Genomic DNA, 119,577 nt, shown 5'->3' on the forward strand with positions numbered 1-119,577 from the left:
CAACAGTTGTCTCGATTCATTCTCATTACTATCTAACTATGTAAGTTAAGCATTAGCAATGGTGTCACCTCTCGTTTTTCTTTCGCTCCATCGATTATTTCAATTTAACTGTATCCCATTTTAACACATTTCCATATCTGCATGCCCCTCTAGCCTACCCTAATAGATTTTTTGTTGAGGTAAGAACCTAAAATAGCCGAACAGCTGCCATCGCCAGGTCAGTGCACTGTTTTTGATAAATTCAATAAAACCACGTCATAAGGAAATAAAGCTGTTATCATTATTATCATTATCATTGATGGTAAAAATAAGGATTTCTTTATACAATACCCTATAAAGGAAATGTGTGGTGTACTTTGAGCCCAATAAAGTTATGGGTCATCCTGATAGGCCAACTCTATTTCATCCATAAAAATATTACATACATGTATTTAATAGCAAAGCATAATGTTTTCGTACCGTACCTGAAATCTTCCGCTACCCTATGACATCCAAAAGACAATAACGACAAAAGCTAAGCTATTTTAACATGTTAACCACCAGCAGCCGAGGCCCGGGGCATTGTTTACCAACACTTACCTTTAACTAATTATTGGTAAAATAATGGGCATCACCTCGCATAATTACTGAGAGGTACGGCCCTGATCCTCACTGTGTCGACGTGACTCCCTACTACGGAGTAGAATACCTGCATTCAAAACTAAACATGTCTTCTTCAGATACATATTTTTTTACATACATAAAGACCATTGTTTTTCAACTCATATTGTGTTGTGTTGTATATCAATATCAAGTTAAGAAATATAATATTATAATTAAACGTTTTTACAACTTTAGTATGACGAATTAATAGGTACCTACTACCTACTGAGAAGGTATTGAGTAATGCACGCGAAGTGCAAGTGTTTGCAACGTGTATCCAGTAATGTCTATGTCATATTATTAGAAGCTAGCTTTAGCATACTTTTGGCATGACAGCTCTCCTTTGTTCGGTTTTCGTAGACTTCCGACACCAATAATACAGGAAATATTTAATTGCATAACTAAATAAAATATGCAATTTAAATTCTGTCACAAACTCACAAACAAATCATGCACATTACTTTTAAATTATTGCACTTCAGAAAACTAGTTGCAACCTTACAACGCATCGTAAGTATATAACAAAAACTACTTACTTACCATATTCTATGCTATTGTGCTTAATATTCCTTATCAAAAGTTGATGATCACTTAAATGGATCAATGTTTGAATATTTGGTGCAAGTCATAAACCAATGATGTTTTTTTTACCCACACAAAATATAAACCTAAATAAAAATATTATAAAACCAGAGTCGTTTAGTCCAGTAGTATTGGTACATAAACTAACAATCTGTCGATTTCACAGTTGCGAACGTCAAGTTTAGCAGAACTTGAGTATGGAATGCAGCACTCCGCTTGCCTGAATTATCATTGAGTACGACTTAAGTTCATTGTTCGATAGATTTACTCGAGTGAGAAACTGGGCCTGTGCTGGGACAAAATACGGAAAGAATGTCCTAGAAAAACCTTGAACTTTTTATCAAACATATCTGCGTTCTTTATCTTAGGTAAATAATTGAGATTGCATTTGAAGCATTATAAAAAAGGCGGTAGGTTTTTCTTGTTGAAAAATTAACTCTTAGTTAAAAAAGAACCTACTTATACTATACTTAAGAAACTAAACCACTGTAAAGGTGTAAATACTGCAAATTGCACTTAATTGCAGTCCTAGCGATAAAATTAACATTAAAAACATATGGACAAAATTATCAGTGAACGAATCAAAAACGGGGCAATCTAAATTTGCTTTGCTTCGGTTTTGATTGTTTACTGATAAAATACCTTAACCTATGCAGTAGGTATCTGGTACAACATGTATTTATGATTCTACAATTTTCCTATGCTGTGGAAGAAACTTTTTTTGCTTCAGATAACTATCAAAGGAGCACGATCTGTAGATTATCTCTAGACTCGTCTTGAGGATAACAGAGTAATAATAATCATCTTCTATTCGATTAGTGTGGTTAATGCGTAGTTATTGTTGGTATAGAAAAAAAACAATACATAACAATATTTTTTATTTTATTTATAAGTTCAGCTCAAAATACCAACCTTCAATTATTTACCTACTTACTGATTAAAAACAGTGTTTTTTAACTACTAGTTAATTGTTGTTACTGTATTTTTTTTGCATCCTGGTTATAATGTGACACGATGTCGCATTCTTGACAAGTTATGGCCAAATCACGCATCCCATTCAGTATTATTTTATATTTATAAATTAACACAAGTGCGTCCACTTCATCGGATTTGCCGTCGCTGTTTATCCATCCATACATTTATTAAAGTCCGTTTAGTCCGATAATAATAATAATGTCCTCCTAGCCGAATTTCGACCACGGCGGCCAATCTCAATTGAGATCAGCCATCTACGCAGGAGTAGATTATAGTGCCCAAGTGTGTGCGCAGTACACAGGAGCACTCTTTGTTCCATCACTCTCATAGCCCAATGGGACGGATTGACCGACACGACTGGAGAGAGCTAGGCGCAGGACCGACTGCTTTACATGCCCATCCGACAGCATGGATCGTTTCACTGTTTCGGACATCAGGTGATCAGCCTTCTATGTCCTAACCAAACTTGGAACCACAATTTAGAAACACAAATTGATGGACCCACCCGGGAATCGAACCCGGGACCTCTGGGTCATGAAGCGAAGCTTCTACCACTAGACCACAGAGTCCGATACGTACGATACCGATAGGTGGACGCTTAAATTAAGGCTCATTTGCGGATTTGACATAAGTTCCACAACCCGCCACCTTTCTTTATAAGTAATCCTATTGGTTTATGTAGGTAGGTACTTTATACAATTGATTGATTTTGCTGACTATGTGCATCTATAAAGTAGCAGAATGCAATTTATTTGTGCCCTGGCCGACGTCCAAGTTCAACTGCTATCTACTGGTTTTATACATATTTATACTATTTTATTCATTAAGTACCTAACTAAACTATTTATAGAAACACACTATAAAAAGAGCTTCATAATTTTATTATGCAATATACAATAAAACAAACACTACGAAACTACAACAATAAAGGCCAAAAACATCAGCATTTTTTTGTGTAAAACCACTAAAGTACCTAAATAAATTTAAATCTGTAACGCTGGAGTTGCAGAAAAAAACCCTAGCCTGTGTATCTTTGAAAGATTTACCTAAGAATTAATGTATAAAATACATTTGATATAATAATGTGCCTATGGGTGTTCATATAACATTATATATTTAAGGCACGTATGGCTCGTCTGTCTGTGTATAGCGCCGGTCTGAGAGCGGCGCGCGCGCATTCTCTCACTATCAACATCAAGAGACGCTAGTTCAATCCCGTGTAAAATGTATGCTGTGATTTTTCAACTAAGTCATCAATGAAATTAGTCGCAGATCACTGAAACTTTTTTATATTTTTGATTGTGTGTGAGACTTTGGGAATGCAAGACTGAAAGACTTGGAAAAAAACTGTGATAATGGTGAAATAAATATTTGTTTTGTACAAATTTAGGTACCTACTAAATAAGCAAATCAAGTAAAGCCTTGATTATCAAGAGTGGTTATAGTGCAAATAGTGTTTTTCAAGAATGAAGAAGTCGTATAATGTGACCACAGTGAAGACGATATCGGGTAAAGTGGACGAGAGTGAGAGTGCCGGCCACGACCTGAACAACGTGAGCTATGACGATGCAGTCGAGTATACAGGTAAATATTATGAATCCCGCGGGAATTCCGGGACAAAAACGTACCTACCTTTGCAATGCCAGTTAGACTTTGTTTTTCCGATCACTGGTGCTGGATATAGGCGTAGGATTTATACATATACTTATAGAGCTTTTCAATAATCCTGAAAGAGACAAGCAAATCATAGTTAGTCGGGTAACTGAATGATTAAAGGCAGGTTTTAAAAACTATCAGACCAGTCCTCCAGCATCCACCCGGACCGATGATAGTGTTCCTAACAAAACTGCCTATACACGTTTACAAACAATAGAGGTAATTATTATGTTTCACACCTATTAAGGGCCTTCGTTCGCACTAGTTATACTTCTTTTTTTGCTATTTTTGCTGGAAGAAGTACCTACCAAATACCAAACATTGCGCTCTCAAACTTCGTATTTCGAGAAGATAGAATGACCCTTCTGATGGTGGTGTCAGGACTTTCAGGCGTAAGTTCCTACAGGTTTTTCATTTCCATCTGAATCTTCTCTACCTATAGATAAACAACTATCGCGGTAGTAGACAGATAGATATACGAAGTTTTTAAATGTTATTAGGAACGGCTTTCAGGCGAAAAGTTTATTTTATGGGGTAATTTACATCTATCCCAACGTTATAAAAGAGCTTCCAATTAAAAGTAGGTACCGAACAAATGGTTGGGGTTTTTATAACAAGCCATGTTATGTTTCGAATCTGATTACGGTCTTTTGTGTTCAATTTCTTGATAATTAATCGAAAAGTAAGTACATTGGTATCGATTCTGAAGGGCACATTCTAATTTTAACGCTGTCAAAAAACGCTTACATTCTCTCTAAATTTATTTGGCATTCTGAAGGCACCGTTTATCTCCAAAATTAGAGACGTCACTTTAAATTTTGAATCTGACAGCGTTAAAACTATTCAACTTAGGTTAGATGGTCGAATTGGTATTCTGAAGGTGCCATTTTTAGCGCTGTCAACTTAAAATTAGCAACTTTCTTCCTAAATTTAAAAGGGGTCTAAACAGGTGCCTGTTAAAATTACACAAAAATTTCTAAAAGTAAAACCGTGAAATATATGGGAAATTGTTGTTGTAGGTGCATAAATATGGATTTAACTTAGAGCTGATGTGTTGTTTAAGCATGTAAAGCTAATTGCAACGACGCTAAATTAATATTTTTTACGAAACTACGATGTGAAAGTGACTCTGTTTTGTCATATTATTATTTCTGATCTTTGGACTGAATGACTGAAAAACGTGTTACTGACAAGGTAGGCATGAACCGGGATGCTTAAAAACAACTTAAGTTATTGTTCTAGATCTAATAATTAATCAACACACCTACTGATCTACTTCAGGAATTACACTAGCCGTAACACCTCGGCTTTCCTCTTCCAAACGGACCGGCTCTACATACATGAGGAACACCTTAACCTTAACTCACCTACCTGTGTACCTATCTAACTCTCTACTCTCTCCCTTTCAACTTGTAAGAATATTTTACTTAAAGTGGTATCTACATAGCTCAAATATTTAACTACCTATTTTGTTACAGGAAAAAACAAGTTACACCTAGGTTACCTTTTATCTGAAAAATATGCCTGACTTTAAGAAACTTATACTTATATATACTTACTACTATACTATTACTTTTTATGAAAGAAGAAAGAAATTTTATGGACGTAAAACTTTATTTGGGTGAATAACACACACAACACACACTGGTTGAGTAATTTTTCTGACACCAATATACACAATTGCTTGATTTCATTTCTGTATCTTATTTCCATTATCCTTCTAGTTAGTAGGTAGGTAAGGTAGGTGGTCTGATGGTAGTTTTAGTATTGTTGTCCCAGAGAGGATTTAATATCTTGTATCCAGCGTTTCATGTTTAGTTTATGGGTGTGGTTGATTTTTCATTTTCTTTGTTGTTGTCACTGAAAAATAAAGTAAGTATAGCTAAATTGTATGGATAGTTGACAGAATAAGCTTATCCTTTTAGGTAGGTACACAAAACTTTAAATATTAGAAACGAAAACGCTAGAACACAAACATAAGTAACCAGATGCCCAACTGATAAAAATATTTATTTAGATTTTACGTAGGTAACTTCCTAAAATAATTCGTAAACTTGCACACAAGCACCTTATCGATTTAACAATTGCATATTGCAAACACAAACATAATAATTAATACTAAATGTTTGTTTTGTATTGTAAAGATTTAACAAAATTACTTTAAAAAAATAGCGGCAAACTTTTCGGCGGAAAATTCAATATGGCGGTGTGGCGCCGCGCCGGCGGCGGCGCACCTCTCTTGCAGCCCAGCGCGCATGCGCCAATGCGCCATAGAGATGTACCTAGTGCAATGTTACTGGCTTCCGAACTATGCTTGAATGAAAAAATAATCGATGCTGGATCGATTCCTGGGTAGGTACTTTTATTATAATCATATGCGTTTTTGGTAAATATAAATACGTACTCATAGGAAATAAGTAAGTACTGATAAGTTATTTGTGCTATTGTAAGTATTCGATACTTTTCAAATTCTATATACTTTCAAACTCGATACTTTTAAAAACTTATGAATATCATCCCTTACACAGTTATCTACTTAAGTATATAACGTAACATCATCATCAACTATTAAAATATTAAACATTTAAGTAAGTAAGTACTTTTACATTAAATATCGTGGATAACACATAGATGTAGAACTTAGTACCTACATACTTTACTGAAAAACAATTGTTTAAAATATTCTAGTGCAATAATCGATTATATTCGATTATTCTTACTATTTTATCAACTTACCCCATCCCTACTCTATTATATTTTTTTAAATCACACCATAGAACACTATAGAAGCATTTTCTAGCCAGAGTTACCAGTTGCAATAATGAATTATGAATATGTTACATAAATATTTGAAATTATCACGAAAACCAATATAAATGCAGGGTATTTAATCCTTTTAATTATTTTCAACTACTATTTAGGATAATTAAATTTATTTGGAGTGCTTTAAGGTTAAAAAAGTTAATCGATATTTTAGATTGTAATATCCTTAAGTACATGGCCACACTCATTTTAAAGACGTCAAATGAGCCTTCTAAATTTAGTTCGCCGTTAAAATCGTTGCCTTCAGAATAGCAAAAATTAGCGCTGTCAGTTAAATTTAGAGATTTTAGCTCATTTTAAAATTAGGAAGTGCGCCCTTCAGAATCGGTACCAATATCATGTTAAAATGTTATAAGAAATAAAGATTTGTACTTAATTATTGTGCAGCATTGACCATAGTTTATGTTGGGAAATTTTATAGTTTTATACAATAAGTTTCAATATAGTGAGCTAGTTTTATGCATTAACTACCCCAAATTTTTACAAAAGCTACAAAGCTGCCTCATGGCAGATGCTTTTGCAAAAATTTGCAAACGTTTCTTTTGTATAATTTTCCATGATCGTATTTCGTAACAGTCCTAGGTATATTTATAGTTTATAATTTCTTGGTGATACATCATCAGCGTAATCCGGCCATGTCTAATTCATAACTCTTAAGGTGACTTGGATAATTATCATAAGGAACAAGATAAAAATCAATGGAAAACCCTTACACATTATTAGTTATAGAGGATAATGAAGTTCTTAGGTTCATTGTTAATCAATTAACTTACATAACATAAAAACTGGTCTCTGCAAAAGGGTTTAAACCTGCCACGTATGTAGGTATGTTATGTAAATAATAATATCTAAAAATAAGTGAACGACCAAATAAGCAAAAGTTGCCGGGTCTCTTAAATCTCAGGGCTGTGACTTTGAGCATTATATAATTGTGTTTTTATTTAATTTGGTTCTGGTTTTTAGACTTCTCTACAAATAAATCTCAGATGTAAAAATATATACTCTAAGCTCAGATGCAATACCGACGACATATGGCATATGACATGTAGTAAGAAACCTCCGCTGCATTCAGAGGACACTCAAAAGCGGATACCCTTCCGAAAGAAATTCATCGTAGACTAATCTTTGAATGTCAATGTGAATTATTTGAAATTACGATGAATTTCTTCCAAGAATTTCTTGTTTTTCCACATGTGGGAAAAATCAATAGAAATATCCGCTTCAGGGACCCAATCAACAGCAGCAGAACAAGCTCTTACGGAGACTGTATATATTTGCTTTTCTAAGTCGTCTAGTCGACTCTCATCAAATCACGACTCATCACGGGGACGGGTCTCCTTCCAATGAAAAAGGGTTTAGGCCTAGTCCACACGCTGTCACGCAGTCCACTCTATATCCAGAATGTTCACTTTATTCCTAAAATCCCCTTCTATTTCAGGCAACGGCCCCTACAGCTATCTCCTCCTGGCAGCCTGCAGCATGATCAGCCACGCCGTGTCGCTGGACCTGTTCGGCTTCGGCGTCATCGTGGCCGCGTCCGCCTGCGACCTGCGCCTCACCATGGCGCAGAAGGGACTGCTGTCGTCGATACCTTTTGCTGGTAAGCATAGCGAGGTATAAGAGAAAGGGAAGTCGTGGCCAGAACTTATGTAACTTGCTGGCCAGTGACAGATACGGATGGAAGCGCCTGGTGTCAGCCCCAGACTTCTCAGAGGTGTAGGGGGAGTGAAAAAGAACATAGCGGTACACGAAGTCGCCTTCTCGAATGTATCACCTGGGTTATTAGCGAAAGACGCTAATCTGACTGACCAATCCTTTGACCGCGGTGATAAACCCCAGTTTGCCCTAGTGTTTGTCACTAACACGCCAACAAGAAGCTGGCAAGTCAGGGTTCATTAATATTATGCTCATTACGTCGAAGGTCCAATGAGTTGAAACGAAAATGATCAACGATGTGGTGGTCAGGGAAGACTCGTAACTTCGTGTTCATTGAATTTTTGATTTTATTACATATTGTAACTCTTGAAATCTAAAGAAGCTATGCCACATTGCTCCTCGATATATTCTTGTAAGTATTGGGTTTTAAAAAGCAGAGACGCATAACGAACGAGTTTGTAGCCCTGTCGGAGGAATTTACCATTTCCTCGGTCCAGTTCCAGTTGCCAACTTGAAATAAAACCGGTATTTAGGCGGGCCTTGAACTTCAATCAGAATGTTTACCTTTTGTTAGCAATATCTACTATATAGACTCAATCAGTAACTAACTAAATAGAACGAAAATAATTAATGAAATTAGCAACCTTTACATGAATTTTTCTTATCGGGTAGAATATATGATGAATATTGCAGGTATCATTATCATAAGTAATCAGCAACTAAACATACCTAATTTTACAGTAAATATTGACCTGATTTATTTTTTCCAAGATTCCATGACGTTTTCCCAAATAATACTTGCACTTGATTTAAAAATACATGAATGAATGCTTGCAAATTGGAAAAGGAACCCCCATGGACTGATACTAAAAAACAGGTAGGTAGTATGTCTATTGGTTAACCAGCGACGGTTGTGATCTATCTAAGCATTTTACAACCGATCAGTGTAGGTAATCCGAAGAAGCGAATGTAACCGTTGGGCGTAAACATATTTATTGGGGCGTATGGGTTGTACCACCAAGCAAACCGTATGAAAACCAAATTGCGAAAAGTGTCGTCCCAAAGTGAGAAAAGCTATTGACTCGAGCACGCGATGGCGTTGGCGTTATTTCCTTATAGCCTGGAGGGTCACCGACAATCCACAAACAAACGGACGAGAATTGTCACGCAAGCGTCTGCTGCAGTTTTTTGTCTTTCACGGCTCGGCTCATGTAAAGCGTGCCTTCGTTCGTTCGTCGATTTCGAGAGTGACCCCCTGAAACCTTCTCCTAACACTCCTAACAGCCAGCCTCCTCCCTCCGCAGGTATAATATTCGCCTTCCCATGGGGCTACTACGCGGACACGGCGGGGCGGCGGCGCGCGCTGGTGCTGTCCACGGCAGTGGGCTTCCTGTTCGCGGCGCTCAGCAGCCTGGCCAACCAGTGGTACACCATGGTGGCCTGCAAGTTCATCGGCTGCAGTTTGTAGGTATTCTTTTGTGGAAACTGTTTGAGAGTATAGTAGTTATTGAGGTCAGCGGCCGCTACACGGGTTCGCTGTCGATGTCGATGTCGATAAACTCGTTTAATGCGTGTTCTACCATGCACTGCTTCGTATTATGGCGAAACGCGATATAGTGACGTTTATGTACTTTGATAACGGACCCGTGTAGCGGCATCATAATCATGATGATGTTTTCTCTCTAGTGTACTGTGAAAGATGGATGAATTGGTTGTTGGGTGATGCTTTAGAAAATGATTCTTCGTTCTGCTTTTCTGATCTTACACACCGGTTTTACACGTAGTAACTTCTGGGCCATTTTTTTCATGAAATATCGCATTGTTTTGTGTACCTACATTATTAGGTTCATTACCTACTGCTTGCTGTATCATTCGCATAACCTTTGATGATGTGCTTATTTATATCCAAAAATATACATTGTATGTCTAGCTATAAAATATTATTTTATTAGGGATAAAATATATAACCAGTTTATGATTATAAAGGATGCGTGCCAATCCGGTTCCCAAACCAATGATACAAAAATAAAACCTGCACAACTTTTAAGTTCATTAATCAAAATCTGGGTACATTTGTTAGTTCTTCCAGTCTTTATACAATGTTGCCCTAACCGGTTACGATCTTACGATTAATAAAAAAACACAGTTTTATATTTATGTATCGATCACATTTTTACTTCTTCCCAGGAAACTATAAACCTGACTGGAGACTTTGAAAGCAAGATTTTTTTTGCTCAACCATAGCTTTACTAGCTGATTAATTTAATATTACTAGCTACTATGTAAGAACGTTTCTTTTCTACCTTTACCACCACTTTCACGTCAGTCCAGCAACATCCGTAATCAAATTCCTGATATCCGAATGCAGTAGGCATTGAAGGGTTACACTCGCTTGAAAATAAACGAACAACCCTTATTTATTTCCTTCGACCTAGTTTCGTTTTTAGCGTTGCAACGGCAACGTTCCGAAACTTCGTTAGCTAGAGCGAGCTCCCTGCGGTAACTATATTTGCGGACGACCCCCCCGGGATGAGCAAATATTAATCATACCTGATCCAATCACACCCTGTGGCAATGTACAGGGTGTTGCAAAATTGGTATAGTAAGCCGAAAACCGGTGACTCAGATCATTTTGAACAACAGCGATAAAAAGTGAATTTTCAAAAGTTCAAAAGGAGTTTCTATGATATAAAAATAAGAGAAACGTCAAGACACCCTTCTTCCGGCTTGCTATATACGTATTTTTAACACCCTGTATACATAGTATCAAATGAACCGTGAGAACATGGAAAGTGGATTAATTAATCCTTCAACGAGTAGTATTGTATCACTCGGACACAGATCAAGCAATTAACACGTCGCGTCTGTTGATAGGTTCACACAATCGCACGTTATAATTGTTATAGAATCTATAATAAATTTCCTAAGTACAGAATTATACAAGCTTAAATTCTAGGTATATGTTGACAAACTAGCCAAAGTCAAAGATTTATCAAACAAATATAATCAGTCATCACTTTTAAACGGTTCATACGATTTTCATGAAGGAAAGAATAGAATTTAAATACTTAGTACAGAAAAAAAAACTATCAATTTACAGTTACAAACAATGCACAATGGGCAATTAGACTCATATCTAAGATAACTCTCGATTAACTCAACATTGAAACGATCGATCAATACATACTTACATCGATTACAGAGAATAAAGCTAAGACTATTTAGGTACAACCTAATGTCCCCACTGCGGAGGCTCGGGTTTTAGCCTAGTCCACGCCTAGTCCATCACGCGGCCCAGTGCTGTAGTGTTATGACTATTATGCCACCGATTTTTCATAATTATAATACGTACTATTAACCAAGCAATCGATAACAAAATCTACTGAGGTAGAATGAGGCATTAGGTACTTATTTATTTAATATCGAATAGCAAATCGATTAGATACTCACAAAGGTATATTGGACAATCTTACCAAGCCTGTTACATAGATAGATAATTTAGGTTCAGTCGGCTCACATAGGCTTCTATAAAATTGCAAACTCGGCAAATGCCATCGAATGCGGTCAAGACCCTCTACATTTCCAGGTACTAAGTTTAGTTATTTTGTAAAATTACCTTGAGTTGCATAAAATATAATTTTAACACAATATCCATGGACCTTCGATAATAAGCCGTGGACATAGCTATGAATGGATATGACCCTTCATCTATATTCTCTCGTAGCCTCCATTTTCACCATCTTTCGCTATCCTGATCCATCATGGTCCTCACATTGTATCTCCGTACCAACCTCACCCTTACGCTCATCACTCTATTATCTTATCTTTTCCCTCACCTATTTCACGGTGTCAGTCTCCCTTATGGCCAAGACTATCTGTATCACTTCCACCCACATAGTGCTTACTACCTGTTTCGCTTCCACCCCCATAGTCCTGACTACCTGTCTCTCTCCCACAGCTCGACAGCTTCGTTCAGCATCACGATGACGATGCTGGGCGAGTGCACGGGGCGGCGCCAGCGCGGCCGCTACCTGCAGATCATGAACAGCATCAACCTGGCTTCGGAGGCTGTGTCCTTCTGTAAGTTTTCTGTAAGATGATATACTTACACATTGGGCATGGGCAGTTTCGATCGTAAGGCCGGACACCTATCTACTGAGTTACGATAATAATCAACGGGTAGCTGCTCGCCAGGCCACACCACCCGGCCTAGTTGAAGGATCCTCCCTTTGAAGTGGGAATGCGCTACGACCTTCACATCTCCATAGGGGTTTGCTGAGTTGCAATATCCATCAGTAATCAATTTTTCATTTTTTCTTTACAGTACTGGCCCTCTACATCCTACCCCTACACATAACCTTCACTATCCCTGGTCTGGGCATCACGTACCACTCCTGGCGTCTCCTGACGCTGGTGATGGCGCTGCCCATGGGTGCCGGAGCCCTGCTGATGCTGTACCTGCACGAGAGCCCCAAGTTCCTGGCCAGTGTGGGCGACGAGGTGGAGGCCATGAGGGTGCTGCGGAGCATGTATGAGCGGAATGGAGGGGTTAAGGGAGAATATCCGGTGAGAATTTTTTCTGCATATTAGAAATGATTACGGTTTATCAATGCTTTCTGACCTTGCCTTCACTCTGATTCTGTTACTAAGTATCAACGGATTCCCTATTTGAAGAATAGTCCATGGTCTATAAGTTCAATGTATACGTATAAGTGTGGACAAGTCCGTGTCTTATATGCTTGGAAAAGGACCAAATCAACAAATACTTTTGAGAGGGCTTGAGGAAAGTGATTCAGTCCATGTTTTGTATTCTCGACCTTCATCATCTGTTCCTATGCTAATATCGGTCGGGTTGGAAGTGGGGTCCCAAAAAATACTCTACCCATTTCCCACTTTAATAATGAATCAATCCAATTTCCAGGTGAAGAGTATACTAATAACCTCACCCAGCTCGAAGGACTCCAAGGAGTCGTTCTGCAGCTCGATGGCAGACCAGACGCTGCCTCTCTTCAAACCACCGCTGCTGATACGAACGGCACAGCTGTTCTACCTACTCCTTATCATCTGTAGTACGTAAGTATACCCACCGATGATTAACTAGACTTAACATTGCCATTGTAGCATACCCTAGTCTAGCACTAGTGCTAGTAGTTCTTAAACTTCAACTGCTGGATATAGTTAGAAACAACTATCCGGAGAGTCACCATTTTTGTCTCTATGTAGCCTTTCTCATTAAACCCTACCTATTAAGTTCGTCAGTCCAGTCGGCAAAAGGTCATCCACTACGATTGCCTGTCCATGATCTGCAATCTAGAAATGTTTCCTCAGTACCCAGGTCTTCCACAGCAATTCTAGAATTCGGTTATATGTTAATACCCGTGATTTTGTATTTCAGAAACAACGTGTTCGTGATGTGGTTCCCGTCCATCGTGAACTCTTTCTTCCTGTCCCTGAACAACAGCACGCAGTCCGGGCTGGACATGAGCTTCTGCCACCGCGTCATGGAAAACCCGGCGCATGCACACTTTGAGGAGGTAACCTACAGTTACATAATATTATATGTTTCTTTTCAGAGACCGCTAGAAATCCTACTCAATATGGAAATCTGCAGCCCCTACACGGGTTCATTATCGACGTTGATAAGCGCCTAGGCGTTCCACCAATGACAGCGCCGGCAGTATTTACGGCAAATCATAATATAGTGATGTTCATCTAAGTTAATCACATTCGAGGCTTTTTGATGAATTAAATAATCGCAACTAATACTTACATATAATATTGGAGTATGGAGCGCCATAGACCGGCTTAACGGTGTAATTAAAAGCGCGCTTTCGAGAATTAAAGCTCAGAAACAGTCTATAAGTACTTAATTTACCCTTGGGAGTTTCTAATTTCTTTGAGAAGCCCACTTGTCTGTAGGCCACCATTTTGCGCATTCTCCAAAGCCGTACTATGATATGAACGCTGTCTAACCAAAACCTCCATCACCTTCCAGACAACAATATGCACGGACACGATCTCCCACCACACCATCTACTGCGGCATCGCGTACGGCGTGTTCTTCCTGCTGCTGAACCTCGCCATCAGCACCGTCTCCAAGCACCGCCGGGTCGTCATGGTCAGCACGCTTGTGGTCTCTGCTGTCAGGTAATTTATATTTGTTAACCTTTAATGGCGCTGTTGAGGATACCAGAATACCATCTGTCTAAACAAGGGTTGAAATGGCGAAGGGGAAGAGAAGGCCAGGCTGTCCCTGTACCGCCTGGAGGCGGTCAGTTTTTTTTTTACATAAGAGGTTAGGAAAAAACTGCATAATTAGCGCACTAAGGTGGACTTATTGAAATTAAGAAATTTCTTCCAGGCAATCTTTGATTGGTGTAGATCGGTCGTATGTATAAGTAATGAAATTCTGGACCTTGTCAGGTTAAGCTTCTAAGTATACATAACTATATACAGTATACATATAATCGTATCTAAAGTCTGTTTTTTAATCTCAGGCCAATAGAACGAAAAGTCACTTAATAGCGGAACAATGTGACTGTTGATTATCTGTCAATATATTATCTGATATTAAAAAAACAGACCTGAGGTAACGTTACCGTTAGCTACCAATATACATAGGTATACTATATGTACCCATACTGAAAAACTACACCTAATTACAGGACCAACTAAACGGGAACGCTTGTTATATTCCATTTCAGCTGCGTGCTGGTGGACCTGGTCCGGGAGCCGGTCTCCAACATGATCTTCTTCGTGCTGCTGCAGAGCACCTCCATCCTGCTCGGCATCGCTGGCTCCTACTTCGTTGATATGTTTCCTACTAAGCACAGGTATCATTCGTATCAGTATCATTACACCAATCTATCTCGAAAGGCGTCGATCAGTCGGTAAACCACTGACCCGTTGGTCCGATGACATTAATCCATTATGCTTTTCCTAATAAAAAAATTAAAAAATAAATTAAAATTAAAGAGGAAGAAAGTGGCTGGACCTAACTGCATGAGTGTGGTATAGGACCTTGAGATGAAGTAGGACTTGGCATAACATGAAGGAGGTCTTATACCTTGCAGTGGGTATACATAGGCAAATATTTTTATCAAAAAGCTCCTAAACACTCTAATCCGCCTTCTTTCTTCATGTAACCACTGCTTGTGACCCTGGTTGGCTGAAAATTACATTCTGCATTTGCCAATATGCAATATCTACTTATTTCAAAACGCTACGGTATCACAACTAATCAGGTAGATCTGTGTGACCGGCCTATTATCCAGCTAGGTTCTAAGTCCCTACATTAAACCACATTCTCTCACGGCAGGGCGCTAGCAACAAGCCTGGGCATGATGATCGGGCGCGTGGGTTCGTTCGCCGGGGTGAACCTGGTGGGCGCCACCATCGCGCGCTACTGCAACACCATCTTCTACAGCTGGTCCGTCTTCGTCGCCAGTAAGTATACCTTCATTTATTTATTTATAGACACGTTATTGCATACAAAAATATACGCAGACAAAAATACAAAGTAAAAAAGTTAGTACTTACACAAAAGCGGGCTTATTTCCAAATATAAATTTCTTCCAGCCAACCTATTTATTCCAAAAGTTCAAGAGCTAAGAATAACTATGATAGAAGATTTATTTATGCCGATGACGTAGCTTCAGAAGTTTTACAGCCTGTATTATTGATCACACGTTTTTTCATTATTTCAGGTGGAATTTTAGTGACGCTGTACCTGCCATCGGATAACAAAGTTAACTCATTAGGTTTAAATAAAAGTTAGTTAAGTATTTTTGTCTTTAAGTTAACCCTATTAAGATCTGCAGAAGAATCGATAACTATAGGCTTAGTAATGATATGAACCTAGATATAGCTGGATGAGCGCAGAAGTATAAATATGTGGTGTAATGTTCACACATAGTAGTCTATGGTCCACACAAGACGTTAGAACGAGTTAATATTCCCGTGGGTTTAACAAATGCAAATAACGATGACTATGAATTCTCATGTAGTACGTTATACCATAATAAGTACCTGAGTATTAGGTAAGGTTAGGTAAACTGAACTGTTACAATATTTACTTAACAGCAAACAGAAGTCAGAGACAGATCTGATTATTATCTAAATAAAACACAGGCAAATAAACTGTTTTATAATACAGGTTTATTTGTATTTATACAAAAATCGTAAAGATAATAAAAGTCTTAATTTGCCTTATCAACTAGGTGACTTATTTACTAGGTTCATGTTGAGATTTCTTCGGATTTTTTCTTTGTTGGTCGTTTGTCTAATGGGAGCAGGAACGATATGCACGCCGTCACTAAAACAAAAAGGCTTCATTAAAACTTGATGATACAGAAGAAGCCTAAACGGAATGGAAGTTTTTCTTATCATATTAATTATATTATGGTTCAGAAATTATATCATCCTCATAAGAGACAAAAAGTTACCGATAAACTGTTAAAATCTGTTTAGTTTTAAGTTCGTCATAATTATATAATGTTAATGTTTTAGTTCATGTGTCAACAGATGTCACTATCCCTTACCGTACATCGCGGTGTTAAGATTTCTTTGGTTTTAATGACTTTGTGCTTGATACGATTAAACGTTACTTCTGTCAGCAAATAGTGGTTTGACTTGGACTTGTTCATGGTCCTTCGTTAGCCGTATTGCGGAATCAGATAGTCAAATTTTTGATCCGACGCAAGTATCGGGGAACAAGGATTCCCTGAAGGTGCTTCGGGTGGTTGGCCAGAGCGTCAGCCAGCGAGAGCAGCCAGTGCAGCGCGGACAGCTCCAGCATCGGCAGAGCTCCTGGGTGCACCGTGGCGGATGACAGCAGTGGCGCCGCGAGCTGCGTCACCCCATCTGCCACGCAGCGGCAACAGGACGAGCAAGGGAGTGGATCACAGAGGCCGGTAATCTAAGTGAACCAACTGTGAGTACATTTTGACAGTATCAGTTTGAGTAAACCCCCTCCAAGTGTCAGTGTCATTCTCCGAATAATTATTGAAGTGCCAGTGTGTCAGTGTCAGTCAAGTGTCAGTATGGACATTAAGAAAAAAGAATAATTTGTCTTTGGTTCTGTAACGTTCTCTCTCTCATAGACAGTAGTTAGAATAATTATTAAAATTTAGTTAGAACTTAGAATAATTTAACAAATATTGGTCAGACGGGGAACCTATGCCCGATTTTGGTTCTGTGAGAAACCAATCAAAAACTTGTAAAATTTTCAAAATTTTCTTTGGACTTAGCAAATTTCAAACATTATTCTACTTTTGTCAAAATGTCGTCTTCTATTAAAAGTCAACTTGGCTCAATTTCCAACATTGTTAAAGCGTATGAAAACTACAAAAAGGCACCAAAAGACCGTTTAGCCAAGGAATCATACTTACAAACCAGACTAGAAGCGTTAGAATTTCATTTCAAAATTGTTACTGACAACCACACAAAATTACTCTCTGAAGCATCCGATGAAATACTCGATAGCCATGAATACTTTACAACCGACATGTACTCAGAGGTAGAGGAAACGTACATCATGTACAAGGCGGACTTAAAGGAAGCTCTATCCCGCTTCATGCCGAGTGCATCGGCTGCTTCGGAACAAACAAACAAACACGTAACTACCAAGGGGGAAACTCAGGTTCACTTGCCAAAAATTTCCATACCGGTGTTTTCTGGATCATATTCGGAATGGATACCGTTTAGAGATTTATTCACATCGTTGATTCATAACAACGAGTCATTGGACAGCGTGCAAAAAATGCACTATTTAAAAGGGTATCTCTCTGGAGAGGCCGAGCAGCTACTAAGGTACGTTGCGATCACAGCCTCAGCCTACCAGGAGTCCTGGGCCTTGCTAAATAGTAGGTATAACAACAAAAAATACTTAGTGAACTGTCTAATGAAGCGTTTTATGAATCAACCCAGTGTTGCAAATGAAACCTCTAGTGCAATTAAAGACATGCTTGATCTTGTAAATGAAACAGTAAACGGTTTGAAGAACCTTGGTGTGCCGACAGACTCCTGGGATGTTTTCATAATATATGTAGTTTGTTCAAGATTGGATCCGGAATCACGTAAGGGTTGGGAGGTAAAAATAAGTACTTCTGATGAGCTACCAACCTTGAACGAACTACGGGAGTACTTAACATCACGTTTTAGGTCTCTTGAGTTTTTAGACACCAAATTCAAACCGAAACAATCGAAAGTCATGCACACCATGTCAGACGGAAATAATGAAGCAAATGTCATTTGTGCTTACTGCGACCAAGGTGGGCACAAAATTAGTAATTGCCAGAAGTTTTGCAACACTGATTATCGCACTCGAAACGAGTTTGTTCAAACCAACGGTCTCTGTTTCAACTGTTTGGGTCGTAACCACTCTGTCAACATCTGTCGATCATATAACAAATGTCGCATCTGTAAACATAAGCACCACTCCTTGCTTCACCCGACGACAGCTTCGGGGCCGCAAGCGAGTGGGTCCAAGTCACACATTGCCGTGGAAGTCAATTCAACAGGGGTCGATGAAGTCGTCGACAAGAATTCATTTGATAACCCTGCTACACCATCAAAGGTATCAACACATTTTTCAAAGAAAATTGCATCTAATCAGGTTCTGTTAGCAACCGCTCTTGTCAATGTAAAAACAAGATCTGGTCAGGTACACTTACTTAGAGCCTTGTTAGATCAGGGTTCGCAGGCATCATTCATAACAGAATCAGCGGTCCAGTTACTTGGACTCAGGAAGATGCCTACACGAAGTAGCATATCAGGAGTAGGCAGTGAGAAAAGCACTCTATCCTCCAAGTACATGGTGGAAACACAAATTCAGTCTCGCCACGATCCAGGTTTTCAAGTCCAGGTACGTGCGCATGTTCTAAGTGCAATTACCAGTTTACTTCCTTCTGACAAGGTAGGTAGGCTTGATTGGCTTGAGTCAATGGAAATTCCATTGGCCGATCCTCAATACCACACTCCAAACAAAATTGATATTCTGCTTGGAGCCGACGTTTATGGTCAAGTTCTAACGGCTGGACTAATGAAGAGTCCTCGCGGTTCGCCAATAGCACAAAACACTGCTTTAGGGTGGATCTTATCTGGGCCAACTCATCAGGAGAGTGACGATGACAAACAAGCTTCAAAACATTGTTATCACAATGTTATTATCAGCATGCATTCTCAAGTTGACGACAATGACATGCTAAAGAAATTCTGGGAGATTGAGTCTGACACTTGTGATACCAAAATTCTTTCGCTGGAAGAACAGCTTTGTGAAGAGTTTTATGAGAAAACTACTCAACGAGATTCAACGGGTAGATACATTGTCAGACTGCCATTTCGCAACGATGATCCCCAGTGCAAACATGGAAGATCCAGGGACATCGCTCTTAGAAGATTTCACTTGCTCGAACAACGATTTAAGAAAAACCAAGAATTTAAGGCCAGGTACTCCGCTGTCATACAAGAATATTTAGACCTTGGACATATGGAACGTGTAGCTGATGATGATCTCAACAACGATTCAGCTTATTTACCACATCATGCAGTCATACGAGAAGATAAAACGACAAGCAAGGTCAGAGTCGTATTTGATGGATCATGCAAAGGTGTAAACGGTGTATCTCTTAACTCTGAATTAATGATCGGTCCCAGATTGCAACAAGATCTACGCCACATCGTCATTAGATGGCGAATGCATCCAATCTGTCTGTGCGCAGATATCGTTAAAATGTATCGGCAAGTAATCGTTGCAGACAAGGATGCCGATTACCAACGAATTGTGTGGAGAGACGATCCCGATTCAGAAATAAGAGACTACAAATTAGTCAGAGTTACTTTCGGAACTGCGTCTGCCCCGTACTTAGCAGTGAAAACAGTACAACAACTTGCAACCGATGATGGCAGTCAATTCCCGATAGAAGTTGTGAAAGGAGCGAAATCTGACTTCTATGTGGATGATCTGTTAACTGGTTGTCAAACAGTAGAAGAAGGAACAAGGATGTTCAAGGAATACAGCAAGTTATTGAGACAGGGGGGTTTTGATCTTCAGAAGTGGGTAACAAACAATAAAGAGTTAGCTGAAATCATGACGGGTAAACCGGAAATTCAAGACAGAAAGGTTGAGATAAGGACCGACGAAGTGGTTAAAATCTTGGGGTTAGCGTGGAACAAGGACATTGACGCATTTGAATACACCGTCCAGCTTCCCGACAATACTGGTCCTGTGACTAAACGAAAGGTGATTTCCAGCATATCTCGTCTCTTTGACCCTCTAGGATGGGCAGCGCCTTGCATTATTGTTGCTAAGGTCACCATCCAAAAATTGTGGCTAGCAGGCATAGATTGGGATGAGGAACTACCTGAAGAATTGTTGAACGAATGGTTATCATACCAAAGAAACTTGATCGACATTACGAAGTTAATTATCCCAAGGTGGGTTGGGGCTAGGAATAACGACGTACATATGGAGTTGCAAGGCTTTTGTGATGCGTCTAACATAGCATATGCCGCTGTGGTATACCTTAGGATTATAGACTCCGATGGCAACATCCATATCAATCTTGTTACAGCCAAAACTAAGGTTGCTCCAACAATGCAAGTTTCGATTCCTCGACTTGAGTTGATGGGAGCAGTTCTCTTGTCAAGATTAATTACTGAAGTGGGTCGCGTGTTGGGAATCAACCATGCCAACATACACGGATGGACAGATTCTACTGTTGTATTAGCTTGGCTAAGTAGTCACCCAAGTCGCTGGTCTACGTTCATCGGGAACCGAACGTCTGATATCCTGTCCAGGTTAGAGAGTACACAATGGTCTCATGTACAATCAGCTCAAAACCCAGCAGACATAGCGTCCAGAGGATGTTCACCTGGAGAACTTGCAGAGAATCCCATGTGGATTCAAGGGCCATCATGGTTGAAAGATCAGTCCATCAATTACCAGAGACCAAAATCCATTTCAACAAACTTAGAAGAAAGACATATCAAGGCTCATGTAACTGTAGATGAAACCAAAACATTTTCTGATACATCCTTCTGGGAAAAATATTCATCACTGCACAAACTAGTTCGCATTGTTGCAGTATGTAGGAGATTTCTTGTGTACAAAAGAAGCCATAAATTTGGGTCTCACCTCACAAAGTCTGAAATAAATGATGCATTAGATGTATGCATTAGGCAGTCTCAACTAATATGTGATATGGAAAAACTTAAATCGTTATGTCCATTCCTTGATGATAAGGGTATTATGAGGGTTGGCGGCAGACTTCAAAATGCAAGCCTTGACCATGATGCAAAGCATCCAATTATTCTCCCTCATAAGAGTCATTTCACAAATTTAGTGGTAGACGACGCACACAAGAGGACATTGCACGGAGGACCCACTCTTATGTTGAATCATTTACGCACAAAATACTGGATAGTAGCAGCCAAGAAACTTGTAAAAGCTCACGTTCATAATTGTGTCAAATGTGTTCGACATGCAGCAGCAACAAAGACTCAATACATGGGTCAGCTACCAGAAAGCAGAGTCACACCGTCTAGACCATTTTTACACAGTGGAGTAGACTTTGCCGGACCCATCAACGTTCGAATGTCCAAGGGTCGGGGAAATAAATCCTACAAGGGCTATATATGTGTCTTCATATGTATGGCAACTAAGGCTATACACTTAGAAGCAATCAGCGATTTAACAGCTGAAGGGTTTATTGCTGGATTTAAGAGACTAGTGGCTCGTCGCGGCCACGTCAGTGATGTTTGGAGCGACAACGGTACTAACTTTGTTGGGGCATCTAGGGAACTCCACAAGCTAGTCTCAGCTGAAAATTCCTCAGTGGCAGTTGAGATTCAAGAGTGGTTGAGTGATAATAGCGTCACATGGCATTTTATTCCTCCCCATGCACCAAATTTTGGCGGGCTGTGGGAAGCAGGAGTGAAATCGACTAAGTTTCATTTAAGGCGAGTGATAGGTGACTCAACTTTGACTTATGAAGAATTAGCTACTACTTTAGCTCAGATAGAGGCGTGCCTAAATTCTAGACCCCTTTCAATATTGTCTGATGATCACCAGGACCCCACACCGCTCACACCAGGCCACTTTTTAGTCGGTGAACCATTGGTGATTGTTCCTGAACGCAATTATGAGTTATGTAACATAGCATCATTGAAACGGTGGCAACTGACTCAAAGGATGGTGCAAAATTTTTGGCGCAGGTGGTCCAATGAGTATTTAGTGTATTGCATGCAAAGGTACAAATGGTCCAAGGTCATTCCCGAACCTAAACTTGGAGATATTGTTTTGATTAAGGAAGATAATCTTCCTCCTGCTCGGTGGTTATTAGGCAGAGTGGTTGCAAAACATCCAGGATCAGACCAGTTAACTCGTGTAGTAACCTTAAAATGTAATGGATCTCTTATTAAACGACCAACATCAAAATTATGCATACTACCGATAGCAAGTTAAGTTAGGTATCATGCATAGGTTTACTAGTTATGTACAATCAATGAAGGTTAAGTTTATGTTTTTAATTTTGTTAATTTTAATGTTATCACGTGGTTTATTGATGTAAACCGCCCTTGACCTCATGGTGGGCGGTAAATGGAAGAACGGCACCGCGTTCTTGGTGGGCGGAATGTTTAGTTTTAAGTTCGTCATAATTATATAATGTTAATGTTTTAGTTCATGTGTCAACAGATGTCACTATCCCTTACCGTACATCGCGGTGTTAAGATTTCTTTGGTTTTAATGACTTTGTGCTTGATACGATTAAACGTTACTTCTGTCAGCAAATAGTGGTTTGACTTGGACTTGTTCAAAATCTAAGAGCTATTCTGGCGTTGGGATGCACAAGGGATGGGAAACACCAAACTACGAAGCTGTAGAGCGTCCACATCTTAAGAGCTTCTAGACACTAGATAATATATGTACTTACATGGTTAGTGGCTATTGCCAGATTCCACAAAAAGATTCACGCTAAGACTCTTACCTAGAATAATACACGAGAACACGTTGAAGGAGAGTTCACAGTTCCTCATGAGCAGGTCCTTGAGGATGTTGATCCCCACGATGGTGCTGGCGCGGCCTACCATCACCGTCAGACACACCGCCATGGCACTGGAAGCAAGATACAACAGTTGGTTAGTATAATCCATGATATTCAATGGACTAAAGTTGCCGATATAATAATAATAATAATATATGGGGACATCTCACACACGGCCATCCGACCCCAATTACATATGAATAATAGACCCTCTCGGAAGAAGAAGAACACCATATAATATATATGTAGTTAGCTACACATATGAATGGAAAACTACTTGTACCGTAAGTGCGTGGGGTAGATATCGACACTGAAGCTGGTGATGATGCCCATGCCGAGTACGGGGCTGAGGTACACGGCGAACAGCAGCGCGCTCAGTGGGAGCTGGCTGCTGTAGTTCAAGCACAGGCCCGCCGCTGCTGAGGTTAGCTGGAAGATAAAGTACTATATGGTCAGCTGCTTAAGTAACTATACACTTTTGTTCCTTGTCAAACTAGCTACATAACAAACTGTCAACGTTTTGATAGGCAGTTTGTGAGTTTGACAAGGTACAAAAGTGTACAACTACTGACTGTAACATCACACAGCCGAACCGAACGTCATCCAAGTAGCTAATACTTTCCCGACTGTTATACACCCAAATCAAGTTCTAGTGTTTGTCACTGACGAAAAATTCGTCAAGTTACATGATGTAACTTACATCTTCTGAACAAGTGTTATCTTCTACTTTTAATTCTATATCACCCAACTTCCATAATCTTTTAGCGTGACGGTGCCAAATGCTAGAGTCCACCTGTAGTAAGTGTAGCAATATATGTAGGTTACAGTTCCACAATATCTATTGAACATACCTGTATGCCAATAAGAAGTCGGCGTCTTCCAACCGTATTGATGACACCGCTCATGGCGCTATTCAGTATCGTGAACAGAAGGGACTCAGACAGAATTACCAACATCGCAGTCTGATTCAAAACACACGTCCCCGAATTGCCAGCCTGAAAGAGGAAGGAGACATTAACGCCCTGGAAATAGGTAAAATTAATGCAACTGACAAAGGAGGAAGCAAGGGCAAGCCCACAAAACTGCGAACGGTTTTGTCAGTTTTTCAGGGCAAATGCTTGGATTACTATCGCAGTTTTTTGCGATTCCACGAGTAATCGCAGTTTTGTGTACAAGCTCTAAGTATACAGTAATTAGATTTGAGGATGGTATATAAATAGTTACCATTTGTTCCATTGCATAAGTTTGTCCCGCCCGGATCATTTGACAGATGGTGAGGTTGGTCTCGCCAGCCTCGATGGTCCTCATAGCGGAGTCAGTTATGAATGGCAACCACATGAGGTAGGGATTCACACTGAAATTAAACAATAATAATAATGTCGACGAAATCAAGAATTCACGATAGCCAGCCAAAGTCAAAACAATCAAAAGTGCATATCTTATCTTATACATACTAGAAATAAAAGAGACTAAGGCAGTACTTAACTATACCAATCTAACAATATCCAATTCTCTCATAAGGGTGAAGCCCCTTTGGTGTCACCGCAAAGGAACAGTTCGGTCATAAATAATATAATATCGGAGCAAAGACCGAGGCTACACCCCAATGGAACCGCGCCCTTACTTAGTATTAAACTCACCACATATAAATCCCCATAAATAACAAAGAGATGACGATGGTGTTCTTCAGTAGCGGCGGACTTATGATTGGAATGGACTGCGCCTTCAATGTGGCCCACAGGCCTATAGCCTTACTCGCCTTCATCTCTTCTTCCAGGACCAAAGACTTAACCTAAAACCAACCATAAACCCTTTAAATATACTGTTTTATATACCTAAAGGCATTGTATATATAGGTTGAATTCTATGCATCTTACATGGTAATTATCTGCAGAATCGCTTTTGTTGATGGAGTAAATCTTCTTCAGCACTTCTAAAGCCTTATCTTCATGACCAGCGCTAAGAAGGTATTTAGGGCTTTCAAAACAGAAGTAGACGCCCAAGAAGCCTAACGCACAGGGCAGGCTGTAGATCATGCAGAGCAGCCGCCAGGAGTTGAAGTGGATGTCGAGGAGGCTGATGTAGAAGGAGAATGTGAGGGGCAGAATTGGGATGGCGAGGACTGTGGGAAAAAGAAAACTATGTTTTTATAAGATCGAAGATATTTTGAGGAATGTGGATCTTGGTAATTCGTAAGTATCTTAGTTTTTGTCGACGTAGACAAACTCGTTTAATGCACGTCCCACCAATCAAATCGTTGCGGTATAGCCATAGAGAGCAAAGAGTTGGGTGAATTTTATCAATGTGAGTGTCTTTTTCCCTACAGTATAATCAGTTAATCAAGTATACTATGAATTACTTAGCAGTTACGCACAATCATTCGGAAGTTCACTAGATTCTTGTTTGCAAACAACGTCATGTCGTTATCTTCGTCAATCTAATAATAGCAAGTTGCTATCGCGATCATGAATGATGATGTTTGCTATGCCGTGAACCAACCTGCCATACATCCGTTGGCAGCTATACACATGCTGGTAGACAGAATGATCATGGCATTCCTCTTGGCCACCGGCGTGCATTCACTGAGCATCGTGTTGGCTAGCGAAAATGTTCCCGACATGCTGAAAATTTTTAGATTCAATGTAAGGTCATCGGTTCAGCTCACTTGTCTTAGAAGACTTTCTTTGGAAGAGGCCTACATAGGTAGCTGTAAACAATCGTTGGATAATAATGATAAGAAACGGAAATGTTTATGCAACTTGAAATTCAGTAATGACGATTTAGGTCCGACTATTAAACAACTAAAGTGCAAGTAAAGCATATGGAACAAAGTTGATGCAAATTATTATTTAACGTACAGTCAGCTGCATAAGTAGCTATACACATTTGTACTTTGTCAAACAGGCAGTTAGTGAATTTGACAAGGTACACAAATGTATAGCGACTTATGCACCTAACTGTACATGAAATAAATAATTAAATAACACACTTACGCACTAGCAGACACGAGTTTGAAGGCACTCAGCACGACCCAGTTTGGCGCCAGGGCGCTGAGCAGGCCCGTGGTGAAGCCGAGTACGAGGGAGACGAGCAGGACCAGGCGCCTGCCCTTAGTGTCCGCGAAGTAGCCCCAGATGTGGGAGGTGGCTATGATTCCTGGGGAATAATTCGTAACACATAAAGTTTTGAGTCTACTGCAACTGGGTACATTTTGTTATTTTGTTTTTGGGTCATGTGTATATGCCATTATCTATTTCTAGCAAGAAGATTATTGACTACGATTATTGGATAGTAATGTTTATGCTTACGGTGCGGTGTTCACCCCATCATAAGCACAAAATGCGACCGCTAACTCCCTGATTTTTATTAATAAAGAATAAAGAATAAAGAATAAAGAAATTTATTGTGTAACTTACTTAACTTAACATTTTTATCTTAGTAAGCTAAGGTAGGCTATTATAACTTATATTAATAAAACTTATATTAATAAAATTGGCGATGAAGACGAAACTCCGCTTTCGAAGACCAACACACATAATCTTCAAACAGTTGAATCGATTTTCATGTAACATGCCTGAAAACACTCGAAGTAACATCGAAAATCCGTTGAGCCGTTTGGGAGCTACAGAGACGTTAAACTTATAACACCCCTCTTATTACACCAGAAAGGCTAGCACGGGGCGCATTTAAGACAAGTCAAAAGTTTTGCATTGCCCTCACTCACATCGCGCAGCCTCAAGAGCGAACGCGACGGATAACTTTTGTCATGTCTTAATTGCGTCCCATGCTAGCCCTTCAGGAATAAAATAACAATTCATACCGAACATGGGCGTAGCAGCCCGATCACAGTCAGACACACATACAAGTTAAACTTATAACACCTCTTTTAGACCAGGGGTAAAAACGTCATACCGAACATGGGCGTGGCGGCCATGAGCCCCTGCTCCACGCTGGAGGTCCCCAGCTCGCAGGCGCTGGCCGTGGCGAGGAAGCTGACGGCGGCCGTCTCGAAGAACATGGCCATCACCAGCGAGCCGCACAGCAGCAGCATCGCCAGGTTGAAGCGCCCGAAGCCTGTGGAGGATTATGGTTTGTTGATCCGTGTTCAACGAAACCACGTGTCAAGCTGTCAAATCACGGACTCGGGGTCAAGCATGAGCATGACACAACACAAGCTGAATACTGTGCTGTATAGGAATTCAAAATTTTTGACCAATAGAATAGAATAGAATAGAATAGAATAGAATAGGTTGTGTTAACTCTAAGGATAAAAGAAAAGAGTCCAACAACGCTCGATTTTCAACGGGTAAAATATGGTAGGTTATACCAGTTATACATAACTATAACAAATAATAATATTTATGTTGTTGCATGTTGATTTTGGCACTTTTTTATGTTGCAAAGTTAGCGTTGACCTTTTTGATGTTATGGATATGTTATAATATATTTTATGGAATGTGCTCAAAGAAAGTAGGGAAGAAACTATTAAACAATTTCTAGAGTATTTGAAATTCGTTTGTTTACCTGTGGCGTTAAGGGCTTCTTCAAAGCCCACGGTTCCAGCCTTAACACCCATTTTACAACTTTAATTTCAATTCACTCACAATTTAAGAGTTTAAAACATTAATTTACGTTATGCCATTATAATGAACGTCTCTTGGATCCACCAGCACTATTTTCAGTATTTACGCATACTGAACAATGTGAAACACCTAATACTCTCGTTCTCAGAAGGAAAGTAAACATTATATAGGTAGAATACGCAAGCTAAGTCTTAATCAAACGCAACTACAATAAGAATTATTCTTTGTCTGTTTAGGAATTAACTCGTCAGGTTATTTCAAATATTGACTGAACGTTTCGCAACTAATTCCAGGACATTTGTCTCCGAATCAAAGTCGATGTTACGTTGTTTGATTATTTTGCTCATTTTATTTTTATAGAGATTAAGTACTTATTGATACGACATTACATGTGCTTGTGCAATGCCACAACTTCGGTCTGTGATCTGTCTGGTAGGTACGAGAGCATTTCAGTGTTTCCAAAGCCTAACTAAGTACTCAATGTAGCTGAAAATTATTGACTTTTATTCGTTAACATGTTTACAAGAAGAAGACAGCGGATATGAGTTTCGTAGGGAATTCACTATTGCTTTCCAATCGCTGATTTAGCCTGAATAGGTCTTAGGTATATTTTGCTAAATACACTTACGGGCAATGAAAAGGTTCCACTGAGAAAATCACTCTTTTACTCCTAAACGAAAAAAGCTAGCTTTATGACGCCTTCTGCAACATTGAAGCACATTTGACGGAGCATCAGGATATTACCAACCAAACACAATCATATTTTGTTCAAATTTAAAATTGAATGTTAGAAAAAATTGGGGTTGTTTGGTGTCGACTTTTTGTGAGTGGAACTATTTCATTACCCGTGAGTGTAGCTGGGTACCTTTTCTACTAACATTCATGGGGCAAAAATTAAAAAAAACATGAGTACCTAACGCAAAATACGTCATCTCAGTGAGTTACTGATGTTTACATAATTATATACATATTTTACGTATTAAGTAGCTACAGCAAGTACATTTTCCTACAGTTCCTACATTTTTGCTAAACGACTAGTTACTACCGTATGTATGTAAAAACCTGCTATACATATTTATCAGGCGCTTCACACTGAGAAGGCCTATTGGGCAGCGTTGGGTAGTAACAAAATGTCATGAATATTGGAGCTACCCACTTCAAGTGAAGTAACTCGTTCATTTTATCAACCGAGAGGTTACAAGCGGGGCGTGTGTGGGCACCATGCACTTTTAACTCAAAACTAATTACATTTTAAGAACAAGAAACGTAAATACAAGTAGCTATGAATCTTCTTAGAGTATTTCTGCATATTTTCATGTACGTAGTGGTGGTTTGTCCCATCAGTGAGGTGGTTTGTGTGTCGCATCGAGGATTGCAGGAGCATGCGGTGAATAGTGGTAAGGTTATTTCATTATTAAATAGCGAGCATTTACTGAAATTATCTTACATTGAGAATGTAAAATGGTCTGCCTTTTAATATTTAAGTACATATTACTTGTAGTGAGTAGTAATAAATACAGTTTATTTAGAAAGTATATAGGCCACTAAAAACTAAATTGATAAGTTTATAAATAACCTCTACGAATTTTAAAAACTCCTACAGTGATCAGAATACAATACAAGAGTATCACTGAAGACTGAAGAAGACTGTCGATCACGATCTACTTTCAGTAATGCTACCACCACTGAAACAAAATAAAACTCCATCATTACAACAAGTGTTATGATACTATATTTACGTACAATATCATTGCATATAGCAACAGACAGATACGGATGTCACTCCTATAACACCTTAATTCGTAATGCACTTTCCATTAGTTCCTATGTTCGTCCACTCGCTCTGACTATGTACCAGGCAAGCATAAATAACCAAGAACTGTCAGTTCCAGACCACCACCACCACAGGACAGAGGAGCCGTGCGATGCGTGCCCGCGCCACGGCAAGTGTGTGCCGAGGGTGCAGTGTCCAGCTCACCTGAGACACAACTCCTATAACCCGCTCTGCCACATCGGGGGTCAGCGGGGCCTGGTTGGAGTCTGCTGCTTCACAGGCAGCAGGCATGCAGGTGTGTTGGGTGTTCTGTCTCTTTCTTCCACCAGCCTACAGTGTTCTACATTTATTAGACCCTGGTAGTTAACCTGAACTGTTAATCCTCCATCTTCCAGAAAAGTATCTAGGCGTATGTCCAGTAGTGGCTGGATTATTATATGATGTAATCCATTCTTGCACCGAGGTACGCAAGGAACCTTTTGTAATAATTCTTCTGGTATTTTGCTTTTCAGTAAAATACCAGTATTTAAGATACTTCCTCTTCATCCTTCATGTGACTTCGCTGTAGGACACCCTGTATAGGTAAACAATTCCACTTATCACATGAATCCCTTGCAGCGGAGGCAGACCTGGCCGCTCGATCAGCCAACACCATCAGAGCTGAAGACATCAAGATAGCGCACAACCTGTCGCGCAAGAAGCTGGCGGAGTGGCTGCGTCACGCCGACAAGGTTCTAGAAGGGTCTTCGGAAACCGTCCTCAATGCGTCGTCTCCAAGCTTTGCGCATCATTTGGTATGGATGACCCTTTGGTTCTTTTCTCATTTTACCTAGCCACAACCATAGATCTTAGGAAAGCCGATTCGAATTATCTATTGGGTTTGTGGCGGACTCCTAGCCACTAGTTCAGACGAAGATCAACAGATGGCGCTCGGAACGCAATACAGAGAAGATGTATGGGAACTACGCAAATTACTATGAAAATCCTACATCGCGCATTCGAAGTTTCTCACCTACTCTGCAATATATAGAAATCCCCAACGCTAACCGTTGGGCAGCTGCCCGCCAGGCCACACCACCCGGCCTGGTCGGAGGATCCTCCCTTTGCATGGGGATGCTCCAACACCTCCAGCAACTCCATACTGGTGACCCCGTGAAGAACATCAGCGCAGCCTTCTGAAGACCCGCAGAGCAGCTTCCACGCCATCTTCCATCGACTTTCTCTCCTCACCTCAACAGCCGTGAAGCAGAACCCTCAACAAGCAGCCCCTGGAGCCAACCAGCCAGCATCCGGTCTCAAAGGGCATCATGACCACCAGCATGCAGCGAACGCGCAGGCCTGGTCACACCCTCGACCCACACCAGCAACTTGGCACAGCACCACTGCACTTCGGCCGGTCAGCAAGCAGAGCCATCCTCTCCTGGTCGACGCAGCACTCTGCCACCATGCTCCACTGCAGGCTCATCCCGACTCACCGTGGACATCGCCACTGCAGCATCACCCCGACTCACTGGGGACTCCTCACCGCACTCACAGTCCCGACTCACTGCGGACTACGCGGCACTGGCTGGCAATCAAGACTCTCGGCTGCACTGAAGACTATCGCCCTCCGGTCTCGGTGGGGGAGTGATGTGGCGGACTCCTAGCCACTAGTTCAGACGAAGATCAACAGATGGCGCTCGGAACGCAATACAGAGAAGATGTATGGGAACTACGCAAATTACTATGAAAATCCTACATCGCGCATTCGAAGTTTCTCACCTACTCTGCAATATATAGAAATCCCCAACGTTAACCGTTGGGCAGCTGCCCGCCAGGCCACACCACCCGGCCTGGTCGGAGGATCCTCCCTTTGCATGGGGATGCTCCAACACCTCCAGCATCTCCATAGGTTATGGCAGGCTCTATAAAACCAATAAGCAGAGACTGAAAAATACATTATTATTATACCTATTTCCGGCTAGCTCATTCAGTAAGATATACATAAGATTTAGCTGGCTGAAGGGGTCCAAAGTCGTCCAGTAAGACATACATAAGATATAGCTTTCTGAGGGCTTCCACTGCAGAGAATTATAGAAGATTATATGTTGTGGATTATAATAACAATCAACCAAATACTTACATACAACTGTTTTATCTGTCTTCCAGTCGGTGATGACATACGAGCAAGCAGCGGAGAAGCTTGGGCGAGGCGGTCTGCTGAACCTGTTCGCTGCTAAAGAGCTGAAGGCCCGAGACGCCATCTCTGATGATGAGCTGATGCTGGGACTCACTGACCATGCCGATGGTAAGTGTGGAAGTGGAAGTTTAAATACTATAACTTAATGTTACTTAATTAAACTTTCTAGGACCAGGCAAGAAGGGGCTTACTAAGGATCTAATGTTTTTATGTACAAGTAACAACAATATAGGGAAATACATAAGTTTAACGAAATAACCAGATAGTTGAAAATGTATTTAATAGTACAAAAAAATCTAGCTTAGTTTTTTATAAAAGCTGAGATCCAACTAGCAGTCCAAACCTAAACAGGAGGGCCATCTAAATGTATCACAATCTAAACAACCTCCTGGGTAACATTCCAGGTCCATTCTGCCCTCCGCCCCCCGCATGCCCCGCCGCGCCCCCCCGCTACCGCAGCGTCGGGGGCGAGTGCAACAACCCCGCCGCCCCCGCCTGGGGCGCTGTGCACACTGCCTTTGAGAGGCTACTGCCACCGCATTATGGAGATGGTAAGCATAATACGCTACTTGCTTCGTCACCATCATGGCCACACCGGTGTTGTTTGTCGCTTTACCGTTCTGTCGATACCAGTTATTCGCATTTCCATTTTTCGAACTTCAGTAGCGGACCCCATATCTAAAAGGTGTTATGATCTTCCCGCTTGGAAAGTGGGTTTGGGATCGAAGTATACCACAGAACCTTTAAGATTCCTAGGCTAGTTTGATTGTCTTTGTTGAAGGTAGTTGATGTAGGAAGAATTAGACTGGTGAAGAAAGACGAAAATACCTAGTACTTATAGCAGCCGTTAAATTTAATGATTCTTGTATCATTACAAACTGTACCCCCCCAGGTATCTGGTCCATCCGGCCCAGCTCGCAGGGCCAGCCGCTCCCGTCAGCCCGCGTGGTCAGCAGCAGCCTCGTCCTCGACGCCGCCGCGCCCAGCGCCACACACAACCTCATGTTCATGCAGCTGGGCCAGTTCATAGCACATGATACTAGTGCTGGCGTCGTTTTTACTATTGGTAAGGTTTGATTATGTGCTATGCTTAAACAAAACACTAGGTCCTATGCTTGGGTCTTGGAACTTTATGGCTATAGTCTTCCATGTTTGCTGGATGTCAGCTTTCACTCAAATAAAATAATCCTATAATTGAGAAAGTATGGCTGGATTATAAATTCCTGGAAACCAGATTACTAAAAGTTCTAAATCCATCAACCCTGAAGCTTCAGGAGATCACTACAATTGCCCCTTAAGTTTCTTTCATTTCCCATCTCCAGGCAACGGCAGCGCAATATCCTGCTGCGTAGGCGACGGCGTGGACTTCCAACCGCCGGAGCTGATGCACTGGGCCTGCGCGCCCGTGGCCACCGCACCTGATGACCCCTTCTACGCGCAGTTCGGACAGCGGTGCCTCAACCTGGTGCGCACGCAGCTGGCTCCAGCTAGTGATTGTGCTGTTGGGTATGCTAAGCAGGTGGGGGACATTATGCAAACATTGTTTGAATCTTATAGAAACCAATTTTAGATCTTCTTCGTGACTGCGGGTAATCGTATCTGACATATTAATTTTTATAAAAGGCGGGACTTTAATCAGTGCTAGAACTGGAGTCAGTTGAATTGACCTGATATCGATACGCATCCTACCTGCAGTTTCACTTTCTTAGCTTATTGGTAAAAGAGGTCTTTAAACAGTGAGGCTAGGGCTCAAAAACTGAAAAAAATAATAAGTCTAGAAACTAGAAATGTAATTAGTTACCCTCATTCTCCAGATGAATGGCGCGACCCACTACCTCGACCTGTCTCACCTGTACGGCAACTCCCCGGAGAAGCTCTCAGCCCTGCGGAGCGGGATCCTGCTGAACACCTTCAACGACTACGGCCGCGAGCTGCCCCCGCTGACACAGAGGAAGGAGTGCATGAGTGCCAAGGATGGAGCTGCCTGCTTCGAATCTGGTAAGTTATGGACATGACACACTGTAGTAGAAATCTGGAGAAAACGAGTAGTTGGAATCTGGAGAAAACCACTGAAATGGAAAGTCCGACAAATATGTAAAAATAGACATGCACCTAGGACTTGCAGGGTCATCATCATCAGCTATTAAGTAATTGTACGACTGTACGTGTCTATAGTAGGCCTGTCCAAAGCAGCATAAAAAATCACTCTGACTTCATTTACCTCATCCAACAACCAGGTCCTCCATAAACGATATCTATCAAGGATTTATATATATTAATGTAAGTTTCTTGACATGATTTCAGGCGACAACCACGGCAACCAGATCATCTCTCTCACCGTCCTACACACGATCTGGACGCGCGAGCACAACCGCATAGCTCGCGTGCTGGCGCGGCTCAACCCCGCGTGGACCGAGGATACCGTGTTCTATGAGTCCCGCCGGCTGCTGCAGGCAGAGTTCCAACATGTGGTGTATAATGAGTGGCTGCCGTTGCTGCTGGGTAAGTGGGGGTTTCTGGGAGAAATGGCTGAAAGCTGCCAAAATTGTTGGAATTTCGAAAATCTTTAGAGCATCTTCAGAATGACAGCCACATCTCACTTCCAATACAATCTTACACACGATCTATAGTCCACTGAGGAAAAAAAAACACTACTATGGTCTGCAATGAGTGGCTGCCTTTTTCTGCTGGATAATTAGGGGTTTCTTAGAACTAAGAGCGACGCCATAGATTTGATGTACAACCACCTAAGGGCTCCCACACATAAACACGACACGATGTTGCATCGTGCCACGACGCGGCGTCGTTTCACGATACGACGTCGCATCGCGGAAATTTACGACTACCATCGTAAAAAAAACACGACATCGTAACGTAAAGTTCCGCGGCACGATGCCGTCGATACAACATTCATTCCCTAAAAATGGACCGCAGTAGACGCGTACTGCTTCTGTTGTTAATAAGAAGACGAAGAAAGAAAAGACAGATACTCAGAAGATACTGGATCCACCCATTTCTTTCAACAATGAATAATAGGAGTCACTTTTTAAAGAAGTACAATGCCTTGAAAATAGACCACAACAAGTTCGTGTATCGACACGTAACGACGTCGCGTCGTGAATTTACGCGACGCGACGTCGTATCGTGAAACGACGCCGCGTCGTGGCACGATGCGACATCGTGTCGTGTTTATGTGTGGGAGCCCTAATCTTTGCCCCCAGGTCCCCGCATAATGCAGAAGTTTGGCCTGTCCCCGTCACCGGGATACTCCACGGCGTATGATCCTCACGTGAACCCGTCCCTCACTGCAGAGTTCTCGGCTGCAGCCATGAGGTTTGGCCACTCTGTCGTCGACTCCAAGTTTGTGTGAGTTTTCGGTCTTATTTCTTTATCCAAGTTATTATGTAAACTAACGACATTATAGTGAGGCATACTAATTAGGTCACGTATCGATCGGCGTACTTAAAATATGGAATCACTGATGAACAAAAAACAGGTTAGTGACTGACTATAATCCATGTATAATTATGATCATCATCAGCTAACATAACATTAACGTCTGGTAATCAACCAACCACATTCGGAATTTCCCTAAAAAAGTCACAACAATGACTTTTATTTTATTTTATTTTAGAGTCCCAAATGCCAAGTCAGGGGATCTTTACGAAGCCATCTCCATCCCTGAAGTGATGTTCCAGCCGTCGCGCATGCGCCTGCGACCGTTCCTCGACCGACTGATCGCTGGACTGATCCGGCAACCCATGCAGACTGTCGACCCTTTTGTCACTGAATCTGTGAGTCTCTTAGGGTGCTTTTCCACCAGAGATGTGCTATGCAGCTATGCTGCGAAGATGTGATATCTACGCTACGAAAATATGCGACCGTTTCCACCAATACTACGCTAGGTAGCTGTTCGAGGAAGATGCGCTACGAAGATGCGCCGCCGCAAAGTAGCTGTGCGAGAAAGATGTCATGAGGCATGTCTACTTTCAGTGAAAAACGCGGGCATACTGTAGGTCTGCTCTGCACATACATAGCTACACCACTCGCGATGGTCCATAGCACATATCCATAGCACGCATCCATAGCACACATCCATAGCACGCATCATTCCATACAAAAAACATATCTTAGTTGAATCCGTTTCCACCAGTGCTAAGCTATGTGCCTCCAATAATATGATTGGTGGATATCAAACGCATCCATAGCATCGTAGCATAGCACATCTCTGGTGGAAAAGCACCCTTATGCTGCTTTACTAATTAGGTCCTATACCTAAGTATGAGACTGTAATGAGGGCTGAAGTACCTACGTGCTTTTGTAATGTTATAGTAAAACAAAGAATATGACGTCATTAAATGTTAAACTGACGAACGTAATAAATAATCCTAACCCGTGTTATTGTATAATATTTATATTATAGTAAATATACATTGACCTCATGAATTTACACCTGTGCTTAGGCATGCACTGCGATTAGATAGATGTTACGCTCCGTACGTTTTTGAATGTAGGGTAACGTAACGTACCTAGGGACATTTTCGACTACCCCAACTTTGAATGAAGCTATCGCAGCGTACAACTAAGATATTAATGTGAAATTTTCTTTATTCGGTAGGATATATAATCTATTATCACTAGTATTTGTGCTTAAGCTTTAGTGTGGCCAGATTTTATTAAATTAAGATAAAAGTAAAAATGCTTGTTTTGACCCAAGGTACGTTACACGTTTGTACCTTGGGACACTGTTTCCTATAGCTTTGTAGTATGGAAAATGCAAACTTCTAAATAACGCCTTATATCTCTGTTCTTATTTATTTACTGCATCTCTCTTCTGTCTAGTTTCACTCTGGCACTAATAAGAACAGAGATATAAGGCGTTATTTAGATGTTTGCATTTTCCATTGTACAAAGCCATAGGAAACAGTGTCCCAAGGTACAAATTTAATCGTGTCCCAAGGTACAAAAAAGCAATATTTAACAAAATTTAAATATCTTTATTTTTAATTAATAGGAATCTTTCAGATAATTGCCATGTCATAAAATTAAATAACTGAAAAGTTATACGTGACATCCATGTCTTTATTTTGAGCATGCCTCAATGAGATAAAGCAACACAAAAAACTATACAAAAGCTACTTTTGACTCCAAAAAACTTCATACTGTCTTCACCACACACTAGATGCTGGTATGATCACGAGACTCACTAGTTTTGCCAAGCGAGTAAAATACTATGCCTAGGGTAGAATTTTAATGTGTTTATTTAGCCGGTTTTTAAAATACAATCAATGTCCCGAGGTACAAGCGTCCCAAGGTACGTTACGTTACCCTAGATATTATTATAAAGGCTTCGTCAAACAGAAAACGTTCCTAACCCGCGTCAGAGCGCTAACTTGACGCCGCGCTATGACGCTGATGTGTTGTATACAGGTTGATTGGTAAGTCGATGTATTCCTTTAAATGGGTTGTAGTCGAAGACATTTCCAGTCGATTGAACCCCATAATGCATTATCCGAAAGTCAACCATTTCTGAGTTATTTAAGTTTTTTTAAGAATTTTGCCAAAATTTATGTTTAAAAGCAAAATATTTCAAAAACGAACGATTTTTTAAATACTTTTTTTATTGTTTTGCATTAGTGACACCTTAGTCAACTAATCATAATCATTAATAGCGCAATATTTAACTTAATTTAGACACAGTGCTGCAAAATAGATGAAACATTAAGAAAATGTTACGAAAGATGCAAACAAAAAAGCTAATTTAAAAAAGAGTAACAGTAAAAGAGTTACAGTTACAATACTTTTTACCTTAAAATTTAAACAAAATCTTGTTCGTTTCGCTACTGAGATTTGTCCGCCTATGCGGTTGTTTTGACTATATCTTGGTGATACCTTAATCGATTTTAGATTGGAATGTGTCATTTTAAAGCTTATAAATTGATTATGTTTTTAAGCTGAAGTGCCTGAAAAATTGTCAGATAAAATTCTTTTTTAAATCAGCTTTTTTGTTTTAATCTTTCGTAACATTTTCTTAATGTTTCATATATTTTGAAGCACTGTGTCTAAATTAAGGTAAATATTGCGCAATTAATGATTATGATTAGTTGACTAAAGTGTCACCAAAACAAAACAATCAAAAAAATATTTAAAAAATCGTTAGTTTTTGATATATTTTGCTTTTAAACATAAATTTCGGCAAAATTCTTTAAAAAACTTAAAACTTAAATAACTCAAAAATGGTTGACTTTCGGATAATGCATTATGGGGTTCAATCGACTGGAAACGCCTTCGTCTACAACCCATTTAAAGGAATACATCGACTTTCCAATCACCCTGTATATGTCATAGTACGAATACAGCAATAAACACATTTCAAACCTTAAATTTGTAAAAGCATTCATCATCATAAAATTGACCGCAAACATTGCAGCCAGGCATATCAGTAAAGCTCTATTCCTGAACCAATCTCATTCCCCAGCTGACCCGCTACCTGTTCCACGGGGGCAGTCCGTTCGGTCTGGACCTGGCGGCCATCAACGTGCAGCGAGGCAGGGACTACGGCCTTCGCTCCTACAACGAGTACCGGCGCCTGGTGGGCCTGCCGCCCTACGCTGACTTCCGCCAGTTCCCGCCCAGCGTGAGTGTGTTGTCCATATTGGTTTAGTGAGTTGTGGTCATGGGAATACCTTATGGAAGCCGAGTTTTTAGAGTTAGACATGCAATTACCCGAAGGACCGACCTTAAGGATACCTATGCCAAGGAAAATGAGGCTGGTGTTTATACGTGCACCAGAAAAGTAAAGGGGTCTTCCGTCGTCTTTCGGACCATTAAGTGCCTGTACTCTCGAGATCACCATGTTGAGCACGAGTCACATGGATGGCCAAACCACTTGGCCACTCCTTACTACAGCATCAGTAAAGCTTCCATCTACCTCATGTAGGTATGATAATGTCAGTATAACATGTAGCTTCTTAAAATCTATGCTCGTTATATGTATTTCCATCCCTATTCTTCATTCACAGACGGCTCACCGCCTATCAGCCGTGTACCAGAGTCCCGAGGACATCGACCTGTGGATCGGGGGCCTGCTAGAGGAGCCGGCGGAGGGGGGAGTGGTGGGCGCGACCTTCGCCAACATCCTCGCAGACCAGTTCTCCAGGTTCAAGAGAGGCGATCGCTACTTCTACGAGAACGGGCCTGATGTCAATCCGGGGGCTTTTACGCCGAGTGAGTTTTTTTTGTGACTATAATTATTACTGTAAAGCTCTGCTCTGCAATCCTTCTTCTCCTTTCAACAACTCTAACTAATAAATAACTATGACGCTTTGTGAATGGATTATGATCCAATTTTCACAGCATTTCATTTGGTTAGCCATTACTTTTCATCATTATGCGATGACATTAATTTAAATACCCTATTAGTCTACTGTTGGATATGACCTACCTTCATATCCTGATTATCCAGGTGACTTTGCTATCTATCTCCAATTCTCCACTCTTTTATCAATAAACGCTGCTGGTAATGTTGAAGCCGAAGAATGAAGGTAGGTCATTCTGTTAGATTATACACACTCAGTTATAATATAACATCACGATCCTCAGGTCAACTGGCGGAGATCAAGAAGGTGTCTCTGTCCCGGCTGCTCTGCGACAACCGGGACGGCATAGAGCTGCTCCACGTCGCGCCCAACGCCTTCCTGCGCGCCGATCTACCAGGGTTGGTACCCTTCATTGTTACTGATTTGGTTTTGTATTGTTTTATTTAGTTACGCGACTACGTTAGCAAAAGCCGAAGGAAGTCATTCGTGCACAGTTTTGTGTTTTTTGTAGTATTCAGGCGTGAGTGTTCTTTGTACTTATATGAAATTTTTCAAAGGTGCTACTTAATTATAAATATTCTGAGCATTTTCATGGCTTTTGCCATTTTCTGTGCAACATTGTTTTACGTTTTACTACCCTTGACATAATACTGACATTTTTACATCCTCTTTGAATTGAAGGGGAATTGTTTACGCGTTATTATATTTAAATAAAATTTACATAACGCCATGGCCAATTCCTCTAGTGGAAAGAAAGTCACACTGGATATTTCCCAAACAAATGCTTCTGAGGCACATCACATACTCTCAAGAACAGAGGATCCTCCTTGTAAGAGGAGGCAATGGATATGCGCAGCAATCTTATTAGTTACGTTCGTAACCATCATTGTTACATTTACGATGATCTAAGCTCTGGCTTCGGTCAGTGTTTTACTGTAGCTGTAAGCAAATTGTAAGTCTGCATTCGCTTTTACAAGACGCAACGTTTCATTATCATGCCGCGCAAACGGCAACTCAGGTTTTGAAACACTATTCATTTTGATCCAAGAAAGGTGTACAGTGTTAACAAGAATGCAATTTTGTAAACTTTTAATACCAAAAAGGTTTTGATTGTTTCAGAAACGAGCCCGTGCCCTGTGATAGTCCTTTAATACCATCAATGGATCTAAATAGGTTTAGAGAAGTGTAAAATGTAGCACCTAAGATGAAACCCATTCTGCAGTACCTGAAGTCATAATATTTTGTATATCTCAATATTTAGGCCCCTTGCTCAAAGCTAAAGAAAGGGACAATGCATAATGATAAGTTTATATTACGTGTCTGTGATACATCAGTTTCATAAATAAAATTTTAGCTAGAGGCTGATTTAAAATGTTTTATTTATACTTTTTTCATGTTAGTCAGAAAGTTTACCATTTGTTTAATGATCTGTACCGTTTACTAAATTAATAAATATGGAAAGATTATCGTTTCAGTTTTAGCACCGTGTGTGATTTTGAAACTCATTTCATAGTTTTTTCGGTTCAAATTACAGTGGTTTTTTCTCCTTTCGGGACGGTTATGTTTTGGTTTGTGCCTATGTTTGTGAATTAACTTATTGAGGGAACTCAATCTCTATACTTGTCATTTATTTTTATTTGCTTACACTATATTTATTTACTACCTGCTGTTTTCTGTCTATTAAATTAATAACATTTCCATTAAATGTCTAAGAACACCTGATTAATGTTTTGCTGATAAAAGTATCTACTACAAACATTTGATTGTGTCGCAAAAGTGATTCTCTGTTGTTTTATTGATTTTGCATGATTACCTTACCTTTTTGCGACATAATGAATTGCTGATTGTATAAAAAACTAGCTAACTTAAGTAGGATAGTTGTTAATATAGAACGTAGATCATCAAAAAACTTACTGATTATTTAAATTAAAAATAAACTTTTCATTGCTTGGTTTTGATTTATAAATAATTTTTCAATTTTGAATTATCACTGGTGCCCGAACAGTGATTTTTGAAAATTGATAAAAAAATTGCATCTTTTATCTTTAATCAATGAAAATATTGTTTTTAATTTAACATCTCCATACATGATTTTGTTATCTCAGTAACTGGGTTAATTTTGATCTTAAATCCTATATTTTTGGATGAAAATTATGAAATAGGTGATTCTTGATATTTAGTTTCAATTGAGTTTCGATATAAAGTTAATGGCGTGTCAATGAACCTGATTTAATGTTTTTTTCTTCTATAAAAATTCTACGAATCGGGAGCTTATGTTGGTGTTGCTGAAGGGAGAAATTATGTTCACTTTTTATAATTTTGCAGCAGTACAAAGTTTATGTAAATATTATGTTAAAATGGCCACAATCTCTAGAGATTCTTTAAACCTAATCTACACTTGCTTTAGAACTCTTTGTTTGTATTTCCTTTCAAACCCTCTTCAATTTAAACAGTACTTGCAAGTGCAACTACCCAAGACGTTTTCAGTTTTGTCGCATTATTTATTTATCTAGCTACAATTTTTCTGTTTTTCGTTTGTTATATTTTATGGTGGAATACAAAGACACATTTTTTTTGTTTAAAGGTTGTTTAGTGTGTACTTAATTTAGTTTATTAAATATAATATGTAATTCTAATTGGGGGGAGACGTTTTTTAACTCGTCGTGCAGCAACTTTCACAGTTCTTTAAATACTTTGTGAATCATTTAAACATGTATCCTATAATATTGCAAGATACATTACTTTTACTTCGTTTAGAGATAAGGCATATTTTAGCTTATTTTCATTAAGAATAAGAAATAGCTGCTAATAAACCATGTAGACTATATGTGATGTTTCAATGGAGCATGGATTTAAACAATGATGATTCCTTTTTTGATTAATGTATAAGGTAATAGGTACAGAAAGTTAAATATTAAATAAGCAATAGGTAGGTATGTTTTAGCATAAATTTATTAAAATAAGGTTAAGTATTTTCGTAGTCTCTTATTGTAAAAAAATACTTTCCCATTGTAAAAATATGTTAATAAGTACATTGATAATACTAAGAACTGTAAATTAAGGAGTCATAAAGGGAAATTTACAGGAATTTTCAGTTTGAATTAGGTTAGAGAAACGAGCGTATATTACTAGATAAGTAATAATATCTTTAAAAGATAAGTTTAGATTAGAAGATACAATTAAGAATACCTATGTAATTAATAAATCCTAATATAATTAATTATAAGTATTTTTAGAAACAGGAGCTCCTGAGTCTTCAGTGATTTTGCATGATGTTGTGTAATTGCCAATTTCGAATTTTCATTATAATAAAGTAGAAATTAAAGTTCTGTAATAAAATTCTTTATGATTTAAAACCGTGTCCTGACTCTTTCATATGTTACCTTACGGTTATTTAGTCAAAGCAGGTAAGGTAAGTAATTTTAAAATGCAGTTTTTTTGGTGTCTCTCTGTCTATCCCATTTGCAGATAAATCAAGGGAAGCCTCCCTTAAATATACGTTTTCAATCGTTCGAGGTTTTCTATACCGTCATAGCAATTAGAAAATTAAAAACCGTTCACTCGTCAACTAACTGACAGGCTAGGGTTAAGGAGTGGTGCTGTGGTACACACGTGGTTGCTATACAAATACAATAGGGTCCACGTGGGTCCATCTTATCTATACTTACATAGTTTTTGATTTGCTATAGCTCGATGCACGTTGCATTATGTATTAGTACTACTTACATTCTACATATTATTATATGCTGACGACTGTAATCCTCGAAGGAATTGGCTCGCTTTTTCTGTACATTAATTCCACGTGATTACTACGACAACACAGGACAAAGTAAAAAGTATTGTAATTCCATTTTATTTCCGGAATGCAAGTACAGTTATGCAAATAAATTGAAATGACGGGCTCATCTCGAAACGTGTAAAATATTAAATAATTCACAAGAAGTAAGGTGAAGGGCGTGCTGTGTGTGAATGATTTCCTGTAATTCTTCACGTTGGGTCCCGTTGCTTGATGCCCCCCGCCCGCACCTGGGGGTTACTCTATACTGACGAAAAACTAACGAATGAGAGCTGTCGTGCAATCGGCACGTTTGATACAACGAGATACAGGCCATCTATAAAGTCCTGAAAACGGAAGTGGACTCTAACTAATTGTTAAAGACCGTATTTCATCGATCTATTATATTTATTAAAGGAAAAATCCGTTAAAAAGTCATTATCAATCGGTATTTTATTTATAAAATATATGTAAAAGTAAGTAAATAGCTGACAGTTTATAGGATTTTATAGTTCGACTGTAGAGTCGTGGCTCAGCCGTGGCACAGCAGCCCTCCGAAACTTTTTCAAGTTTTTCGTCATATAGAGTGACCCCTCAGGGCCTGGGGGGATAAGGTGGGGTCGACGACCGACCTGCACTTGTGTTACTGACTGTACCAGACCCGTACTCCTGTTGAATCAGCGTTTCTAAAGCGATAGTGGTGTCTTCTGGACAGTGGGTGCCTTAGCCACGGACGCTTTACGGAACGACAAACGAAACGTTTAGTTGCTAGAAATACGGCTCCTGTGCCTACTACTTTTCGACCGTCCAAAACTAAGTGAAGCCTTTACTAGGGTGAAATGTTAGTATTTATAAGCTGCATAAAGTAATATCAAAATAGCTTAGGAAACATAATCAGATAAACGTTATCGTTTAAAAAGTTAATTCTGAACGGAATAACGTGGATTTTTTATTTCGGTCATTCCGTCTCGCCGGCAGCCGCCATCAATCAAACTTGGACACCCTTTTTATATCATGAGGGTAATTTTGTTGACAATCCTAATACTAATGTTTTTCTACTGTGTCCGAAAAAGAAGCCGTTTTACCTAGTAAACATTTTACTGAATATATAGGAGCATAGGTACAAAGTTATAAAATTTTATAGTTTTTTTTCTTCTTTTTAGGTATATAGTAGATACCTTTTTTGGTATAATTTTATTTATCACGGGCAACCATCTCATACTTATACGATCGTTAATCTAAGACTGCGGGCCTTATAATTTGGTTGAACTACAATAACGAACGAATAAATTCTTAATCTAATATCTACGTGATAAAGTTTTTGCGAATTCTGCAAATTCCTCGCCGCACGTGCGTCACATAGACGAAAACGTGTAGCCGAATCATTGATCATCCGAATAATGAGTGTGAGGTGTGGCCTACCTACGTTCTCAACTAAGTACCTACTGTAGAAAGATACCTGCTGGTGTAAGGCTAGCTTCTTACCAAAAGCTCTGTTTCTGAAGCTTTCGTCAAAGTCGAACTTCGTATAAGTTCCAGGATAGGTGATTATATCCTCAATGTTTTTTATTTATTTATTTATTTAAGCCTACCTGTAACTTAAATAACATTAAATTCCTACTAAAAACATGCAGTTTATAAATTTACTTATACCTAAAACTAAGCCTACAAGTATCAAATTACAACATAGCCAAATTCAATTAATACAATCCATAGTAAAATCTTAATAATTCATTCAATAATAAAATACAGACAATAGAATCAGAATAGGTAATATCTTATTAATTTCATTTTTAAATGCAATTTCATTAATTTATAATTACAGGTGATCCCATTGTTGGGCAAAGGCCTCCCCCATTTGTCTCCATTTATGCCGATAGTGTGTGTGTCGCGTCCAGAGGACACCGTGACCGTTGAACTGCTCCAGCTCGTCGCGCCAGCGCACGCGGGGCCGCCCGCGCCGGCGCGTGTTCTGCCGCGGACACCACTCCGTCACCTCCCGTGTCCATCGTCCATCGTCCAGTCTCATCACGTGACCAGCCCATTCCCATTTTAATTTTTTGGCGTGTCTTATGACATCCCGTATTTTGGTCATGTTTCTCAGGTCTTTATTCGTGGTCTTTTCTATTAGTCTCAGATGCAACATACTTCTCTCCATTTTTCTTTGTGTGTCCTCAATGTACTAACATTCATATTATTATCATTAGCTAAAATATCCCAGCCAATACTTTTTAGGTCCTGAAATATCCCGACTGGTGATTAATTAGAAGATATTCACTGAGAGATGAGATACTGATAAAATATATCAAAAATCTCAACCTTTGACCTCCGTAGAAAGGAGTGCTTTGCAAATGTAGCATAGCAAGCCGAAAGCGGGTGACTCGGGCGGTCATTCTGAAAGAATTTCCTCATACAGAAGTTGTTCAGAATAAACCCCCGAGTCACCCCCTTCAGGGTTAATCATAATACAACATTTGCAACACCTTGTATAAGGCGGTAGAAAATTAAAGTTGCATAGCCCAGTTGATGAACATCGCTGCCGCTGGATAGCCACCTTCAGGGTTGCCACCTTGAGTACACCATACAGTGAGTACTAATACTATTTGCCAGCCCAAAACTGGGTACACATGAGGGAACAGTCAAAGTGCCGTAAACTAGATGTGATGGGGATATTCTGGGTTTGAGGGTCATTACTCAAGAGAAGTCATGACTAATGAGGTCCACGACTTTTCACCTTACCGTAGTACAGTGTTCATTGTCTCCATGGGAAATTTTAGGTAAATTATTTGCTTATGTTCTTAAATGGTGATACTTACCCTCACGAGCAATGAAAAGGTTCCACCTGCCATTGCCGTTCCATACGTCACTGGAACTTTTTCATTGCCCGTGGGTGTAATAATGAAATCAGTTACACTTAGTTATTATACAGGTTGTAAATTTTATCAGTGACACTGGGGTTGGCTGGTTAATACATAGATTGACCCCAGGTCGACCTATATTATATGTAACGTAAAAATAACATCATGGAATTACCCATACCTAAATATAATCATAACAGTTTTTGCAACTCTGAAATTGTACACCCAATTACATGAGACATGCTGAGCCAAAAATAAATACATTATACTATAATTAGGTAAATTTTATTGTCAACTCGAACTAAAATAAACTGCTCGCTTGTTTAGTGATATACAGGAAATACAGGGTGTTGCTAATAGAGTAAGTATACTAAGTTGAAACCTACATGTGCTGTTATGTCTAAGCCCAAAAATGAAAACAAAATTTCAAAATTCGTGAAAAAATTAAGATCCAATGACGAGTGACCGGAAACAATATAAAGCTGCTTGTTTGTATTTATCGATGAAATATATTTAATTCAGCTATCTTCTACAGAAGTAATTTACCTATCTGAAAATGAAAAATGCCATAGATATCTATGTTATGGTTTATAACTTTAGATCGTAGCTTATCGCATGGTGGCCGGTGGCGCCATAGAGTTACGCATTCACTAGAAATGCGACTAATTTTATATTAGTACAACTGTGCAATTATATCTTGTTCAATGTAAGGAAAATCCAGTAAGGCGATTAGGCGGGAAATGCACAAGTTTAGAAAAGTGAAAGGTGGTGATGGAATTTCTAGAAAATTGCCTTTTAATTTGCATGTCTTGGTGGTCATTTTGTAATCTTGTTATAAACGCCTTATATCTAACACAGAGTTATTCATGATAAAATAAAACCCTGTATAAAAATTAGCAAAACTGTACCATCAATTTCATATATTTTAGTCCTCGTAGTTCTGCAGAGTTTTCCCAATTTCAGGCACCCTAAAATTATACCAACATCCGTTCTTCGAATTTCCAAGTCAACTCCTTTATCAAAACGCACCATCGAAATGCAATTCATTACCCCCCTGGCTGGGCTAATCTCGAGTTAAAGCTTTCAAGTTTCAAGTCACTGTTACAAAAGAGCAACTGAAAAGTAAACTGCTTAGCGGCCAGTTCTATAACTTCAGTGGTCATTTCTTCCCCACACTCGGCGCGAACAGCCGGCGACACACGCGCCGCAGAACGCGAAAACCTTTTATAAATTTGAAAATAGAACTTATATTTTTTTCTAAAATGGATCACTAGTGGCCAGTCCTAGGTGTATAAGTTTGTTTGTGGTGCTGTTGGCTGTTGCTGTAGGTTGTAGTGTAAATACTCTTTTTGATATTTTGTGAGTGTTTGTTACGATGGTGTGCAAGGTGGTTCCTACCTCGGAAAGTAAGTTGTGTTTAACAATTAGAATTAATTATAAGATGTGTCTAGTGGATGTTTAATAATATTGGGTCATCTCAACATTGTTTGCACAGAGTTTCAATTGTGTTAACATGCAGTAGAAGAAACTAGGTACATGTGTCTAAACATTATAAATCTAAATATAACAAATCTGAACGTAGATTGAACAAAAGTACCTTATAAAACTGTACTTATAGTGTAATTTTAATTAAAAAATATTGATTATATTTAACTTTTTCTTCACATTCTTCAGGCAAAACATTATGAATTAGGTATACCTACTTACCATAGAATAACGAGATGATTATACTAAGATTATACTGCTACGGGCATAGCATGTTCTAAATTCGAAAGACTTTCCCTTACACAAATCACCACAAATTTTCAATTTTGTATACTGAAACACAGGATTTCCGGCCGTCTGGCGCTGGTTTCAATGGCGTAGCGCTGTTCAACAGTCTTCTAGAAACTTATCGGGTTCGAATCCCCGAGCCGAACTTGTCTTACCCTCATCGTTAAGCTATAAGCGTTTTTTTGTAAAAGTGTCATCATCACAAACCATCATACATGCCCCCACTGCGGGAGCACGGGTCTCCTTTCGATTAAATAATAAATAATAATAAAAATAAATAAAAATGGGAGCAGTAAAATCACAAAGCAAATACAAATTTGCTTTGTGAGTAAAATAGTAACATTAAAATTAAATAGTGTCACGTGTCACTGCTACCCGTACTAGGTCATCCCTGTATTACAGGCAACAGTGCAGTGAAGGAAGGGTTTTGGCCTAGTCCACCAAGCTAGCCGAGTGCGGCTTGGTGGACAGTGTACTTTAAATAAAATAATTAAACTCTGAATTTGAAAGAGAGATATCTGCACAACGATGTGTAAGAAAAAAAACTACAAGTACTTATACCCTCCCCCATTGGGAGATACAACAAGAGACGTACGTAAGAGACAACATAAAAGTAACTTTTTATTTCTTGTATATGAGGAATTATAAAAATTTATAACAACGGCCATTTTGGCATGTCCCTCAACTTCTTTATTTAGTTGCAGGTATATATTTCCTTATATTGATAAAAAATTGCTTTTAACTGTAAATATAACTAACTAGCTGTTCCCGCGCGCTTCGCTTCGCCTTAAAAAGTTTTTCCCGTGGGAATTCCGGGATAAAAAGTAGCCTATGTTCTTTCCCAGGGTCTAGACCGTATGTATACCAAATTTCATTCAAATCCGTTCAGTAGTTTTGGCGTGAAAGAGTAACAGACAGACAGACAGACAGACACAGTTACTTTCACATTTATAATATTAGTAAGGATTGACTATATTTTAAACTAAAATATAATAAAATCCTGCTTAAACTAAATTTTTCAAAAATATTTTAGTAAGTCACCACCCACCATTTTGCCCTGTCCCCAGCATAAAATGAAACTTTAAGCTCAATTTATTCAAAATTTTCTTAAGTAGCCGAACTTTTGGAGTAGTTTTTACGAAAGATCTACTACACAATTATCGTTCCACATCATTAAAAGTGCGAATAATAGCAGTTTTATATTTTAAATCAAAAACAATTGGTGTCCCTGATTTTGGTACTTCCGGAAATGTCGGTTTTGTTACCGCATTTTTTCCTATAGAATATTTACCAAATGCTTATTATTCGTTTTTAAAATATGGCAATATTAAGATCTTAGAGATTGCCGCCTTAAAAAAATGAAAAAGGCCACCGTGGGTAGCTCAGTGAGACTGTCTTTATTACCGGTCGAACTGAACCAAATTTGTCGTCAGCTTTGTTACTACCGTAATCAATTATTTATTGGTACTTTTCTTACGATAAATTAATATAAAAAGGCATGGTTAATGCTAAACAAATTGTGGTATTTGGTTTATCACTGCTAGTAACTGAATGGCTCATATATTTTTTCAAAGGTTAGATGGGCGTGTTTTGTTACTTCGGTTTTGTTACTTAGGGTACGGTAACATATAGTTGGAACGAAAAAGTTACAAAATCGACAGGTTTACATGGCGATTTTATTAACGGAAGTCGGATTGCTATGACTATTTATTTATTGATATTTTTTGTTATAAATGTGGTTTTTCGAGCGATATAACCCAATTTAGAGTTTAACTCTTTTATGAAGATGTTTGAAGTGAATCTCATGTAAAATTGGGCCCATATTCTAGATTTATCATGTTCAAATTTTGTGCTGGTGCCATGTAAACCAAGCCCAACATTTTTGTTACCGTCCGTTTTGTAGCTGTCCCTGCATTCTGTTCGAAGATTTTGTGTTATTTTGTTTAAAACTCTTTACTTTTATATTATTTTTGGTTCTAATTATTTAATCTTAGTTATTCCCCAAACTATGTAAAAGTTATTAATGTGATGTTGTTTAAATTCCGTCTCAGACATTAAAAATAATTCTTGATTTGTTGACTGTGGTAACAAAACTGACACATTATTGGATTTTTTACTGATTTCTAAAGAATATATGACTTTTTCCCTTGATAATGTCATTTATGAAGACTGTGGCTTTCCTTTTAATACCTTAAATGGAAATAATACCTAAAGTTTAATTAATTATTTAGGCCCTAAGAATGGTAACAAAACAGAAATTAATTCATACTGACCGTCACATTTTTACATTTTATTAAATAAGCACTAATAATACCGTAATTACACAATAGATTTTAATAACTATAGATTATAGCGGTGTTATTTCATTTACTAAAAATATATTACAACACCAAAAAAAATAAACATAACATTTTCATCCGTTGTTATAAATTTTTATAATTCCTCATATTCATTTAAACTGTTTACAGGATCCCACAGAGGAGCCGATCCGCGTAGTGAAGAATACTCACACACACAAGAAGTGGTCGACTATGAAACTGCCCTCGACGCCGCCGGTAAGATTACAATAAATACATTACATAAGTACCTACCTATACCTACACTCACGAGCAATGAAAAAGTTTTGTTCTAGTAACCTAAATCAAGTCAATCAGTCAATAAATATATAGAGCGGATGATTTTTATTTATTTCAATAAGGAAAATACCTAAGGGTGGGTTGCACCATTTAACTTTAACTATTACAAACGTCAAATCCCTTGACGAGAGAGATCAATCTTCAAGAGATTTGACGTTTGTAATAGTTAAAGTTAAATGGTGCAACCCACCCTAAGTATCTCGTGTAAATTGACCTGGCAACGGACGACATCACTGATAAAAGTTTCCTCTGTATGTATACTTAAATTTAGTGGTCACCTATCCCCTTAACGACCTACTCTCATAGTAAGCAGGTATGATAAAATTTCACTCGCATGAATGTTGTGAAAAAAGAAGTATTCTAGAGCGACTAAGTATGGAAATCGGATATCCGACCGGTTTATGAAAAGAGCTCAACAGGTTGCATGAGAAAGCTGCTGTTGCTTCGGGAAAATCTTGATGATGTATAGTGCTATTCCTTATAAATGACGTTTATCAAATGCATGTCTGGCAGTTTAAGGGTTTTTTTCAAAACCCCTGAAAGCCAAATTTTGACCCTTTCAGACAAATAGTGGGTAAATAATTTCTACTTATTTCTATATTATAAAACAAATAGTTCTAAAATAAATTATACTTATTGTTTTATAGAACTTTACTTCTAGATGACACTTGTAAATAGGTACTTACATGATGTTTCAGCTTACTTACGATTAGGTGATAGTAACTGGAGCTGATTCAGGGCTCTTTAAAAATGTTGAGATAAAGAACTAGCTGTAGGTGCATTCGATCCCGCCGTCTTAAAAGTTGGGACATATTTTAAGTTTGAATTGTATGAAGAGTTTCTGTTGCGTTGGGTATCGGATAGTTTTGGAAAAAGACGATTGAGAGAGTCAGTTCGTGTAATTAATATTCTGAGTGACGCTCATGGGCAATGAAACAGTTCCAGTGAGAAAATTACCAAATTACTCCTAAACGGAAAAGTCTAGCTTAATGAAGCTGCCTGCAATACTCAGAATATTACCTACCAACTAAAACGTATTTAAATATTGTGTAAATTTTAATGAAATGTAAAAAAAATGGTCTTTTAGAGCTAGTATTTTGTAAGTGGAAATTTTTCATTGGGCGTGAGTGTATTAAACTTTGGCTAACATTGCCATTGTTCATAGATTTTAATTGTTTTTGATATAGTGTAGGTCCGTTTATTTAAATAAAATATCTCAGGAAAAATGCAGTATATTATATTTGATATTATTGAAATAGAGCACAGTGTAGAAAGTACGAAGTATAAAAATGACGCTTGCACCATTTATCGGTAACCAATAAAAGTCTACAAAAAGGAATAAAAGCATAAAAATTGATTGATAGATTGTAAAAGTGTTTGCAGTTGAGAAGAAAGGCCACCGGATATAAACTTGTTGACTAACTTGCTGTAAGGGTTGGTTGTTGGTTCCACTATTATAGGTTCAAGGGTACAAACCCACTTTCAGTAACCTATTTACCTGTACCTCCTAACAGGTAGGTATTGCTGCACACCTTATGTATTTTTTTCTCTCCATCATGCTCGGGTCGGGTTGGAGTTAGCAAAGAATTTGTAACAAAAGCTGACATGAAAAGGTTAACATTAATGTCTTTATTACGTTTTATGTTTACATGAATTATACCTATTTCTGTTTTAATAACTTCCTAACTCGATCGATCTGCAGCAACTTTGTTTTGTTTTTCTATTGTATTTCAGCTAATTACTTCTTTATCGTAGCGCAGTAATACTCGTAGTTCATAGGAGAGGCGATCAATGTCAATGCCATAATATACACAGGTACACTTACCTTGTAGTACACACAGGAGGTATAATAGCATACGTTGTTATTTTCGTTAGTTGTGTCGTTGACCTGTTGATATTGTTATATCGTCCCGATTACGCAATGTTTTGTGTTTCAGCACAAAGGTAATAAATTGCTGATTGAAAGTGAACTGGACATATTATTATATACATGAAGTTCTCGGTTCTTTGTAATATTTGTATTTCTTGTAAACTTTACTTTAGAACACTGATAGCAGTGTGGTTCCACTGACACTTCGAGTTCAACTCACGCTATTACCCTACAACAGCTAGTTTAAAACCCGTGCCTTTAGTGTCTACAGCACATGCTGAGCTGGTGCATTTTTGACGCCATGGACAGCAACCTTTTAACCAAACTTCATGTTTCGTATGATATTGTTTGAATTAAATGTTTCTTTCTTTCTTTCCAACCCATGCGCTGAGTACCTACTTTTGGTCTACTTCAACACACACATTGCACCTCTTTGTTTAACTGTTCTGTATTTATCATCTTTAGTTATACTGTATTATGTTTAAGTGGAACCAATAAATGATCTATCTATCTTTCGTGTTTCTATCTCTGATTCCTGTCCCTCCCCAGGGTACGGCCACTTCAGCCGGCTGGCTCTCGGCGCGGCTGCCCTCGCCTTCTTCACGACGGGCGTGCAGAACTGCGTCATGTCGTACGCGCTGCCGGCGGCGCGCTGCGACCTGCAGCTCGTCACCTACCAGAGCGGGCTCATCATCATGGCCTTCATGTGCGGTGAGTGTGACGTCATCAGCTACTGCTGGACAGTGTGACAACCCTCGGTTCTAGGCTTCCTCAATCAAGCCATTACCGGCTAGGTGCCTATATGCATGGTCATCGGTCGAGAATTCAATGTTATGGCATAGCGTTGTCATCGTCATAAGTCGTAAGCTGCTCGCGATAGCCATGTGTAATTTAAAAGTACCTTTAGCTATAGAATAATTTGAACTCGAGTTAGTAATACTACCACGAGTCTTTCAGTATTGCTGAATGTTGTTAGCTAGTTGCTTACTGCCTGCAACTATCATTTATTTATTTATTTAATTATAGGTAAAATACATAAGAAAAAACAAGCTTAAAGATACTACAATAATCCTCGCATGGTGATGCTGTTGATGATTATGTGAACATCATCATCTACAAATCAAAGTAACTACGTCGGAAGCAATTCTACGCATATTTTTTGTGAACTGATAATCTATAATTAAAAAAATTAAAAAACCGACTTCAAAAAACCACTAAAATGTAAGAAATAATTTAAGGTTTACACAAATTCTACTCGTATGAGACAGTACAAATATACCTAAGCAGGAACTGTTCTTTTTTGATGTTGGTGCGGTGACAAAGTAATCTGAAGAAATATGGCACCAACTTCAAAAAAGAACAGTTCCTGCTTAGGTGTATATTTGTACTGTCTCATACGAGTAGAATTTGTGTAAACCTTAAATTATTTCTTACATTTTAGTGGTTTTTTGAAGTCGGTTTTTTAATTTTTTTAATTATTATTTTATTTAATAGTTTTTAGTTTATTTGTAATAATTTTCAATCAAAAGTAAGGTGCAAATGATACCAAAAAGTCCTACTAATCAATACGAATCATTCAAGCCTAAACACGAAGTAGTTGCTATATACCGTTGAGGAGTTCCCCTGACTGCCTTCCGTTTCCATCATCAGATCAGCTCAAGGTCACCATCATATTTTTTTGTTATAAGAACTATATTTACGTTCTTAATTTCATTAGAATCGGTTAATATGTGCCCAAAATGGAAATTCATACCCTGTTTTTACCCCTTTACCCACCCTTGGGGGTGACATAAAATTCTGAAAAAAAAATGGGACCACCTGGGAGCTCAACCCAATACAACAAAAAAAGAATTTTCAAAATCGGTTCATAAACGGCGGAGTAATCTGTGAACATACATAAAAAAATATATAAAAAAAAAAAAAGATCCCGACGAATTGAGAACCTCCTCCTTTTTTTGAAGTCGGTTAAAAATAGTATGTGACATAGATTTCAGCAAATAAGTAACTATTTATTAGTTAGTGTCAAGTTACTAATAAAGCCTTTTCGGTCAGGTTTGTAGAATAACACTGATGCCGAAAAACACCGATTATGTCAGAATTCTCGCTAAAACGCAATACCAACAATTAAAACTAAATCATACATATTAGTTTATTGGGTACTGACCAATTTTAAGAGATGTAATGTATGTAACATGTAATGTAACTGTTACACAGCGAGCATTCGTACAGTCAGTACGCTGGTTTCCCCGTAACACTGCGTACTGACTGCACGAATACTCGCTGTGTAAAATGTTACATTACACCTCGTAACGTTGGTTAGTACCCACCTGTATATTCTCTATGGTTTATTCTCCGAAACTTAATTCCCCTCTCTTCCCACCAGGTGGCGTGGCCAGCGCTTTCTTCTGGGGCGTGGCGGGCGACGTGGTGGGGCGGCGCAACGTGCTGGCCGCGTCCCTGCTGCTGGACTCCACCGTGCTGATGATGCAGAGCTTCGTCACCGACTACCGCCTGCTATTGGCTGCGCGGTCTATTAACGGCTTCCTGATTGGTGAGAACTAAGGGGCGCATGATTCCGTATTGGTGAGAACATGTGGTGCACGAAGAGCGACATGGCACCTCTGTAACATGGGCAGTCAGGAACTGTCGCTTATCTGAACGGCCAATCCTTTTACTACGGTGACAAACCCTAAGGTTGATGTTTGCTTGTCACCAATATGATATCAAAAAGAAGAGGAAGGAATCGGATCTACTAGTTGCGTAGAACTAAACGAATGCGTCGAAAGAAAATAATTCTTAAGTTTGTGTTTGAGACCGAAACCGGTAGGTCCGACTCCGGGTACGAAGGTAGCCGGTAGTAGCTGAATGAGGAAGGAGAGAGTGCTATGGCCTTCTGTGAGGCATATGCCCAGCAGTGGATGGAGACTGGCAGATGATCACAGTCCACGGCGGATTCTAACACTATACCATAAAATTATATTTGGGGATTGGCAAATTATTTTAGCTATGAATATGATGTATGCGTGTTTGAATAACAATCCTAAATGCCTACTTGCTAATTTGTTATTGTTGTTTTGATAAGTAAGCGTATTTTACGTGACATCATTTCGGGGCACAAATATTTAGTTAAGTGCCAAAGTTGTAATATAACTGTATAATTGTATAACTGTAAAGATGCAGGTAAGTGTTGCTATGTGCTTATGTGAATGCATGTACAGCTACATGTTAATGTACCTATATGTAGTTGATTACGATATTGTTATTATAAACATCAGGGTATTGCAGTGTTTGTTTTGGTTTTAAGAGCGAGTCGAAAATGTTATGTATTTCTTGACATAATACCTACCTATAGAGTATAGTGCTTACCAGCATTTTGGTCGTCGTAGGTCATAGACTTCTGTGGAAGTTAATCAACGATCTGAATCTCTTCTTAGGTTCGCCATTTTGAATTATTCAATAATTTGAAGTAGGACCCAATAGAGTACAGCGGCTGGATATACTTACCTAGTAACTACTTTCATTGAGATCTTCAATCTTTTAGCAATGAAAATGGGTAAGACTATGTTTGGCCGAGGTGTCTGAAATAGTGAAAAAGACTTGTCATATACCTACGCCTTGTGAGTTCAGAGTTGGTCCCATAATGCAGCTCCTTATGCTATTAGATAGTTACATATAGACCTGGAAACGTGAAGGTCACTGCTATACCTCAACCCTGTACTAAACCCAGTATCCCCCCACAGGAGCGCCGTCGACGCTGGTGTTCAGCTACCTGTCCGACGTGGTGGGGCGGCGCCGCCGGCAGCTCTACCTCAGCGTCACCGGCATGAGCTTCGTGGCCGCCTGGCTGCTGCTGCCAGGTACCGTACCACCACCGACACAGTTGTACTAGTACTAGTATCATACGGCAGGAGCTTCGTGGCCGCCTGGCTGCTGCTGCCAGGTATGTGACAATAGACACCGGTATATTTTCTATCTTGACCTTGACCTAGGAGACGGTTTTTGATTCCCTTGCTAGCCTAGAATGGGGCACAAGAACCGCACGTCAAGGCATGTCAAAAGTTTTCCGTCGCGTTCGTTCTCGAGGCCGCGCGATTTTAATGAGCACGATGCAAAACTTTTGTCACGATGTGCGAGTCTTGCGCCCCATGCTAGCCCTTGGAGTTGCGGCGACACCATTGATAGTCACTATTGGTCTATTGCGACAAGGGCGCGCCCCGAATCTTTTGTTGGGTATCATTAGTACATAAATGACCATGTAGATTATTGTAGATGGTACTTAACTACCTACTTTGATTGGGCTTTGTCATATCTGTGAATTGGTCACCGACGACAAGGAATGCCAAGGTAGCAGGTAGTAAGGCAAATAAAAGTAGAGTATGGACCGATACAAAAAGTTTGAAATGTATACTCTAAGTACTTTCACCATAACACTAACTATGGAAGAATAATTAGGACAAAGATGAAAGTCTATTAAACAAATAAGTAGGTATACTAACAGTGTTTAAGATGTCAATAGCATAATAGCTATCTAGATACTAACACTCATGAGTTTAACTGTAGTTAATTAGTTAATGGCTAATACTTGTCAGATGTTGGCCTTGCACTTGCCACTAACTGTAGGAACCAGCGCTTCTCAAACTGCTTTCAGGTTAAACTTTATTAAATGCCGTAATTAATTAAATGAAATTTACTGATTGATAATTTTTATGACTATAAATTTAATGCCTCTACAGGGTGTTGCAAAAAGGGTATACTAAGCCGAAACCTACATGTGCAGCATGTTATATCTAAGCCCGATACTGAAATCAGAATTTGAAAATTCGCGAAAAAAAAATTTCGTTATCCATAGAAACTTTGTTGGTCACGTGACTTTTTACTATGGGAAAAAAAATTTTTTTTTTCGCGAATTTCCAAATTCTGATTTCAGTTTCGGGCTTAGATATAACATGCTGCACATGTAGGTTTCGGCTTACTATACCAATTTTGCAGCACCCTGTATAGGTACGTGAAAGTAAAAAAAAAACAAATTGATAGGCAGTACGTATTAAAAAAGAAACTTTGAGAGCTGCAGACTTTTAACTTTTGCTAGGTCATTGTCACAGAGTTTATTTCCAGATCCCAATTTAAACAATAGGTACAACTGGTCTACCGATCACACTATACCAATAGTTTCATCGGCATTGGACCAAGTTTTATAGGATAAGCGTAGGCGTGGTCACATAATAAAAATTAGAGAGTCATGATCACATTTCCGTGTTAGAAAAAAATACTCTGTTGAAAGTATTTTCACTTTTATTCTATCGACATGGATTAAGCTTGACTTAGCAACACGGTTAACTGCGAGTTATTTTTAGCTCGGTAAGATGAGCTGCACAGCCGGGATAGCTGGCCGGGTGTTGAACCCGGGACCTCCGACTGAGAAGCGTGACTCGCAGAATTATTACGTAACCACTAGTAGGGGGTGACGATGTAAAACTTTAAATTATTGTATAGTTTTTTTTCATTGCTGTGTTAGTTCCTGAAATGTATCGATGTAGGTACTTTGGAATTCTCTGAAGCAAACCAAAGCTACATTTTTGTTACTGCGAACTACATAGCAAATTCGGTGTTTATCATAGAGAAAAAAGTAAATTAATTATATTATTTGAAGGCGTTAATGTTAAAAACATATATTTTTTTCCACTTACAGCCCTAGCTTGGCTAGTCATCCCCATCAAGTCCTCCCACCCGACCGCCCTACCAGTCTACTCCTGGCGCCTGCTCCTAGTCATCAGCAGTGTCCCCGGGCTGGTCAGCGGCGCGTGGATGCTGTTCCTGCCAGAGAGCCCGCGCCTGCTGACGGACACGGGGCGCGGGGACCAGGCCGTGACGGTGTTCAGGATGATGCACCGGGTTAATGGGGGGAGGGAGGAGTATAAGGTTGGTGCATCGAAGTAGAAAAAAGGCGGAAGGAAGCTCGCTAACTAAAAACTGAAGCACTCAAAGTAAGCCGATTTCATTGTTACGATGAGTCCGACACACACTCAAAGTAAGTCAGTTCACCGCCATTAACCAATTGCATCGCTCCTACACATCCACACACTCTCATGTCGCCGCCATTGTCGTGCATCATTGTTTTAGTTAGCAAGATTCCTTCCGCATTTTTTTCCACTTCGATGGGTTTTTGTTTTGTTTTCGTGGGGGTGAAGTTTTGGTGTACTATTTTAAGGCGTAGGTAACTCCCAACCCTCCTACCGGTCTACTCCTGGCGCCTGCTCCTAGTCATCAGCAGTGTCCCCGGGCTGGTCAGCGGCGTGTGGATGCTGTTCCTGCCAGAGAGCCCGCGCCTGCTGGTGGACACGGGGCGCGGGGACCAGGCGGTGATGGTGTTCCGGATGATGCATCGGGTTAATGGGGGGAGGGGGGAGTATAAGGTTTGTGTTTTGTTTTGGTGAGGGTGAAGTTTTGGTGCCAATGCTAAAGCTTGTGATGTTTGTCACTCTTTCACGTAAAGAATGAACGTATTTTCATGAAATTTGAAATGCAATAAGGTAATTTCATCAATCGATATCGATATATTTAAAAATACGAGGGCAAAGGGCGACATTTGAAAAATTAGCTTTCAAGAAAGGTAAGATTGACTTTCACTTCCCTCCCGTCCCGTAATTTATTTCTGGTTTTGCATATTTGCATGAACCTGCGTGTTACAAAAATCTGTCATTATATTTTATTTCGAACGGTTTTCTTAGAACATGTCAGACAAGTCCTTGGAGGGGCAACGCACCTTCGTCTCCAATCTTTCCAGATGGATGCCGCGGGTTCGATTCCCAGAAATAATTTCTGAACCCATGTTTCTGATGTTTGATTTCGGGTTCCCAGTAAGGTTTTGAGTGAAGGCCGTTTAAAACGGTTTTATTTTTAATTTCATTTATTTTAAAGATATGTAATTTACATCATGCATACTCGTACGTCTGCCACGCCCCCTTGTCATTGTTTTTTTTATTTATTTTTATGCAAGTTTATCGAACTTGATTTGTTTTTGGGTCTTTTAGTTGTGTATAACAGAACTACAAGACCCCAGCTCATGTCATGAGTTCTCCCAAAGCTACATGCACAGTATTGCACATTAGATCATTTTTTCTACTTAAGTAAATTAAAACCCGTAGCTGTCTCATTTTCGGTGATATCTTCGCCATAGCTCAACAATTCCAGCAGCATCTAACCATTTCTGCTAGAAAGATAAAACTTTGACTTTGATAAACTAAAAAATTATGTACATATATGACTTTACTAAGTACGTTCAACAACAACATTCACATATAACTTCCAGATAAAGAAGGTGCTACCAGACTGCGCGTTGCCCAAGTCGCTCGGGGCCGCACAGGGCCGCACTCGGGGCCTGCTGGTGGGGGTGCTGCGCGACCTGCGCGCCCTGGTGTCCCGGGCGTATGTGGGCAAGTCCAGCCTTGTCATGTTCGTGTTCTTCGCTAATATGGCGGCGTGAGTTGTCTTCATTTTATGTAGATCTAATAGGTTCTTTAATTTTAAAGGGTAGCATGGTCTTAAAATAAAAAAGTTTGAAAAGATACACCTACCTACCCCTAAAAATTTTGCGACAAATTTAAATTCGGTGAATAAAAATCGTAGTGCCCGAAGTTGGTTCATCATCATCAGCCAATAATCATCCACTGCTGGACATAGGTCTCTCCCAAGGAGCGCCACAACACTCGGTCCTCGGCCTTCCTCATCCAAACACTACCCGCCAGGCCGCCACCCGCCTAAGGTCGTCAGTCCAGCGGGCAGGAGGGCGTCCCACGCTGCGTTTGCCTGTTCGTGGTCTCCACTCGAGAACTCGTCTACCCCAACGGTTATCGGTTCTTCGGCAGATATGACCAGCCCACTGCCACTTCAGCTTGCATATTTTGACAGCTATGTCGGTAACCTTAGTCCTCTGACGGATAACCTCATTTCTGATACGATCCATCAGAGTTGAGAATGAGAGAGTTGAGAAGTTGGTTCGAGTGATATAACAACAAAGGTTTATATTCAATGGTCTCTTCATCACCATTCTCGTGTAAGAGGAAACCCTGTAGGGTGTAGGATGATTAGTTTTAAATTCTGTTTGACACATTATTTAAGTATGTTGCATCATATTTCCGCAGTGGTTTCGGCCTTAACCTGTGGATCCCGGAGCTCCTCCTCCGCATGCAGGGCAAAGCGTGCTCCTCGGCGACCAGCCAGCTGCTGAACCCCCCTGGGAGTCACCTGATGACCCACCTCAGCGGTCACCTCGGGAACAGCTCCGGCTACAGCCAGGCGCGCGTAGCGAGCCCGCCGTGCAACGAGGATATGGATGAAGATGTGAGTAATGAGCAAGCAAGCGCCTCTATTTTTCATTCGACTTATGCGTCCCAACGTCGAAATATCGCGCGAAATCTGGTAACACGAAATTCAACTGGTTATAGCTCACGGATACCTTCATATTTAAACATGACTCAACATAACCAAATCTGCAACCTCACAGGTATTCACATCCGGCCTAATAGTCGGCGCGTGTTGCGTACTCGGGAACGCACTATGCTCCCTACTCTGCTCGCGAGGGGGCGGGCTCGGGGTGCGGCGCGCGGCGGCGGCGTGTGCGGCGGCGTGCGCGGCGGCGTGCCTCTGTCTCGCGGCCTGCGTGTGCGCCTGCGCAGCCTCCAGCCAGGTCGCCGTCGCGGCCGCCGCAGCCCTCAATGCGGCGTCCTTGAACGGGAATGTGCTGCTGATAAGGCTGCTGCTGCATGCTTTGCCGGCTAAATTGAGGTTAGTTGTTGCTTCTGATTTTAGAAAAAGTTATTTGTAATTAGGTGCTCGATGAGGAAGGCTGAGAAGACAGTGTTGTGGCTCTTCTTGTGTGAACCTTATGTCCACCATCCAAGCACATGCCACCAAACGCCACCCATCATTATTACCTATCACACCCCGAGAAATCAGAGACAATTAAAAATCTATTGTGCCTGCCTGTAACTATGGGTCGCCGGAACTCGATGCTTAATGAGTGGCTGCTATTCCTATTTATCTCTGACATAAAATAAATAATTAATACATTTGACTAATCCCTCCTTCCCTGTGCAGTGGTCTCGGCGTGTGTTGGGGCGCGTGGTGGGGGCGCGCGGGGGGCGTCGCCTCCAACCTCGCCGTGGGGGCGCTGCTCGACTACTCCTGCCCTGCGCCCTTCGTGGCTGTGGCCGCCTGCCTCACTAGTGAGTCTGAAGCCTAAGACTATATATCGGTGACGGTGCATCTTAATAATTAAATCTCCTGAAATTATCCAAGAAGAAGAAAGGACTCAAGGAGTAAGAGGAAATAGCATAGGTACCTCAAACTGACGTGCCGACACCAGTGATATCGTTAAAATAATGTATTTTTTGCATTCATTACCACCGTGGATATCCCTACATACCGCTAGTATTAAGTAAACGGTAGTTTCTGAATGAATAAAAAGTGTTATGGCAGTCCTCAGGAAAGGCCTATGTCCAGCGGTGGATGATATTCGCTGATGATAATAGAAATAAAGTAAATTTTTTCTGCAGGTATTACACGCTAACAATGTTTTAAGATCGCTTATTGCTAGTCATCTCTGATTACCCTTTACTAAAATTTTGGGGATTACAGTCGAGAGCATAATAACGTACATAATACTTTGTATGTACTTAGTATGTTAATTTCCCCAATTTTATACTTCCAGTATCAATAGTAGCCATCGTGATGATCAAACTGGACAAGTCGTCAGAGCCAGCCACGGACCACGCGGAAGATGAACTGGACCTGGACAGCAGCAAAGACAAGACTGTCACCCTCGACCGATACATATCAACCCACATGTGAACTTTATGCCTCATACAGAATATACTGTAGACTCTGAAGCAACAGAAATAAGTGTAAACGGTAAAAGTTTACTAGGTAAACTATTTTTATTTGTATAATGTCTGACACTAACTTGAGTCTTATTCTTTTTCATTCATTTAGGGCTCCTACTTAGTTTGAGAAAAAAAAACTCCCATCTTTTACCCGTTGCAAAGCTAGCGGAATCTAGAAGGTATTCTATTCTATTCTAGAAGGTATCTTAAGTATTAAATGTTAGAGACAACATAATGTTGATTTTGAGGTAAGAGGAAAGTAAGTTGGTGTATGTGGTGATAAAAAGGTACTTACCATGAAAAGCGTTCGCCAGACGTGTAAGATAAGATAAAATGTTTTCTATCCTATTTTTATAATGATAAGATAAATTATTCACACTGTGCCTTTTGCCTTTCTGTATCGTGTCGTGTCTGTATTTATAAACAAAAAAAAATGTCGTAAGTATAACAAAGTGAAATATTATATTCCATAGGTACATTATAGCTAATTTATGATCTCGTTGTAAGATAATCTCAAACCTTTTGTATGAATGAAAAGTATGTAACCCAATATAACTTTACTATGCTTTTATCGAATATAGTTGATAAGTATAATAGTGGTGCAAATGAAGAAATGTGGTCCAATCACGGAGAAAAATTTAGGAGTGGGACACTTAACTGCAGGTAGGTACTGATTAAGATTTAGTAGTGATTTTATGAAATAAATGGACTACAATTAAAATTAAGTACTGTAAGATGTGATAATTATTTTATGAGACGCATATTTACACGCTTATTACAATTTTATATTTATCTACCGCTGCTGCTTACTGTACAAGGAGTGTATATCTAATATGAATAAATTTGACTATTTTTAATAACGGTATGATTTTATTTAAAATAAAGTTCTTATGTATTACATGTAAGTAGGTAAATATAAATGTATACTTATTATTTTCCATTTGGATGGTCTTACATAGCCGTGCTATCAATCTCGTAGCATTTAATAAATTCTTCATACAAAAGACATCAACGCGTTGCCTCATATTTTGAAAGTTCTAAAGTCTCTTCGATCAAGTTGCTTATCTACAAAGCGTATGGCAATATATGTATTTGCGGATATGAGATCAAGATAATATACTACTTAAATAAAATAAAAATATATTTACTGTAATGGCACTATACAATCCGTATTCGTTCTCAACTGCAAGCATCTTCAGTCCAACTAGCCTATCACAACGGTTTTCAGACATTCCTATCCTGCACTAAGAGGATAATTGTCTAGAAGCTATTTTACACCTTTTTTTTATAAACTTGTGTATTTAAAGTCTAGTTTCTTCTCTCTCTGGAGGCTTGTCTGGAGGTAGGAACCACGCTGCTACTACTCCACCTGAAAAAGGGGAAATTATTTCAATTAATTGTCAACTTATCAGGTTTGGTTTTTGTAATTGGACATTTTTGGACCATTGCCAATCGTAACACCGAAAAGATCTGACAGACGAACGAAACGCGCAAAATAATCCATGTTCTCAGAATTTTCCACCGATGCCATAGGACATGTATCCTCCACACTGTTTAATGTTTGTGATAATGACATCTCCAACCCGTTTGCCAAGCGTGCAGATGATGGCGATAATCATCCTATCTTGAAGAAGGCCCATGTCCAGCAATGGACTATTACGCGCTGTTTCTCGTTTTTGCTTTAATGAAGTAAGTATAGTATAGATACGTACTTGCGACGAGCAGCGACCACAGGTAGAAGGTGAGGCTGCAGCGGGTGAACAGCAGGTTTCCCACCACGTTGATGCCCACGAACGTGCTGCTGCGGCCCACCATGATGCTCAGGCACGCCACCATGCCCCTGGAACAACACAACGTACCGTTTTAGATCCTAATTACGTCCTTGGCTGACTTTTGATGAAGGCTCCCAATTTCATTGGTATCAGACATCTACGGAGAAGATGGTATAGTTCCCAAGTGGATGCATATGAAGTGTCATGTCAGTACCAAAGTACATAAAATAACTCTATGCATCAGTCTCATCATCCAACCTTGGATACTAACGGAATTGGCGCATGGGTCAGTCAACTTATTGTACAGTATCAATTTATTAAACCAAAGTGGGAACCATAAATTAGAATCACAAACTGATATACCATACAAAAATAGGCTAGATGACTGGACTAGTCTACAGAGGCAGTTAATATTAAAACAACCAACCAGTAGGTACAACGCGTAGTTCATTCTAATCTATTGTAGTACCCCTTTGCTTTTACTCACCTATACGAAGTAGGAAAGAGATCAACAAAGTAAGACGCCAAGATCCCCATTCCCAAACACGTGCAGGTCAGCACCATGAAGAAAATCACGCTGGATATCGGCTCCGGCATCAGGTTAAGCAATATTCCACTCAGTGCCGACGAGGATAGGATCGTTATTAGCACGGCCTTCCGATGGTTGGGGAGCTGGGAGAGGAGGAAGTTGAGGATGGCGAATATTGTTTGAGACGCCATGAGGGTGAAGAGGGAGTCGTCCTTCACTGCGCCTTCGCAGAGGGTTGGTATCTGAAAAGAGATAAAGGATTAATATATTTTAGATATATTACTAGCATATTCTTGCGTCCTATGTACGTTGATTCATCACTGGCACTTAACGTTAAATGCCCGATGGAAAAGTCACTAGCCCATGTGGAGTTTTTGAATAACTACCGTACCGTAGCGTGTAACACCTTCCCTGCCTCCAGCCCGCTGGACCGAAGACAGTGGCCCGCCACTGTCTGTAGTCTACGCCACTGTCTCTATAGGTATTATGTGAATCAGGTAAGCCTAAAGCAGAATTTTATTTTCCTCCTTCCTTTTATTTTCTGTACAGCACCGTTATCAACGAACCTATAGATATATAAAACGATATCGCGATTCGCTATAAGCAAAACACTGCATGTCATTGGTAGAATGTGCATTAAACGAGTTTATCTACGTCAATTTAAGATGCCGTGCCAGTTTGACGATTGTTACCTAATGTAGATAACGACAAATACATAGTATACATACAGCAGTAGTGGTATTATCAAAGCCGGTCGACTCCACGGTGACATTGCTGACCGGGCGGTGGCTAGTGATGAGCGCGCACAGGTTGCCGGGGTTCCCCTGGTGGTGCTCCAGCGCTGTCCTCAACTCGTCCATGATGAGGGGCAGCCAGGTCAGGAAGCTGTTGTTACTGGGGAAGAAAATTGGGTTTAATTTTTATTGCTGCATAGTAACAAAGCTGTAAGGCCGTTTCTGAATGGGAAGAAGTTGGCGATGTATGCAGCAGGTCTCTTATTTGAGCCATAGGTATGCTTTCTTTGCCTCCATCAATTAGTTTTAATTTCTCCATCAATTTATACGAGTACGTTTAATGTTCTGTTAATGCAGAATGTAATAAACAGGGTAAGAAGTTAAAAAAAAACTTGTTCTAAATGTCAATCTTTCGAGTTGCAAAGCTAAGTTGCAATTTACCACTTTGGGTAAGATCAAATCAATTATCTACGAACAAAACGCATCTTATTTTATATACAGGCTGGCCCTGTACCATAATTCAGTAATCTAAGACCCAAACTCAAAGGCAACTCACGTGATATAGACCACAAAGACGATATAGAACAGCTGTGCAGTCCGCTTCACTAAGGGTGGCCGGAACAGCGGCGCGCTCTGCTCGTACAGGTTGTGCAGCAGCGAGCGCTCCTTGCCCGCGTTGAAGTACTCCGGGAGCTGGAGGGATGACACCTGAAGAGGAGCATTGTGATTGATGGACATTAAAATTGCGCTAAGGAATTTCTGGAAATAAGGCCCAGAGGTGTGTATCAGTCTGACGGTTTCATAACCCTCAAGCTAATTAAAATAAAGTGGAAGACCACTGTTGGACGTAGGCCTCTGTCGAGTCTCTCTTACGAGGAAAGCCGCAACTATCCATCCTCGGTTAAGCTTCCACAATGTTAGTTTATATCCAGCAGTCACATGAACAGGTTTTATAGATCACTAGCTGTTCCCGCGCGCTTCGCTTCGCCTATGTTCTTTCCCAGGGTCTAGACCGTATGTATACCAAATTTCATTCAAATCCGTTTAGTAGTTTTGGCGTGAAAGAGTAACAGACAGACAGACAGACAGACAGACACAGTTACTTTGGCATTTATAATATTAGTTAGGATGATGACATTATATGTTTAAAATATTCCCTTTCTACAAAAGTATAATCAAGTTAAAGTAACCTTAAACTCTTCTGGATCCTCTCGATTATTAATCGCGTACATCTTCTTCAGCACCTCCAGGGCTGCCTCATTCTGGCCAGTGTTGGCGAGGAACTTGGGCGACTCGTAGAAGAAGTAGATGGCGAGGGCCCCCAACCCTGACGGTAGTGCCAGGATAATGCAAAGCAGCCGCCAGGGTCTGAACACGATGCCGAGCCACGGGATCGGAGACGCGAAGTCCAGTTTTAACACCGGGAATGCCAGGACTGGAAGGGATAAGAGTTGAATTAAGAAGCTGGCGTTCAACCCAATACTTGATAAATGACCTCAGTAATGACAAAGTGGTGAGATTATGACAACACACACTCACGTAGATTCTTCGTTAACGACGTAGAATCTACGTGAGTGAGTTTATCGTCGATAAACGTCACTAGGTATATACCTAGTGACGTCGATAGTGACGATATCGGGATTCGCAATAAATACGGCGCTGTGATTGGTGGAACACGCATTAAACGAGTTTATCGACTTCGATTACGAACTCGTGTAACGGCAGGAGGACGGAAGTTAGCTCTTTTTATTATACATATTATTACATTTATTGTATTTCAGTAACGGATCCTTCGCGATCGCGATTCCCGATAAATTCGGCGCTGTGATTGTTTGAAGGCGCATTAAACGAGATCGTCATCCTTAACCGACCCTTTCCGAAGGATCAGATGTCATATAAACAGAGGGTCTCACTGGTTACCTCCAGCACTTACTAGCGGCGGCGGCGGGCGAGAACAGCAGGAAGCACGTCATCAGCAGCATGTACTTGTTGCGCACGCGCAGCGCGCACGACTCGCCCACCAGCGTGTAGGCCGCCGAGTTGGCTGCGCAGGCGCTGGAAAAGATGAAGCCAAAAATGACATAATTTTTTTCCGTGAACACGATAGTTAAAACAAGAGCTGGACCAGAGTTTTGTCACCGTGTTGAAACGATTAGCCAGTCAGATCAGAGGTTATTGTTCCCTGGACCTTGGATACCTTATGTGGATACGTGATGCCTCGGGCACGTGAAAATTTCAAAATAACCTGAAAGCATCGGCCAACAATGCCACTGCTACACGTAGTCTTCTTTCAAGGGGCGCTACAATACTTTCTCCTCGGTCTTCCACATATTATATTAACACTATTCCAGCTACATATTCAACGCCGTGGCGTCAGTGCAATGGACCCAAGCTTTGATCTGAACAGCATACGATTTGTTGTAGACCGTTCTTGTAAATAAAACCCACAGCGATTATTACAGAACAAGAGATACTTGTATTGGAAACTCACAAAGCAGTGGCAATTAGAATACATGAAACAGAGACACATCTATTGGAGACTCACAAAGCAGTAGCAAAGAACTTGATCATGGCCAGCAGCAGCCAATTAGTCGAGAAGCAGCTGGCACAGGAGAGCAGGAAGCCGGCGGGCATGGACAGCATGAGGGTGAGCCGGCGCCCGCGCGTGTCCGAGATGTAGCCCCAGAAGTACGATGCTAGCAGGATACCTGGGGAGAGGGTGGTGATGAGGAACCGTAGCTGGGTGGTATAAGATGTAAGGGTTACGTCGCGTCGTGCCACTCTCTTGCATTGCATTTAACATCAGCGAGTAACGTAACGTTATTACAACGAGACCTCATATATCGTGTTTATTGTATGGAGCCCCATGAGCCCTAACATTACGTAGGTTTATGTCGCACAGGGTGCTATGAGAGATTTTTTCGGGTTTATCTTTATTTTTTGTAAGCAGAGTTAAATATACGACATTCAATAAGCATGAAAAAACGATTAGCACCATAAAAGTTTATCTGAAAATGTTTCACCGAGACTTTTTTGATAAGAATTTGCAATTATGGGTACGGCTTCTAGACATATTTCTAGCAAACGTACCTTTTCCATCCTGAATGGTAATAAAACGATCCATTTCAATTTTAAAGCTTTGGCTGTTTCACGATCTTACTCTTGTGAGAAGCTTTTATTATAGGAGAGAAACAAATGTAACTGCAGCTATTCCAAGTAGGTCGATAGTTATGTCGTCTTTGATGCCAAATCCCGAACAAAGCACGTTTATTAGTACGGAAGACATTGTATATTGTATACTAGGAAAAAATACATAAGTATTATTTATTATTATGATAATATAAAGTTACAATAAGGCTGATATTAGGCACGTTAAGTAATGATTCACTTTGGTCTAATGGTCATGTTTCTTGATTGTGGTTGCATTTGCTAAAATAGGAATACTTGCACCCGACGTAAAAAGAAAGGTAAGTGTCGATCTATCGGTATCGTATCGTATCGTATTGAACCAAACGGATTTCCATAAATGTATCGAGAAACGACGTCGACAGTACTGATGAAGTTGACGCACTTGTGTGAATTTCTATACAAAGAATACTGAATGTGATGCGTCCGTTGTGTACGATACCAATAGGTAGACGCTTTCTTCGGATAGTATAATATAACTCCATGTAATCTCACCTACATAAGGCAGTGAGGTGAGGATGCCCTTCTGCGCCAGCGTGATGTCCAGGTCACAAGCCGCCTGCACCACCAGAGTGAACCCGAACAGGTCGCACCCCACCCCCAGCAGGATCAGGGAACAGGTGCAGACGAGGCCGATGTTGTAGATGCCGTTGCCTGGAATAGGGAGGAATAATAATAATAAAAAATATGTGCGGACATCTCAGACACGGCCATCCGACCCCAAACCCGTGATAAAGGTGTCGGACAGCTGATATATCTACACAAATATATCGATAGATACATATTAAATAGATAAACGACGACCAGACACAAGGCAAGGAATAAGGGTGATTTTCGAAAGGTAGTAGGCCGCGGTTCAGGCAAAGCTGAAGTTTTAAGGAAGTTGTGTATATTATGTTGGTATATTAAAATTTGGTAGCACGTGTTATAAAGAACAGTTGATAAGTCACTCGAAAATTCTTCTTTCAAGCACACCTGCACCCTATATAAGTTGGTTGGTCGTATTAGAAAATAACTACTACTACTGAAAGTAACTCTTTAGAACTTGAAATCACGTTCAACCCTTCACCGGTTAAAGAGAATCTGTTCCACTACTTTGTGACCTGTATCTAAAGGTACCATTACAAGAAAAACCACCTGTGTAAACGATACATACTTGCCAGTTACTTAAAACAAAAGATTAAGCTACAATGTTTTTGTTGATGGCTTATTATTCGCACTGGCTCCTTTGTTCTCTAACTAACTACGTAATGTGTCATAATTTATGACCCTTCATTGTTTATCTGTATCAGCTCTATTAAAGTAGGTAAAGCAACTAACTCTTACCTATAAGCAGGTAGGAAGGTATACTTACAGCCATTCCCAAAAATAACAATTAGCCTACATCATACAGCCTATATTTATATGGAAACCAATCTACACGTGTTTTCACGGTGTTTTCCTAATGTGGAAATATTTTAGAGAGTTATACGAGTATAATATGATTGGATCATGGCAGGATTTGAACCTACAAATTTTCAAATGAGACCTGCCCAACGAACATAATATAAAATACTTCTCTAACGAGAAGGACGAGCTTATCTGTTACGTTCAAATTTTAAAATGTCTACATAACAAAATACTTAAGAATGTACTATGTAGACAATACATACGAGCTTGTAAGCTCTGGAAAGTTCCAGCAGTGGAAAATTTTCAGCTTTCATTAGCCCAAACAGACATTGATCATTTGCAAGATTAGTTTTCATGAAGAGACAATTTAAAGTAATCAAAGACTATTAAGTGTTTCAATTAATATGTACAGCAAACAAGCATAAGTACACTGTTGCTACCATATCAAGTACTTTTATAACCCTACTGAAAGTAAAAGGGCCTGTAAAGTCACACTTTTGATCTCATCTGTAAGGTTATTAGTTTAACCTTACAGGTTACAGGTAAATCATAGGTTCATTTTCACATCACACATTTAAATATTTTATAATTTTGTGCACTTTGAAAGTACTTAGTGTTCTCGGGTCTTGGATGTGCCCGTAAAATGGCAATAGACCCGCCCCCTATTACATTGTTACTAACATAACACTCTGGCGAAAAGTGGGTGCATCAATGCACCTCTGCCTACCCCGCAAGGGAGTACATTAGTACGAGGCGTGAGTGAGTGTTTTTTTTTTTAAAGTAGATTAAAACTATAAAAGAGGTGGATTCGTTCAAAAGCGTTTTTTTTCTGTTTCAGACGTATGAATGTGAGTTCACCACGAGTACCTGCCTAGGTAAAAAAAAACTACGAACCACGCGTAAGTACATCTGTTCAAACTTGCAATTATCAAACTAAACCAACATTGTCTTAGTGTAATGAAATGAAATGAATGGGAATGAATTGGATTATTTATTGTTGTCGACCGCTTATAGCATATAACATAATGCCTATATGTATAAATAATTTATATAACTACACACTTGTACTAATGAATTCGGCTTTCGGCCCAGTTTACAAGATAGATGCGATGCATTGCGTTTCAGGAATTGGGGGTTTCGAGTGCATTGCTGCATAGTAAGTACCTAAGTATTTGGCTGATGATATATTTTAGTCCAAATTTAATGGGGGCCGTCATTATTTACGACAGTATTTCAAAATTAAAATGAAAATGTTTTTTTTTTTGGCCAGCGGACATGATGAGTTGAATTCAAAGACTAACATAACAACATCCCTCCATCAAAGACCACTAACATGAGTTATTTCGTGGTTCTCACATTGAACTGCGTAACGGTTTTTGAAATAAGTCTGTATCGATTATAGGATATTTTAATGATCGTCATGATATCAGAAAAGAGAAAACTCCAGTATCGTTAATTCAATGATACGTATTTATACACATTCTGTAAACTTAAGCATAAAAGCTTAGTTTGTCGTAGGAGTTACAGCCACTAAAACTTAAGAGTGTCGTAGCTAAAAAGCACATTTAATGTTTCTTAACTATTTTCTATGAATTTGACTGTAAGAAAACTGAAAATCTATAAACTAATTTTATTTTAATATGTGTTACTTATGGTTTTTAAAACATGTTGTTTTATCATTATCAATATACATTGGAAGTACTTATTAAAGAATTCAAATTTCAATCAATTTTATATTTGCAAACATGTAAGCCGCTGAAAAGACCTTACAGAAAGTGCTTGGCTCACTTTTCACAACAACGGCAACGTAACAATGACAACACAACTTCTTTTGTTTATCAATTCGGGAGCAAACACCAAATCCGCGTGAGATCAACCAAACTAAGTACATATTTATAGGACATTCAAAATAAAGGCTGATAGAAGAAACGTACCACTTTTCGTGAGGGCTTCCTCGAAGGGTGTCGCTGTTTTTCCATTTTCTCGTCCGTTTTCGCACATTTGGTGTGGAGGAGTGCGCGACGTCGTGGCGGCTGGCGGGAGACTGAATGAAAGTTGTTGCGAATCCAAACAAATGCTGGGATGAGACGCTCAGCGAGCGACATAAACGCTTGGCTATCCATCAGGTACCTACATATAATGTAAAGCAGTGCCTAATACCTACTAGGCCTACTGTCAATTTTGAGTCTTTAAGGACATTCAAGACTCAAGATCAATATGTATCCCAAGGGAAACAAGCCTACATCATACGCGGCTAGTGTTATTGTAAATGAGATGACATGTGTTTTTGGGTACTTTCATTTTATTATTATTTTAAATTTTACAAAACAAGTGTGTTATTGCTATCTAAACCTATTGGCAAGATTATTAGCTAGCAATACATATCCACCCCTCATCTTATCTTCATACTTCGCTTTTGAACTACATCGCTATTCATTTATTTATCTAAATTAGTACCTCAGTGAAAACATTACCAAACACGCAATTTAATGCGTTTTATAAGATCAGTGAGCGTCTACCCGATATTATTTCAGCGAACCTCGTGTAAGATATTAATTTTCATTTTATGCGACACTATTCAGTGGCTCCCCACTTATCGCTGCTCCTGGTCACAACTTTCACATTTTCTACTAAGAAAACAAGCAATGTATATTGTATTTATTAATAAATGGGGATGCTAATAAACTGGTATTCTAGAAGAGTTCTGTGACGTAATTTGGCGACCAGCCATCTCCGAATCGAGTTGGAAATCTTTCAAAGGCGATGAGTAAACAGTCGAAATTACGTCCGCACTTGCTTTGTATTTCCGAGAGACAAAGTAAACAACTATTCACGCATCATGGACCATGGTCCACCTCGCTGTTTGGTCCACCTCGCTGTTTGGTCCACGTCGCTGGATGGTCCACCAGTCCACCCGATTCATCACCAAAACTTTTTGCCGCTTTAATACTGTCATAGACTAAATACTGAACTCTGAATCCTTATTCTATGATTTTTACCTATATGAGTGACATATTGTTTACAATCATTGACAATCATTTGTAGGTAAACTTTACATGACATGAGTGAAATTATAACCAAATATAATTTATTGAAACTGAATTTATATTAATATTCACACCTATCATAATAGCCTCGAGTTAGCTATGGGAGATAATTCAGATTATGTACCACTTATACCTGGTAAAAAGTAAGCAATATATAATCATACCTATTCTTAATTAGTTACTAATGATTTTATGTGTTAGATACGAGAATCTTACCCTAAAGGTGCCTAAAGCTGTCCTAGCACTAGAGCGCTTCTAGGGTTTTCTCAACACGGTGGGGCAGGTCATTCGCTTTCTGCTCAAATTATAATATATTCTATAGGTATTTATAAAATAATTACAGTAAAGTTGATATGTCATTCGGGTATGGCTCCTTTCGTACATCCCAAAAATATAACCATATCCGAGATAATGGTCCATATAAATTATAAAACTAAATATAAAGGTGCAGACCTCCAAAAAGATACATAACAACTATAATAATAAGATTGTAGAATGCATGCTTAATTACTTACTACCTATATAAAGTTTTCAATGCAACCAATGAAACGTGCCATAACATAAGGCTACAATAATAAATGTATGTAGGCTGTATGAGGTCCCTTCCCAATTATAAAGTAAGTAATAATTATATTTTATTGCTTTCATATGTGATATGTAGGTCAAGGTCATTTTAAATAGTGGTGTAAAAAAAAACTACGATTAATTACCTAACATAACTGATAATTTCACACTTGACCAATAAGTATCATCACTTCAACATCATCCCTTCCTAACCAGTAATGTATGCGGAGATGTGCGTGCATTGCTGCGTCGCGCGCTGCCGCTGCCCCCCGCAGCCCCCGCAGCCCCCGCGGCCCTCGCAGCGCCCGGCCCTCACCCCTCACATGGCAAGGAACCATCAGCATCGGTGAGTACCTCATGGCACGATCGTAATCCAAAGCGGGCACCAGCTTCCTAGCGCAAACCGTGGGATACTAATAAATATAAATTATTGTTAGCTATAGGTACTGCCGTTGTTGCTAGACCTGCTAGCTGCCTTTAGTATAAATGTTTTCCTAGTAACTACTGAAGAAGTCACTCATAAATAACAACGATAAAGCCTCATTGCTCATTTCTCTCAGATGTACCTAGCAGCAGGCGAGTGCCTGCGCCACGCCCGCGCGCGTGACGTCGCCGGCTCCCCACTGCCGGCCCGTTGCCGCTGCGGGCTCGGCCGCTGCGCCTGCCACCTCATACACGCAGGGGATGTGCTGCCTGGTGGTGACACTGCTAAAGGTCAACTGTTTAGGAATCCAGGGGAATCCTTTTGGGCAAGTGCTTCTATAATACTTTCCAGGATTTCATCTAAGGTTTGATATTGTAAATTTTACTGCCAGGCGCCCTTTGGCTGAAAGCGGCACAAACCCACGACAATGAGGGAGAAATAAAGACAGAAGAATCAACCCAAGAGTTTGCTCCCTCTGTTCAGCCTAGCCATGTGATGAACGAAGACAGCGTACAGTCTCTGAGGTAGATTATTCTCCTCCGCACCTATTATTGTTCCTATATTTAATGATTACTCGTACACGGGACCTAAACTGATTTAAAATTATGAATGTTGTGTGTGCCTATAATTGATAAATTTACACAGAACTATAAGTAGGTACATTTAATTAATAATTTTATAATGAAATTATAAATTTATTGTTGGTGTACCATTTCTTAATAAATAAATAAACATATCCAACACATAGATAAACCTATATCTTTACAGCATCGGCCCTAGACGCCAGATCTGTGGGTGGGGAGTGCACCCGAGCTTAGTTTCTTCTCACAAAGAAGCCACAGGCACTATCCCCGGTCCGATCATTTGCTTGCCCCCTCACATTGAATTCATCAATTGCCAGCCTGGTAATCGGTATAGCGTAAGTTCTGTGATTGTTATCTGTTGACGTCATCTAAGTAAACTTATGTCATAAGCCCTATTTAACTTTGTATGATGTTTCTGCAGCGTTCTGTGCGACTGGTGAACCGTGGTAGGGGGGAGGTGAGGCTGGCAGTGCGGCCCCCAGCACGTTCTGAGCTAAATGTCGAGCTCAGCGCTCGGGGGCTGCGCTTGACCGCAGGAGCAGCCCTGGAGCTGACTATCCACTTCACGCCAGTCGACGTACGACCCTTTAACGACGTGCTAACTCTCCTGGTGAAGGACGCTTTGCCACTGCTCGTTCCGATATCATGCGTCACTGAATCTCCACAGCTACATGTGCTATCGGGGTGTCAGTGTAAGGTGCAGCTTGAAGCGACTTGCAGTGATGTTCTGGATCTTGGCGCTCGTCTGCTGGGTGACGTGCATTCGATGCCGCTTGAGTTCCACTGCAGCGCTCGCCACGCAAGATTCTACATCATGTCAGAGGAGGCTTGGATTAGTTGGTGCGTGTATGAGGGAGATGTGGTGGCAGCGGGTGCGATGCGGCTGTGGCCAGCGCGGTATGCGGGCGGGGGCAGGACTCAGGGCCGCGTGTGGTGCCGCGCCTCTAGCTCCGGCCTGCAAGTGGCTTCGCTAATTGTGCTCAGCTCTAACGCCGTCATGCGCCCTCTTTACGTCATAGCTGACTCGCTGATGTATAGCCCTAACCACGTTTTCATCAAGGTTAGATATTGACTTATTGTTGGTTAATCATGATGATTGGCAAATATTTAAAATACCTATTCAAATGTTTATCCTTTTAAGTGCAGGGAGAAAGACTATGACATTCTTAGTGAAGACGACCCATCCTGTCAGGGCTATGTACACCTGGGTACTCTGGCACCGGGACGTAACTTCAAGGGAAACTTAGCAGTGAAGAATTGCAGGCATGTAATTATTAGTAGTAAGTTATTTCATTATATTTCATACTTCGCTTATCACTTTCATTCATGTATTTTGCAGTGTGCTTAAATACTCATATTTTCTACGTGTTCGCCAATGGGACGGTCCAGAGAACCGAGAGACGGATGAGTGTGACACCCTGGCACTTAGTGTTCGACCTTTAGAAGGTACACTGGAGCCTCGAAGTTATGTCATATTGCAGTTGATGACTAATGGCGGGACTGCCCCAGGAGAACACAGAGCTGTGGTCCAGTTACTCCTACAGAATATACCGAGGGAAAGCATTCCACTGGATCTCGAGCATACCATTGTTGGTGAAGATACTGTTGAGGCTGAAGAGATTCCTGGAATGAAGGTTAGTGTGTAGTGTGTACGCGCTCTACTGAATATTTCTACAGCATACATTGTTCCTGAAATTAACCTTTTCTCACTAGATATGGACCAGAAAACTATGCTGCGTATTAGTGGAGGAGGTGGAGGTGTGGTGGGAGGTGCAACCACCGCGCATCTTTGTTGAGCCCATCTACCTACCGCTGATACATTCTCGACGGTAATGATCTTTAAGTAATTATTTCTTACTGTTAAAATCACATTTTAAATTATACTGACTTGGACAAAATGCAGGGTTAAATCAGTGGAAATAAATGTGCGAGCAACACTTTTCGGAACCAAAGCTGAGAAGGCGGAATGGAAAAGACCAGATGGCACTGTAGTGCCTGTACTTCTATCACCGCTGGAACCCTCTTCACAAACTATAACAGTTCCACTACCACCTCATGAAGGTACAAACTCTGACGTGGTTACGTGTGCAACAACTGACGGAGAATACTTTGCCAGTATGCATATAGAGCGGCGCAGTGAACAGCGCCACCCTCGCCTAAACCCTACTACCACCTGGATCGGGGTTTTACCACCAGGAAGTGATGTCACCGCATCACTTAAAGCCTACAATGACACTTTTGAGCAGGTAAGAACATCTTAGATAGTTAGGTAAGTACTCAAAAATTAAGTTCCTCATTACGTCGCAGCGTCAGCCAAATGTCTGAATCGATTCCAGATCTATTTCCGGGCACAATATATTCACTGGACTGAGTCCAAAGAGGATGACAGTATAGAGTGTCCAGAGGTTCGATGCTCAGTCTGCCACCAGCGCAGCTGCCGCTGTACAATGCTGCTGCCCACTGCTGGAAGGATGCCGATAGGTTCTTCTAAACAACTCAAGTTCCACACTCCCGCTGGAACAACTGCTGGAGCTGATCTGTGGCTTGTAAGTAGATATTTTAAGCGATATACGAAAAAGTAATCTTTAACAATGACTTAATAGTTTTGTTGTTCAGGTGTCACTACAACGATGCATCGCCGACTCAGCATATCCACTCCAAGAGGCTCCTATAAACGGACTTGCAGCTTTGATAGGCGCTAGGATCGTAGCGCCACAGCTGTCTTTGCACGTAGAAGCAGCACCACTTCAAAAGGCTCTCATAACGAAGTGCTCAGCCGGTGATGTGTGTCACTGCTGCCTTCCTGAACCATTGATATTAGACGGGGATGTCAGTGCAGGCCTTGTAAGACCCACTGAGCCACTGGTTCAAGGCCGCATTGTTTACTGTCGGCTGAAAGTCATCAACTTAACACCAATACCGACCAGACTCCATTGGGAATCTGATCCTGGTATGTAAGTTTTTCTATCTGTATTTTAGCAAAGCTACGAGGGTATTTATCATCCTAATAATCATGTTGTTGCAGACAAAGACAATCCAGTTAAAGTTACTTTTAAGCCTAATGAAGTAGATATTACAGGCTACGGACAGGCAGAAATTGAGGTACTTATTAAAAAAAAGACCTGTCTTAGCAGATGATCTTGATAATGGAATATCATTTTAAAAGACATGTTTTATGGACAGGTGGAGTTGCTCGGCTCTCGTGTATCTCTTCGACGATTGTTTTCACTGTGTGGCTTAGTTGAACACGGGGAACCTGTGTACCTACTGGTGGACGCCGCCGTTGATGTAAATTTATTTTTAAGTAAAATAGGTATAATTATTTAGGATCATTTTTTTTATTCTATTATTTATTGTTACATAGATATACGCGATAACAAACTTATAAAATTACAGCTAAATATATGCCATCCATCCAATTCAAACGTAAAATATAATAATATAAGTACCTACTAACCGAATATTTTTTTATACAACATAGGGTCAGTCAATAAGCCTAGAACTGCCAAATGCAAGAGTGATCTATCGATCAGAGGTATTACTTTATATAAACATTATCTTTATCTTAATTCTTACTTTAACAACATTGATACCTAGTACCAACCAAGTTGTACTTTTTATAGGTTTCAGTGCCCAACCCAAAAAAGTCAAAACCACCGCAAATGGTGCAAAGTGAAGATAACATATTAACTCTCGAAGCAATTTTCGCTAAACGATATCCAGATTTGATGGGACTCTCAGGTATTTGGGTTTCTTTTTAAATACGAGTATAATAGCTGGGGCGAAGATATTAAATTAAGTACTTATTCCTATGCCTGCAGAGCCAGATAAATGCAGCTGCGAACCTTATTGCGAATGTCCACCCGTAATCGAATTTCGAATGGTGCCTCTGCACAAAGGTAAAACCCATTTATTTACTTCTATGGTAAAAACATAACCGAATACATACATACAAAAATCTTTTATACTATACAGTATGCATACCGTTCCTTCATCTGGTAGTCCACTTGTGATGTATTTTGATTCCAGCATGTGTATCATTGAAATAAAGGTACTTACTTCTGTAAACTACTCATTCTTATGCCATAGTAAATTATTCCAGAGATGCAACAAATTATACGCCTCCACAATACGAGTGTGCTATGCGTCTCGTGGAGTATCAAACCATACTTGCTGGAAATGGATGGAGTAGCAGCTCTACGTGTTTGGGCAACGCCTTCCCAAGGGGTTTTGGCCGGTAGATCTAGCGTTGGCATACGAGTACATGTGTGTTGCAAGAGAGCTGGGGCTAGAAAGGCTCTACTGACTCTGAAGACTTCCAAGATCGTTCTACCGTTCCATGTTTGGGTTCAAGCTAATGGGCCACCGCTGAAACTCTTGGCTGCCTTCGAGGAAGAACATACGCTTTGGTGAATAATCATTTATCTTGATGATGATGTAGTTTAACTCTAATTAAATTACAGTTAAAACTTCATTCAGTTACTAAATTCCATAGTAACTAGGTAGCTGCCCTCCATTAATTCAATTATGTTCCCACAGGATGTCAGAAACTCAACTAGTCCGCACATTACGAGCCCGCAATATCTACGGCGCCCAACTGAAAGTAGAAACTTATATCATACGAGACTACGGTACGTACGTATAAATTACGCGTATATTATTTATGGATGGATTTTGTTAAAATTAAGTATCATGCTTTTTTATAAACAAATTTTCAGAGTATGTTCAGAGTCAGCTACCATTCCGCCTTTTCTATCAATTATTTGACATTCCTGTTACGGTTGAGAGATGTCCCTGCATGAAAGTTCAATATCAAGGATACGAAGGCAAGTTTTGTAGGACATTATAGTCAAATTATATTTTTTATCTCAATTTTGATAACACTTTCCTCTGTCTCTGTCCTGTCTCTGTTGCAGCAAGCGGTGAAGTGACGCCTATACCAAGTCAGTGCTCCTCACATAGCTCATTGTATTCTACCGGAGTTAGGCTTTATCTAGGACCTGATGTTGGAGTACAGGACGACACTTACTTTGAGGTAGGACTATGGGTCTGCAAAATAACATACGATTAAAAGACCTGCTACTTGAGACTGCCAACTTTTCCAGGTAACACCAGACAAGACGAACGTTCCCATAGATTCTACAGAATCTTGGGCTGTTACACTGAAAGAGAATGACATGGTGACTCCACCCCACACCCTGCTTCTGCGAGCAATAGCTGTGGGCTACGACGTGGAGGGTTGGGAAGGCCTGCTGATGGTGTATTTGAAAGTCACACCGAGGCAGCCGAAGCTACAGATAGATCCAGATAGTGTGGAACTACGATTTTCGGCCTTGAATTTGCCTTCGAACGATGTCATGAGGTAACAATACATTTCGGGCTTCTATTTCCTACATTCACAACGATAGATCTACCCTAGTTTTTTTAAAGAACGTATTGTGTTTCTAATAGAAGTTTCTTCTGTAGTAGTATACCTACCTTGTTTTCAGGTTACGTAAAAGCATTCGGATTCAGAATACTGGCACTGGTGAGCTGCGACTTTCACTGCACACGTCTGGCTCTTGGCTTCTGACGCTTGGTCGCAGCATCACCAGTGACCGTGAATGCTCCTGTAATACGGAGGCTGTGGATGAGTTGATGGTGACAATAGCACCGAGAACTGCTATCGAGGTACAGTACATTACTATTATTAGTACCTACTTTCATTGTGTGCTTAACCAAACCACCGTTCAGTGCATTATAACAATATTTAGCTCCTCAAAAACATATACGTCCTCCTTTGCGTGGTTCTGTTACCTACTTACGCTACTCCCATACCCAAGAGCTCAACTCCCCACTCCGTATCTCCAGGTCAAAGTTCAAATAGAGGTGGACACATCAGAATCCTGGCCATCGCCTTGCCCCGGGCTGTGCGACTGCGCTGCTCAGACCCCGCCCGTAGCCTGCTACCCGGACAAGAAGTGGGTTAGTGGTGAGCTGGTGCTGCACGGCAATCATGGTGTGTTTCAGGTGAGAGTCTAGGAGTAATGATTATAGACACTATAAACACTACTTACATAATTAATCATAATAGGTAATATGAGAAGAGTCCTATCGTGGGAGTGGTATGGTAGATAGGAAACACAAACTCAGGGTTACAAGTTCACTGTATTTAAGGTTCTACAGACACGAATTATGCAAGTGAGGTAGTCTTTTGCTTATATACTAATATCCGTTTAAGGCGCAAACGAGCGTGGTGTAGCCGGGAACGAGTTAGCCGCGACTGACTGCGCGGGCTTCGCTGGCCGGTGGCGCGAGCGCGGGGTGCGCGCGGGTGAAGGGGAGGACGCGGGACGCGGTCTGCGCAGTAGAGCTGCGCAGGAAAACGGCGCGGCGGCGTGGGATGCTAACCGTTTTCGGCGCGCGATTTGTTTTCGCGGGAAAACGGTTAGCAGTCTTGTTACATCCTCCCCCTCTAGTCCGAACTAAGCGCCCTCGCGTTCGGAGTAGCATGGTGACAGCCCTGGTCCTCCCCCTAAACTGTTCGTCGTCCTCGAGAACACTGATGGTCGGACGGTGGGGTGGTCTGCGCAGGGGTTCTGCCCCACGTTGGGCGCCACTATGAGAAGAGTCCTATCGTGGGTGTAGGGGAGACAGAGGTTCCCCCTACAGTATTTAGGTCGGGTCGTGATGGAGATTGAGTGAAAGACGCCTGTTACAAGTCTATACAATCACTGCTTTATTTCTATCTTATTACGGTATTTAAATATGTGCATTACGTGCATCAGCATCATTATTACTATCTAATGTTATTACTAACTAATCTAGTGTACGATTGTACGTGATAAACCGTACATGCTGCGAAGAACTAAGAAAGTATCACAAAGATAAATTAACTAGTGTGTCTAAATATAAGTACATCAACATTAAATTACAATTATACATTGAATAGGATTTTCTTAGTTTTCTCTATTTGGGACCAGTGGCGGCTGCACCTTAAGTGCGCCCGTGCAACGCACTACCATTTAAAAACCTTCTAAATACCTATGTACCTTCCTTCTTCCTATACCATACTAGACTAGGTAGGTACTAGGTACGTCTAAAGAAAACTTCACAAAAATACCAATATAACAACCGTAATACCTACCCTAAACAGAAATTACATAAATCATCCGAACGTTACGATTTAAATTAAAACGAGCTGGCCTATTTTGATTTCTACTTCGAAAGACTTAGATCTTATTTTTGCTTGAACAAAAACTGCCTCGTGCGCTCGGATTGTCGCACGGAGCGAGCTCCTACACATAGTATGAAACAGGATGGAAATCGCCCGGCGCGTGAGACGGAAGATGCTCAGTACAAACTGTATGCAGTTCTAGGATAAATTCGTGCGCCGCACGCGACCGGAAATTGCCGAAATCATACGAATGACGCCACGGGAGGCGCGGGCGGCGGCCTTGACCGGTGGCATGACCTACGAACGATGCACTTGTCATGTCATGTCATTGTCGCAGTTTCACCTTTCGCGCGCACATACGTAATTAATTTGTTACTCTAATTACTTATTAACTAAGAAAGTAGTAAATATTTCGTGAGTGTGTATATGTGTGTGTGAGTGAAAATGAGTGCAAAATACAATATGGACTTCATAAAAAGCAATAGGACATTTCAAAATAGACTGGACATTAAATCTGCTGGGCCGCCTCGGCCTTTTCTCATCTTAAAATAGGAGTGCAAAACAAAAAATAAAACTTATATCTGAATTTTCAAAAGTGAAATGTACCTACAATAAAAAGAAATGGTTATGTGAATGTGAGAGACTAAATGCTTTATTTTGCTTTCCGTGTGTTGTTTTCGTTTCGGCGGAGAAGCAATTTCGCGACAAAAAAGGAACGCAGAATGCATTTAAAATATAAATAAGGTAAAATATACTTATATATTTTTTACTTCTAATTGTAATAGGTAATCTATTTTTCTTCCAAAATTTACTAAACCCATAAAGTGCACCACCGGGTATCTGAGGCACCAGCCGCCACTGTTTGGGACCCTGACTGGAGGGTCCTGTCAGTCGTTGCTTGAGGCAGCGGCTGCGGTGGCGGCGGCGGCGGCGGTGCGTGTGCCGGCTGCGCCACAAGAGGCGGTCGCTGCGTGGGCGTCATAGTCTCCATGCCCACAGGATATTGTTGTTGTCCTTGTCTACTGCCGCAACGCTCCTTAATGCACTTCAGTGTTCCTGTAATTATAAACAACATTAAAACAAGGCCTAGCGTTGAGTACGTTGCGGCATACTGATGTATGTCATGGTCTGTTATCTGAGCTGGGAATTCGCTTTTATTCTTCAACTCCCATATCTGCTGTTTCAGCTGCATCAATGCATTGTAGTGACTTTCAGTCGTATTGTCTGTATCTTGTACGGGTAAGACGATAGTCATGTTGTTGATATCGCTCAGTGTTGGAAGCGCTATTTTATTATTTATATTTATACTGCTCCGGTATGAGTTTTCTGTATAAATTGTGGCTTCGTCTCTTTTTATCGTGCATCCTTGTTGTAGGCCGATAATTCCTGTCGTGTTAATAACCCGTGACGTCATATGTTTCTGACATATTATTGTTATTCGACAAGTTCCGCAGCACACGTAAATCCAGCTGTTTTTACTTTTTAACTCGATCCACTCATTACTACAGGTCGATGTCCGGAATGTGCACTTAGGCAAATTGTTTTTTGCTAGGACTGCAATTTCGCATGGGTCATTGTGCTGGTGCATGTTATGAATGGGTTTGTTAATTTTGCATAAATAGCGATTCTGTCCCATAGTGATGCATTGGCGCATTTCTTCATTCGTCAGCTGAATGTAGGTGTCCTTGATTATGTTGATGGTAAGATATTCTGTTGTTGTAATTGCAGTTCTCGCCAATTAGGTTCGGCTATTACTGGAATGTATCTAAGTGTCCTTATTGATGTATATATCTTCCTTAGGTACTCGTTTATTTTAAAGCTGTGCTCTTTTAGTAAATGTTTGTTTCATTAACGGGAACGATTCTTGTTGCTTGTTTGTTACTGGACTCCAATGACATGAACTCATGTTCCAGGTAATCCAGGCGACCTCGGACCACTGCGAGTAATTTCCGTCGAACACAGGAATATCTATCTGCGGCGTTGTTTGTTCTTGATGGACACAATTCCAAAGCTTCTTGTTAATAGCATTATTTGAATCTTCAAATGTCTTCTCTATCTCCGCGAACATCTCTGTTCTTCACCACCCGACGCACCCTTGTTATATTCTGTTCTTCACCACCCAACGACCCTTGTTATGTTATGTTCTTCACCACCCGACGACCCTTGTTATTATGTTCTGTTCTCCACCACCCGACGACCCTTGTTATTATGTTATGTTCTCCACCACCCGACGACCCTTGTTATGTTCTGTTCTCCACCACCCGACGACCCTTGTTATTATGTTCTGTTCTCCACCACCCGACGACCCTTGTTATGTTCTGTTCTCCACCACCCGACGACCCTTGTTATTATGTTCTGTTCTCCACCACCCGACGACCCTTGTTATGTTCTGTTCTCCACCACCCGACGACACTTGTTATTATGTTATGTTCTCCACCACCCGACGACCCTTGTTATGTTCTGTTCTCCACCACCCGACGACCCTTGTTATTATGTTCTGTTCTCCACCACCCGACGACCCTTGTTATGTTCTGTTCTCCACCACCCGATGACCCTTGTTATTATGTTCTGTTCTCCACCACCCGACGACCCTTGTTATGTTCTGTTCTCCACCACCCGACGACCCTTGTTATTATGTTCTGTTCTCCACCACCCGACGCACCCTTGTTATGTTCTGTTCTCCACCACCCGACGACCCTTGTTATTATGTTCTGTTCTCCACCACTCGACGACCCTTCACAACCCGGGGCACTGTTGTTCGCGACCCGATGTTGCTTGTTATGTTATGTTTTTCACAACCCGGGACACTGTTGTTCGCGACCCGATGTTGCTTGTTATGTTATGTTTTTCACAACCCGGGACACTGTTGTTCGCGACCCGATGTTGCTTGTTATGTTCTGTTAGATAGGAAACACAAACTCAGGGTTACAAGTTCACTGTATTTAAGGTTCTACAGACACGAATTATGCAAGTGAGGTAGTCTTTTGCTTATATACTAATATCCGTTTAAGGCGCAAACGAGCGTGGTGTAGCCGGGAACGAGTTAGCCGCGACTGACTGCGCGGGCTTCGCTGGCCGGTGGCGCGAGCGCGGGGTGCGCGCGGGTGAAGGGGAGGACGCGGGACGCGGTCTGCGCAGTAGAGCTGCGCAGGAAAACGGCGCGGCGGCGTGGGACGCTAACCGTTTTCGGCGCGCGATTTGTTTTCGCGGGAAAACGGTTAGCAGTCTTGTTACAGTAATAATTAACTATGAAATAGGGAATTACCCCAATGCAGGTAATCGGGAGCGAGCATACCTTCGATGAACGATCATACAATTTTTCGGGCACATCCAAGATCAAGGACCGTCGTTTTTAAACGTCTGCCTATTTAGGCCTCGGTCTCCTATTTACGCCGTGGGTCGCGACCAGCGTCACGCCGTAGGCCGCGTCACGATGCTCACTATAGAAATGTACTGATGCGGTCTCCCTCACACGCCGACGTTGGCGCGTAGACATAATGAGCATTGTGACGCGGCCTACGGAGTGACACTTGACGCGACCTACGACGAGAAATAGGAGACCCCGGCCTTAGAATCAAACGCGGGATCCTCGGCACAACAGTAAAGTTAGCGTTACTAACAACTGCGCTATCTCTATCTAGTCGTCAGAACAGTAACTTTTCAATTTTGTAACATTTCAGGTAGTCCCTCTATCTCTAGAGCTTCACTACCCGGTGCTGAGTCTGCGGCCTCAGTCCCTTGACCTGGGCACGGTTCTGGCCGGGGAGTCTCGCAAGACGTACCTGACGCTGCGTCACACCGCCCGGGACGCCGTCGCGGTTGTGATGCGCTGGGAGGGCGATCCGGGGTTCAGGTTGGTTCGGCTACTGAGGGAAGTTTTTTTCAGACTGTCGATGTCGTGTAAACTTAATTTTTTTTCACTAGGTATTTGAGTAAAAAAAAATTACGTGTAAAAATTTTGTGTCTTTGTAAAATCGCACTCTTTATTCTCATGACTTTTATATAAGTAACTATAGGACTGTACTTATTATATTTTCATTTCCGTTTTCTACATTTATTTGCCAGTATATAGTTAAGTACTTACTTAATTTATGTTTCATTAACACATTTACCTATTGTTATCTTAGCGTGAAAACCATATGCCATATATCGAGCCGATTCGAAGCATTTTTTATTTTTAAAAGACGTGAAAACCCCTCATTTCTAATTCTATTGTCTTTTTCATTAGTGAAATAATCAATCATCAGTGGGTTATTTCAAGTTTACTGTCGCAATTTGCATAGAAAGTTATTTTGTCACTGAGATGAGATGGTATGTCCTAAAATTTATTCGCTGTCTCGCAGACTATCTACCTAAATAAAACTTAGTTGCCGAACACTACGGTGTAAGTAGATTTAGATTGGCCGCTCTTTGCTTATGTTACATAACTTTCTAATCATAGTCTTACTACCTAAATAGTGTTTTGACTTCTTAACCTTGTTCACAGCGTGCATCCTCAAAGGCTGGACGTGGAAGCCGGTACAACCACCAACATTTACGTCCTATTCACTGCCCCGGACACCGCCAGCGGTCCAGCTGCCGGAGTGCTCCGGGCCAGGGTTGCCAGCGACGCCGGCGCCTGGTGCCAGGATACTGCGGAGCTGAAGGCTGAAGTGACCAGGGACGCCGCCGCTCATAGGCCGCCCCATGACTACACTGATGACCCTAGCTTATTGCCGCATCGGGCTAAGCAGGGGTTGTAAAGGGGATGTGATAGTGAAGTATTTGCTGAAGTGTGAAGGTATGTGTATGTTATGGAAGGGCAATAAATACCTATTTATAATTAACTTGACAATTTTACATGTACCTAGATAAAAAAATATGGAAAACTACCTACACATTTGATTGGTGTCGAAACGCAAGATCTCAACCTCGAAATTCACATTAGCCGATGCATTTGTAGATAACGATGCAAATTTTATGGCTTTAATTATCATTTTACACCGTAACTATTAGATGCTCCGCATGGGTTTATAAACTATGCGTGGATTCAAAAATGCACCTAGATAGCTATCTATGTATAATGTAGGTAATTTAATATGTACGAAAAGTAACTAGTTACTGTAATTTTTCCTTTGCCCTACCTATATTGGAGCAGTGGCTAAGCTATCGAATATACCTTACTTACCCAATTAGATAATTTATAAGGGTCACACACATCACAAACAAAAGCTAATTATTATAGCTGAGTATAGATAGACTAGCCTCTATTTCGTGAGCTCTAATGGTTAATCTAGTTAAGTGGCGGTAGGTAATACTTAGGTAAAAATGTAAATGGTACTTACTTAGTATTGCGAAAGATCGTATACCTAACCAGACTTATTATTTTAATCTCACCATATCATAGAAGATACCATAAATTACTTATTTCACCATCATTAACATCACACATTAGGCCTGCAATTAATTATTCATACCTTTAAATTTATTCACCAAAGGACAGATATCAAAGTTTGGACTGTCAACAAGGGCCACTGGTATAAGAGGCGGGGGCCTGTGAGCTTAGTATCACATACGGTTGGACGCAGCATGAGGCTAGAGGCAATATTACTGTTGGCAGTCGCTGCGGGGACGGCGATGGGCGCGGGGGGGTTCGGGGCGCTGACGGGGCTCGCGGGGGGCGCCGCTGACAAGCTGACACAGGGCGTCGATAAAATCACCTCATCTCTATCCAACAAGGATGACTGCTCTCGTGATGTCACTGAAGACTTCCGCCGCGCTCTCTACGACTTCTCCACTCGACTGTACAAGCAGGTCGCTCAGCGGGCCAGTGACCACTTCACACTCTCACAGTTCTCTGCCTGGCTGTCCCTCGCAGCTATTGCGGAAAACACTTCGGGGGAGGAGCAGAAAGCGCTTCTAGAGAACCTTCGGCTGCCTGCGGCGGAGTGTCTGCGGAAGAAGTACTACGAGCTGGCGTTGTCTCTGGAGCCGGCTGGTGATGACGTCACGCTGGCGCGACGCCGGCTGCTGCTGGTGCAGCCGCCTGCCCAGCTGCCGGCCAACTTCAGCCAGCGCGCGGGCAGCCTGCTGCAGGCCTGCCAGGTCGACCCCGCCGCCACCGCGAAAGACGAACTCAAGCTCAGTACAGCACCCGCCCCAGCCTCGGCACTCCTAGCCGACTCTCTTGACTACTCCGCCCTCTGGACCTCCGCCTTCCCTGAAGCCAATATCAAGCGGAACCAGCCGTTCTACGACGACAATGGCAAACAGATCGGGACCGTCGACCTGATGAAGATCAAGAAGCGCGTGAAGCTGGCGCATCTGCCGATCCTCAATGCGAAGGTTCTGGAGCTCCCGGTGGGGTCCGACGGGCGGTTCCGCATGCTGATGCTGGTCAACCTGGGAGTGCTGCCCATCAGACACACGGTCGAGATCTTCCAGAACACGATTATTATAGACATATTTGACAAGCTGCTCGAGAGTGCCATCCCGCTCGAAGTATCCATCCCCATCTTCAACTTGACTTCGGAGCTGAAACTGCGTGAATCTTTGGAGGCGATGGGCGTAAATTCTGTTTGGAAGAGTTCCCCCGCCCCTGCGGAATACTACCAGCGAGTGTCAGTGGCCGTATCACCACGAGGAGTATCTGAGGGGGCGCCAAGTTCTGGCTCGACGCTGGGCTCCCTACTGGGGGCGGCAACGGGACTGGCGGCAGCAGTGGGGCGCGAGTTCACGGCCAACAGACCCTTCATGTTCGGCCTCGTGGACAAGGGCACCAGGACCTGCCTGTTCACTGGCGCGTACTCGAAACCCCCTTCGGCATCGTAGAGTTTAATTTTAAATACCTAAGTACTGAGTACCTCAACTGATGGATTTTGTCATTTATATAACGGTAATCTAGACTATGATTTATTTTTTATCTAATAAAACGGGATACCTGTTACAAATAGACAGTAATGTTTTCTTATTAATGCGTAAGTAACTACTAATTAATTATTTTAATTAGTTACACAACTAACTTCTTCGATACCTACATTTATAATACATAAGCAACGCATTTTTGCTTAGATTGCCCAACTGTTGCCTACTACCTATCGAACTACCTATATTTTATTACTAGCTGTTCCCGCGCGCTTCGCTTCGCCTTAAAAAGTTTCCCCGTGGGAATTCCGGGATAAAAAGTAGCCTATGTTCTTTCCCAGGGTCTAGACCGTATGTATACCAAATTTCATTCAAATCCGTTCAGTAGTTTTGGCGTGAAAGAGTAACAGACAGACAGACAGACAGACACAGTTACTTTCGCATTTATAATATTAGTTAGGATAAGCAACGCATTTTTGCTTAGATTGCCCAACTGTTGCCTACTACCTATCGAACTACCTATAGTTTATTATTACTTATTATTATGACTACTTATCAGAATAAAATCACAAATACGTTAGATATTAAGGTAGGTATAAGCAGACAAAGACAAACTGTAAGTTTTCTAAACATTATATTAGTTACTGCTGCTGAGGCTTAGAAAACGCGCCAGTGAACAGGCAAGTCTGCGTCACTCCGTCCACAAGGCCGAACATGAAGGGTCTGTTAGCCACGAAGTCACGTCCCACCGCCGCCGCCAAACCCGTCGCTGCCCCCACTACTGACCCAAACGCTGACCCAAACCCACCGAGGGAACCCAACCCAGGGGTTCCACCCTTGGATTCCTCCCCTACCCCTTCTGAAGTTATATTAACAGTAACCCGTTGGTAATACTCTTTCGGCGCCGGCAACACCCCCGCTTCTCCCCAAATATCCCTAACCCCTACCGCCTCTAAAGCCTCCCGAAGCCCAAACTCCGAAGTCAAACTGAACATCGGAATGGAAACTTCCAGAGGGACCAAGCTCTCCTGCATAAACTTCATGATGTCTACAATGATTGTGTTCATGAAGATCTCGATCGTATTCCTTATGGGGAAAGGTCCAAGGTTGATTAGCATGAGCATGCTGTAGCGGCCGTCTTTGCCGACCGGTAGCTCTAACACTTTCGCATTGAGGATCGGGAGATGAGCCAATTTCACGCGTCTTTTCGTAGTCATCATGTCGACTGTTCCTATTTGCTTGCCGTTGTCGTCATAGAAGGGCTGGTTTCTCTTGATACTGGCCGAAGGGAAAGCGGTGGTCCACAAAGCTGCGTAGTCCAAGGAGTCTCCTAGGAGTGCCGTAGCTGGTTTTGGTTTCGCACTGAGGCGTAGCATTTGGAAAGCCGCTTCGGATGGCTCGGAAGAACATGTCTGTAGTAATCCCGCTGTCTGTTTCTTCCATTCCGCTGGCAGTGTGGCGTCGGGCTGCACCATCAGGTATCTTCTTCGCAGTAGGGTCACGTCTTCACCTTCCTGCTCCAATCCCGATGCTATTGAGTAGTATTTCTGGCGGAGACACTTCGCTTCTGGCAACCCTAGAGCTGTTAACAAAGCCTGTTGCTTCGGCCCTTCTAATGCTTCAGCTATACCAGCTAGGGACAGCCATACACTATATTGCGTGAGAGCGAAGTGGTCATCGGATCGTTTGGCGACTTGCTTGTACAGTCGTGTGGAGAAATCGTAGAGCACGCGACGAAAGTCTTCAGTGACGTCACGGGAGCAGTCGTTCTTGTTGAATGATGACGTCACAGCGTTGGCGATGCCTTGAAACCCGCCGCCCGCTAGCCCCGCGAGGCCTGAGCCGATCTGCGCCCGCGCAGCTAAGACTAAACATGACAGTACCACTAGCAAACGCATGTTGAGGTAATGGGGCGTCGTAGCGCATGCCAACATGTTTTATTAAACGGGAGCTCATTTGTCAAGCCGGTCCCTAATGTTGTTTGCTATTAAGATGGTGGAAAGTGCCTTTAATATACGATATAACATAGTAATTAGTTAATTAAAGGCTAATGTTACTTTATTTTTGTTCCATTAGCGGCATTGGCCTGATTGAATAGTAGTCTTTTCTTTCTTTGTGTTAGTTGATTATTATTTGATAGGGTGATCTATGAAATATAGGTAAGTAGTTAGTTTATTCTGCGACAGTGAAGAATGGGGATATAAGGAAGAAATTAAAGTAATTAGATAAGTATCAATAATTATATTAAAATTAGGTCCTATCTTATATTACAACACAATGTTTCACTAACACAGACATAAGGTCCAATGAATAACCTATTGTATAATGTGTTTATACCAGTCATCGTTTTGGTAAACTTGATAATCTATCCCCCTTTTAATAGAAAAGTTACAGGATGTTTTACTTCTGGAACTGTTTTGTCTCTTTCTGTCAATGACAATGATTTCAAAAGGAAGGATACGCCCTTCAGAACATTTTACTCAAACCTTCTTCATACAAGCAAAATAACTGCCATCTGTCATAATTTGTTGGAACTATGTCAGAGCCGACCTACTTATCCTGACGACGCAACCTTGTACGTGCGTTCATATTTTACCGTCACCGGACAGTAGGTTCATAATAATATGAGTGAGTTGCATGCGGACGTCCGTACAAGGTTACATCGTGCCGCCATTGTTGTAGACTTTGGTAGTAAAATAAATTATCGCTTTAAAATGTGTTTATTTATTAATTAAGGATGATACGATATTCCTTTTTGACCTTCGTATCATAGTTTTTTAGCCTTTCACAACAAAAATTGGCATATTTATCACAAGAAACAAAGACTCATCCCTCCGTCACAGACAACTGTCGACTGAGGACCGTTGGCCCTAAAATGTCTATTTTAGGCCCAACGCGCGGGTGCCATTTTCTTGAGTGGTTTGGCCTGTCCTTACGCAGTAATATATATGTCAATGGTCAATGAACAATTTTTGGTTAACAGAGAGGAACAAAACAGTTTATTAGCTATAGCTAAAACGTCATGTAACTTTTCTATGAGTAAGGGGGTAAAACTATAATGCATTAGTTCTCAATACAAAAACACACAAACACCATTTTACAGTCTGAACTGTATTAATTCACATAATAAGATAAATCATATTATTTACCAAGTTATATAGTCCATTTTAGAGTAACTTCACATGGCGTTACCTAAAGAAAAAGTGTAGACAAAATAAACAAACCTTTTTCATCGGGACCAAACAGGCTTAATAACTCAATATAAAGTTGCATTCTAAATTAACTCTTAACCGTGTAGTCATAAGTTCTAAGGTCTCCACAGCTTGAGCAGCCCGTCTTCCCCGTATGTGGCGAGTAGGTTTTGGTGCGGGTGGTGGGTGGCCCCAATTACTGCTTTCTCGTGAACCTGTCAATGTGAAATGAATTTAGCAAATTACTCACTATAATGCTTACGGATAAATAAATAAAAAGAAAATGGCGGTTAAAGCATAAGTGGGTGAAATAGGTATTGACGTATTGACACTAGGGTAAACTATTATGAACTAGTGAATAGAATATCAACTGATAGGTACTGAAGCATCTTAAAAGTCTGGTTAAATTAATGCAGGTCATCCATTGAACTTGTGGCTAAGAAATCTGACCCTCTGATCAGTAACAATGACACGCTAAGTGTGTCACTGTACATATTATTTCCATGAATGAATACTAGAGCGTATCTATAGCTATATCATTGTCTATACTCACATTGATAGTCCTCTCCAGCTTCCCCGTATTAGTATCAAACGCGTACAGCACCAAATCCTCCCCCGCGCAGTACACGTAGCGCCCTCTAGCGCTCAACGAGGCACACACTAGCGCCCCCCCCTCCCCCTCCCGTCGCCCGGAACTAAACGACCTCACAATCTGCCCCTGCATGTTCATGATAGCCACGGTACTGGTGCGGTTGCACACTACGAAGTGTTCCGGGTTGTTGGGTACTAGGAGCAAAGCGTTGACGGGAGGTTCGCCGGCGCCTAGAGGTTTGAGCACGGCGGCGCATTCGCCCGACCGGGCCGTCCAGACGCGGACTGTGCCGTCGCTCGAACCTGGAAGGAAAATGGTTTGTTGTTAAATTACGTCGTTTTTAGAATAAACTACTCCACATAAGGAAAACGGGGGCTCTTGTATGCTATGGGGAAAAATGGAATGCAAGAAACTCCAGAGCCATCTTTTCAAATAATAGAACGTGTAGGTATTTGTATACTCGTGTACCAATGAGGCAGCATCGGTTAGCATGACCAGTTGACCAGCCATTTATACTCATTTTAAATAATCATCAAATCTGTACTAAGTACCTTATCTTTAAATTATCCTCACATTTCAGTCATCATCCTAGATTATAGCCAACATTACCTGACAGTATGCTATGTCCATCAGGAGTCCACACAGCCTCGTTCACAAAGGACGTGTGTCCTCGGAACTCCTTCAGCAGTTTCCCGGAGCGCATGCCGTGTATACGAATAGTTCGGTCGAAGCTCGCCGACAGAAGTTGTTGTGAGTCTCGAGAGAACTGTAAACAGGTGACTCCTTTTCCGTGCGCGCGGTCTAATTTGCGCTGCACTTGGCCTGTGGAGACCTTCCAGACTTTTATCTGTGGATGGAGAGATGGCACTTTTTGTAGGTGATGGACGAGGAAAGCAATAAAAAACTATATTTTTGAGAGTGCAAAACGGAGCGCGCGCGACATCAACTTGAACAGGGCGGAAGTACTTCCCGCTCGCGGGGTTCTCAAGATGGCCGCTTTGCAAAAGCGCGGCTACTTTAAATTTGGAACAAAATACGATCTCGAGTGCGCTCGTATTTATTTAAGATATTAAATCAAAGGTAAGTACATAGGTACACGTAGGTACCTAAATAGGGCATTTTCAATGCAAATAAGTAGATAAAACAATAGTTATTTGTTATGTAGTGTGTTAGCTTTTGTAGGCTTTTATATCATAATTATATGTTTTTATAGTGTACATTACTGATTGAATTAATTAATGATTAGTTATACCATCCCGGCGCTCACTCATTCGGTCTACATCATTCATTCATTTCATTAAACAACTCAAGTATGCTTGATTCCTATTACGTCGACAAAGGTATAAAAGCAAGACCGTAGAGTGAGCGCCGGCATTCGCTCTCTGACTTCGGAGCAGTGAACATCTCAGTGAAAAGGTTATCATAATTATTTGAAATAAATAGTTAACCTATAATATATCTCTTTTATTTTTCCACTTCTGACAGTTCAGAAGTGGGATCCTACAGAGAATTTTTGATATTTTTTCTAAAAATTATAAATAAATAAATTAAAAAAAAACTCTGTGGAGAAACCCGACACCCACGAAAGGTATGTACTCTTGGTTACTTTAATATCTTACTATTTAACATATTAATTAAACACATTAAACATTAAATTCAGCCACATTAAATTACATTAAATTATAATTTACGTCATATAAAGTCACATTAAGTTACATTAAGTTACATTAAATTACATTAATTTACATTAAATTACATTAAATTACATTAATTTACATTAAATTACATTAATTTACATTAATTCACATTAAATTACATTAATTTACATTAAATAACTTTTATTACATTAAATAACTTTTATTACATTAAATAACTTTTATTACATTAAATAACTTTAATTACATTAAAATACATTTAATCACTTTTAAAAAAAACACGTGATAACGTGACCAGTTGGTTTCTAAGAATATTTTATTGCTTGAACTAATTTGCATTTAGCTTTAAAAACATGTTTACTTGTTACCAATATTTGTTTTCAGCACAATGGAGAGAGGTCGGTCTCGCAAACGTACCGTCGAATCATCGAGTGATTCCGATACAACGGTGCGTGACCGCAGCCGTAAGCGACGCAGACGACTGCGCAGCCGCAGCCATAGCCGCAGCCGCAGTCGCAACTCCAGGCGACGCACTCGCACACCCAGGAGGCACAGGCGTCGCAGGTCGCCCACGAGATCACCTCGACGTGAGAGGAGTCATCGAAGCATCGAGCCACCGCCAGGTGACAAAGAGGCACCACCTCCTCCAACCGCATGTGGTAACCAGATTAATAATCCTCTTAATCCGACACCAACTCTAGACGGCAACAATTTAGTGCTGGTACTCAAAGAAGTACTAACTTCAATAAAATCCGATGGAAATAGTGATCGCTTTTCCTCTATTAACGTCATACCAGAATTTGACCCGTCTAAGAGAGATCAAACTATAGATACTTGGCTACTCAAAGTTAACGAATGTGCGACTATTTACGGTTGGTCAGAACGGCAAACTATTCATTATTCTCTACCTAAACTAATTGGTGTGGCGCAAAAATGGTATCAAGGGTTACCAAGCTTACTACATTCGTGGGAGGAATGGCAAAGTAAATTACGATTAGCGTTCCCTAGTAACGAGAATTATGGACTGTTACTATCGGAGATGCTTGCTTGTAGGGTGCGATTTGGTGAATCTTTGGAAAACTATTTTTATGAGAAAATGGTGTTCTTGAATAGATGCAATATAAGCGGTAAAAATGCAATTGATTGTATCTTGTTGGGCATCGACGATCGATCGGTGAGGACCAGTGCAGAAGCAGCACAATTTACAGAACCAGATAAATTGTTAGTGTATCTCAGGAATGTCAGGAGTACAAAACAACCTGACAAAAATATCGCACCATTACAATCAAGCAACTCTGACAAAGGACACAGTAGCTCATTTAGAAATACGCGTAATAAATCTGACTCTAGATTTCGTAAATGCTATAATTGCGGTGCGAATGATCACTCCTACTATAAATGTAGCCAGCCCTTAAAAAAGTGCGATCATTGTCATAGAATTGGCCATCTCATAGGCGAGTGCCCTGTTAAAGGTATAGCAAAAGAAAAAACAGTATTACGCATTTCCCAAAAACAAGACAATGATCTCAAATATTTTAAGCCGGCTAAAGTAAATGGCCATGAATTAGACTGTTTTATTGATTTCGGAAGTCAGTGTACAATGATACAAGAATCAGTAGCTAAAAATATCTTAACAGAGTGGTCTGAAGATAATTTGCCGGTTTTGAGGGGTTTCGGTAATTCCATAGTGCATTGTATAGGTAAATGCGAACTACAAATAGAAGTTGACACAGCTAAGGCTAATCTTGAAGTCTTTATAGTCCCAGACAAATTCCTACAAATACCTTTGTTGGTTGGACAAACTCTTACGGAACAAGATCACGTTGTAGTATACAAAACGAATGATAAATTAAAAATAGGGACAAAGTTAGAAGATTCAGACAAAATTAAACTATACGTTTCTGACACGACAACAATAAAAGGTCTCGCGGAAATAACAGTTCATTCAGAACCAATATTTGATGGCGACTTATTTATAGATTCCAGCATATGTCAATGTCCTAACAAACAATACGAAGTAATACCAAGCGTTGTTAAGATTGTTAATGGTGAAGGCAAAGTAGTTATTAAGGGTTTAGTCGAAACTGGACTAACTTTTCAGAAAAAACAACTCTTGCTACGCGCACTCCCACTAAAAGAAATTCAAACTTACGCAGTTAATGTTGTCCGCGAAAAATCCCAACATAATTCTCAAATTGACGAGACAATGATTAAAACTGATGAAAATTTCGACAAGACTGACCGAGAATCCTTAATATCTTTACTAAATGAATATAGGGATTGCTTTGCCTTCTCTACAGAAGAGTTAGGATGTGTAACAGGCTCTGAAATGGAGATTAAATTAAATGATACTACGCCTGTAGTTTACAGACCATACCGTTTGGCTCATACAGAGCGTGAGGTAGTTAGAAGCATGGTGAAGGAATTGGAAGATTCTGGCATAATACGGCCGTCTACTTCAAATTATGCCTCACCTATACTGCTCGTTAAAAAGAAAACTGGCGATTATCGCCTTTGTGTAGATTTTCGATCACTAAATAAAAGAACAATAAAGGAACACTATCCCTTGCCTCGTATTGATGATCAACTAGATAATTTATCGGGGTTTAAATACTTTACTACGTTGGATCTAGCCTCGGGCTATTATCAACTGCCTATGGCCGAGACATCGAAATACCTCACTGCATTTGTGACACCCGACGGTCACTATGAATTTAACCGAATGCCATTTGGACTCGCTAATGCTCCGTCAAATTTCCAAAGGGTAATTAATAACATCTTGGGTAATGCTAGATTCAAAGATGCATTTGCTTACATGGATGATGTTATTATACCAAGCAAAACTATAGAAGAAGGACATCAGAAACTTCGCGAAACGTTAGAGTTGTTTCGTACCGCTGGATTAACTCTCAAATTAGCTAAATGCAATTTCTTCATGAAATCGATCGAATACCTCGGTTTTGAGATAAATGAACAAGGAATAAGACCCGGAACAAAAAAAATTAACGCTGTAGCTAATTTTCCAACGCCAACTGACCAACACCGCGTGAGGCAGTTTATTGGATTAGCATCATTCTTTCGGCGGTTTATTAGAGGATTTTCTGCGATTGCAAAACCACTTACGCGGTTATTAAAAAAGGACGTGAAATGGTGTTGGGGAACCCCTGAGGATGAAGCATTTAAAAGTCTTAAGAATGAGTTAGTTAAGAGACCAATTCTCTCCTTTTATAACCCACAATATGAAACTCAATTGCACACCGACGCGTCAAAAGCAGGAATCGCTGGTATTTTGCTTCAAAGACCTAATAAAGACGCCCCCTTTAATGCAGTAGCATATTATAGTAGGCAGACCTCGCCTGAAGAGTCTCGGTTTTCTTCATACGATTTAGAAACCCTAGCTGTTGTAACTTCGTTGCAAAGATTTAGAGTCTACCTATTAGGATTGCCGTTTACCATTGTCACTGACTGCAATTCGTTAAGAGCAACATTTGAAAAAAGAGACATGCTACCTCGTGTGGCTCGATGGTGGGGTATAATGCAGGAATATAACTTCAATATCGTATATAAACCCGGTACTTCCATGGCGCACGTAGATGCCCTTAGTCGCAACCCTGCCACGACAAATAGTCTTGAAGTGAGACACCTAAACACTGATTGGATAGCAACAGTTCAAAATAATGATTCGGAATTACAACGCATTATAGAAATATTAAAAGATGAAGAAACTGATTGTGTTTTAGATATTAAAAATAACTACGTAATAAAAAGGGGTCTATTGTACAGAAAATTACCAGAAGGCGACAGGTGGGTCGTGCCCAAAGGTGTCAGATGGCAGATACTTAAATCAAACCATGATGACATAGGGCACTTTTGTTTTGATAAAACTTACGATCGTGTAAAACAAAGTTATTGGTTCCCTAAAATGCGAAGATTTATAAAAAAGTACGTTGGGTCGTGTTTGGAATGTGCTCACACCAAGATTCCATCTGGGAAAAGGGCGGGAGAACTACACCCGATTCCAAAAGTTGATCGCCCGTTCCACACACTCCACATCGACCATCTTGGCCCATTCGTGTCTAGTAAAAAGAGGAATGTCTATTTACTTTTAATTATAGACGCATTCACAAAATTCATACAATTGATCCCAGTAAAAAGTACAAAATCTGTTCACTCAATAAAAGCAATCAAACAATATTTTCACACGTTTAGTGTACCAACACGTTTAATTTCGGATCGCGGAACCTCGTTCACATCGAAATGTTTCCAAGATTATTTACGCTCGTTGGGGGTTAAACATATTTTGAATGCAGTCGCTACACCACGAGCTAATGGGCAAGTAGAGCGCTATAATCGTACTATTTTAGCTGCGCTTACTGCCACTAACCATGGTAAACCAGAAAACATGTGGGACGAACATGTTTCGGAGATTCAATGGGGTTTAAACAATACCACTAATAAGGGCACCGGTAAGTCCCCTGCCGAAGCATTATTTGGAATGAAATTAGTTGGCACTCCCGATGCCCTTCTCCAATTAAATATATCAGATAATGAAGAAATAAACAAGGATATTGAAAATGTACGAAATGAAATAACTAAAAAAATAACAGCAGATCAGGCAAAACAAAAAGAAAGATTTGATAAAGGAAGAAAATGTGTAAAATATAACGTTGGGGATTTAGTCCGCGTAGAGAGGGAAATTCCGTCAACCGGCAAAAGTAGAAAGCTAATTTCGAAACTTCGGGGTCCATATCGCATTGTTGAAGTTCTCGAGAACGATAGATACGTAATAGAAGATACTCCCATATCAAGAAAAGGAAATAGGGTTTTTACTGGCACCTTCTCAGTAGATAAAATTCACCCTTGGATGGTTTATGAAAGATCCAACGATTCTGATAGTGATTGTGCATCGGCTTCCGATACAGATGATTAATATGTTATGTACTATTTAATTATTTTAAATAAAAATTGTTGCATGAATATTAGTAGTTAAGAATACACATTCAGTTGATTATATGTACATATTTTATTGTTTAAAGATACCAATAATACTGAAAATTACAGTAGATCGGGATAAGAACAAGAAGGGTCTTAACCGATATTGTTATTAGATCGGGATAAGAACATGAAGGGTCTTAACCGATATTGTTATTAGATCGGGATAAGAACATGAAGGGTCTTAACCGATATTGTTGTTAGATCGGGATAAGAACATGAAGGGTCTTAACCGATATTGTTGTTAGATCGGGATAAGAACATGAAGGGTCTTAACCGATATTGTTGTTAGATCGGGATAAGAACACGAAGGGTCTTAACCGATGTTGATGTTAGATCGGGATAAGAACATGAAGGGTCTTAACCGATATTATAAATAAGTGAATTAGTTATTATAAATAAGATGCTTATTAATATTATGATTAATAATCATATCTAAATATTAAGTGATGTAAATTCTTATTGATATGTGTTGCAAGATGATCTAATGTATAATTATGAAAATAGAATTCTTAAGTATTTCAAACAAGATTTCACGAGACGTGAAAAGGACAGGAAAGGCCGACTGTTAGCTTTTGTAGGCTTTTATATCATAATTATATGTTTTTATAGTGTACATTACTGATTGAATTAATTAATGATTAGTTATACCATCCCGGCGCTCACTCATTCGGTCTACATCATTCATTCATTTCATTAAACAACTCAAGTATGCTTGATTCCTATTACGTCGACAAAGGTATAAAAGCAAGACCGTAGAGTGAGCGCCGGCATTCGCTCTCTGACTTCGGAGCAGTGAACATCTCAGTGAAAAGGTTATCATAATTATTTGAAATAAATAGTTAACCTATAATATATCTCTTTTATTTTTCCACTTCTGACAAGTGCGTCGCCTACAGTGGGGTTAGTTGTTTGTGATGTAAGGTAGAGATAAATACCTACTCATTAGCCAATTACACCAGCCCAGGGTGCGCCGCAATACTTATGTATTATTTAATTCTTTATAACATAGTTAAGTTACTGATTGTTTCACACTTTTTTATGACTAGCACGTCGTATCTGCTTTTTACTTATTTATGGAAGAGCACGAAAGGAGCATTCTCGAGTAGCTTATACCTGTTTCTCAATACGTCCGGCACACACTGGCAATCAGTCTAACTTCCAATCGCTTCACCACTCAGAAGCAGATGGCAATTTATAGTACAGACCTTCCCATCGTTAGCCCCAGCGGCCAACGTATCGCTATCCCTGGCGAAGGCGAGGCTCAAGACAGCCTCCTCCATGGTCATGAACTCCTCATGCGCCTGGTAGCGCAGGTCCTTGCGGGTCTCTACTGATGGACACAGTCCTCTCACAAACAAACCTCTTTACGCATGCATGGCATAGTGAAAAAAGCAGTAAAAAACCACTAGATGGCGCTAAATCATTTTCCCCCATTTTTTGCATCATAGGGGGCTGGTTACTTATTTATGGGAGTCCTCGAGTGACGTATCACCTGTTCCTAATATACCTACGTCCGGCGCACCCTGGATAATCAGTGTCTAATGCTATCTAACTAGCCTTAATCCTTTCATCATGGTAATTATAGTACAAACCTTCCCATCATTAGCGCCAGCGGCCAACGTATCACTGTCCCTGGCGAAGGCGAGGCTCAAGACAGCCTCCTCCATGGTCATGAACTCCTCGTGCGCCTGGTAGCGTAAGTCCTTCCGTATCTTGCCCGTGGTGAAGTTCCACACCTCGACGAGCCCGTCCACTGAACCGGTTACTAGGTATTGGCCGTCGGGGGAGAACCTGGAATGGGGATGTGTAGATGTAGTTATGGAATTATGAGGTAGTTTTAGGCTCGGCACGGCAGGCGTATTTTAGGCGATAAATTTCATTATGCATTCACTTCATGGCGAAATTTTCATGATACCTATATGGTCGTAGCAACAAAATTCGTTATGTATCATGGAAATGGATGACATGCTCTCGCTTATGGAAAACCTGCGAGTTTGGGATCATGGAAACCAGGCCATTGAAGGATCATTCTTCTTCTGAAATATCAAATAAAGAATATCTATCTATCTATCTATCATTCTTAAAATCAGCGGATCGGTCATAGCTGTTGAAGTTGAAGCGCGATCGAGGCCGCGTGATGTGAGTGACGCCAAACTTTTACCACGTCTTATTTTACGCGTCTTCCACCCTAAGTACAAGAAATGGAGGTCAAGTTACAATAGTCTCCACTCTACCTGGCGCACTCGACGTGCGACTTCTGCCCGAACTTGATCGTCTTGCTGAGCTGCGCGACGCAGCGGTCGTCGTCGTGGTCGCGCAGCGCCGCCTTGCCGCGGAACAGGTCGATGGCGGCGCCCGGCGGCAGCAGACTGCAATACGAGTGGAACTTTAGGTTACAATGTAGTCATATAGCTGGACTTGTTTGGAATGGAAGGGATGTAAATAAAAAGAAAAATGAACTCCTACAAATTGGTGAAGACACGTGAATTGAACAGAAAAATTGTGTGCAGATAATGCGCGGCACTCATTGGCGTAGTGTACATTATACAGAGCCTATGATGGACTCTCGAGATTCATCGCACACATACATATCTGGATGCCCTGGATTCGTCGGCAATTACAAATATAGCGCTGCAGATAGAGTAAATCAGAAAAATATCGGCTTAAAACCTTACCCTACTGCTGCTGCCACGTGATAGGCTGGTATATAGAGCGATGGATGCTCTAGATTCATTGCACAAAATTTATTAATTTATACAATACAATACAATACTCTTTATTTGCACCAAAACAGAACATACAAAAAAAAAAAAACTTAAAAATAAAAACAGTACAAAAAGGCGGCCTTATTGCTTATAGCAATCTCTACCAGACAACCTTTGGATGGAAGAGAGTTATAAAAGAAAATAGAAATAGAATTAGAGGTAGCTGAGGTGCAAGTGTATAATACACTACTTAAACACTACATACACTAAATAAATAAATACAGCAAGAAAATAAATAAATAAATACATAATATATATTATTATACCTATACTTACATACAATAATACATAATGATATACAGCAATAATATATTCAACTAAGGCAGTGAATTTAGGTAGTGCCTCTTAACCCTTTCTTTGAAGGAAGCTGCAGAAGGTGCACGTCTTATGTCCTCAGGAAGAGCATTCCAGAGCAGTACAGCTGTCACTGTGAAGGAATCGCCGTAAAAATCGGTTTTGTGCGGTGGAACTTGCAGTTGCAAGTTCTGTGCAGACCGAAGTGTGCGGTCATGCGAACAGTGCCGGAACTTAAAACGCTCTTTTAGGTAGGAAGGAGATGCTGGGTTAAACAGTATGTTGTAAAGTAGTGATAGTATATGGGTATTCCGTCGAAGGCGAATAGGAAGCCACTTGAGTTTAGTGCGAAAATCGGAGATATGGTCATATTTACGTAAACCAAATATAAACCGTATGCAGAAGTTTTGAAGTCTCTCAAGCTTGTTAAGTTGCTCCTGGGTGAGATCGAGATAGCTGGCGTCGGCGTAGTCAAGAATCGGTAATAATAGAGATTGCGAAAGCGCAATCTTAGTGGAAGTTGGAAGGAAATTACGCAATCTCTTAAGCGAAGCAGCAGAGCCAAACACTTTTCGGCTGACTGATTCAAGTTGAGGTCCCCAAGACAAGTATTTATCAATAAAGACTCCCAGGTTCTTGACTGTACTTGCAAATGGAATATTAATACTATCAAAAAGTACTGATGGAAGGTGCGTAAAATCCACATTGCACAGCAGTCTAGAGCTGCCTATTATAATAACTTGAGTTTTAGATGGATTGACTCTAAGTCCAAATCGTTTACTCCAGTCTGATATGTTGTTCAAATCAGTGTTCGTCTCTGCAATCGCCCGAGGTAAGTCAGAAGGAACTGCATGTGTATAAATTTGGAGATCATCTGCGTAAAGGTGGTAGGAAGAAGATAGATTTTCAGAGATACTATTGATAAAGATAGCAAATAGGAGAGGGGACAACACGCCACCTTGCGGTACACCAGCTGAGGTACTGCACCATTTAGAGTATGAATCCTCTATACGGATGCGTTGCTGGCGCCCATGCAAGTAACTATGAAACCAGTCAATTACCGATGGAGATATGTTGAGAGAACGAAGAATGCCGAGCAAGATGTCGAAATTGACAGTATTAAAAGCATTGCTGAAGTCAAGAAGGGATAGGATAGTCAGCTTTCCATTTTCCATACCCTGGCGGATGTCATCAGTGATTTTCACGAGAGCAGTGACCGTGCTGTGGCCAGGGCGGAAGCCGGACTGAAAGGGATTCATAAGATTGTTTCGAATGAGAAAACCAGTTAATTGGTGATGGACAAGACGTTCAAGGACTTTGGAGAGGAAAGGAAGGATGGATATGGGGCGATAGTCCGAAAAAGACGAAGGATTATGTTTTTTAGGAAGGGGGATAATTTGGGCTTCTTTCCAAAGGGAAGGAAAAGTACTAGAGTGAATAGAGGAGTTCAGGATATGCGTGATGATGGGAAGGATTATATTAAGTATAGGAACTATCATATTTCGACTCAAGCTGTCACTCCCAACAGCGTTGGAAGTAATAGAAAGAATATTCTTCTCAACATCACAATCGGAGAATTATTGCCAAACAATTAATCATAATCATGCAAATATTGACAATGCAAACAAATTATTCAATACAAATTAACAGTTTAAATAAATTAAGTACATTAATACATTACATTTACATTAATAATAATAAAAAATTATTTACACTATCATGCAAAGTATCAAATATAAAATAGGTCGTGGTTGTATAATTCAATTAAGTACTTTACATTCTATTAATATCTAATTAAATCAATGAAAATTTACCATTAAATATTATGCAACTCAAACAATACTTAACACAATAATATCATTAATTTATATTCACTTAAAAATTATGTCACATTCATTAAAGTCCTTTATAGGACATGGTAGGCCTCTCACTGAATCTATCAGTGAGGTTTGGTCTAATCACCCGTGCTGACCAGACTTGACTGGGTGATGTGTTGGAGCTAGAGATACCGTTTCTGTTCTCTGTTACTAATTTTGAGCAATGAAGTCTTTTGACATCCAGTTCCACAAGTTCCTGTTTGGGGCTAGTCTCCACCATAATGAGTTGAACTTCCTTAACTCATCAGTCCATCGCATCAGCGGCCTGCCGACCTTGCGCTGTCCATCTCTAGGTGTCCATTCAGTTGTGAGACGTGTCCATCTGTTGTCGTTAGTTCTCATTATGTGTCCAGCCCATTGCCACTTCAATTTTCTTATTGTGGTGATGACGTCTGTTACTCTTGTGCGTTTTCTTACTTCCTCGTTCCGTAATCTATCTGATTTTCTTACGTTCAACATACTGCGCTCCATTGCTCGTTGATTGACTGATAATTTAGTTTTGTGTCTTTCTGTGGGTTCGGAGAATTGACGAATATTAAAAGACGGAAAGTCAGGTGTTGGTATAGAAGAAAGATGATTAAGAGTTTTGATTTTAGTAGCGGAGTCTAAATCAGAGGTAGAGGAGAAATGTGAATTCAAAGATTCTAGATCAAGGTCTTTCGGGACTACGTTATTACGGGCCTTGCCAACACCTTTAGAAAATTCCAAACTTTGGCCGGATCGCCATTTTCTACAGACTTATGGATGTGGCGTCGTTGTGCACTACACACCTTGTTGCAGTGATTTCTCAAAGCTACGAATTTTTGCTTATTTCCTTCATTAGGCTGAGATTTGTATTTGGACTTGGCAGCATTTTTCCGATAAATAATGTCTTTAATATCATCAGTCAACCATGGCGCCGGCAAGTGCTTTACTTTGATTGCCCTGACCGGGGCATGCACGTCATAAAGATTGGTTAAGAGTGAGTTGAACAGAGACACTTGTTCGTCGACGCTGTCTGCATCTAGAACAACATTCCAATCAATATTCCGTGCATCCCTTCTCAGGTTATCCAGATCCATTCCACTAAAATTGCGCTGAAGAAGAATTCTTGGCTTAGCCTTGGGGGGACGAATTTTATAAGAAAGGAAGATGAGGTCGTGATAAGAAAAACCATCAGCCCCACATTGACCGTGCTTAGCAACATGAGTAGTGGACGATACAATGATGAGATCAAGAAGAGAGGGAGTAGAGTTAGGAAAGTGATGGGTAGAACCTGTGGTGTTATTATGTACTTATGGAGGGTACTTTGTGAAATAAACCAGTGTTTAACCAACTAGCGTGTGTTTCACTACATGGTGACAGCGGTGCTTAAATTTAATCAAATATCTGAGATATCACGGCGTATTTTGATCTCAGTGTTTATTACGTGATCACTAAAACAATTTGTGATAATAATAATAATGGAACACGCGCGTCCTCCGGGTGAACTAGCGGTCGAAGGTGGTCCGGTCGCGCGCGCCGACGCGTGGCGAAAATGGCGGAAACAGTTCGAGGTGTTTCTCATAGCATCCGGAGTGAGCAAGGAGTCTGAAGAGATTCAGGCCAGTTTGTTGGTTAACCTCATCGGTCCGAGCGGCTACGAGATCTTTAGTACATTCACATATCTCAAGAGTGAAAGTGAACATAACCTTAAATGTATCTTGACAAAATTTGATACGCACTTTGGTACTAAACCCAATATCACAATGTCAAGGTTTAAGTTTTTCTCACGCAATCAAGAGCAAGGTGAAACAATTGATCAGTTTGTGACGGCGTTGCGGTTGCTAAGTCAAAATTGTGACTTTGGTGATCTAACTGATAGCTTGATCAAGGATCGGATAGTGTGTGGAATAGCAAGCAACACCGTCCGAGACCGTCTGCTACGGACCGACGAGCTCAGTTTGGCGAAGGCAGTGCAAGTGTGTGAGGCCGCCGAACTATCCAAAGAGGAAAGTCGCTGCATAGAAGGGACCACCAGTGAAGCGAGGGTGGACGCTGTGAACAGCAGGACGGAGCGCGAGGGCCGCGGCGGCTGGCGCGGCAGGCGAGGCGGCGGCGCGCGCCGCGGGGGCAGGCGCTGGGCCGCGCCGCGCGACGCCTGCGCCTCCTGCGGCTACTACAGGTGTGCTGGAGGGGACAAGTGCCCGGCACACAGTGCTTCGTGTTATGTGTGTGATAAAAAAGGTCATTTTGCGAAAATGTGTGTCCATAGTGGGCAAAAAGTGATGAATCTCAGTGTCGAGGATGATTCTAGTGATGAGTTGTTTTACGTTAACACTATTGAGGACAACAAGAACAATAACAATAAGGAATGGATTGAGATCTTTGTATGCAATGGTAAGAATATTTCATGTAAATTAGATACAGGATCGATGCTAAATGTATTACCTAAAAGTTTATATTTGGAATTAGGTTATTCCCTGAGTAATTTAAGGCCATTTCATAAAAGAGTTCACTCATTTACAGGAAACAATATACCTATTGTAGGACAAACAAACATTCAATTGCTTTATAAAAATACAGCGTACATTTTATCGTTTGTTATTGCTGATTTTCAATGTCAAAGTGTTATTGGTTTAGATGCATGCATTCACATGAACCTAATAAACAGAGTGAACAGTATAAATATAAATAGACAGTATAAAGATTTGTTTCATGGGCTAGGTAAATTGCCTGGAAAATACACTATTTCTATAGACGAATCCGTTCAGCCAGTTGTATGTTCTGCGAGAAAAATACCGTTAGGTATGCGTGATAAACTCCTTTGTGAGTTACAAAGAATGACGGACCTCGGTGTAATTAGGAAGGTGACTCATCCGACCGATTGGGTGAATGCTATTGTATTGGCGCCAAAGAAAAATGGTGATATTCGTTTGTGCCTCGACCCGCGACCATTAAACCGCGCCGTGCGCCGCGCACACTACGCGCTGCCGACGGTGAGCGAGCTGGCGGCGCGCCTGCGCGGTGCGGCCTGGTTCAGCCTGCTGGACGCCCGCTCCGGCTTCTGGATGATCGAGCTGGACGATGCGAGCGCGGACCTCTGCACCTTCAGCACACCGTTTGGCAGATTCCAATTCTTACGCCTACCGTACGGGGTCAACTGCGCTAGTGAGGTATTTCATGCTAAAATTCGCCAATACTTAGAGGATTTAGAGGGTACGGAGTCTTTCATAGATGATATTATTGTATGGGGAAGAACTAAAGAGGAACATGACAGTCGGCTAGAAAAGTTATTAGAGCGAGCAAGAGAAATTGGAATAAAATTCAACAAAGAAAAGTGTAAATTTGGACTTAGGGAAGTAGTGTTTTTAGGTCATATATTTGACGAGTCAGGTATGCGCCCGGATAATACTAAAATCAAAGCTATTGTGGATATGCCTTATCCAACAGATAGGAAAGCACTAGAGCGATTTTTAGGAATGGTTAATTACCTATCAAAATTCATTCAAGGTTACTCAAGTATGGTAACTGTTCTTAGATGCTTACTGAAGAAAGATGCTGTGTTTATTTGGGAAAAACAACATTCAGATGCCGTAGATAACATAAAAGCAGCACTGTGTGCGGCGCCGGTGCTGGCGCTGTACTCGGCGGAGGCGCCGGTGGTGCTGCAGGTGGACGCCGGCGCGGGCGCGCTGGGCGCCGTGCTGCTGCAGGGCGGGCGGCCGGTCGAGTTCGCGTCGCTCACCCTCACCGACACTCAAACTCGCTACGCGCAAATCGAAAAGGAGATGTTAGCAATTGTTTTTGCATGTGAGCGTTTTCATCAATACATTTACGGCAGAAGCGATATCACAGTTCAATCTGACCACAAGCCACTTGAAGCTTTATTTAAAAAATCATTAATAAGTGTTCCGGCGCGTATTCAGCGAATGATGTTGCGAATACAATGTTACACCATCAATGTAGTATATACTCCGGGTTAATACATGTACATTGCGGACACATTGTCTCGGGCGCCGACGACAGACGTGATGGTAGATCGTGGTGTGAGTGAGGAGGTTGAAGCGCAAACCTGTTTTATGATATCAAGCGTACCCTATAGCGATAGCAAGTTAGAATTGATAAGAAGGCACACAGCATTAGACGAATACTGTAAAGTATTAATTGAATATATTATGAAGGGTTGGCCTAGTAAAATATACATAATGAATGACAAAATGCGAGTATTTTGGTCATATCGGGAAAGTTTACAATATATTGACGGCTTGATTTTAAAAAACAATCAAATCTTCATACCGGTTTGTTTACGTGATGAAATGTTATCGCGAGTCCATGAAGGTCACCTAGGCATAGATAGGTGTAAGCAAAGGGCACGAGATGTGATGTTTTGGTCGGGGATGTCCCGGGACGTGGAGGGGCATGTCCGCGCGTGCGCCACCTGCGCCGCGCACGCGCCGCGCCCGCGCCGCGAGCCCGCGCGCCCGCACCCCGTGCCTGACAGGCCTTGGTTAAAGCTAGGTTCAGACATCTTCGAGTATCGTAGAAAATATTACGTTATATTAGTAGACTATTTTTCCAATTATGTTGAAGTTGATGAGCTTAACAGTATATGTAGCAAAGCTGTAATAAATGCCCTAAAAGAGCAATTTGGTAGACACGGAATACCAATTGAATTGGTTACGGACATCGGACCGGCCTATAGCTCAGCCGAGTTCAAAAAGTTTTTAGAGTCTTGGGAAGTTCGACATACTACTTCTTCTCCACACTATCCGCAATCGAACGGCAAAAGTGAACGTGCTGTGCAGTCAGTTAAAAATATATTGAAGAAGTGCATTGATTCAGGTCATGATTTTCATCTAAGCTTATTAAATTTTAGAACGACTCCGCGGGACGATATGGATTCTCCAGCCCAGATACTTATGGGCCGCCGTTTGCACAATAGATTACCAATGAGTAGAAAGTTAATGTATGAATCAGTTGATAATTCAAAAAATTATCAAGCGCTAATGAGTCATAAGAAAAAATCTAATTCAAATTATAATAAGACGGCTAGGGACCTACCTACGCTTAAACAGGGTGATAGGGTAGTTCTTGCAGGGGATAACATAGGGAGACCTGTCAAGGTCATTGCGAAATCCTCAGAGCCTAGATCATACATAGTGGAGGACGCGGTGGGGCGCCGCTACCGCCGCAACAGGCGGCACCTGGTGACGCGGCAGCCGGCGCCGGCGCAGCCCGAGCCCGCCGTCAGCTGTGCCGCACCACAGCTGATCACTGATAAGGGAGCATTGCCCTCTGCGAGCGCCTCCGACACACCGACGTCCATTGTTACCGGTCCCGTAACTAGGTCAAAGACTCGAACGCACGCTGGCTTAGGATTTGATTTAAATAATTTGTTTTGATAAATTACTAATGATAAATTTGGCATTATAGGTACTTATTACGTACCTACTTGAAGTAAGAACTTACTTAAACAAGATTTTGGATAAATAACTACTTGTTTGATGAACTTTAAAGGGAAGGATGGATTAATAGGATAAAAATATGTACTTTCTGCATTATAATACCCACCTACCTAATGTAATAAAATACGTGTTATTGTAAGTAGGTACTTTACATACCTCTAATTTAGTGTGTTTGATTTATGTTGGCTTTGTCTTTGTATTATTAATTATTAGGGTTTAGTTGTAGTTATAAGTTACATTAGAACTAAACTAGCATGTTAGATAACTTGTCAATAATAAAACATTCAGGATCTTACGCATATTAACCTATAATTATTTGTACTTACAGCTAAGTTATTAAGTGTTAATTAGAATTAAGATTGCTTATAGCTTTATTTATAAGGGGGAAGATGTGGTGTTATTATGTGCTTATGGAGGGTACTTTGTGAAATAAACCAGTGTTTAACCAACTAGCGTGTGTTTCACTACAGAACCTAGGGGAAGAATTTTGAAATTTATGATTCCAAAATTACTTAGAAGAATGCGCTGGACATCACAGCTTACAACATGGAGTGTATAGCGTGGGAGGGGTCACAGCACTGCAGATAGTTTACATCTGACCAATGACGGTTTCAAACCTCACCCCTGGTGCTGCTGCCACTTGAGCGCCTGTCTCTCGCAGCGCTCACAGCCGCTCACTGGGCACCACGGCCACCTCGCCCGCCAGCGCCGCCGCTCCTTGCCGCCGCCGCCCGCGCCCAGCCCGTACGCAGCTTAGCCTGTAGCCACAGCTGGCTAAAGGCAACGCCTTGTCCGCGTAGGAATTACTAGTGACGCCATCTATCGCATCTTAGCCACAGCTGTCTAGAGGCAACGCCTTGTCCGTGTAGGAATTACTAGTAACGCCATCTATCCAATCGTTTAGTGTCGAAGCCCGTACGCAGCTTAGCCACAGCTGTCTAGAGGCAACGCCTTGTCCGCGTAGGAATTACTAGTAACGCCATCTATCCAATCGTTTAGTGTAGCCCGTACGCATCTTAGCCACAGCTGGCTAGAGGCAACGCCTTGTCCGCGTAGGAATTGCTAGTAACGCCATCAATCCAATCGTTTCCTGCTGCTTTATAGATCATAGATGGCGCATTTATTATATCCGAAAACCCATTCATTTAATGACGGTATTGTTCGCTCATTCAATCTTTTTATGTCTCTAAAAAGACAACGCCTTATCCGTTTAAGAATTACTAGTATCGCCATCTATCCAATAATTTAGTGTAACTAAATTGTTGTGATTTCCTTGATTAGTCCTATAATGATTACTAAAATTATCCTATTTGTAATTCTGGTTAAGAATAACTAGTTTAATTTTCAACAGATACTCATTTGGTTTACACAAATATATCAGATGTGATATTGTTTTTATTAAAAGTTTTAAAATAGATAAATAACCTATTAATAGCATATAAAATTGTACTGAATTTATAAATAATATTAGAATATGTATTATGTAATAAATAAGTTAATTTTAATATTAAAAGTAAAAGTGTATTTCGTAGTTTGTAAAGTGATCTCTGATTGGCTGTTGCTTGGTGCCACGTGACAGGTTAATCGTCACGTGACAGGTCTCCTGTCACGTGGTACGGAGGGAAGCCTGGTTGGAGACACTAGTCAGTCGGTTGAGAGCGGTGCTACCCAGAGGTTGTGTAAGAGAATATTGTATAGTGTGAGAATAAAATATAAAGTGATCATCAAATACGACTTTTCTTTATAAGTCAGAAGTGATACGACCTACGAGCCATGTCGGATAAAAACCGTAAGTCATTTTATTTTTAATTTATTTTTCCATGTGAGAAGAAAGCTTTTATCCATAGCAAGAAATATAAGTATGCATAAAATAAACTTACGTAAGCTACACTATACACACACGACACACACACATCGCTCTCCGGAGTCACAGGCACCCCTTGTGGGCACTTTACACTGTCAGTAATGATAATGATTGGTTCCATGCGTGTGATATTCTTGGTCGAAGCTACTCTCCGACATTATTATCGCTGCATGTGACTTATTCATTGCTATTATTGATAACTTACACTACTTGTGTGGCGGCTTAGCTTTGGTAGTGGTTGGGTCGATGCATGCGACATTTTGGTCAGGGCTACTCCCTGATAATATTATACAGCCATGTAGGTGTGCTGTGATGTTTATTGAATTAGTGTATACAGATACAGCCATGTAGGTGTGCTGTGATGTTTATTGAATTAGTGAATACAGATACAGCCATGTAGGTGTGCTGTGATGTTTATTGAATTAGTGAATACAGATACAGCCATGTAGGTGTGCTGTGATGTTTATTGAATTAGTGAATACAGATACAGCCATGTAGGTGTGCTGTGATGTTTATTGAATTAGTGTATACAGATACAGCCATGTAGGTGTGCTGTGATGTTTATTGAGTTAGTGAATACTGATACAGCCATGTAGGTGCGCTGTTATGTTTATTGAGTTAGTGTATACTGATACAGCCATGTAGGTGAGCTGTGAGATTTATAGTTAGTATATATACAGCCATGTAGGTGTGCTGTGATGTTATATTGACTTAGTTCATGATGGAACAGCCATGTAGGTGTGCTGTGATGTTATATTGACTTAGTTTATGATGAAACAGCCATGAAGGTGTGCTGTGTGATGTTATATTGAGTCAGCCTAAACTGATACAACCATGTACGTGCGCTGAGTATTTTTTTTTTCGTTATTGTTTGTTGTCAGTTTGCACGGAGGCTGTTAAATATGATTGAACTAAAAGTAGAGTACAGAGCCACTACTATTGGGAAAAGGACATTACGTGCCTAATATTTTTCAGGTGATGAAGATGGCAGTACTACACCTAGGCGCTCTAGACGTCGTCGAAGGAGGTCGACGTCTAGTGAGGCTGAGGCAGAAGCTACCAATAATGGAAGTAACACACCCAAGCGCTCTAGACGTCGTCGCCACAGGAGGTCGACGTCTAGTGAGGCTGAGGAAGTAACCACCAAGAAGACCAAGTCTACCGAAGGACTGACAGCCGAAGATTTATTGAAGATAATAACTGCACTGCAAAATAATTCAAGTAAGAATACTTCAAGTACTAATGTTGTACCAGAATTTGACCCCGATAATAAATCTCAGGATGTGCAAAGATGGCTGAAAAAGGTTAACGAATGTTCAGTTATCTACGGTTGGGATGAAAAGCAAACGATTCATTATGCGTTACAGAAATTATGTGGATTAGCCAAACGGTGGTATGAAGCTTTACCATCATTAGATTTTTCATGGGAGGAATGGCAGGCTAAGTTAACTAAAGCATTCCCCAATGATGTTAACTATGGTAAAATACTCGAGGAAATGTTAAACCGAAAATCTCGCACTGATGAAACTCTCAGAGACTACTTTTATGATAAATTAACATTGCTCAGCAGGTGCGAGATTGTCGGTCGAAAGGCAGTCGATTGTATTATTTACGGGCTAGCTGACAGTGCGATTAGGAATGGAGCTCAAGCTCTAAAATGCGAGGAACCCGAGGATCTATTAAACTATTTGGCGTCACAGCAACCATCGCAATTGAAAGACTTGAGGGGCAATGCCGCAGTCGGTTTTACCAAAAGGCGTGATTTTCGTTCAAGCAGTAATAATCAAAGTAGAACCTCAACCTCTGGCAGGAACACTGATATTGTCTGCTTTAACTGCAATGAACGAGGCCATACTTTTCATACTTGTAGCAAACCTCTAACGAAATGTGTAAAATGCGGTAGGGTAGGCCATAACTCTAACGACTGCAACAGGAAGCCATTACAATCGTACGAAGTCGGTAGCCAAAACAATCAACAAGCGGAAAAAAGGGTCATGCGGGTGATGTCTCGTGGATCTACAGAATCACCTGTAATATACAACATTAGTGAACAGGATTCTTTGCTATCTGAACATAAAAAAAAACATTCCACAGACAAGTTTTCCTCTGAAGCTCCCCGTGAAATCCCCAAAGACAATAATGAAAAATTCCATAAAATCGCTTGTGTCAATGGGACTATGCTTAGCGTTTACATAGATTTCGGAAGTGAATGCAGTCTAATTAGATGTTCAGATGCAAAGAATCTTGGTCTCGCTGAGTGCAACAATAATTTACCAACTATAAAGGGTTTTGGTAATTTCACCATGATACCTAAGTTTCAGTCTCACGTTCAAATCAAAATTGACGAAATTGAAACGGATTTGATTGTGTTGGCCGTTGACGATAACTATCTTACAACCCCAATGTTAATAGGACAAAACTTTACCGAACTGAATTCCGTGACTGTGATGAAAAATAACGAAAGGCTTATCTTTTATCACACTCCCTCTGGCGTATCTGATGGAGGAGATGCAACCCTTGATTTGTTCGTTGCTAAAGATGTAGACATCAACAAAGGAGGTTTGGTAGAGGTCTATAGCAAAGAACCCTACACAGGTGATGTCTACATGGATGGGAGCACAAGAACGAGTCCCAATCAGGAATACTACCTCCATCAGGGGTGTTATACGCTTAAAGAAAATAAAGCAGTAGTGTTTGTTTCTGCACTTACAGACACTACTGTTAAGTTCAAGGCAAATAAGCTAATTGCTAGAGTAAATCCTGTTACTGAAGCAAAAACTCTGTTGGTACAGACTGATGATCAGTCAAGTGAGTTACAGCCTCTGGATAGGTCTGATATTAAAGTAAATGAGACAGTTGATCAGGCTGTACAAGAGAAATTGTACCAACTTTTACAAAAGTACAGAAATTGCTTTGCCAACAATCTTAGTGAGCTGGGTTGTGCTAAGAATACGTTTATGGATATAGATCTACATGACAAAACTCCGGTTGTGTATAGGCCATATCGCCTCTCACATCCTGAGCGTCAAAAGGTTAGGAATATGGTAGAAGATTTAATTCAAAACGATATTGTTCAGGAGTCCAACTCAAACTATGCCAGTCCAATATTATTAGTGAAGAAGAAAAATGGGGAACTAAGACTTTGCGTTGATTACCGCGCTCTAAACAGTAAAACCGTAAAGGATAAGTACCCATTACCACTGATTGATGACCAACTTTCAAATTTAAGTGGTAATAAATTTTTTATAACGCTGGATTTAGCCTCAGGTTATTACCAGATACCCATGGGCGACCAAAGTCGACACTTAACTGCTTTCGTCACACCCGATGGACATTATGAGTTCAAGCGAATGCCGTTCGGTCTGGCAAATGCACCGTCGGTGTTCCAAAGACTGATGAATGGCCTATTAGGATCACGAAGATTTAGTTCTGCATTGGCATACATGGATGACCTCCTCATTCCATCAGCTACAATTGAAGAAGGCTTTGAAAGGCTTGAGGATGTACTTAAAGTAATACAAGAAGCGGGCCTGACGTTAAAGTTATCCAAATGTATCTTTTTCGCTACTACTCTGGAATATCTGGGCTACGAAATTTCCTCAGAAGGAATTAAACCAAGTGAAAGGAAAATATCGGCAGTGCGAGATTTCCCAGCACCACGTAACGTGCATGAAGTACGTCAGTTTTTAGGTCTAGCGAGCTATTTCCGTAGATTTGTTAAAGGTTTTGGCGAAATTGCTAGGCCCTTGACGGCACTTCTTAAAAAGGACGCACAATGGCGTTGGGATTCTGATGAGGAAAAATCCTTTAAGTGCCTAAAAAACCAACTAATTCAACGCCCTCTCTTGGCATTGTATAACCCAGATTTGGAGACTGAGGTACATACAGATGCAAGCTCATTGGGATTAGGCGGAATCCTAATGCAGTGGCAGACTTGCCCCAAATTATTAAAGCCTGTAGCCTACTTTAGTAGACAGACCACACCTGAGGAACGCTACTTCCACTCTTACGAGTTGGAGACTTTGGCTGTGGTCTGTTCGCTAAAAAAATTCCGACCTTATCTTTTAGGACTGAATTTTTGCGTTTACACCGATTGCAATGCTCTGCGAACGACGTTGACAAAACGGGACTTAATACCACGTATAGCACGTTGGTGGTTGCTTATCAGTGAATATAACTTCACCATTGAGTATCGTCCTGGTTGTCGAATGAGCCATGTTGACGCCCTAAGTCGAAACCCACCAAATGAAAATACCTCAGTTCAAAATGTAAAAACAATAAGCACGGAAAATTGGATACTAACACTGCAAATGGCCGACCCAGAACTAGAACGTATAATTAAAATCCTTAAGCCAAATCAGGACGCAGAGGTTATAGAAATAAAAAGAAATTATTCTGTTAAAAACCATTCTTTATATAGGAAGGTAGGCGAAGAACTGCGTCTTGTAATTCCAAAGGACGCTAGATGGCAAATTTGTAAGGCTAACCATGATGAGGTGGGCCACTTTGGATTTTCCAAGACATTGGAGCGGGTTCAGAGCAAGTATTGGTTCCCGAAGATGAGGCGCTTCATAAAAAAATATGTAGCAGCCTGCATTGACTGTGCGTATAATAAGGACAACGGTCCCCAAGGTCATACAGGTCTACTACATCCCATACCCAAGGTTGAAGTGCCATTTGATACTCTTCATATGGACCATTTGGGTCCATTTGTAAGGAGCAAGTCGCGCAATAGCTATATATTGACAATTGTAGACGGATTCACCAAGTATCTCTTTGCTAGACCAGTTCGAGACACAAAAACAAGGACCGTAATTAAAGTACTTCAGAATCTGTTTCATGACTTTGGAGTACCTCGTAGAATTATATCTGATCGTGGAACAGCTTTTACTTCAGGACAGTTCAAGGAATTTTGTGCCAAAAAAGGTATAAAGCATGTTCTTAACGCAGTCGCTTGTCCTAGGGCGAATGGGCAGGCGGAAAGATTCAATCGAACTATCCTTACTGCCTTGTCAGCACAGAATTTTGGTAAAGACGAACGAATATGGGACGAACAGCTGGGTAAAGTACAATGGGGCATAAATAATACCATTAATGCTTCCACAAAAAAAACTGCTTCAGAAGTAATGTTTGGGGTTAAACTAAATTGCCCTATTGATAATATATTGACAACTGAAAATGTAGAGGATAGTAGTAGTGAGCCTTTTTCTCCAATAACTACGATTCCCGAATTGGGAGACAATGAGTCCGATGGAAATCCTTCAACATCTTCGAATAATACTTTAGGCTTTTCAAATAATACACCCGAAGTACAAACTTCGCCTACACCAAATTTGACTTCTACCAACATTGAAGAAATAAGGCACGAAGTTTCAGATAATATAAAACGTAGCCAAGAGCGCCAGAAGGAAGCATATGACGCAAACAAGTCCCCTGCAACATCGTATTCTGTTGGTGATCTAGTTAAAATTACCAAAACTAATTTTAACAACGATGGAAAGAGCAAAAAGCTTCTGCCAAAGTTCATTGGTCCATTTAAGGTAACCAAGAGCTTGGGGAACGATTGTTACCAAATTTGTAATGTACCTGGGTTCAATACAAAAAAGTATGATAGCGTTGTAGCCTCAGATAGAATGCGTCCTTGGATAAATATTCAAGCACTTGAGATTAATGGATCCTCTCGTTCTTCATCTGACTCGTCTGATTCTGAATAATTAGTTACATTTGCAAATTGCATGCATATACCTTATAATTATTTTTTTTCATTGATCTGCTTCAATTAAATTAAAATGATTTGTTTCAATTAAATTAAAATTAAGCTGATTAAAGTTAATAAAGGATTATCATAATAATTTTGTAAATAGACTTATTTATACTAGATATATAAGTAATAGAAGTTCTAATGTACAATGTAAAATAAATAATTATTATTTAAAACATTTATGTATACACTTGAGAATGTTGTGATTGGCGTGCTTCGGAGTTAGCACGCTGTCGGATGGCCGAATGTTGTGATTTCCTTGATTAGTCCTATAATGATTACTAAAATTATCCTATTTGTAATTCTGGTTAAGAATAACTAGTTTAATTTTCAACAGATACTCATTTGGTTTACACAAATATATCAGATGTGATATTGTTTTTATTAAAAGTCAAGTTTTAAAATAGATAAATAACCTATTAATAGCATATAAAATTGTACTGAATTTATAAATAATATTAGAATATGTATTATGTAATAAATAAGTTAATTTTAATATTAAAAGTAAAAGTGTATTTCGTAGTTTGTAAAGTGATCTCTGATTGGCTGTTGCTTGGTGCCACGTGACAGGTTAATCGTCACGTGACAGGTCTCCTGTCACGTGGTACGGAGGGAAGCCTGGTTGGAGACACTAGTCAGTCGGTTGAGAGCGGTGCTACCCAGAGGTTGTGTAAGAGAATATTGTATAGTGTGAGAATAAAATATAAAGTGATCATCAAATACGACTTTTCTTTATAAAATGGATGGCGCTTTGATTGTATCCCATCGATTACGGTATTGTTCACTCATTCAATATTTTTGTTTTTACTAGGATCCATGAAATAAACTATTTAATTGAAGAATTCCCGGGGATCCTGGATATTTTCATAACAACAGTATACAGCGTGGGAGGGTCACTCACCCCTGATGCTGTTGCCACTTGAGCGCCTGTCCAAGCAGCGCGAGCAGCCGCGAGCTGGGCACCACGGCCACCTCGCCCGCCAGCGAGCCCGCCAGCGCCGCGCGCCGCCGCTCCTTGCCGCCTCCGCCCGCGCCCAGACCGTAAGCTTCGCGGGGGTCGAAGTAGGAGCGGGACACCACGTTCTCTGCGGGGAGTTAAAACAGTTGTAGTGCCACTTAAATAGGGTGTTTGTTTAACAAGTTATATTATGAGATTTATGAGCTTTATTTTGCAAAAATGAAATAGACTATAATACCTATACAAGTACTTAGTAGTTACTATGGAGATCGAAGTTGGTAGTGCATCCACTGGTAAGGGTAGAATCCTCTGACAAGCTACATGCTTTTGTGGTTTGGCTTGGGGGCAGTGGTCCAATAGTTACCATTTGGGATATCTATTTACTGCAAGATCAATGTATGAAGGATTCCATAAAAGTTCTACATAATTGTGCTTCACTGCCATCATAAGCAATAATGTTAGTGTTACTCACCCAGGTGCAAGTATCTGTCAGGGTCATTCTGCTTCATGCTGAGGCACGGCTCGGTCTGCCGCAACAGCGTGCGGGCAGCACCCAGCTCCCGGAGCTCGGCTAATTCTAGCACCACCTGATCGGTATCATAATAACATTACAACCAATGAAGTTTCTGAATTTACATTTCAACAAGGTACAAAAATTTAACTGTGATAATAGATTGAAAAACTCTGTTCAGTATTACATGATTGATAGAGATTTATGTAAGGAAACATGCTCTGTACCTGCTCATAAAGCTCCCATTGCTTGCGCTCTGGCAGTTTGAGGGACTGCACAGCTTTCAGCACTGAGTCCCAGTGACCTGCATTGATGTCTGCACAGAACCCATCCACACTCTCGACAGTGTTCAGTGATACACCCGTTTCTTCCTGAAATGTTATGATGTTAAAGGGAATTAATTCATAATTCAGTGGTTTTCATTTTCAATATAAATTTATGTATTCTGCTTATTCCTGACATATTTTTCTATCTTAACCCTACCCCAAAACTGGTAGCCCAGCAACCTGCAGGTATTGCTAGGTGGATCATCTCAGATTTACTCACTGTTTTGTTGTATGTTTCTTTGAAGATATATAACATACCTGTAGAGTCTGTAGTGTTCGTGTTAAGTTTGACTCCTTTAGATATTGTTGTATCAAGCGAATAACACTGTAAAAGAAACAATTTGTGCACTATAACTAATTAGTTAACCACATAAAACGAAACATAACCTCTTCAATTAAACCAGACATACATTTCAGAGAGAATTCGTATTATTTCAACAGCTACTCCTGTATTTGTGTGAGAGTATATTAACAAGATTCATTATACATATAGAAGTTGGAAGATCAACTCAATAAGAATAAAAATAAGCAAGGAATTTAATTTATTTACCAATTTCATGATAAAATATTACTTACTCGGCTGATTCAATTTCGATAGACATATTTATTTATTTAGTATGGACTTTAAGAGCAGAGATGTCTAATTATCTTTATTGAAATAACTATTTTCCCTCACGTAAAATTAAAATAACCAAGAATCAGAGATTCGTTTGTTTATTTCTCAACCCTCGATTTTCGGCTTCCGAAAATCCGAGTTCCGTGTTTGACATTGACAATAATTTCTACTCTGTCTCTGTCGTGTTCAAATTCCAATATTTGAACGATTCAAAAGCACAGGGTTGTTATTATTCTGAGAACGCGGCTTTTATTTTATTTTCTATAGAAAAATATTCACATTTATTGTAGTTTCAAAACGCGCCACCACAGATTCCACTAAACATGGTACACTACCGCTGTCGTTTGATGAGAACGAGATAGATATATAGGAACATTGAATAGAATGAAAAGAGATATCAATAATGAGCTATCCCTTATTTTCAACAGCTTTTGTCATAATGCTATCTTTTTCATAAGTGTCGCAGGCTCATAATGTTGCCACATTATCAGG

At 40.5% G+C, this 119,577-nt stretch overlaps 10 protein-coding genes and 1 long non-coding RNA gene across 14 annotated transcripts; 6 read left to right on the forward strand and 5 right to left on the reverse strand.

The window, feature by feature from the left end:
- Nucleotides 1-3,325: 3,325 nt before the first annotated feature.
- On the forward strand, nt 3,326-16,118 carry LOC105384671 (synaptic vesicle glycoprotein 2B). Its single transcript, XM_048621790.1, has 11 exons — nt 3,326-3,783; nt 8,117-8,278; nt 9,639-9,798; nt 12,293-12,414; nt 12,659-12,900; nt 13,256-13,407; nt 13,730-13,868; nt 14,330-14,481; nt 15,039-15,167; nt 15,653-15,780; nt 16,041-16,118. The coding sequence occupies exons 1-11, from the start codon at nt 3,666-3,668 to the stop codon at nt 16,109-16,111; spliced, it is 1,575 nt and encodes a 524-aa protein (XP_048477747.1). The 5' UTR covers nt 3,326-3,665; the 3' UTR covers nt 16,112-16,118.
- LOC125488656 lies at nt 4,652-6,092 on the reverse strand. Of its 2 annotated transcripts, none has more exons than XR_007266391.1 (2): nt 6,015-6,092; nt 4,652-5,715 (listed from the first exon to the last, which is right to left on the reverse strand). It is a non-coding gene; the product is annotated as an uncharacterized LOC125488656 (long non-coding RNA). The 2 variants fall into 2 exon arrangements; XR_007266390.1 differs by lacking the exon at nt 6,015-6,092 and adding an exon at nt 5,924-5,971.
- Nucleotides 16,119-16,469: 351 nt separating the features above from the next.
- LOC105384638 (organic cation/carnitine transporter 7) lies at nt 16,470-28,101 on the reverse strand. The gene is made up of 11 exons (XM_048621725.1): nt 27,903-28,101; nt 27,291-27,452; nt 26,372-26,534; nt 25,878-25,999; nt 25,256-25,500; nt 25,019-25,170; nt 24,603-24,732; nt 24,230-24,373; nt 23,662-23,807; nt 23,322-23,449; nt 16,470-16,648 (listed from the first exon to the last, which is right to left on the reverse strand). Exons 1-11 carry the CDS (start codon nt 27,952-27,954, stop codon nt 16,572-16,574), a joined length of 1,521 nt encoding a protein of 506 aa, XP_048477682.1. The 5' UTR covers nt 27,955-28,101; the 3' UTR covers nt 16,470-16,571.
- Nucleotides 17,614-23,125, forward strand: LOC119694152. The gene has a single exon (XM_048621724.1). The coding sequence runs from the start codon at nt 17,615-17,617 to the stop codon at nt 22,796-22,798; it is 5,184 nt and encodes a 1,727-aa protein (XP_048477681.1). The 5' UTR covers nt 17,614; the 3' UTR covers nt 22,799-23,125.
- Nucleotides 28,102-29,140: 1,039 nt separating the features above from the next.
- LOC105388487 (chorion peroxidase) lies at nt 29,141-41,272 on the forward strand. 2 transcript variants are annotated; one of them, XM_038120164.2, is made up of 15 exons: nt 29,141-29,358; nt 29,848-30,030; nt 30,354-30,529; nt 31,884-32,022; nt 32,319-32,465; nt 32,807-32,980; nt 33,237-33,433; nt 33,729-33,912; nt 34,219-34,416; nt 35,136-35,280; nt 35,549-35,708; nt 38,393-38,551; nt 38,937-39,141; nt 39,517-39,631; nt 40,353-41,272. In XM_038120164.2, the coding sequence occupies exons 1-15, from the start codon at nt 29,244-29,246 to the stop codon at nt 40,420-40,422; spliced, it is 2,367 nt and encodes a 788-aa protein (XP_037976092.2). In that variant the 5' UTR covers nt 29,141-29,243; the 3' UTR covers nt 40,423-41,272. The 2 variants fall into 2 exon arrangements, with proteins under 2 accessions (XP_037976092.2, XP_048477806.1); XM_048621849.1 differs by having other exon boundaries at nt 29,854-30,030.
- Nucleotides 41,273-47,047: 5,775 nt separating this feature from the next.
- On the forward strand, nt 47,048-63,154 carry LOC105388501 (synaptic vesicle glycoprotein 2B). The gene is made up of 11 exons (XM_048621763.1): nt 47,048-47,272; nt 50,108-50,194; nt 52,695-52,856; nt 54,529-54,696; nt 55,886-56,002; nt 57,835-58,064; nt 59,455-59,624; nt 60,287-60,485; nt 60,649-60,929; nt 61,242-61,369; nt 61,855-63,154. The coding sequence occupies exons 1-11, from the start codon at nt 47,242-47,244 to the stop codon at nt 61,992-61,994; spliced, it is 1,713 nt and encodes a 570-aa protein (XP_048477720.1). The 5' UTR covers nt 47,048-47,241; the 3' UTR covers nt 61,995-63,154.
- On the reverse strand, nt 62,875-71,710 carry LOC119694174 (synaptic vesicle glycoprotein 2C). Of its 2 annotated transcripts, XM_048621761.1 has the most exons (10): nt 71,571-71,710; nt 68,743-68,901; nt 67,607-67,769; nt 66,995-67,116; nt 66,252-66,496; nt 65,618-65,769; nt 65,056-65,221; nt 64,286-64,569; nt 63,739-63,866; nt 62,875-63,395 (listed from the first exon to the last, which is right to left on the reverse strand). In XM_048621761.1, exons 1-10 carry the CDS (start codon nt 71,635-71,637, stop codon nt 63,328-63,330), a joined length of 1,554 nt encoding a protein of 517 aa, XP_048477718.1. In that variant the 5' UTR covers nt 71,638-71,710; the 3' UTR covers nt 62,875-63,327. The 2 variants fall into 2 exon arrangements, with proteins under 2 accessions (XP_048477718.1, XP_048477719.1); XM_048621762.1 differs by lacking the exon at nt 71,571-71,710 and having other exon boundaries at nt 68,747-68,882.
- A 2,122-nt stretch (nt 71,711-73,832) lies between these two features.
- On the forward strand, nt 73,833-86,237 carry LOC119694104. Its single transcript, XM_048621866.1, has 23 exons — nt 73,833-73,961; nt 74,063-74,195; nt 74,440-75,315; nt 75,397-75,518; nt 75,595-75,889; nt 75,969-76,084; nt 76,159-76,501; nt 76,592-76,801; nt 76,872-77,205; nt 77,281-77,357; nt 77,439-77,543; nt 77,737-77,790; nt 77,879-77,996; nt 78,077-78,154; nt 78,358-78,664; nt 78,795-78,886; nt 78,974-79,081; nt 79,172-79,290; nt 79,361-79,617; nt 79,745-79,925; nt 80,106-80,264; nt 85,092-85,264; nt 85,898-86,237. Exons 3-23 carry the CDS (start codon nt 74,662-74,664, stop codon nt 86,151-86,153), a joined length of 4,158 nt encoding a protein of 1,385 aa, XP_048477823.1. The 5' UTR covers nt 73,833-73,961; nt 74,063-74,195; nt 74,440-74,661; the 3' UTR covers nt 86,154-86,237.
- A 790-nt stretch (nt 86,238-87,027) lies between these two features.
- Nucleotides 87,028-88,221, forward strand: LOC119694192 (leukocyte elastase inhibitor-like). The gene has a single exon (XM_038120062.2). It carries the CDS (start codon nt 87,028-87,030, stop codon nt 88,219-88,221), a length of 1,194 nt encoding a protein of 397 aa, XP_037975990.2.
- A 674-nt stretch (nt 88,222-88,895) lies between these two features.
- On the reverse strand, nt 88,896-90,152 carry LOC119694191 (plasminogen activator inhibitor 2, macrophage-like). Its single transcript, XM_038120061.2, has one exon. It carries the CDS (start codon nt 90,150-90,152, stop codon nt 88,896-88,898), a length of 1,257 nt encoding a protein of 418 aa, XP_037975989.2.
- A 1,350-nt stretch (nt 90,153-91,502) lies between these two features.
- Nucleotides 91,503-119,337, reverse strand: LOC119694182 (WD40 repeat-containing protein SMU1). Its single transcript, XM_048621598.1, has 10 exons — nt 119,046-119,337; nt 118,728-118,794; nt 118,371-118,514; nt 118,105-118,219; nt 117,576-117,759; nt 100,922-101,056; nt 100,280-100,478; nt 92,647-92,884; nt 91,999-92,339; nt 91,503-91,660 (listed from the first exon to the last, which is right to left on the reverse strand). Exons 1-10 carry the CDS (start codon nt 119,069-119,071, stop codon nt 91,562-91,564), a joined length of 1,548 nt encoding a protein of 515 aa, XP_048477555.1. The 5' UTR covers nt 119,072-119,337; the 3' UTR covers nt 91,503-91,561.
- Between the last annotated feature and the right edge of the window lie 240 nt (nt 119,338-119,577).

Source organism: Plutella xylostella, chromosome 6 (genome assembly GCF_932276165.1).
Source record: "Plutella xylostella chromosome 6, ilPluXylo3.1, whole genome shotgun sequence".
NCBI lineage: Eukaryota > Metazoa > Arthropoda > Insecta > Lepidoptera > Plutellidae > Plutella > Plutella xylostella.

What these genes read in the sequence shown, in the direction of transcription:
- LOC105384671 (XM_048621790.1), top strand. Translation starts at nt 3,666, where the DNA reads ATGAAGAAGTCGTATAATGTGACCACAGTGAAGACGATATCGGGTAAA. An exon ending in TTCGGAGGCTGTGTCCTTCT is followed by an intron (nt 12,415 to 12,658) that starts GTAAGTTTTCTG and finishes TTTTCTTTACAG; the next exon opens with TACTGGCCCTCTACATCCTA. An exon ending in ATGTTTCCTACTAAGCACAG is followed by an intron (nt 15,168 to 15,652) that starts GTATCATTCGTA and finishes CTCTCACGGCAG; the next exon opens with GGCGCTAGCAACAAGCCTGG.
- LOC119694152 (XM_048621724.1), top strand. Translation starts at nt 17,615, where the DNA reads ATGTCGTCTTCTATTAAAAGTCAACTTGGCTCAATTTCCAACATTGTT.
- LOC105384638 (XM_048621725.1), bottom strand. Translation starts at nt 27,954, where the DNA reads ATGGGTGTTAAGGCTGGAACCGTGGGCTTTGAAGAAGCCCTTAACGCC. An exon ending in ATTCTGCAGATAATTACCAT is followed by an intron (nt 25,171 to 25,255) that starts GTAAGATGCATA and finishes GGTTGGTTTTAG; the next exon opens with GTTAAGTCTTTGGTCCTGGA. An exon ending in TTTATGGGGATTTATATGTG is followed by an intron (nt 24,733 to 25,018) that starts GTGAGTTTAATA and finishes GTTTAATTTCAG; the next exon opens with TGTGAATCCCTACCTCATGT.
- LOC105388487 (XM_038120164.2), top strand. Translation starts at nt 29,244, where the DNA reads ATGAATCTTCTTAGAGTATTTCTGCATATTTTCATGTACGTAGTGGTG. An exon ending in CAAGCTTTGCGCATCATTTG is followed by an intron (nt 30,530 to 31,883) that starts GTATGGATGACC and finishes TCTGTCTTCCAG; the next exon opens with TCGGTGATGACATACGAGCA. An exon ending in ACCCTTTTGTCACTGAATCT is followed by an intron (nt 35,709 to 38,392) that starts GTGAGTCTCTTA and finishes CTCATTCCCCAG; the next exon opens with CTGACCCGCTACCTGTTCCA.
- LOC105388501 (XM_048621763.1), top strand. Translation starts at nt 47,242, where the DNA reads ATGGTGTGCAAGGTGGTTCCTACCTCGGAAA. An exon ending in GGTGGTTCCTACCTCGGAAA is followed by an intron (nt 47,273 to 50,107) that starts GTAAGTTGTGTT and finishes AACTGTTTACAG; the next exon opens with GATCCCACAGAGGAGCCGAT. An exon ending in CGCCTGGCTGCTGCTGCCAG is followed by an intron (nt 56,003 to 57,834) that starts GTACCGTACCAC and finishes TTCCACTTACAG; the next exon opens with CCCTAGCTTGGCTAGTCATC.
- LOC119694174 (XM_048621761.1), bottom strand. Translation starts at nt 71,637, where the DNA reads ATGTGCGAAAACGGACGAGAAAATGGAAAAACAGCGACACCCTTCGAG. An exon ending in AAGTTCTTTGCTACTGCTTT is followed by an intron (nt 67,117 to 67,606) that starts GTGAGTCTCCAA and finishes CATCTTTTCCAG; the next exon opens with CGCCTGCGCAGCCAACTCGG. An exon ending in CTCTTTCCTACTTCGTATAG is followed by an intron (nt 63,867 to 64,285) that starts GTGAGTAAAAGC and finishes GTGTTGTTCCAG; the next exon opens with GGGCATGGTGGCGTGCCTGA.
- LOC119694104 (XM_048621866.1), top strand. Translation starts at nt 74,662, where the DNA reads ATGATGTTTCTGCAGCGTTCTGTGCGACTGGTGAACCGTGGTAGGGGG. An exon ending in AGATTTGATGGGACTCTCAG is followed by an intron (nt 77,997 to 78,076) that starts GTATTTGGGTTT and finishes CTATGCCTGCAG; the next exon opens with AGCCAGATAAATGCAGCTGC. An exon ending in AATGGTGCCTCTGCACAAAG is followed by an intron (nt 78,155 to 78,357) that starts GTAAAACCCATT and finishes AAATTATTCCAG; the next exon opens with AGATGCAACAAATTATACGC.
- LOC119694192 (XM_038120062.2), top strand. Translation starts at nt 87,028, where the DNA reads ATGGGCGCGGGGGGGTTCGGGGCGCTGACGGGGCTCGCGGGGGGCGCC.
- LOC119694191 (XM_038120061.2), bottom strand. Translation starts at nt 90,152, where the DNA reads ATGCGTTTGCTAGTGGTACTGTCATGTTTAGTCTTAGCTGCGCGGGCG.
- LOC119694182 (XM_048621598.1), bottom strand. Translation starts at nt 119,071, where the DNA reads ATGTCTATCGAAATTGAATCAGCCGA. An exon ending in TCGCACGTCGAGTGCGCCAG is followed by an intron (nt 100,479 to 100,921) that starts GTAGAGTGGAGA and finishes TCCCCATTCCAG; the next exon opens with GTTCTCCCCCGACGGCCAAT. An exon ending in AGCTGGAGAGGACTATCAAT is followed by an intron (nt 91,661 to 91,998) that starts GTGAGTATAGAC and finishes TCACATTGACAG; the next exon opens with GTTCACGAGAAAGCAGTAAT.